The sequence below is a fragment of the Lolium perenne genome, chromosome 5 (assembly GCF_019359855.2).
Source record: "Lolium perenne isolate Kyuss_39 chromosome 5, Kyuss_2.0, whole genome shotgun sequence".
NCBI lineage: Eukaryota > Viridiplantae > Streptophyta > Magnoliopsida > Poales > Poaceae > Lolium > Lolium perenne.
Genome location: NC_067248.2, coordinates 11944964 through 12089142, shown reverse-complemented (window position 1 = coordinate 12089142; position 144179 = coordinate 11944964). Strand labels below are relative to the sequence as shown.

At 45.9% G+C, this 144179-nt stretch overlaps 3 protein-coding genes, 3 long non-coding RNA genes and 1 pseudogene across 13 annotated transcripts; 3 read left to right on the top strand and 4 right to left on the bottom strand.

Annotated features, from left to right (window-relative positions):
• Positions 1-38531: 38531 nt before the first annotated feature.
• LOC127298959 (uncharacterized) lies at positions 38532-44489 on the bottom strand. 6 transcript variants are annotated; one of them, XR_007850225.2, is made up of 6 exons: positions 43954-44489; positions 43603-43810; positions 42878-43044; positions 42651-42725; positions 42464-42561; positions 38532-38944 (listed from the first exon to the last, which is right to left on the bottom strand). It is a non-coding gene; the product is annotated as an uncharacterized lncRNA (long non-coding RNA). The 6 variants fall into 6 exon arrangements; XR_007850224.2 differs by having other exon boundaries at positions 42878-43047; positions 43603-43798; positions 43954-44488; XR_007850226.2 differs by having other exon boundaries at positions 42903-43044; positions 43603-43798; positions 43954-44488.
• A 26793-nt stretch (positions 44490-71282) lies between these two features.
• On the top strand, positions 71283-75118 carry LOC127298960 (uncharacterized; annotated as a pseudogene).
• A 1583-nt stretch (positions 75119-76701) lies between these two features.
• Positions 76702-81027, bottom strand: LOC127298962 (CBBY-like protein). Its single transcript, XM_051328826.1, has 11 exons — positions 80691-81027; positions 79654-79703; positions 79292-79355; positions 79053-79101; positions 78794-78862; positions 78516-78577; positions 77952-78032; positions 77606-77760; positions 77447-77528; positions 77221-77364; positions 76702-77129 (listed from the first exon to the last, which is right to left on the bottom strand). The coding sequence occupies exons 1-11, from the start codon at positions 81008-81010 to the stop codon at positions 77027-77029; spliced, it is 1179 nt and encodes a 392-aa protein (XP_051184786.1). The 5' UTR covers positions 81011-81027; the 3' UTR covers positions 76702-77026.
• An 8417-nt stretch (positions 81028-89444) lies between these two features.
• Positions 89445-91110, bottom strand: LOC127298964 (cytosolic sulfotransferase 5). The gene is made up of 2 exons (XM_051328831.2): positions 90438-91110; positions 89445-90206 (listed from the first exon to the last, which is right to left on the bottom strand). The coding sequence occupies exons 1-2, from the start codon at positions 91088-91090 to the stop codon at positions 89693-89695; spliced, it is 1167 nt and encodes a 388-aa protein (XP_051184791.1). The 5' UTR covers positions 91091-91110; the 3' UTR covers positions 89445-89692.
• An 11389-nt stretch (positions 91111-102499) lies between these two features.
• On the top strand, positions 102500-103291 carry LOC139831403 (uncharacterized). The gene has a single exon (XM_071820673.1). It carries the CDS (start codon positions 102500-102502, stop codon positions 103289-103291), a length of 792 nt encoding a protein of 263 aa, XP_071676774.1.
• Positions 103292-108112: 4821 nt separating this feature from the next.
• Positions 108113-111212, bottom strand: LOC127298965 (uncharacterized). The gene is made up of 2 exons (XR_007850228.2): positions 109990-111212; positions 108113-109669 (listed from the first exon to the last, which is right to left on the bottom strand). It is a non-coding gene; the product is annotated as an uncharacterized lncRNA (long non-coding RNA).
• Positions 111213-111790: 578 nt separating this feature from the next.
• LOC127298966 (uncharacterized) lies at positions 111791-114683 on the top strand. Of its 3 annotated transcripts, XR_007850230.2 has the most exons (5): positions 111791-112169; positions 112667-112727; positions 113208-113368; positions 113463-113689; positions 114330-114683. It is a non-coding gene; the product is annotated as an uncharacterized lncRNA (long non-coding RNA). The 3 variants fall into 3 exon arrangements; XR_011744559.1 differs by lacking the exon at positions 114330-114683 and having other exon boundaries at positions 113463-114302; XR_007850229.2 differs by lacking the exons at positions 112667-112727; positions 114330-114683 and having other exon boundaries at positions 113463-114302.
• Positions 114684-144179: the final 29496 nt, after the last annotated feature.

Here is a 144179-nt window from a genome sequence, read left to right as displayed (position 1 = left end):
ATTAGGGTTGATCAAATTGGTTTGATACTAAAGGTGGTCAATTAAGGATGATGACCTTGGGAATAGGAATTAGGGTTTAGACTTGGGTGATCCTATTTGATCATCTTGGTTTAATGGGTATGCATACATAGGATGCTAAATTATTAGTGATAGGGTTCCTATATTCTATGTGAATATGAACAAGCATTGAGTTGCTCATTATGAACCTATGAATGAAGATAAAATATCATGATCACATGTTTAACCTAGGGTTTAGGTTTGGAAATAAATTAAAGTTCATATAAAATACTAGAGTTAGGGTTTTAGGGTTCCACATAAAATTGTAATCTTTATTCAACATGGAATTAGGGTTTCCTATTTGTGATGCACTCTTAAAGTAGTAATTTGATCATGGAGTTGAAGTTATTAATAACTTTGAGTTAAAAATAATATTGGACTTGGCATTTTATTATTTTTGAAGAATTAATAATTAAGATAATTATTAATCAGGGTTGAAATTCCAATAATAAGGATTTAATAAGTTACAAATAAAGAAAATTAGTTTCAATGTTTTCTTTATTTACTTACTGTTTTTTATTTATTTTAGAAACTTTTCTTAATTTCTGAATTTTAATTGCATTTAGAATAAAAAGAAAAGACTTAATTAATAGGTATTAAACAATTAAACTTTTGTTTAAAATAAAAATTTCATATTATATTTTTATTGGATAGAATTTACTTTTCTAAGAATTTTGATATCTTATTTTCATTTTTCTGAGTTAAGATGAATTTTATAAATTCATATAAAGTTTCAGCAATTATTGAATTTGAATTAAAACAAAAGAAACTGCTAAACGCACCCGGGCTAAAGCTACCCAGGGTCACTGACGAGTGGGCCAGTGGCCACGTTGGCTTCCACGTGGCATTGACCGGAGTCAAAATTGCCGACGTGGCAAGACTCACGGTGACCGGCGGTCAGTGGCGATGGTCGCCGGCGTTGGGCTACTCCCGCGGAGGGATTACTCGCACCACTAGGATCAGCGTGCCGTGGTGAATGTATGGGTATCGGCGCCGCCCCGAAATGGTCACCGGAGCGTGCTCGCCGGCGAGGTGCTGCGGCGGCGGACACGGGTTAACAGCGCGGCGACACTACGGGACGCAATTGAGCGAGCCAAGTACTCCACGAGATTCAGTAGCTCACCAGGAGCACGACGCGCGTGACGGCGAGGCCAGGAGATGGCTGGTTCGCCGGAATCGTCTGCTCCCATCATCGAAGAAGACGAGCTCGACGGCGGCGCTACGGGTTGTCCCTGCTCGATTCCTTTTGCAGACAGAGCAAGTCGAGGGTGCGGATGATGACGGTGAGCTCGGAGATGCTTGGGGGTGCTCCAATCAATGGCGATGGTCGTCGGCCGGCTCAGCTAGGGTTTCGAATTGGGGAAATTTAACAGAGAGAGAGGAAGAAGACGATGGCTAGGGTTTCTCCGGGTATTTATACGGCGCCAGAATGCGCCTCGTCACGCCTTCGGACGAGGAGGAGCCGCCAGCGACGAGAAGAAGCCGAGCATGGCTTCGTGCTGTCATCCATGCGGGAGAAGAGGATGAGGATGACCCCCTCTCCGTTGTTTTAGACGAAGGGGTAGGTGGGCTGGAGTTGGGCCGGGGAGTTGGGCTACTGCTGGGCTTCGTGGTCCGTCCAGGTAAGCCAGGTGAGCCCTTTTCTCTCTTTTCTTTTTCCTGTTTTTATTTTCGGTTTTCAAATCTGCTCATTTAAATTCATCTTTGAATTCTGTTATTTTTGCAGGTTTCTCAATTATGTTAATTTCATTAAGATGTAGTGCAATGACTATTACACCACTATTCTATTTGAAACAAGTATTTTATATTGAATTATATTGCATACTTGTGGGCTTATTCAAAATAGCAAATATGCATGAATTTATATTCTCATTTTAATTTCATGTTTTTCTTGTGAATCAATCTGTTTTGAATCATTAGAGTTGATACTTTCAACTCAAAGTATTTCAGAGGTTGTTATTAGGACTTGGTTTCTATTTGAGGAGTGGATGACTTACATATGATTTTATGTGAGAACCTATTTGTTAAGATCTTGAAAGGTTTATTATAACCCCATACCAAAATTAGCATTAGTGTTATATTCTAATAACACCTTGAAATACCTAGAGTGGATATTACTCTTTTGATGGTTTGGTCTTGGTTAGAAAGATAAGTGACTGATATAAGTGGTTAATCACCACACATGGGTTTTGATTATAGAATTTAGCTCTAGGTGTTTCTTATGTTCCATAATTAAGCATAAGCTTTAACTAGTGAGCAATTTCTAGGGTTCTAATTCTATTCACCTAATGGCACATGGTTTGAAACTCTAATGTGGACTAGGTTTATAGTTGTGATCACCCAAGTGATGCACAAACTCATATTGAAGTATGGTTTAGGGTTTTACTTGTGATCATCAAGTAATTCACAATTTAGTTGGAAATATGGGTATAGGTTCTATATGTAATTTTAACACCATATTACTTTGGCTAGGGTTGCTCTTCCTCACCACTCATAGGATGGTTCAATCAAGATCATTTGGATTGATATAGGGGCTGAACTATACAAAGGTTTGTTACTATTTAGTTGTCTCTCTAATTAACATATTGGAAATGGTTTAGGGTTGCTAGTAGTCTCCCTATGATTTTATGTGAGGGTTGATATCTGCTTAACCCACTCAGGTTTAACTGGTAATTATATATCTCCAAAGCTTAGTCATGATTAGACATGATCAACTTGTTCTTAATGTCTTCTACCTCAAGTTCTTAGGTTTATGATCATTACTCAATTTTATAATGATCAAGGGTTTGACTTTCTAAGGTATCTCTCATGAACTAGGTTTCTCACTTCTAAGATCAAGTATTGTCTTGATCACTAGGTTTAGTACTTCTTTTATACTTTCATAGGTGGACATGGCTATGGTTACCTCAATAGTTTATATCCCAGGAGAATGCCTGAGATAATTACTTAGAGTTCTTTCCAAGGAATGATGATTTAATCATCTTGATAAATGGATAGTTATCTCCCTGAAATTCAAGTGTTGCCTCAACTACTTGAGTGTAACACCATAGCTTGAGCTCTCTTATATAAGAATGGATTATTCTAGGGTTTATGGTGCACTCCTAATATTTCCTTAGGTATCTAGGCTAAGACTCCACTTGGCTATCTTGGTTGGATTAGTCTCCACTTTACTTCATCAATTCATGGATAGGCTCTTATTTGACTGATTTTTGGTCATCTCACCACTCTAAGATGAAATGGTTTTATCTCCTAATACTTTAGTTCAAAGGTTGTCCTTTATTCTTAAATAGGTAAAGCTAATGTTGTTATTAATGGTTTCTCTCAATTGGGAAGGACTTTAATACTAACCTAAGGTTAGACTCCATAGAGAATGATGTGATCATCAATATCTATGTTTAACATAAATGGGTTCTCTCTCTAGGGAATGTCTTGAATAATACCCTAGGGTTCTTCTTAAAGATGATGATTTGAGCATATGGATATATATCCAAGGTTTAGCTTAAGGGTTGACATTGCTTCTCTAATAAATATAGAACTCTCTCTTCTCTAGTTTTGATGTATAATAATTTGAATAGAGAAGAGTGTAGCAAATGGAAACTAGAGAACATTTCTAGAGTTGAGATCCTTGTCATGATTCCAAGAATGAAGTAGAATGAATACCATGAGGTTCATGGTAGGAGCATGGATTGGTTTAAGACATGGAAAAGCTAAGACAAGAATAGTTTCTTCATTTTATTGCTACTTGATTGCCAATTGGATAGATGTTCATATGTTATGGCAAGGAATACCATATTGTGATCTTTGATAAAATCAAGTAATTGATCCTTGATTAATGTGTTGTTGTGTTGGTTTTAATTCCATTTGATCTAACCCATAGATCAAATCATCTCTACCCAAAACAGGTTTTAACAAAGGTCACATTGAGGTTTATAGCACTTGACTTGATGAGCTACTTCAATTCCATCAAGGTCAAGTGAAACTTCAATTACTGTGACATGTTTTACTTTAAAGCGCGAAAATTCCCCAGATTTTATATGCATGAATGCAATGCACACATCTATTTCCTCTATTTTTGTAACCCCAAATCCTGGGATATTACAATTCCTTAACCGTCAGTCTGGCCATCTGTGACGCGAGGTCCGCCACGGTCCTGCAAACCATCAGGATGAGGCCTCTGTGACGGATTTTGCACATTCGCTGACGAACTAAAATCGTTATAGAAGCTCCATATGTTACTAGTTCCTATGTGCCACCAGAAGATGAAGAAGACGATGTTTCTTCATATCTAAACCTTGAAGGTGAAGGTGAAGGTCAAGGCATGGACATTGTTGAAAACAACGATCTCGAATTGCAAACAACCACCTCCGGTGAGGTATATATATACATTGAGCCTCTGGTGATACAAATTTAGTGATTTGAATAAATACGTATTAACGCGGCTCTCTTTCTTTTTTAGCCCTCTGGATCGAGAAAATCGACTTCAACAAAGCTGCGTGGCAAAACCCAAACGATGAAACCTGGAGAAACGTTGACCATCGATGTTGTCGCTGAAAATGGCAGGCCGTTGGAGCCCAGAAAGCACTTGACAAAGTTTATCAACCAATGCGGAGTGGTTGCTAGAGACAACATCTCGATCACCCTCCAGGAATGGAATGAGCCAAAGAAGGCACGTGTTGGTTTTACTTTTGTTGACAAGAGAATGAAAAAGGATTGTTGGAGAAAACTTATGGAACATTTCGTTCTACCTCCGGAATACAACAAACACGATGAAGAGGGTAACGTGATTCCGGGTGGACGTGAGAGGAGAAGGCTAGTCAAAGAGTTCGCTCTTAAGAAGATGGGCGAAGCATTCCAGAACTACAAGAAAATTTTAGCCCGGGACTATGTCTCGAAGAAGAAGACTTCGGATTTCAAAGGACAGTATGAGAGACTGAAAGATGAGTGGCCCGTATTTGTGAAGCAGAAGGAATCAGAGCATGCCAAGGCCATATCGGAAAAAATAAGGCAAATGCTAATAAAAAAGAGTACCATCATGTTATGGGGCCAGGAGGATACCGCACTTCGGAGCCTAAGTGGGAGAAGATGGAGAACAGCCTGAGGGAGCGAGGAATCCCTCTAGGTACAGAGGGATGGGACCCAAGGGCCAAAAGCTGGTGGTACGGGCATGGGGGATCTCTAGACCCGGACACAGGGAGGTGTGTTCACCGGAAGAAAGTGTTTACTCCCACCACCACCCTTATTTCCGCAATGGCCGAAGCTGAAGCGGGGAAGATCAAGGTCAACAGAGAGAACGACCCGCTGACACTAGCCCTCGGGAATCCTGAACACCCAGGACGTGTACGAGGCAAAGGAACCATTCCGTGGAAGGAAGGGTTTCCCCAGGACAATGACCCATACAGTTACAAAAGCCGTAAGAGAAAGACGGATCGGGATGCAGATCGTCTGGGGAACTTGTAAAGGGAACTATTTGATGTGAAGCAGATGGTGCGTGAAATTCATGCATCAGGCAGATCGGCAGGGCCGCATGAAGATCATGTAGGGGATTTCGGAAGCCAGCAGCGTGGCTTCCGCGCCTGGTGCTAATGCACCGACGATCGATGTTGCACCGGAGCCTCGCTACCCCGTGGACAATGTATAGGACATTATGAAAGACTGTGAGCTGCATCATCCAGTGGGGAACATTTCCTTGAAGGTGGCGATCAGCACCGCTTTACCTTGTAAACCTGAAGCACTCCACCACAACAATCCCATTGCAGATGGCTATGCTCGTGTCACGGTGGATGACATAGTCCAAGGGTGTGAGGACCTGGAGATTGACTATGCTACACCTGAAGGGGATGTGAGACTTTGAGATGTCAAGCGCCAAATCGTTCTATGGAAAAAGAAGTACATCAAGTTTCCAGCGAGGCGCCAAGGCCACCGACCCCGAGGAATCACCCAAGTCCACCCTCCTCCGGTGGTGGTGCTCCACCTACACCTCCTTCACGTCAGCCGATGGCGCCGCCCAGTCCACCTCCGACGGGTAAGCCGACGCCGCCGCCCCCACGTCCACCTCCGGCAGGTAACCCGACGCCGCCACCTAGTCCACCTCCGGCGAAGAAGCAGAAGCAGGGGGTTAAGGAGGGCAGCAAGGTAACCCCCTCCTGGATTATTAACCCGGAGCCTTATGTACCTAAGACCACAAGGGTACCAACGCCATCACTGAAGCCTCTTCTCCCGAGACCTTGGGAAGTTAGTGTCGAGGAAAACGAAGCGGCCGCGGCTGCTCACTATGAGAAATGGAAGGCGGAAGTCAAGGAGAAAAAAGAGCCTGAGCCCAAGCCGGTATATACTGAGAAGCAAAAGAAGTGGGCTAAGGAGTTTTTGACGACACCGCCCCAATTTCGGCTGAATCAGTTAGATGACTATGGATGTGAATTTGCTAGGCAAGAATCATTGCTGAAGGAAAAAATCTTGATGAACGAAAAAGACTTGTCGGAGAAAAAACCGACAAGTAAAAAATGCGGGAAACAAGTTTCCCAGCTCGGGGCACAGAGTAAACAATCGATCCCTCGGCTCATAGTTTCCGGTACGTCCTTCAGAGCCGATATGGATAAGGACATGGAACTATTGGACCCCGCTATCATAGCAGCTGCTAGAGCACAGCAAATGACTGTAACGGCGGCCAAAGAAAGAGCGGCCGAGTTCGGTATGACTCTTCGTGCATTGTTAGGCCTTGAGGATGCGCCAATAAGTGAGGTAGCATTTACATATGTGCCGAAGGGGCCTCTCGTCGAGCCTGCGCAGGAAGCGAGTCTACCAACACGCATACGAAACCTACTACTCTGGTACAAGGATTTCATAAAAAATAAGGCCGATAAAGAATATATTTATGCGGAAGTTAGAGACGAGTATCACTTCAAACATTACTATATACAAGTTCATATGAGTGAATTGTTCCAGTTGTTCAATCTGCGCGAGCTCGACAAATCTCTCCTGAGTTGCTACGTTCTGTAAGTGATTTATTTCTATAATTAAATCTCTACCTCATCTCGTTCATTGCATGCACTATATTATCCTAACTATATTCGCTATTATGCAGAATGAAGCTTAGGGAATGCAAAAAAAAGAACATCTATGATGTTGAGTTCATTGACCCACAAATCATTAATGGACATGTGTTACAAAATCAACCCCAAGACGTGGAGAGTGACTTGTACATGTTTCTTAAGAACTAGGAACTTAAAAGTGACATTCTATTTCCTTACCATTTTGGGTGAGTGTTTATGTCTTGTACACATTCTTTTTTGTTTACTCCATGTTATGTGTAATCGATGAGTTATGCATGACTGTGCATGTAACATGTCCACAGTTCCACTGGATTCTGCTCATAATTAAATTTGACAACTCTAGAGTTGAAGTCATGGACTCTCTGAATATGGACCCAAAGCATTGGTCCGGCAAAAGATCAATGTTGCAAAAGTAATTATGTTCAATCATTTGCACACTATATTAGCCTCTTTCGTTCATTTGCTGATATCAAGTAATTAATAACTCCCTTGCTCATTTTCTTTGTCATGCAGGGTTTGGAAACGGTCCATAAAGAATGTAACTGGTGAATTCAAAGAGGTGCTAACATTTAGAAGGTTAGCTAATGTTTCAAGTCAGCCAAAGGAGACCAATCTATGTGGATACTACGTTTGTGAGTTCATCCAGACACACACCTCTGAGCGGAGGGTTGAGGATATCAACTTGCAGATATGTGACTTGCGGGAGAAGCTTAATCCAGAAGCTCGCTTCCGACCAATTCAAGAGGAATTAGCAGGATTTCTGATGAGGGACATCCTCGATCCTCATGGACAACACTATTACGAGGATGAAGAACTTCTAATGCCGTAAATTTGTATGATGGTTTGAAATTGTATATATGGTCACAAGAGATTGAATATGATGGTTGTATAAGGATGAAGAACTTCTAATTCCTCTTGAATTCTTCGTGTTTGAAATTTCAAACTTGTTTAAAATTGTATATTCATATGCATCAACGTGTAACGTGTATATACTAGCGTAGAATATGTGTACTGAAACTTCTTTGAAATTAAAATAAAACACAAAATAAAATATAAAAGAAATGGAAACACAACAAAATAAAACCAGATTTAGGGTTTAAACCCTAAACCTGCAGAGCCCTTTAGTCCCGGTTGGTCAGACCAATCGGGACTAAAGGTACTCCGTCCCGACGCGCGTCTGCAGCCCACGTGGATGGACCTTTAGTCCCGGTTCGTACGCAACCGGGACTAAAGGGGGGGGGGGCTTTAGTCACGCTTATTTAGTCCCGGTTGCACATTCGGGACTAAAGCCCCTTTGAACGGGGACTAAAGGCCCTTTTTCTACTAGTGGTGGTGTTGTATCGGTTGCTTCTGAACTGATGGCACGTGTGGCGTGTGTTGTGGTGGGTACCAGACTATTCTCTTTGTATCGTTCAATGTTGCCATGAGGGATTTATCTATAAAGCCGGGCCGTAAGGCCTTATGTTTAAAAGTGAATGGACAAAGTTTTTCAATTCTTTGAAGTTCTGACAACACTTCCTTGAAAACACATATCTTTACTATTAAATTCGAATAGGTGGCTGCCTGGTGTCACAAACGGGCCTCACAAACAGGCCGGAGCGTTTTTTCCGTTCCGGCCCAATGTCTTGCATAGTGTCCCACGTTTAATATACTAGTACAAATGCCCGTGCGTTGCTACGGGTCCTCAAATTTTATTTCTCAATGCACATATATAATTCGTAACTCACTATGAAAATTTAAAATAAATTAGAAATATCATAATGTATTACAACATGATAATACCGAATGCAATAAACCCGGCGTGCTAACAGGTCCTTATATCTAGCAAACATGAGATAATGTTTGAGATTGAAGTGAAACGGATACGTGCACAAGGCCCTAGAATGTGTGGATAAAAAATTGAACTCCTGTTTATTTATCACATAACTAAATTCATGCGGTACTATCCAACTCAAATCTTGTACATCCGTTGAGATTGGGAAGATCTAAGAAACATCCCGATTTGTCAAAGCAATAGTAAAATGATCTTCAGAATATATGTGGAATGAAAGAAAATAAAAATATGATGTTGGACAGGTGTAGAAAAATCTTGATCATAGTAGGTCCCATCGTTAGTCATTGTGTTAAGTATGTGCTGATGCACATGTTTGAGATGTCACGGTAATCCCATCTTGCCAACAAAAGGAAAACAAACATGTAACGGCTATAGGTTTCAAATTCTGGGTCAGAAATCAAACTTGCAAAATATTTTGACATTGTGTCAGAGCCAAAAGAAATTACGTGGAGCCAAAACAGGTCCCTTGAGCTGATGTGTACCTCCCTTCTGCAATGAATCTACAATGTGCACACATATATTGCTTGCAAATATTTTGGTAGTTTTTAACACTTATAAAAGTATTATTGTTCTCAAATATCTGTAGAATTTACATAATATTGGAATATTTCCAAATGTTTGCGCCATCAGACGAATCAGCACGAATCATTTTATATCTTACTTTACACTGGCAGTCTATAATACATCAACACCACAACTTCTCCTTGACTTTATCTGCGAGAACTTCTTCTCGATCATTTTATATCTGACTTTATTACAGCAACTAAGAGTTTATTTAAACTTGATCAAGGCTCCGCTTGGTTTACCGTTTTTTAGCCAAAACCGGCGTGAAAATTACACCGTGTGAGTATTTCAGGAGTGGCATGGTTCATTGTGAAAATTACAGCTCCACATGTTTCATTCGTTCCAGGCCCGTAACTTCTCACGACCCCTGGAGGCTGGTCAGCCTCGAAAAAATGATCTAATTCATTCTAACAAGAGTAGAGGGTGGGGAATAACAAGTTCAAACAATTCTAACATAACCTCAAACATTTGGAGGGTTTCTATCCTCTGACTGAAGGGCGGCCATTTAGAGCAACGGTGCTTCACAGGCTCATCGATTTCCTCACAACCATGGTGCCTAAGGGAGGCAGTTCCACTTCTAAGGAGAAGCTTCTTCATCGGCCGGCAACTGCATATGATTAAGTCAGGAAAGGTAGCTACTACAGGGCAACAACCAGGTGAAGAAGGCATCATCCTGGAACCATGTTCAAGCCTTCCATATAACTTAGGAACCATGATGATAATGCGCACATTCACATCAAAGCTCTTGTCAACACATGATGCATTCACAATATTTAAGTAGATCCATTCATTGTATTATAAGGATGTAAAATATCTTGACAAATAGAACCATAACGCAACATTCTCAAGGCCTGAACCTGTAAAAAAAAACTACTACAAAAGCAGACAGAAAACTCGTACACTCACCTAAGCTCTAATTTTGAAGCGCCAAAGTGGTGGAGGCCTGCAACCGCCATTGTGCTCCCCCCCCTCTCTGCTTAAGGGTCAACAGGATTCCACATTGCTCCACCATCAAAATCATGAGTTGCAGTAGGTGTGTACACACGAATGATAAACATATAACTCTATCTCTTAATTCAATGGGAACCCCTGTAAATTCTTTGTTGCAAAATGGTCATCCCCATATATGATCGCATTGATTTTCCAGAAATAAATGATGTAATATTGGAGCAACAAAAACATATATTCAAAGAGCTAGAAACCAATAGAGAGGTGAATCAACTCCATACCTACAAACTCGAGACTCAAGTCGAATCTACATTAGCATATGCAGTTTCAACGCCATCAATAATGTGACCACACCGAAATTGGAAGTAGCTAAAATCATTTGAAGATTCAAGTTAAAGATCATGGATCATATTTGTCATATGCATACAAATATTAGATTACCGGTCTAGTCTGGTCAAAAAAAAATTGAATGAGCAACATTTTGGTAGGAGTTTGGCCCAGCCCATGTCAGTGAAACTATTATTCCTCAAGATTTAAGGCCCTGCCATTCTCCTTGAAAATCCTAATTCGATAGCAGCAAAAAAAAACATGTTTGTACAGGAAATAATCTGCACAAAAACTATGCAGTAAAACAGAGCTATATGAAACATTCACTCAAAGGTCCTATAATACACAAAACTCATTATACTTCAGGTGAGTTGCTATTTCCATGAGATAAATTTTGTTACATGCTACATCACTACATATCTTTCTATATTGCAAAGTAAAATATCATGTGTATCCCTATGGAATCTCATATATAATCAACACATATATCAATCTCATACTATTTTTGGTACCAAAACAGTAGATGTATGATACTTAGCACATCCCAATCGACTGAATATATACTTCTTAAATCCCTGGTATCATAGATGAATTTGTATAAGTAGAAGTTACCTGAAATAGGGAATTTATAAGGATTGAGTGACTTGCTTGCTTAGTGGGCGCAGCAACGACCAGATGTCGGCATACACCTCTTCCTCCACTACAATAAGCAACTGCTATAAGTTTTTTTAAAGTTCCAAGCTCATGATAGCTTCAGAAGTACTAATATGCCTTTTTGTATCCTACTAATTAATTAGCACAATTTAAAGCATTGTTCACAAATCAAACACTCCAGACGAGCTATCCACAGCAGAGCATAAGGCCAAAGCATCAGGAAGGGTAGTAACGCAAGAAATACACTATGAGATGAAAAGGTTTTCCTTGACCCAAGTATTGCATCAAAAGTCAATTCCCCTTTCTGTGTTATCTTTTCCAACATAGTGCAAGTGACGGCGAAGTCGAAGAGAAGGTTAAATTTTACAATGTTAAAATATCACTGCCTAGCATACAGATAGTTTCTTACATTCCAACTTATACTCAAATAAGTTTTTAACAGATGTACTCAAATAATTGTTCACTTCCTAGCATTACAAACATCCATCGATCTGCAACATTTGGGATTGTTTACATGTTGTGAAACACTCAGTGGCAATACATCTCAGTGTGCTTGTTTTTTGAAATGGTTTCGGAACTTGCATGCTTGAATCAATGACAGCAACCATCACTCGAAAGCAATACATGTTCAAGGCGAGTGTTTGCGTTCATGTAAACTGCACAAACCATCACTACTTTCAATCCAGAGAAACCACATTCTAGAATTTTTGCCCCGTATGGCACACGAACATTTTAATCAAATTTCTAATAGCAGTTCTCCTGAAGGCATGAATGCAGAAAAGATGTGGGCATCAGACACCAGCAGAACGCGTACCAAGAAATGAGTAGGGAAAGGAAAATTCAATAAAAAATACATTTTTTTAGAGGTCAAGTAACTACATTGTTGAGGCGTACTTGTAAGTAGAGAATCCCAAATCATAGGCTGGGGGACCAATCAGAGTAGCTAACGTCACAGCATTGAAAAAACAGATCACCAAGCAGCTAACTCATGCAGTAATTATACACCAACAATGCTCAGCACAATGGACGCCGCCCGGTCCAATCCATAGCAAATAATGCATTGACAGCCACAATCAGACACACTACACCCGTAGACTGGAAAAGAAGCCCTAAATCTGAATAGAAGGAGCATGCATACCTGCTTGTACTGGACCTGGACGGTGTAGCACAGTAGAAGAGCAGCATGGGCGTGATGTCCCCGGCGTCGGGGCATGGAAGTTCGCTGCTCCTACTACTCTGCTTGCTGAATGTTACTACTGCTAGCTAAATGTCGCTGAATTTAACATGGAGAAGGTTATTTTTATTGTCGCAAAAAAATCTTATATAGCTCATGGTTTAAAAGAGAATCTTAGCGCACATGAAATGAGCTATTGTAAAATTTATAAATAGCAGTTGTCAGCAGTCAAGATAGTTCTAGAATTTTCTTTCAAAAAAGGAAAAAGGATAGTTATAGGGGACTGAATTTAGGCGACCTGTTGAAAAAAATATGATATAAAGGAGAAATCCTTTAGAGTATATAGCATATATGGAAATATCGACGATTGGATCTAGACCTTTTCTAGAGATGCCCTTAAGCTATAAAAGATATCTTCCCTTTCACTTTCGATTGGTCATGCTAGCTACAAGTTGGGTTGCTATAATCTTAGTTTCATCGTGCTAATTCACTGCTATTTAAAATATCTACTGTACTATGAACGTTCCTATGTCGAGAAGAGATATTGGGATAATCAATCAACCTGTGCCTACAAAATGCATCCAGGGAACCTGTAATATAACACAAAGCAAGGATCCACTGAAAATATAAATACCAATATCATTTTTTCACCGGTTCACCCTTCAGGTCATCTTTTAACCAATTGCAGCAGTTAGATTGCAATTCAGCAATAAATTAGCAAACCAATAGCAAGGAGTACTTCACAATGAGGACACAAGGATTCGTTGATTACTACAGATTCTTTAACATAAGTATCAACAGTGAGAAAAGATAGAGATAGTATGACCTGTACGTTACTGTCCCTTGCTCAATCTGAGATGATTCTTCCATCCACCTGGGCACGCTTTGTTGTGCACTTGGATCCTCCATGACGTAAATCTTTATTAGTAATCTGCAATTTCCTAATGACAACACCCGTCGTTTCACCTTTAAACTGCCATCGATTCAGGTGCTCATCCAGTGCATCAATCATCACGGAAATTAACTGGACTCAAAGAGAAGCTAGACTGCAGCGTACTCAAAATTTCAAAGCTAAAGGAGATTGAAAGTGTGCACCGAATAGGTCCATCGAGAGCCTGGATTGGATCGTGCCCGTTCTTAGATCTATCTGCGACATCACTGGATTGCATCGGTTCAGGCCAACTGGTTGAGGCGATCACAGACACACTACACCTGTAGACTGGAAAAGAAGCCCCCAATATGAAGACATACGGCATACCTGCTTGTACTGGACCTGGACGGTGTAGCACAGTAGAAGAGCAGCATGGGCGTGATGTCCCTGGCGTCAGGGCGCTAGACCACGACGATCCTAGCGCGTGCACCTCCACCTGATTGGCGTCGATGGCAACACGGTCTGGTGGTCAACCGTCATCTCCTCAGCCCGGCCGCCAAGATCTTCCGCGCTTTCGCCGACCACGGGCACCGGCCGCTGCGGAATCCTAGCGCCGACTGAAGATTGATATAATTGTATTGCTTAATAATTAACGAAGGAGGTACAAGGTTTATATAGCACAAGAGAGAGGGGGGCGCCGTACTAAACCCTAACGTGCTATACAAGTAATATATAATCTAACATCCCCCCGCAGTGTCAACGTGGGGCTCAATCACGTTGAGACTGAAACGAATATCTTGAAAGGACTGCGTCAGTAGGCCTTTGGTGAAGATGTCTGCAAACTGTGCTGTAGTCGGTACATGAAGAACTCGAACTTGCCCCAATGCCACTTTCTCCCGAACAAAATGAATGTCGATCTCAATATGCTTTGTCCTCCGATGCTGAACTGGATTGCTGGACATGTAAACCGCAGAAATATTATCACAGTATACAATGGTCGCGTGCTGAAGGGGGCGATGTAGCTCAGCCAGAAGCTGCCGAAGCCAAACTGTCTCTGCAACTGCATGAGCAACGGCTCGATACTCGGCTTCTGCAGATGAGCGAGATACCGTAACTTGTCATTTAGAAGACCATGAAAGCAAATTGTTACCCAAAAAAACACAGTATCCGGACGTGGATCGCCGAGTATCAGGACAACCAGCCTAGTCTGCATCAGAATAAGCTGTCAAGCTAGTAGGGGAAGAAGTGTTGATGTGTAGGCCATGATCTAAAGTGCCTTTGAGATATCTAAGAGTACGTTTGATATGGTTATAGTGAGGAAGACGGGGATCATGCATATAAAGACAGGCTTATTGGACAGAATAAGAAATTTCTGGTCGTGTGAGGGTAAGGTATTGGAGTGCACCCGCAATGCTACGATAGAGTGAAGGATCAGGGAAAGGGTCGCCATCAGAAGAGAGTTTAGCACTAGTGTCTACAGGTGTACGAGAGGGTTGACAGTCAAGCACGCCAGCACGTGTGAGAAGATCTAAAATGTAATGACGCTGAGAGAGAAAAAGACAATGGGAGTCACGGGTAACAGAGATACCAAGGAAATAATGAAGCACACCGAGATCAGTCATAGAGAATTCAGAATTAAGCAGAGTGATGATGTGGTCGAGAAAATTCTGAGTGGAGGCAGTAAGAATGATGTCATCAACATAAAAAAGAAGATAGGCGGTGTGAGTAGAGGTGTGATAAACAAAGAGAGAAGTATCAGTGAGAGATTGTGTGAACCCTATGGTTTGCATGTAGGTGGAAAAACGCTGAAACCAAGCCCTAGGAGCCTGTTTGAGACCGTACAGAGATTTCTGAAGAAGACATACATGATCAGGTGAAGCAGGGTTTTCAAAACCAAGAGGTTGTTGACAATAGACTATTTCGTGAAGAGAACCATGGAGAAAAGCATTTTTAACATCTAGTTGGTGAATAGGCTAGGTAGAGGATGTGGCTATGCTAAGAACAGTGCGAATGGTACTAGGTTTGAATATAGGAGAAAAGGTTTCATCATAGTCAATGCCATGCTACTGAGAGAAACCGCGACAGACCCAGCGAGCTTTGTATCGGGAGAGAGTTCCATCAGCAAGGAACTTTTGGCGAAACACCCATTTGCCAGAAACGATGTTAGCACTGACAGGGCGAGGAACAAGGCGCCAAGTGTCATTCTGAAGGAGGGCGTAAAACTCATCGCGCATGGCAGAGGCCCAGTTAGGATCAAGAAGTGCACTTTTGTAGGTTTTGGGAAGTGGAGAAATCGAAGAAGTGGTGGCATGAAGGTTGAGACGCGTTCTGGGTATATGAAAACCTGCTTTGGCCCGAGTGCGCATGGTGTGAGCATTGGTGGGAGCTTGTGTAGGAACAGCGTGGGGTGGTAAAGAGGATGTAGGGTGAGCAGCGACGTCAGGCGCAGCGGAAGAGACAGACGCCGGAGATGGTGTTGAAGCGGCTGCCGGGGCAGGCGAGTGGGGGGAAACGGCTGTCGGGGCAGGCGAGTAGGGTGGAGCGGCTGCCGGGGCTGGAGAGGGCGGTGGAGCGGCTGCCGCGGCTGCAGGTGGTTCGAGAATGACGGTATTGGGTGTTTGGGTGGATGGGGTGGGAGCAGTGTATTGGTATAGGAACTTAGTAGGCTGGGCGACATGATAGTGTGAAAGATCGGAAGAAGGAGGTGGTGATGACGTTCGAGAGGAGAAAGGAAAAAATATGCTCATAGAAGGTGACATGCCTAGAGATGTGAACGCGGCCGGAGACGAGATCCAAACATATGTAGCCTTTGTGTTCGTCAGAGTAGCCGAGAAACACACAGGAAATAGAGCGAGGAGAGAGTTTGTTGGGGGTGGTGGAAGAGGTGTTGGGAAAACAGAGACAACCGAAAACACGAAGTTCAGAATAGTTAGGATCACAAAGAAAGAGGGAGTAGAAGGGCGTATAGTTGGTGGTGAATTTGAAGGGTCGGATGTTTAGTAGATAGGTCGCTGTGCGCAAGGCTTCGGCCCAAAATTTAGGTGGCATGGAAGAGTGAATTAAAAGTGTGCGAACTATGTCATTGAGAGTGCGAAGGGAACGTTCTGCTTTGCCGTTTTGAGGGGAAGTATAGGGGCATGAAAAATGAAGAAGTATGCCATGTTGGAGAAAGAAGTGCCTATTTTGAAAGTTGTCAAATTCTTTGCCATTGTCACATTGAATGAATTTAATTGGAAGAAAGAAGTGTGTGGCGGCATATTTTTGAAAGTTTAGGAAAATGGGGTGTACATCGGATTTGTTGCGCAAAGGAAAGGTCCATACAAAATGGGTAAAATCATCAAGAACAACAAGATAGTACTTAAAACCGGAGACACTAGCATGAGGTGATGTCCATAAATCGCAATGCAACAGCTCAAAGGGAAACGTGCTAACAGTACTTGATGAACTAAACGGCAATCTAACATGTTTGCCTTGCTGACACGAGGGACAAAGAGAGGAATTGTGACTATCTCGATTACAGCTTATTGAAAACTCGCTAAGTAAAGATGACAGAGTAGCGGTGTGGGGGTGGCCGAGACGATGATGCCAGAGGTCGACGGACGCGGTCATGGAGGTGGGTGGATCGGAGGTGGCAGCACCATGGAGGGTGTAGAGGTCACCGGAGCTATTAAACCGCGCGATCTCCGCTTTGGTCCGGTAGTCCTTCACAGATAAACCAAATAGATTAAATTCCATAGAAACAAAATTGTCACGTGTGAACTGACGAATAGAAATTAGGTTTTTGATTAGTGCGGGTGCAATAAGAACATCTCGTAGAAGAAGTTGTTTGGTGGGTGTAGGTATAGAGGTTTGGCCGATGCAGTAAATAGGTATGGAAGAACCGTTTCCTAGAATGATCGATGAAAGAGGGGTGGAGGAAAAATTTGACAGCATATTACTAGAAGCAGACATGTGACTAGAGGCGCCAGAGTCGAAAATCCAGTCCATACATGAGTTCCCCTGGGCAGCAAAGTTGTTCATGGCCTGCAAAAACGCAGACTGGTCCCAGCTTGGTGAAGGTGCAGCAGTCGGTGTCGAGGGATGAGGCGGTGCAGTCGAAGGAGGCACCATGAGCACAGGGGGAGGCTGGTACATCGGTGGATGCTGGTATTGCATGTAGGACATCCCCCCGTCGTGGTAGGCCGGGGCGGCGTAGTAGACGTTCGGTGGAGCACGCGGCACGAGGAGGCCAGGAGCGCCAGTATGGGGGCGAAGTCCGGGCGCCCAGGTGCCGGTGTACGCCGGAGGGGCACCAAGTGGCGAGGGAGCCGACCACGGCATGGGCCACCAGGCGTGCTATCGGCCTTGGCGAGATAGGCGAAACCCACCGACGGGCAGCGACTGTCAACACCGTAGAGCCGGGAAGAGCCTAGAGCTGCGGCTGGCTGAGACCCCTCCGAGCGACGGCCCGCAAAGCACTTCTGGTCACACGTCCGATGCTGAGTGCAAGGGCGTGCCACCTGACCTATACCTGGTCAGGAAGGTGATGGAGATGCCTCGCTTAGTTTCCTGCATGGCATACACGTAAACATTAAATACGAGCCTCGATCGGCTCTCAGGTTATCCTGTGAATCGGCTCAAAGAGCCGATCCACCCATGATCCGTACAGGGTGCACGAATATATGGTGGTCCTGCTTGATCAAGATAAAGTTAATGAGATCTACGACGATTTAGGGTTTTCACGGCATAATCGGATCATCCTACTCCAGGTTGGGCCTCGCGGCCACGCACGGTGATCGTAAGCCGATCCTAAACAAGGCCTAAAAACCAACACGAAGTTGATCCCCGGAACATCCTGTTTAGGACTTGCGAACGCCACCCTACGTGCCGCTGGATCCTCCCCCCTTTGTAAGGCCTAACTATTGCAGATATTAAACTAATCCTTGTAGAACAAGGAGCAATCGTAACGGATCAGATCTACTAAATAATGATCAAGCGGGGTGCCGCCCCCACACCTGAGATAGGTGTGAGGGCGGCTAGATATGCAAGGGTTGCACTACGCTAGCATGTTACGCGAAGAACTATGCTAACCCTAACACATCTATGATAACTACGTTGCTCGCCATCAACAAGGCTTCAGTACGAGCAACGCATGAACAACGTGGAGCTTGTGCTGCCTAGATCGCGAGATGCGATCTAGGCAGCATGTCGCTTACCGGATAGAAACCCTCGAGACGAAGGAGTTGGCGATGCGCCGAGATTGGTTTGTTTGGTTGAACGTGTGTTGTTGCTTTTTCCATAAACCCTAGATACATATTTATAGTCCAGTGGACTTTCTAACGTGGGAATAATCCCCATCGTGCACGATACAAACTCTAATTTTTAATCTAAGATACAATCCACCATAACTAAAGAAAGTAAAGATACACGGGCAATTCAGCCCAAAATCCTCATGCAAGGCCGCTTCAGAGATCTTCCACGTGTAATCTTCCAAGCCCATCTCTCTTACAGCCCACTTCCTGATTTGGCCAAAATCTGGTGATAACACATGCCCCCTGGTTTTGGCAATGATAATTCCAAAACCACTCTATTTTTTCCTCTGAAGGGTCATGTCGTGGCAGAGCAGAGCTGTTGCAGTACCCGTTATCATTATGCCCTGTCTTCTTAGCTTCTCTGCAAAATTCGATAGCTCTGGCGTCATCTCCTTGGAAACTATAATGGCATTAAACTTCCACCAGGCTTCTCATTATTTAACTGTGCCGATTGATTAGCTCTCTTCATCCCCTTCCTCTGTTCCAGCCATCGGCACCCAAAAAACCCTCTTCTCCCTCAGCCATGTCTTCCTCTTCCTCTTCCTTCTCAAGCCTCTTCCCCCAATCCTCGCCGAAGAAGAAGAACGAGGACAGCCTTCACTCCGAGGTGAACCCCCTCTCCTCCGCCAATGAGAAGAAAGAAGGAGAAGTAGCGAAGGCCAAGGCCTCCCCCTCCGCCAAGCTCCCGCCGAAGAAGCGCTCCCGCATGTAGGTGGACAGCGAGGACGAAGATGACGACGAAGAAGGAGAAGAGGAGGAGGAAGATGAATCTTCCTCTTCCGCCGGGTACCCGCCAACCAAGCGCTTCCGCTCCTGGGCGGACAGCGAGAATGATGATGATGACGAGGAGGAAGAGGCTCCGGCCAAGGGCTGGGGCAGCAGCGACGAGGAGCTCCCTGGGAGCAGCACCGACGACACCGACGGCGGTGATGACGAGGACAGAGACGACTAGTAGAATAGGACTAGTAGTAGCAGTGCACTAGGCACCAGATCCCCCTTTTGAGAGCCATCGGCTCTTTCTTGTAAAGCCGCTCCTTTGAATTAATGAAATTGTTCTTTCAATCAATCCAATTTCATTCCTTCCGCCTGTCTCGCCAAGACCGATAGCAACGTATCGGATTTCTTTTCTTTTGGATGCCCATGAAGCCGGACTCTCATGTCGATTAGCCCGTCGGTCAAGCACTTCTCAATTTCAGGCTGCGATTTGATATCTGACCATAATCCTTCGCAATCCCTTAGCCGATGACTGCTCATCGGCTATTTTGAGAATCCAATCCCTTTGCAGCGACAGGACAGTCCAAAATCTGTAAAAACCGATGGCCTCCTTTCCTGATTCCTCTCCATAGCTTCAGCAATCTTCTTTCGCGACCGGAACTGCTTCCAGAGAGGATCACGATGCAGGATCAGTCGATGCAACTCCAATCGGTTTCTTAAGAACCAAATATCCATGTAGTCCGTTGCCCCCGAGCCTTCATCAAGGCGAGAACAGCAGTGAGCCAACCACATGTGCCACCATCGGCCTCCGAATCGTAATGCAGAATCAGCCGATTCCATCAAAATCGGCGCTCTAAAGATCTTTTAGGGCGAGCTGCCCCCCGAGCCTTAATCAAGGCAAGAATACCGGCGAGGATGCATAGGTCGCTGATCAGCTTTCTTCTACTGAACGTCGACATTGATGTAAACCCTGAGCATATAGCCAGTAGGCCTTGGTCTTGTGTAACTGTACTCGAGTCGATGGCTGTGCATCGGCTTCGCAATTTTTTTTTTATTTGGCCGATTTTTCGTAATCGGCCCCCAATGTTTCACTGCACGCATGTTTACACACATTTATCTGCACATGTTCATCTGGCTACCTGCCCCCCAAGCCGAATCTGCCAAATGACTGCAGATATCGGCTTCTATGGTTAGTCAGGGCACTGCACTTGCACGTCGGCTCCGTAAGGATTCATGCTGACTTTCATCTGCCGACGTGGCCGCTGCCCAGTGGATCGTTGCTGAACACAAGCAGAATATGTGCTGAATATGTGGTGAAGATAATTTTGGCCGATTGCTGGAATCGGCCTCCATATCCATTGGAGCGCTGACTGAAGGTTCTGTAATGCTCCTTCATAATTTATAGAGCCGATCACAAGGATCAACCTCGCCTTGTTTGCTCACTGGTGTATTCTTGCTACTCGGTCAGGCTGGATAAAACCAACCCAACCTCTGACTTTATGCGCTTGCCGTCGTCCACCTTGAGTGCATCGTATAATCGTGGAGCACTAAGCTCCGTCGGAAGGACGAGCACCACGTTTGTGCCAGCCGATGTTTCATCATCGGCTTTCTTTTGCTTGGGATGCCACTCCATTCTCCGTGGACGACCCTCTTCATCCAGGGTTCGCTGAACCTTTGCAGCCAGATCAGGCCGTGCCTTCCTTAGCGTATGCAGGTATAACCTTTCGGCTTCCTCCAGGCCGCGCAATCGCTGAACCCTGCGCTTTTGTGAACGGCTGAGTCCGTCAGGGCACCACCTTGGACGGTGATACCTGTCTTCTTCTTCTTCTTGTCCCTCGTCTTCGGAATCCTCGAGATCTATCCACCGAGGGGACTCAGCACGTTTGCTCTGTGGCGGGAGAGGCCCTAAGCGCTCGAACACAGACACGTTGGCTGCCTCCTTCTTCTTCTTGTTGCATTCTGGGCAATTGCCGATTGTGGGCAATCGGCTCATTCCTGAATCCCAGCAGTGTCTGAAGAAGGGGCAGTCCCAGTGCCTGGCGTTGTCATCTTGCTCCCTTGATCCATCCGTGGCGCGGCGCTCGTGCTCCTCCTCATCGCGATCATGCCAACGATGTCTTCTGGCTTCTCTAGCCAGACGATCTCCTTCATCATCATAGCTGGACCGTCGGCGTTGGTCATACTGACTCACATATTTGTTGAGGAGGTGATCAGAGAGGGGTCGCTGATATCTTATGTTCTTCACTTCTCCCTCTGTAACGTAGCGCTTGCCATCATGACGGAGCCGATCGCGTGGAGCGGCCTCCTCTGTGTCCTTGCTATGAGAGCAGCTGCCCTCGTCTCCATCTTTGCCAGGGTGGTTCCCAGGTCCTACCATGTTGATGCTGAACGAGGATCCTGGCTGGCAACCTTCAGGGTACGTGCACTCCACCATGTTAACGGCGGGAAAGGGCTGGGTGTCGACCTTCATGGCGTACTGGTTGAAAATTAGTCGCCCTTTTTCTATCGCCGCTTGGATGTGCTGACGCCATACCCTGCAGTCGTTGGTGGCATGAGAGAGCGAGTTGTGCCATTTGCAGTATGGCTTTCCGTTCAGCTCTTGCGCCGTGGGGAATTTGAGACCTTCAGGAATCGTCAACTGCTTCTCCTTGAGCAGGAGGTCGAAGATTTGCTCAGTCTTGGTCACGTCAAAATCAAATCCCCTAGGTGGGCCTGGTGGCTTCACCCATTTGCAGGGCACGGGGGTTCCTCCCCGAGTCCATTCAGCCACTGCTACCTCTTGGTCTCCCGCAGGAACTTCGTCTTCCTCTGCATCGACCAGGACTACTGCACGCTTGAATTTGTCTTGGTACAGGTCCGGGTGGCGCTGTTCATATGCTGACAGTTTCTGAACCATATGCGCCAGTGAGGGATAATCTGCTTGGGAGGCCATGTCCTTGAGCTGTGTTGCAAGGCCTGCTACTGCCAACTTGACTGCTTCCTTTTCAGTTATACGAACCGAATAACATCGGTTCCTAAGATTCCTGAAGCGCTGGATGTATTCTGTCACAGTTTCTCCACGCTTCTGACGTAGTTGTGCTAGATCGGCAATGCCAGACTCGGAAGCCTCTGAATGGTACTGCATATGGAACTGCTCTTCCAACTGCTTCCAAGCCTGGATGGAGTTTGGTGGCAAAGAGGTATACCATCCAAAAGCCGATCCCGTGAGGGACTGTGAGAAGAGCCTCACGCGTAGCTGATCCGACACTGAAGCCGGTCCTAGTTGTGCCAAATATCGGCCGACGTGCTCGATGGAGCTGGAGCCATCTGATCCACTGAATTTGGAGAAATCAGGGAGCCGATACTTAGGTGGCAGCGGGATCATCTCGTAGTCGTCGGGGTACGGCTTGGAATAGCCGATTGCCCTCCTTTTCGGCACCATGCCGAACTGGTCTTTCAGTATAGTACTGATCTGATCCGCTGTGCTGGCTGTAGGAGTTGAACTCTGAAGATTCGCCGGGGTGGCGTACTTAGCCAGCCATGTTTGCTTTTCCAGCTCTGAGCCAACTGCAGGAGCTGAGCTCTGGAGGTTCGTCGGGGTGGCGTACTTAGTTAGCCACGTCTGCTTCTCAAGTTCTGTTGCTGACGTTCCTCCTGTTTTCCCAGAAGTCCCTGATGTTGTGGCCTGGTTTGTGAGTGGCCAGTTGCCACAATCTGGCACATAAGTGCACGCGTACCCGTGAGGGATCTCCTTGGGCGCCTCGGTCAAGAACTGGTAGTCACTAGGGTCACCACCGATCTTGTAGACGACGAATGCCGGTGTAGCCGGCACTTCAGGTGCTGCCAACGCATATGGCAGCGGTGGACGGGACTGGAGTGGCAACTCTCCTTGATGCGTCCCGAGAGCTGGTCCTGACGGCGAGTATTGGTGCCTCATGATCTCCTGGATCACGCGAAGAGCGACACGCTCCAACACGTTGACCAGGTTCTCAGAGTGGCGGTGCAGCGAGTGAGCCACCAAGTAGTTGATCTCCTGCCGCAGGCCCCTGGTGCGTTCTTCCGATGGGGCAGAGAGGTCTATCCCATCGAGTGCACCTTCTGGTGAGAACCCCTTCCATCTGATGCCATGGGAACGGGTTCTCTGAAAAGAGCCGATGAGAGGTCGGCTTCGAGGGTGGCCTTGATCTCGTCATATCTCTTCTTGAGCTCGTCGGGCAGCTCCTCGTAAGTGACTGGCGTGCCGTCCGCCATCTCAGATGTAGATGGCGATGTGGTTGATGTAGAAGATTGTCCCACCGGGCGTGCCAGAATGTGTTGACTGCCAGAAACCCACCGACGGGCAGCGACTGTCAACACCGTAGAGCCGGGAAGAGCCTAGAGCTGCGGCTGGCTGAGACCCCTCCGAGCGACGGCCCGCAAAGCACTTCTGGTCACACGTCCGATGCTGAGTGCAAGGGCGTGCCACCTGACCTATACCTGGTCAGGAAGGTGATGGAGATGCCTCGCTTAGTTTCCTGCATGGCATACACGTAAACATTAAATACGAGCCTCGATCGGCTCTCAGGTTATCCTGTGAATCGGCTCAAAGAGCCGATCCACCCATGATCCGTACAGGGTGCACGAATATATGGTGGTCCTGCTTGATCAAGATAAAGTTAATGAGATCTACGACGATTTAGGGTTTTCACCGCATAATCGGATCATCCTACTCCAGGTTGGGCCTCGCAGCCACGCACGGTGATCGTAAGCCGATCCTAAACAAGGCCTAAAAACCAACACGAAGTTGATCCCCGGAACATCCTGTTTAGGACTTGCGAACGCCACCCTACGTGCCGCTGGATCCTCCCCCCCTTTGTAAGGCCTAACTATTGCAGATATTAAACTAATCCTTGTAGAACAAGGAGCAATCGTAACGGATCAGATCTACTAAATAATGATCAAGCGGGGTGCCGCCCCCACACCTGAGATAGGTGTGAGGGCGGCTAGATATGCAAGGGTTGCACTACGCTAGCATGTTACGCGAAGAACTATGCTAACCCTAACACATCTATGATAACTACGTTGCTCGCCATCAACAAGGCTTCAGTACGAGCAACGCATGAACAACGTGGAGCTTGTGCTGCCTAGATCGCGAGATGCGATCTAGGCAGCATGTCGCTTACCGGATAGAAACCCTCGAGACGAAGGAGTTGGCGATGCGCCGAGATTGGTTTGTTTGGTTGAACGTGTGTTGTTGTTTTTTCCATAAACCCTAGATACATATTTATAGTCCAGGGGACTTTCTAACGTGGGAATAATCCCCATCGTGCACGATACAAACTCTAATTTTTAATCTAAGATACAATCCACCATAACTAAAGATACACGGGCAATTCAGCCCAAACTCCTCATGCAAGGCCGCTTCAGAGATCTTCCACGTGTAATCTTCCAAGCCCATCTCTCTTACGGCCCACTTCCTGATTTGGCCAAAATCTGGACGTGTTGACTGCCAGAAACCCACCGACGGGCAGCGACTGTCAACACTGTAGAGCCGGGAAGAGCCTAGAGCTGCGGCTGGCTGAGACCCCTCCGAGCGACGGCCCGCAAAGCTCTTCTGGTCACACGTCCGATGCGAAGTGCAAGGGCGTGCCACCTGACCTATACCTGGTCAGGAAGGTGATGGAGATGCCTTGCTTAGTTTCCTGCATGGCATACACGTAAACATTAAATACGAGCCTCGATCGGCTCTCAGGTTATCCTGTGAATCGGCTCAAGGAGCCGATCCACCCATGATTCGTACGGGGTGCACGAATATATGGTGGTCCTGCTTGATCAAGATAAAGCTAATTAGATCTACGACGATTTAGGGTTTTCACCGCATAATCGGATCATCCTACTCCAGGTTGGGCCTCGCGGCCACGCACGGTGCTCGTAAGCCGATCCTAAACAAGGCCTAAAAACCAACACGAAGTTGATCCCCGGAACATCCTATTTAGGACTTGCGAACGACACCCTACGTGCCGCTGGATCCTCCCCCCCTTTGTAAGGCCTAACTATTGCAGATATTAAACTAATCCTTGTAGATCAAGGAGCAATCGTAACGGATCAGATCTACTAAATAATGATCAAGCGGGGTGCCGCCCCCACACCTGAGATAGGTGTGAGGGCGGCTAGATATGCAAGGGTTGCACTACGCAAGCATGTTACGCGAAGAACTATGCTAACCCTAACACATCTATGATAACTACGTTGCTCGCCATCAACAAGGCTTCAGTACGAGCAACGCATGAACAACGTGGAGCTTGTGCTGCCTAGATCGCAAGATGCGATCTAGGCAGCATGTCGCTTACCGGATAGAAACCCTCGAGACGAAGGAGTTGGCGATGCGCCGAGATTGGTTTGTTTGGGTGAACGTTGTGTTATTGTTTTTTTCATAAACCCTAGATACATATTTATAGTCCAGCGGACTTTCTAACGTGGGAATAATCCCCACCGTGCACGAGACAAACTCTAACTTTTAACCTAAGATACAATCTACTATAATTACAGATATACGGGCAATCTAGCCCAAACTCTTCGTGCAAGGCCGCTTCAGAGATCTTCCACGTGTAATCTTCCAAGCCCATCTCTTTTACGGCCCATCTCCTGATTTGACCAAAATCTGGTGATAACACATGCCCCCCTGGTTTTGGCAATGATAATTTCAAAACCACTCTGTTTTTCCTTCGAAGGGTCATGTCGTGGCAGAGCAGACCTGTTGCAGTATTCTCCATCATGATGACCTATCTTTCTAGCCTCTCTGCAAAATTCGATAGTTTTGGCATCACGTCCTCGGAAACTGCAATGGCATTAATTTTCCACCAGGCTTCTCATTATTTAACCGTGCCGATTGATTAGCTCTCTTCATCCCCTTCCTCTGTTCCAGCCATCGGCACCCAAAAACCCTCTTCTCCTGCAGCAATGTCTTCCTCCTTCTCTTCCTTCTCAGGCCTCTTCCCCCAATCCTCGCCGAAGAAGAAGAACGAGGACAACCTTCACTCCGAAGTGAACCCCCTCTCCTCCGACAATGAGAAGAAAGAAGGAGAAGTAGCGAAGGCCAAGGCCTCCCCCTCCGCCAAGCTCCCGCCGCAGAAGCGCTCCCGCATGTGGGCGGACAGCGAGGACGAAGATGACGACGAAGAAGGAGAAGAAGAGGAGGAAGACGAATCTTCCTCTTCCGCTGGGTACCCACCAACCAAGCGTTTCCGCTCCTGGGCGGACAGCGAGGATGATGATGATGACGAGGAGGAAGAGGCTCCGGCCCAGGGCTGGGGCAGCAGCGACGAGGAGCTTCCTGGGAGCAGCGTCGACGACATCGACGGCGGTGATGATGAGGACAGCGACGACTAGTAGAATAGGACTAGTAGTAGCAGTGCACTAGGCACCAGATCCCTCTTTTGAGAGCCATCGGCTCTTTCTTGTAAAGCCGCTCCCTTGAATTAATGAAATTGTTCTTTCAATCAATCCAATTTCATTCCTTTCGCCTATCTCGCTAAGGCCGATAGCAACGTATCGGATTTCTTTTCTTTTGGACGCAACATGAAGCCGGCCTCTCATGTCAATTCGCCCGTCGGTCAAGCACTTCTCAATTTCAGGCTGCGATTTGATATCTGGCCATAATTCTTCGCAATCCCTTAGCCGATGACTGCTCATCGGCTATTTTGAGAATCTAGTCCCTTTGCAGTGACAGGACAGTCCAAAATCTGTAGAAGCCGACGGCCTCCTTCTCTGATTCCTCTCCATAGCTTCAGCAATCTTCTTTCGCAACCGGAACTGCTTTCAGAGAGGATCACGATGCAGGGTCGGTCGATGCAACTCCAATCGGTTTCTTAAGTACCAAATATCTATGTAGTCTGTTGCCCCCCGAGCCTTCATCAAGGCGAGAACAGTAGTGAGCCAACTACATGTGCCACCATCGGCCTCCGAATCGTAATGCAGAATCAGCCGAATCCATCAAAATCGGCTCTCCAAAGAATTTTTAAGGCGAGCTGCCCCCCGAGCCTTAATCAAGGCAAGAATACCGGCGAGGATGCATAAGTCGCTGATCAGCTTTCTTCTACTGAACGTCGACGTTGATGTAAACCTTGAGCACATAGCCAGTAGGTCTTGGTCTTGTGTAACTGTACTGGAGTCGATGGCTGCGCATCGGCTTCGCTTCTTGCGAAATTTTTTTTTATTTGGCCGATTTTTCTTAATCGGCCCCCACTGTTTCACTGCACGCATGTTTACACATATTTATCTGCACATGTTCTTCATCTAACTGTATGCCCCCCGAGCCGAATCTGCCAAATGACTGCAGATATCGGCTTCTATGGTTAGTCAGGGCACTGCACTTGCACGTCGGCTCCGTAAGGATTCATGCTGACTTTCATCTGCCGACGTGGCCGCTGCCCAGTGGATCGTTGCTGAACACAAGCAGAATATGTGCTGAATATGTGGTGAACATAATTTTGGCCGATTGCTGGAATCGGCCTCCATATCCATTGGAGCGCTGACTGAAGGTTCTGTAATACTCCTTCATAATTTATGGGGCCGATCACAAGGATCAGCCTCGCCTTGTTTGCTCATTGGTGTGTTCTTGCTACTCGGTCAGGCTGGATAAAACCAACCCAACCTCTGACTTTATGCGCCTGCTGTCGTCCGCCTTGAGTGCATCGTAGAGTCGTGGAGTACTAAGCTCCGTCGGAAGGACGAGTACCATGTTTGTACCAGCCGATGTTTCATCATCGGCTTTCTTTTGCTTGGGACGCCATTCCATTTTCCATGGACGACCCTCTTCATCCAGGGTTCGCTGAACTTTCGCAGCCAGATCAGGCCGTGCCTTCCTCCAGGCCGCGCAATCGCTGAACCCTGCGCTTTTGTGAACGGCTGAGTCCGTCAGGGCACCACCTTGGACGGTGGTACCTGTCTTCTTCCTCTTCTTGTCCCTCGTCTTCGGAATCCTCGAGATCTGCCCACCGAGGGGACTCAGCACGTTTGCTCTGTGGCGGGAGAGGCCCTAAGCGCTCGAACACAGACACGTTGGCTGCCTCCTTCTTCTTCTTGTTGCATTCTGGGCAATTGCCGATTGTGGGCAATCGGCTCATTCCTGAATCCCAGCAGTGTCTGAAGAATGGGCAGTCCCAGTGCCTGGCGTTGTCATCTTGCTCCCTTGATCTGTCCGTGGCACGGCGCTCGTGCTCCTCCTCATTGCGATCGTGCCGACGATGTCTTCTGGCTTCTCTAGCCAGACGATCTCCTTCATCATCATAGCTGGACCGTCAGCGTTGGTCATACTGACTCACATACTTGTTGAGGAGGTGATCAGAGAGGGGTCGCTGATATCTTATGTTCTTCACCTCTCCCTCTGTGACGTAGCGCTTGCCATCGTGACGGAGCCGATCGCGTGGAGCGGCCTCCTCTGTGTCCTTGCTACGAGAGCAGCTGCCCTCGTCTCCATCTTTGCCAGAGTGGTTCCCAGGCCCTACCATGTTGATGCTGAACGAGGATCCTGGCTGGCAACCTTCAGGGTACGTGCACTCCACCATGTTAACGGCGGGAAAGGGCTGGGTGTCGACCTTCATGGCGTACTGGTTGAAAATTAGTCGCCCCTTTTCTATCGCCGCTTGGATGTGCTGACGCCATACCCTGCAGTCGTTGGTGGCATGGGAGAGCGAGTTGTGCCATTTGCAGTATGGCTTTCCGTTCAGCTCTTGCACCGTGGGGAATTTGAGACCTTCAGGAATCGTCAACTGTTTCTCCTTGAGCAGGAGGTCGAAGATTTGCTCAGTCTTGGTCACGTCAAAATCAAATCCCCTAGGTGGGCCTGGTGGCTTCACCCATTTGCAGGGCACGGGGGTTCCTCCCCGAGTCCATTCAGCCACTGCTACCTCTTGGTCTCCCGCAGGAACTTCGTCTTCCTCTGCATCGACCAGGACTACTGCACGCTTGAACTTGTCTTGGTACAGGTCCGGGTGGCGCTGTTCATATGCCGATAGTTTCTGAACCATGTGCGCCAATGAGGGATAATCGCTTGGGAGGCCATGTCCTTGAGCTGTGTTGCAAGGCCTGCTACGCCAACTCGATCGCTTCCTTTTCGATTATACGAACCGAATAACACCGGTTCCTAAGATTCTGAAGCGCTGGATGTACTGCATCACGGTTTCTCCGCGCTTCGACGTAGTTGTGCTAGATCGGCAATGCCGGACTCGGAAGCCTCTCGAATGGTACCGCATATGGAACTGCTCTTCCAATCGCTTCCAAGCTCGGATGGAGTTTGGTGGCAAAGAGGTATACCATCCAAAAGCCGATCCCGTGAGGGACTGTGAGAAGAGCCTCACGCGTAGCTGATCCGACACTGAAGCCGGTCCTAGTTGTGCCAAATATCGGCCGACGTGCTCGATGGAGCTGGAGCCATCTGATCCGCTGAATTTGGAGAAATCAGGGAGCCGATACTTAGGTGGCAGCGGGATCATCTCGTAGTCGTCGGGGTACGGCTTGGAATAGCCGATTGCCCTCCTTTTCGGCACCATGCCGAACTGGTCTTTCAGTATAGTACTGATCTGATCCGCTGTGCTGGCTGTAGGAGTTGAACTCTGAAGATTCGCCGGGGTGGCGTACTTAGCCAGCCATGTTTGCTTTTCCAGCTCTGAGCCAGCTGCAGGAGCTGAGCTCTGGAGGTTCGTCGGGGTGGCGTACTTAGTTAGCCACGTCTGCTTCTCAAGTTCTGTTGCTGACGTTCCTCCTGTTTTCCCAGAAGTCCCTGATGTTGTGGCCTGGTTTGTGAGTGGCCAGTTGCCACAATCTGGCACATACGTGCACGCGTACCCGTGAGGGATCTCCTTGGGCGCCTCGGTCAAGAACTGGTAGTCACTAGGGTCACCACCGATCTTGTAGACGATGAATGCCGGTGTAGCCGGCACTTCAGGTGCTGCCAACGCATATGGCAGCGGTGGACGGGACTGGAGTGGCAACTCTCCTTGATGCGTCCCGAGAGCTGGTCCTGACGGCGAGTATTGGTGCCTCATGATCTCCTGGATCACGCGAAGAGCGACACGCTCCAACACGTTGACCAGGTTCTCAGAGTGGCGGTGCAGCGAGTGAGCCACCAAGTAGTTGATCTCCTGCCGCAGGCCCCTGGTGCGTTCTTCCGATGGGGCAGAGAGGTCTATCCCATCGAGTGCACCTTCTGGTGAGAACCCCTTCCATCTGATGCCATGGGAACGGGTTCTCTGAAAAGAGCCGATGAGGTCGGCTTCGAGGGTGGCCTTGATCTCGTCATATCTCTTCTTGAGCTCGTCGGGCAGCTCCTCGTAAGTGACTGGCGTGCCGTCCGCCATCTCAGATGTAGATGGCGATGTGGTTGATGTAGAAGATTGTCCCACCGGGCGTGCCAGAATGTGTTGACTGCCAGAAACCCACCGACGGGCAGCGATTGTCAACACCGTAGAGCCGGGAAGAGCCTAGAGCTGCGGCTGGCTGAGACCCCTCCGAGCGACGGCCCGCAAAGCTCTTCTGGTCACACGTCCGATGCGAAGTGCAAGGGCGTGCCACCTGACCTATACCTGGTCAGGAAGGTGATGGAGATGCCTTGCTTAGTTTCCTGCATGGCATACACGTAAACATTAAATACGAGCCTCGATCGGCTCTCAGGTTATCCTGTGAATCGGCTCAAGGAGCCGATCCACCCATGATTCGTACGGGGTGCACGAATATATGGTGGTCCTGCTTGATCAAGATAAAGCTAATTAGATCTACGACGATTTAGGGTTTTCATCGCATAATCGGATCATCCTACTCCAGGTTGGGCCTCGCGGCCACGCACGGTGCTCGTAAGCCGATCCTAAACAAGGCCTAAAAACCAACACGAAGTTCATCCCCGGAACATCCTGTTTAGGACTTGCGAACGACACCCTACGTGCCGCTGGATCCTCCCCCCCTTTGTAAGGCCTAACTATTGCAGATATTAAACTAATCCTTGTAGATCAAGGAGCAATCGTAACGGATCAGATCTACTAAATAATGATCAAGCGGGGTGCCGCCCCCACACCTGAGATAGGTGTGAGGGCGGCTAGATATGCAAGGGTTGCACTACGCAAGCATGTTACGCGAAGAACTATGCTAACCCTAACACATCTATGATAACTACGTTGCTCGCCATCAACAAGGCTTCAGTACGAGCAACGCATGAACAACGTGGAGCTTGTGCTGCCTAGATCGCAAGATGCGATCTAGGCAGCATGTCGCTTACCGGATAGAAACCCTCGAGACGAAGGAGTTGGCGATGCGCCGAGATTGGTTTGTTTGGGTGAACGTTGTGTTGTTGTTTTTTTCATAAACCCTAGATACATATTTATAGTCCAGCGGACTTTCTAACGTGGGAATAATCCCCACCATGCACGAGACAAACTCTAACTTTTAACCTAAGATACAATCTACTATAATTACAGATATACGGGCAATCTAGCCCAAACTCTTCGTGCAAGGCCGCTTCAGAGATCTTCCACGTGTAATCTTCCAAGCCCATCTCTTTTACGGCCCATCTCCTGATTTGACCAAAATCTGGTGATAACAGCCTGAACCATGTCGGTCCACGGGTCATGGGGCGTGTGCCAAGAGGGAGCCGCAGGGGGGGCGGAGGCGCAGGCACAGGTGGTGCTGGTGCCGGGGCGGGGTGAGCCGATGTCGATGAAGAGGCTGGCCGCGGCGGCCAGTACATGGGGTTCTTCCCCTTGTAGTTAGGGCTGGGACGCCAACCAGGAGGGGGCTGACCGGCCGAGGCAGGAAACGGGACCGGGGGGCCAGTCGCAGCAGATGGTTGGCCCTGGTGGACCTGGTGGCCTGGTGGATCGGGCAGGAGCGGAGGCCGTGTCGAGGCGGTGAAGACGTGGGGGCGCGCCTCCCGGTGCGTCAGATCGTCGTCAGCGTTCTGCAGCAGGGACCGGATCTCGGCGAAGGTAGGGCGGGGCCGCATAAATGGAATCATGGCCACCTGCGTCTTGAACCGATCACCAAGCCCTTGTAGCAGGATGTTGATGAGCTGACAATCAGGCATGGGATCACCGAGTTCCCGGAGCTCGTCCGCCATCGTCTGGATGCGCTAGCAGTAGATGCTGAGCGATGAGGCCCCCTAAGGGGTGTTGCGGATCTCGGAGTGGAGATTGTTGATCCGAGCGTCAGCGTTGTCCTGGAAGAGCTGACGGAGAGACGCCCATAGGGCGGCGGCGGTGGCAGCCTCGTGGAAGACAAGGTTGAAAATCTCAGTGGACACACGTGTGTATATCCACTGGATGATGGCGAGGTCGTCGGTGACCCAGCGAGGGTCGTTAGGGCGGGAGACGGCGTTGGCGGCGACATGATCGCGGAGATTGCAGCGCCCAAGATGGACCTCGAAGAGGTGGCGCCAATGGTAGTAGTTGTGCTGGGCTAGATCGAGAGTGATCGGGATAAAGGGGGTGACATCAGCTATGGTGTCTGTATAGGAGAGGGGAGCAGCCATGACAGCCGGGGAAGAGAAGCTGGTGAGGGAGGTGGAGGAGCTGGTGGCGGCGGCGGCAGCCTTGGCCTTCTGTTCGAAGTAGCCAGGCGGCGGCAATGGAAGAGGCTTGGGCGGCTGTGCCATGGCCCTAGATCTAATCTGATACCATGAAGATTGATATAATTGTATTGCTTAATAATTAACAAAGGAGGTACAAAGTTTATATAGCACAAGAGAGAGAGGGGGCGCCGTACTAAACCCTAACATGCTATACAAGTAATATATAATCTAACACCGACACCTGATTGGCGTCGATAGCAAAGCGGCCAGGTGGTCAACCGGTTGTGAGGGGCGGAGGAGGCCGAGCTACCTGCGCTTTTATGGTCGGCGTCCGCGCTAGACGTGAGGGGATCCGGTGACGGCGAAGCTCGATACAGTAGCTGGCGTTGGCCTGCACAAAGGACGATCAAAACTTAGACGTAGCAGTGGTGGGCAGAATAACATGTTCCTCCTTTTTAAGTGATGATGTAGATATTAAGTTTGTACACCGATTACAATCCAAATCCAACTTCAACCCGGATCGAACAAAACCAGGTCCTGTCGTGCGCGCGATGACGTCACTGTCCGTCAACCTGCATGCAGACGCGAATACGCCGTCGCTTACTGCGATAGGATCCAGGCGGGAGGGACATGACTCATGAGGGGATTCGACCGTCGCCACCCGGTGCTGAGACCAACCAGTGGTGGACCTACCGGGGGAGCGAGCAGTGGCGGCCGCCCTGGGTATCCCGGCGCGGAGCAGGCAGCGCAGCTCAGCACCTCTGTGTATAGGGCGCCGCTATTGACAAATAGAAACTGCGCTGGTTCGTTCCTGTCGAAGGGGTAGGCGATCATGTAGAGGAGAAAGTAAACTGGGCAGTTATTGGGCTTAAGTGAAAGGCCCGTTCGTGGTTTTTTTAGCTGTCCAAACACGCATGGGGCTCCATCGTATCAGATCCACACACACACCTAGCTCCATTGTATCTCCCTCAAAAAAAAAAAAAAAAAAACTAGCTACATTATATCAGTCCACGCTGGCAAAAAAAAATTTAACTCGGTGCACGTATATAATTTTGGTGATTTTGTAGTGAAATAAAATTAGAGATCTTCGCATTTTGTTTATGCTGATTTTGTAGTGTAAAATTAAAATGACTAATCGCTGCGCAGAATAACTATATGGCTCCTTGTATTTTCATTTGGGTCTAAAAGACGAGGGTTGAATGGCCCCTAAATATCCAAACCGAGAAAACTAGATTTTTCTTTGCTGTCCCATGTGAAATACACCACTGATGGTTTATGGGTCATTTGTGGGTTGGGAATAGTTTTGTTGTTCATTTATGAAAATAATTTTCGCAAAAGTAAAAAAGTTGTCATGGGAGGCAAGGAGTGTTCAAGCAGCAAAAGTACATGTAGTAGAATAGTAGTTTCTAAGTTTTTCTAAATGTCTTTTCATGTTCTTTATAGTTGTACCTTATTCATATTAAAAATTGAATCCCTCGAGGATCGTTCATTTTGTAGTGTGTAATTGCATTTCTGCTTTTAAAAAAATCTAAAATGTTCACCCCGGCAAGCTTCAATTTTTGGGTCCACCACTGCAACCATGGGTAGCTTAGCTGACTTTTTCTCCATATCAGGGCACACCAATCAAGCTCACTCTCTTACGGTTGTTTACCGTGGGCCTGATAGTCGTAGCCGTACAAAGAAGAGAAAGAAAATGTGATAGATAAATAAGAGAGAGGGGATGACATAAATGAGAAAGAGAGGTGTGCAACTTGCAAAGCACAAAATAGATCAATGGAACATGCAAAGCATAGATCGGGGCAAGCAACCGGCTATACGGGAGACTTAAATTGTCAGATTGATTTAATTATCATTCAATGGGTAATAGCCTAATAGGAAACAAAATGCTGACTAATTCCAACATGCTAAGTTTAGCTGAATAGTTGTACGAAATGTAATGCTTTCTTTCTAGCATGCAAAACTAGCACTAGCAGGATAGGGACTGAGTATGGCAGAGGGGGTATGGCGTAGTATGAATATATGTGACAATTGACTGGAAATGTTTGACAATGCAGCCATTGGAACCTGTCCAGATAATTTGCTTCTACAAGCTATAGGGACTGTGTAGTATAGTAGTGGAAAGAATTTCATCCGTGCGGTGTTGTGGCCAGGTAAGAAGTTTTCGCACTTTTACACCTAGAATGCTTTTTTAGGGCATTTGAGGGTAAGTTTCATCTCTCAAACTATGCAGCACTTACAATTATCTTTTATATTGAACAAGGTATGCAAGAAATAGCAATTTAACTTTAATTCAGGTACAATTGGCTATTCAAAATATTATATCTATGAGTTATTAGGATTTAGTGCGGATCGATTTCCCAAGATTTGCATAGATTTCGTTATAAAACTAAAGGACAATAAAATAGAGATTAAACCGTTGCAACGCACGGGCATTCAACTAGTACAGATTGTAACGTAATACAACAATTTTCCAATCAGAAGAAGAAATGTCACATGGAAGAGGATTATTGGTACGGATCGAGTACAAGTAAGTACGAACCCAGCCAAGATCACCTATATCAATTAAATAATAACCTATTACCTATGTTCCATAATGTAGGTATCTAGCAAGAAATTAAGCATTCCCATGTAAGAAACAGGGACAAGACAATTCCAGAGATTCAGTCCAAGAACTTTTCTGGTTAAAACCTCAAGGTTTGTGGGAGAAAATTAATAATGAGATTTGCTGCTCCTAGCATATCCATGGAACACATATCTGCAAAAAAAAAAAAAAGTAGTGTGATAGATTGAACGATTAAACCTGATGAGTGCAGAGGGATCTCATACGGAAGACGTAGATCTACTGTTTGATGTGGATTGTCACTCACGCGCTATTGCGCTGTCGAAGATGCTAGTTCTGAGAGGATGTGTTGTCGAAGATACTGGTCGCCCTGCCTTCTCCTTTCACCAGAGAGACGTTGACGCCGCCGCCCTCCCCCTCCGGCTTCCGCATCGCTCGACGTCTTCGTCGTCGCTGGCATCTTCATGCTACAGAAAATAATACAGGCGGACGATGAACGGCGGCGCAGGCGGACGATGAACGGCTGTGCAGGCGGAAGAACAACGGCGTGGGCAGAGGAAGCGGCATGATAGAACCAGACCTGTTTTTCTTTGTTTCTCCGCTACGTGAGGACAGCTGTGTTAACGCCAAATCCTAGGATGAGCCTTTTCAACGTGATCGATCAAGGTAGCGATTCGCTAAGATGAGCTCGCGAATAGTGAGTAAGTCTAGACCATCAGATGGCCCGATCGGATGGCTAAGAGCATCTCCAGTCACGTCCCCCAAATCGTCCCCCAAACGGTACCGGATCGAGTGTTTGGGGGACGTGTTTTGTTCGTGCCGCGTTTGGGGGACGTCGCTCCCCAGTCGCGTTCCCCAAACACCGTCCCCAAAAAAATATTTAGTGCACGAAAATAAAGGTTTTCATTTAAATTTGATTATATATTAAAAAGTTTGAATAAAAACGGCTAGATTTCATCTAACCCTAGCCTACTGACCGCCCGGCGGTGCGTTCGACGGTCCTGCCCCGTTGTCGCCTCCCCTCCGCCGCAGCTTCTGCTGCGCGCGCCGCCTCTCCATGCGTAGGGCGGTGGCCAGACGCTGCTGCGCCAGGCCGGGTCGTCGCCGCCCTCCTCGTCGCGCCGCACGGAGGGAGAGCTCGACGGCGCGGCGAAACTGCGCCTCTTCGCGAGCACGGGCGGCCTCCTGGAGCTTCTTCTCCGTCTCGAAGGACTCGACGAACGCGCGTTGCTGATCGGCCGTCTCATCCGGATGCGGCCCGCCGTCGTCGGACCACTCGAACTCGTCGTCGTTGTCGTCCTGCTCCGTCTCCTCCTCCGCTCCGGCCTCCTCCTCCTCCTCCTCCTACTCCTTCATTTGCGCCTCCAGCCGCGCCACCAATGCGTCGGCCTCCGCCGCCAACGCATCCGCCCGCCTCCCCAAAGCCGCCTCCGTTGCCGCCGCGCCGCCTCCCGCCGCGACGCTCCTCCGCCGCCCGTCGCTGCTGGGCGCTCCATCGCCTCCCGCCGCCGGCGCTCGATCGCCTCCCGCCGCTGGCGCTCGATCGCCTCCCGACGTTCACGGTAGTGCGCCTCCCGCTCCTCGCGCTGGCGCCGGCGTTCATCAGCCCACCGCTGGCCAATCTCCTCCGTCCGGCGCTGCCGCGCCTCTTCTGCCGTGACGGCGTCGAACGCCGCAATGGTGTCCGCCAGCGCCTCCTCCTCCCACGCCGCGTTCTCGTCAGCTGCGGGGTCTCCCGCTGCTAACGGGCCCGCTGCTCGTTTGCCTCCCGCTGCTGCCGCCGCCCTTCACGCCAAATCTCCTCCCCGCGCCGCCGCAGCTCTTCCAGGGCAGCGGCGGAGATGTCGAACTGCGAATCCGGTGGTGGAGGTGGTGGTGGAGGAGACGGCGGAGGAGGGAACTGGCCATCGCCGGGGCGGTTCATCATTGCGCAGTGGTGGTGTAGGAGACGGCAGTGGGGCGACGAGGGCTTGTGGCGGAGAAAGGGGTGCCGGTGGCTGTGGTGGCTGCCATTGAGCCGGGAGGGCCTTTTATAGACGCCGGCGTCGGGAAGAAAGCGCGGGAAGAGGCGAGAAGCAGCGGGAAGAAAGCGCGGGAACGTGCGGTGGCGTGCGAACGCCGACGACGCGTGGAGGCTGCGCAGCACCGACGAGACGTCTCACATGCCCCTCCGTCGCCATTAAGGCAAAGCTGCGACGCTTCGGTCGTGTGTCACTACGCGCGAATAACTTCCGCTGCGAGGTAGGCGACGGTTAGGTCCAAACTTGAATGTGTCGCTGACGCGTTGGTCCCGCCACTCCCCGCCTCGCTTTTCGTTATGTCCGGCGTACCCGGAGCATCCCCTGTGGGGCGGGGACGGCCTCGGGGCGCCGGACACCGTATCGGGCCGCGCCGGACAAAAAACGGGTTTGGGGACGCGGCTGGGAACGTTTTTTTGTTCGGCGCGCCCAAATCCCTTTAGGGGACGGTTTGAAGGACGCGACTGGAGATGCTCTAAGATTGTCAAAACGCTATGGAGGGTCCTAGGTAGTCAAGTTATACCGTTACTTAATTCTAGGGGCAGGACCTGCCGTAGAGGGATTGTTTATCAGGAAAAACATCGTATCTCTACTATATAAAAAGGAGGAACTTCCTCCGTTTTCTGCCATCATCTTTCGTCAACCATCGCTAATCCCGCTAATCCCGAACGGGCTTTCGTCAGCCATTATGGGCCGCGTCGCTACCTACTGGCGCTCGTTCTCCCGAATCACGGAAATCACCAGAATCACTCGATCACCAGAATCAATATCGCCCCAGAATCTCATCCCAGATTCTCGTCCCACCACATGGCCGCACCAGAAATTAATCTCGTCCCAGATTCTCGTCCCAGAATCATGGCCTCTCTCGTCCAAAAAACAATCTCGTCCAAAAATCAATCTCGCCCAAATTTCGTGGATCAATTCAGTATGCAAATATTCAGTGAATCCAATAGTATCTCGGTCAGCTGAAATTAACTCACCAGCTATGGTAACTGATTTATTTCACGCTATAGTAATTAAAACATTGCCCAAAATCTTTAATAGTATCTCAATAGTATCTCGGCAGACTGAAATTAACTCCCCATCCATCACGCTATGGTATTTAAAACATTTCCCAATTTCGCCCCAAGCACCCCGTTATGGTAATGGTAATTAAACCATTGCCCTTAATACCTGAAAAGTATTGCGAGAAGAAAGCATTCATAGAAATAACCTAAAGCATTTTTCAACCTGCTCATTCTCCTCAAACAAACCAGCAAGGGACGTCGCAAGGAGGATCATCATCGAAATTCAGATTCAGATAGTTCAGGTATGTAATCACTAGCTGATGCACCATCACCCTCTTCCCTCTCGAATCAGCCATGTTTTTTCTGGAATACTTTTGAAGGATTAGAGAATGTAAAGTTACTCACGAATACAATAGATATTAACTGCCTTATCATTACGACCACTAGCAGAGATACATAGATTTTGCAATGGTAAATACATCAGTACATCAACTATGTACAACTGCAGCTATCACATATATTCGTATATAATTTATGTTAAGAAGTACCAATTGTCGTTAAGATTTCCTAGGCCATGAACTGAAAGCAAGTACCTGTTGAAGACAATTATCTTATCACCGACTTGTATGTCTATCCTTATATTTGAATTCATGCCTTGCTGGTTTTGGAAGGACAATTATATTGCATAGGATTATAACTCAGGGTACCTTGCAGTCTTGTTGTGCAAACATCTGTTAATATGTTATGTATTGCAGATTAATTAGGGCAAACTGATCTGGTTTGCTGCGCTTAACTAGGGCTTAACCAGGTGTCGAGTTTATTATTTGCAGTAAAAGCTTTTGTACTCATCAGTCGCTATGGTCTGAGAACTTAAAAATTCATCTACTTATTTTCTTCGTGTATGCCTCACCAGAAATAAGGCAATGCGCACAAAAGGCAATGAATATAAAATTCATTGTTTAAAGCAATAGTGATGTTGATGCACATCACTGCATACCAGTTAAATAAGGCAATACATTGTCTGGCTGACTATCTTTTTATTGTTTACCTATTGACATAGATGAGCTCAACAGAAGTTCCCATGGAAGCGATGAATGAAAATTATTCGAGCGCTGCCCATATTAAATACTATATCATGTATTTCCCTCCAAAGACCAAATTGGTGCGGATACTAGAAGCAAACTTGGAGCGCAAAGATTTAGAGTGCTTGTTTAAACACAACAGATGGTTGGATGCTGATGTAAGTAAACATGTCCATATTTATTTGCAAGTAAACTGTGTTTTTATTTGACTCAACTTTTGCTTCAAATACATGGGATGAATGCTTACATTTACTGCTTAAGGGCTGAAGAACATCTAGCTACTAGGCCAGGTGGACAAGTTTGGCTCGAAAACACGAATGTCTCGTAGTTAATGTGGCAAGATGCTACAGTTCCCATAAGTTCTCATAAGCAGGACACTATTATAGAAGGTGTTCTTGTATACCTAAAACATGACATGGTAACTTTAAAATGCCTTACTGAGTTCAATTTTAATTATAAATACTATGGCTGCCACTTACTTTTTTGTTGTTGTCAGCTCTTTATACCAGTTAATGCAAATAAAAATCATTGGATTCTATGTAACGTCGATGGGCCCAACCGTCGTATACAGATACTTGACTCATTTGGTTCTAGCATAGACCACTCTGGCCTACAACTTACCGTAATCACTTAATACTCTCATATTCATCATTACTCGTTTGCAAAATAACATCTATCTTTTGATTTTCTATTTAACAGCTACAAGGCCTTCAGAAACATCTTGAACTTGCTGCTCAGATGAGCAATTTCAATCTAGGTGATAAGTGGCAAGACCTGGAGGTAACTACCTGGCCATGGAGGAGTCTATTGAGAACCCAATACAGACAGATGGGTATGTTAGAAGCGCATTACCTTTGGGACTATTCAAAAATACCATATAGTTACACATGCATGTAGACCAATATTTGTTTAAACTGTTGCAGATCATCATGCGGCTTGTTTGTGCTGAAATGTATGGAAGAATGGACAGGTGATAAACTAGCTCACGCTGTAACACAGGTATTTTCTCGAGTACTGAAAAATTATACTACTATGAAGATCAATGCTGCCACTAATTAATTATACTACCTATTTTGCAGAATAGTATCAACCTATTCAGGAACCAGTTACCTTTTATTCTGCATGATACTGTTTTGAATAATTTAAAAGGTGCGCCAGAATATGAGCAGCTAGAAAAGATGGAGATACAAGCGGTGTCCTAATGTGGGACAAGAATGGTCCTCCGCCTGCTGAATTATCACAAGGATCTAAGGTAGCCAATGCCACCTCACCTCGTTTGAGGATGCTCAAGAAGCCAATTAACAAGAATGAAGCAGTTTCCAAACTTACGAAATATATATTGTCTATTAACGACGAGGAGGCCATGAAGTAAGTCCAATTTATACTGTATAATACGATGCGCCATTTAAAATTGTTATTTTTAAACTATGATTAATAACTTAGTGGTTTGTTTCATAGAGAAATATGGGTTCAGAGCTCTAAGCCGTATCCAATTTGTATAAGTCTTAAACAACTGCAAGAGTTGCTAAAGGATACTAATGGTATAGACACTGATTGTTTCAACATGGCTGTACAGGTAAACGCTATAGACGAAGCCCGATTGTTTACGGATACTAATTATCATATTATGGATCTCAGGTTTTATGTAAGTATTGATGTTTAAATTCATCTTACATGGTAACCACATGTCATGTTTTAAGTAACTCTAATAATTCTACTCTCGTGACCATAGTGACCGACTCCACAAGAAACCCAAAGCAACATCTACTGTTTGACACTAAGCGCGAGATGATGGCAAAGATGTGTGACTGCTGGCCAGGGATGGAGTTCCATGAGTTAGCCTACAACTCGGTTAGACTGTTTTTCTAAATATAAAATGGGGCGCCGTTTCATACATGGTAATAATTCATAATTCAATTTTTTATGCAGATTTTTATACCATATCGTAGATCTGGACAATGCTACATGCTATTTGTGTTTAACAAGGATGAACAAACGTTACTCTACTTGATCCCTGTCCTGCACCGGACATGTCTAAACAAAGACTTCATGACTACTATGTAAGCAAGCTAAAAGAAATATCATTCTACCTAAACATTGCTCTTCAAGATGCAATTAAAGGCTGGAACGATGACGTTTTCTATTGGTGTCGCATCACACCATGTCGATTGCCAATGAACCATGACAGGTTAGAATCCATGGCATTATACGTAGCTTTCTAGATCTTGTCTACAATTTAGCTAACAACAATGTGTACTTTCTATATAGCCGCATGTCCGGATTTTTGGTTCTAACATATATGCGTTGGTGGAATGGTAAAGAAGTTGTCCGAGCAAATGGCAAGGTGGGTATCGAATTAAAATCTATCTACAATACTGTAAGTTTGACTTTTTCTGCAGTATTGATGTGTAATCCATGTGCAGGTTGGTTACACCCTACAGAACAAAGCGGTTGTACACATGCTTTCGTACAAGGACAACGAGTGTGAAACCAACGTTCCGCAATTTGTTAGATATTTGGTCAACATAGTTGGGTCAGATTTTTTTCTTTGAAAAGTTGCTGGTTCAGCTATTGTGATGTCCTAAATCATGATGTCCGAACAAGAGTAATGCTATTATCAGTACCATAACTACGATTTTGTAGTAAATCTTTGTAAATAGTCTTGGGCACAATCCAAGCACGAGTAATGCTATTATCACTTTTTAAATATTTCCTCAGATTTCACTAACAATGCATTTCTTCAATGCAAAAAAGTGTGCATGGCCATCTTCACTTACAGTGAGAAGGAGAGGGGGTGTACCTGCTATCATTGTTGCTCACTTATCATGATTTGGGCATATGTGAAAACATGTTCCCTATGTCTCACCAACCGTTGCTCAGTTCTTCATTCATATTACCCTCCAGCAAAACAAATCACATTGCAAGCTTTAGATATATCCGAATTTTTTTGCAAGCAATTAGTTAATCCATCATAAGTAAGAAAGTACCTAAAGATAACCACTGGTATTTTGGCTTTTCATTGCATACTCATGGTAGACAGAAGACACTGATGGAACAATTACCTACACAAATCAAAGCTTCATCTGAATATACAACAAATGTAAAACAAAACATTCATAGTACGGCTATCTTGTGGTGTCAAACTGGCATCAGATGTATTTGAATGCAAAGTACGTAAGAGCAACAACAGGAACATGAATAGTGGGTCCAGTACCATTTTCTCTACAGGGGGAGCTCACATTACTTCAAGAAAAATACTTGCACCAGCTACATGAGATTGCACGCTCGGTTGTCCATGATGAGAACCCAGAAGCTCATTTTGCAGTTGGACATTCCTGATGTTGCAGAGGTCAGGGTGTGTGCCTGGGTGAGGACCCGTTCCTGCTGTGTTCCGCACAGATGACAAAGCGATACTTAGAGGAAGAGATGAAAATGTAACACACACATTGCAACTTCAAAACTAAAGGTCACTAAGACATAAAAATATTCAGAACTGATATGACTCGGTTCTGGATGACAGGTACATATATAACTGTTCATATCTTATTTTCAGCGAGATAATTTTGTGAAACTAGAATGTGAAAGGTGGCTACAGATCTTACTCATAGACATAGTGCATATGTGGCGTAAGAATATTTTTGTCCTGTCCCAACTAACCTGGAATTTAATTTCAGTTTGAGCTAATGGTCGGATGAAGTGAAGTTTCTTTAGGTTGCAGCAATTTTTTAAGTCAACAACTTACTACAAGTTTAGTCAGTAATTTCTTGAAGTCAAGGAGCAGAATAATCCATTTTATGACCTGGTTGACATCTTTGCTACATCTATATTTTCAGTTCATACAGGCTACCATCATAATTAGATGGCAACTACAGATTAATGGGATTCCCTAACATTCATTCATTGAATCTGTTTTGCACAACAAATGAAATAACACTATACCTTATAAAAAGGGTGGAGCTTAGCCAAGTTAGAATTAACCTGAAGTTATCATTCCCTGAAGCCTTAGCAGACTCCGCAGCATACATCCACTATGAAACAAACCTCCATAGATTTCTCACCGAGGTCATTTGGCCAGTCAGGATATATGCAAGTATGTCAGCATCGGCGAAAAAGTTTACAACTCCATCATCAGCACCTTCAGGGAGTTCTCCACAATAAAAAAAATCATGGTATCAGTTGTGGGATGTGCATGATACCAACTTATTGACAATTTGGAAAAGTCATATAAGCTACCCAGATTCGGATATTGGGGATTTCGCAAGGGTGGAGATGAGAGGGGAACTAACGAACCTTATAGAGATGCGGACCTGTTGGAGAGGCGTGGAAGCAGAAGGATATGAGCGATTTGCCGGGCGGGATTCTCCGATAGGCCACGACGAGCGAGGTGGGGAGGGACGTCGACCATCCATTGCTGGATGCTCGCAACACTGCCCGTCGAAGCACGCTGGCGTCCGTCTGCACTTACTCCGATTCATAGGTTTCTCGCGCAGGAGGAGGAGTCCGGTGTTGTGGATCCATCAATCGGGTTGCGGGCGTGATCTTTGCTGAACAGAACTCGCTGCAGCGGTAGGGAAGCAGGGGAAGGTCTGGTTCTTGCTGCAGCGGTAAGGAGACATGAGAGAGGTAGAACTCGCTGCAGCAGCGGGAGGCAGGGGCGGGGGATCTCCTCCCGCCGGCCATGGGGAAGCCGGTGAGGGGGTGGCCCTGGGAGCCGGCGGTCAGGACTCGGGTCGGGCAGGCAGTGGAGGCGATGGTCGACGCTACTTGAGACTTGCCAAAGGCTATCTCCACTGAGAGTGGAGTGTGAGTACCGAGCAATGTGTCCGATAATCCGATTTGCGCTGCCGTGTTTTATCTTTCTTTTCCTACCTCTCCTTTAATTTCTTCTCCACTTGCTAAGAGTTTTTCAATTCGGTCAAAAATAGTTGCATCAAAACGAATTTGGTCAAAAGTAATGCTAGAGATTTTCTTTGGTCTAGATGGCGCTAGGATTGCATATTTAAAATGATAAATGTCTTGTTATTTTCTTTTAAATTTTTAGATCTTCTACTCCCTCAATCGACTTAAGACATCTCCAACAAGGCGACGCAAATGGACGCTGAGCGACCGTTTGCGTCCGCGAAGACCAAAAATGTGTCTGGACCTGCTCCAACGACCGACGCAAAGTGACCGCATAGTCTGCATCGACAAACCTGGCCCAAATATACGGCAGGTTTGCGTCTCCACGGACGTTACGCGGGTGTGCAAAGTGACTGCGTTGGTTGCATCCGGGTCCGGTAGGCAGTAACTAGGTAAGCAAAATATGCCTTCATTACTATTGATTGACCAAAATGACCATCTTTACAGAGATGGTTAGTCGAGTTAACCTAAAACTACAAGGGCCGTAACTACTCGCCGTCGCGCGGCCTACCACGGCCGAGGTTTCTCGCAGACGCGCTGCCTAATACTGGTCGCCGGAGGGGCCGACGCCGTTGTCGAAGCGTGAGCGCTTCACGCACTCCTTGTGACGCGCACACCACCGATCGAACATCTTGTCCTGCCACCTACGTCGTTCGAGGGCCTCGGCTAGAGAGGAGTCCCACAGGACTCTCTGCGCCGCCACCGCCACCGCCGTCTGGACCGCCTCCACCTCCTCCGCCGTCGTCGCATGCACCAGCGCCATCTGGGCGTGGTAGCGGGTCATATCCCTAGCCACCGCCGCGACCGCATCCTCCCTAGCGGCGATGGCGTCCTCCAGCTCTCGGTTCTCCTGCTCGACCCACGCGGGAGAAGGGCAGAACCTGTTGGTCGCTGGCGCACTTGAAGCGGCTGGGTACGTCGTCGTCGACGATGTCATGGATGATGGCGTCCGCGGGTGGGGCCGTCGGCAACGGAGGGGCCCGCGCCTCCGCGAGCGCCGCCCTGGCCTTGGCGAGCTCGGCCCTGGCCTCGGTGATTTCCGCCCTGGCCGCCATGAGGCGTTGACGCCCTAGCGCGTGCCCTGCCGCCTCCGCAACCTCCGCCTTCGCCGCCTCCAGGTCCAGCTGCTCGGCCTGAAATACGTCGGCGGCTACCTACTCGTCCTCCTCCGGGTGGACTTGGCGGCACATCTGAACAACCTGACCCCCGTTAACGTTGTGCTCGGCCATGGATGGATGCTAGGGTTTAGCTTGAGGTGTATTCGTCGTCCCCACCGGTTTCCACCATATATAGCCACGGCGGGGCGGGAAATAGCGTTGCCGCGCATGTCGTTTCCCGTGCGCGAAACACCGGCGAAACGCGCCAATGTGTTGGGCAAGCGCGGGAACGACCGTCGGCGCACGGGAACAGGTAATCGCTTGTACAAAATCACCACCGCCGATGGTGATTGTAGCAGCTTCCGCCGCCCATTAAAGCAGCCGTCGCCGTCCATTTTGTGAGATAATTAAACATCCAAAAGGAGAGGTTGTTAAGTTGATGGTTATGACGGCCCAAAACAAATGTGTGTGACTTACCGTGGAAGAGTAACAAGATGACCTAGAACTTAAACCACGTAGATGTATAACAAAAATGTTGTCTTGTTATTACGTTCATGTATCTTGTGGCTATGTATTAAGTTTTTATGTGATACGGTCCAACCAGTCTTTGGTCCTCTTTTGTATTGTCTACTACTTTGCTACTCTATGTACCCAGCTAAAAATCTACTATCATTCTTTTGAATTTTTATACGTGAGTTATGAATTATATATATGTATCGAGAAATAAAATTTGAGTACCCGTAGCAACGCACGGGCATTTGTACTAGTCACTCTTGAATTTCAAGGATTCTTGGGTCTCCACCGGATTGTTCAGAGCGTCATGGTAGAAAACTATGTATTTGAGAAGAAAATTTGTGGTCGGACAAATGAACTCACTGCAAATTAATGTATTAAATCGGACAATATTCAAAATTTCCAAATCCCAAAATGTTATGCAAATATACGCCGTAGGAACCATACACATCTATATGTCATAGTGGAGGCTGTTCCAATACCACCCACTGTTTCTCGAAAATTCCTGACACCTCCTATGCATATGAATAATTAGAAGGGAAGAATCCGACACTAAAATAATAATACATACTATTTAAGTGAGAACTATGCATATATGAGGGAAAATCCGTATCTACTGGCATGGGAGGAGAAAGTATAGTACATATATATATTCTTTTAAGGGTTTGTGTCTTTGCTTGTAGCTAGGTCGCAAGGTAGATATAGGCAAGCTATCTCCTCACATAAAGTAACATGCATTAATTAGGTGTGGTTTTTGTTGCCTACATAAACGCAAGCCCATCGGTAATCCTGCACCTACGGAAAATGACTTACGGATGGAACTTACGGACGGACGTGCCCTGCTGTAGTTGGAGAGAACCGGTGGTTGTTCCGAAAAATGCTCACATTGATCCTTTACGAGTTTAGGTGGAAAAAAATTATCTGACGCCTTATGTATATATACAGTCAAAATTCTTCAAAAGGAGATTAATATTTGGCAACAACTAGTATTATAAAATTTTCATGTGAAATCTTGTGCATATTACAAGGCCTACATTAATCACTTATGGCATATGTTGAATACACCCGACAACAAAATGTGTCACAACCGAATTATTCAAGAGTAATGTACCGATATATAAAACTGGATATAAATAACTGAAATTATTGTGCACAACATTAAAACAAATTAAACTATGATGCCACTGCCTGCTAGGTAATTGCGAGGAAATGTGATTGTTGCTTTAACATTACCGTTACCATTGCATTTCATCTTTTTGCTTGGCGTCTCCATCCAGTGATAGATACAACCCTTTATTATTTAAGATGCAAAATTCTGCAGCGAAATAAGTTTGAACCAGAGAAGAAAATCTGAGGTCATATCGCTTGTAACAATACCTCCACTACATGGTAAAATCCAGAAACAAACAAAAATTACACAGCTCCTAAGCTAAGCCTTCAAAGAGGAAACGTCTCTCGTGCGCGGATGGTGATGGGTCCAACCATAGGTCGATCTCGTGATTTTCCTCAAAGTGGATCTTCGATCCACCACCTTCAACAAGGATACGACAACGCATCTTTGATCCAGCGGATCCATGCATGACTTGCGAACCACGATGTGTAGCACCTGCCCGTAGCAGAAATGACTTGATGCTTCCACATGAGTGGTGGCAGGCATGACTTGGCACATCTATGAGAATGAACCTGTGTGGCACCAAATGTCAAACCTGAGCTGGAGTTGTAGGGGATTTCCATATAATCTCAAAAGGCCATCGCCATCTTCAGACCCGGTCGCCGCATCGTCAACACGATCATGGAGGCCCCACCACCATCGAAATCCGATGCTGATGCCCAAAATTCCAAATTACTGCGCTGCCACAGATTGACGCCTCAGCAAGGAGACATTGGCTAGATCTGGCGCCACATGACTGGATATAAGCTACCACACTAACACGCAACAGTCGTGGAGAACTACAACCATCCTGGAGCAAGCCGTTGCAGAACCGAAAACTGGGAAGTACGCCCGAGCTAGGGTGCTCCTTTTATCCATTACACATCAGGCCATTCATTTCTTTGACTGACGTCATATCCCGTGTGGTATAATCTCCCGTAAAACAATGGGCCAATACAGAGCATGTACAAGCCAACCACTTCAATCGTATGCATCATAGCTTAAGCGAAGGCAAAAGGCAACAATGCGAGTTTGGTTGCTCGGTCCTGTACTAGACTACTAGTACTCTGACATCAGCCGGTGTGACCAGACCTGCACCGCTCCCGTCTTTTTTATCTGCAACGTGGAGGCTCACACCCAAAAATTTACACTACTAAAAATAAAGTGAACTGTATGTGGAATTTAGGTGGGATTTCATTTGGTATGTTAGACGGAGTCGCTGCTAAAACCCCAGCATTCATAAAAACTCGCATTTTGAATTTTGAATTACAAACCGGAGGCCTTTATGACCACCTCACACCATCAGACATCTACTAGATGCAGCTCCCAAGTCTTGGTGGAGATATTTAATCTGGTAGATGAATCCACATATCAGTCCCTTGGTGAACGTGTAGGTCATTTTGACACAACTTCTTGAGTTAGGGGATCTCCAACGGGGTGACGCAAACGGACGGCGTTCACGGAGACCGAAAATACGTCTGGCCTCTGCTCAAGCGGGGCGACGCAAAGTTACCAGGCCGTCCTAGTGCGACGCCACCACCCCAACCTAACCCGTTGCCGCCACGTCGCACCGCCATAGTACACGCCGTCGGCTCGGTCCTCGCTGCGCCAGACAGCAGGATCTAAGTCGGGTAGGCTCTGGCGCGCACCTATCGCCTGGTAGGAGCCAAACTTTGTCGGTTGCGCCGTCCGGCCTCGCCGCCCACGACCTATTTGGTCAATTGCGCCGGTAGGTTTCTTACTCGTGTTTTCGGCGCTATTGTGCGCGGCCATTGATCTGCAGTTCATACCCACGTAGATGGAAATGTGGCACATGCTAGACAAGTTCCGCGCGGAGGTCGTTGACTCCTCTTCCGACGAGGAGTCCGATCAGCCGACGCATACATTGGCTACTGTTGCGGCCTCCATCCTCCACGAGTACAATTCAAGCCAGACGTCGGTGCACCAGGGCTCTATCAAGAGCCGCTCAAAAAACCTGTAGCGCAACAGAGTGGAAGGGCACCTCAGGCTCCACAAGGACTACTTCCACCGCACCGATCCGGTGTACAGGATGTCAACGGACCTGTTCATGGTCATTCTACGGGGCGTCAGAAACTACGACCCCTACTTCCAATGCAGACCCGATGCAACAGGTGCGCTAGGCTTTACCTCATGCCAAAAATGCTCCGCAGCTATTCGCATGCTATCATATGGAATGACTGCTGATATATTCGAAGAGTATCTTCGAATGGGTGAGAGCACCTGCCTTGAGTCCATGTACAAGTTTTGCCGAGCTGTGATTGCCGTGTTCGGACATCATTACTGTAGGGAGCCAACTGTTGAGGATACAAGGCGGCTGTTGTCTATCAACGAGTCTGGAGGGTTCCCAGCAATGATTGGCAGGATAGATTGCATGCACTGGGAGTGGAAGAACTGTCCATTTGGATGACAGGACCAGTACAGCGGGCATGCGAAGGGACGGACTGTCATTCTTGAAGCTGTCATACCTCAAGATTTATGGATTTGGCATTCATTATTTGGCATGGCCGGTTGCAACAACGACATCAATGTGTTGCACCGATCACCGGTTTTCAACAGACTTATGCAAGGCAAAGCTCCCCGGGTGAGCTACGAGGTCAATGGAAATGCATATGACAAGCCATATTATCTTGCTGATGGCATCTAGCCTGACTGGGCCACACTGGTGAAGATTGTCCGTAATCTAAACTCGGAGAAGACGAGGAGGTTTTCCAAGATGCAAGAGGCTTGCAGGAAAGATGTGGAGCGAGGATTTGGTGTTCTCCATGCTCGGTGGGCAATTGTCCGTCACCCGGCAAGAACATGGTCGCTGAAGACCATGCATGAGGTGATGACATGCTGCGTGCTCATGCACAACATGATCGTTGAGAACGAGCGTCCTGATGGCTGCAATGAGCACCACTGGGATTTCCAAGGTGAGCTGGTTGCGCCAATCCTAGGGCATTATCTTGGGAGGACTATCTGCATATAAATGTAGAAGTCACTGACGAGGCCGTGTGCAAACTCCTGCAGACGGATCTGATTGAGCATCAGCGGGCATTGACTAGCCATGAAGACATTGCCTAGAGGATACCGTCTTATTTTCATGTACACTTTTAAAAATTTGGATGTAATAACTAAGACTTCGTTGAAAATGTTTATTTTGTTGTTCTCAAACATCCCAATTCATGTCGACGCGCAAATGCGTCGGGCCGCACCTCTAGGCGCAAACGGACGCGCGGGCAAAACGATCATTTTCGCGTCCGTAGGGTGACGCAAACGGACGCACGCGGACAATTTGAGCATCCGATTTGCGTCGCCTCATTGGAGATGCCCTTAGTCAACCATTTTATAAGCACCAACTAGCTACTGACATACCTCTTTTTTAGATTTGATTCATATGCGCACAAAGATACAAGCCTCACCAGCATGAAAAAATTTGTGCAGTCATAAAAAAGACATTCACGTTTAATCAAAGGCTGGGGTCAAATTCGAAGAAAAAACATAACCTGGAAACACAAATTGTGTTCCACATAAAGGATAGACTAAGTAAGCCATTCTTAACACAACTGGTTTTTTTTTTTTTTTTTGATTAACACAACTGGTTCTTGGGTTTAGGGTAAACCACAATTAGAGCATTTTGCTTCTGAGGCATCGCAACGCTTGGAGGTCTATCTATATATGTAGTGCTCTTGTGTCCCGGAAGCCCTGCAGACGTGCAGAATCTCATTTGTTTGGAGGTTGTCTCATATGGAGGTTTGTGTCCCGAAAATTTTGGACTTAACTGTTTACAGTAACGTTGAATTCTTCATCTTTACAGAGTGCAAAAAATGCCGCCCAGGTATTTTTGACACCACACATTTCTTAGTCAGCAGAAAAATAGCTGCACATAAAAAAATAAACTGGAAATATGTTATCATGGAGCAATTTTTTAAATGCAATATGCTACGATGTTTAAATCAAAATTTGCACTATCTCTCTGACCCACTCCACTTCTAATGGCATCCACGGAATAAATTCACAAAAAAACATCATTCAGTTCAAAGTTATTAGAAGCAGATGAACTACAGTTTCTCAATCACAGGGGAGAACATAGGAAGTGGTGCCACACGAGGGCATGGAACTAGTTCAGGCAAAGTACCTTCTTCTCCATCCAGAGACGACGGCCTGTTCACCTACAGTTTCGCCTCCATTCGCCAATCCTTCAGGCACCAATTCTTTCCCAGCCTTCCCTACGCAGGTCGCCCTTGTCCTCGAGTAGCCGGACTCTGCACTCTGGCTATCTTCAACAATCACCGCCGAAGTGGCGGAGGGTTCGCGGTCTGCCGGCAGAACAACCAACGACATCTTCTACCTCTACAGTACCGCAGCTTACTTGCGACAAAAGTTCTTTTTCGAACTAAACAAAGAAGAAGAAAATTGGATCAAGAACAATTTGGGGGAGGGGGAATAGATCAATACCTCGCCGGAGCTCTTGGCCTTGCTCCAGCCTCCAGGGTGGTAAGTGAGCGCCGCCACATACGGATTAACCGTGCCATCTCCAGGCTCGAGCGCGGGGGAGGGGGTAGAAGATGCAGTTGGTAGGTTAATTTTGGGTACAGGATCAACTCGTAACTCAACCGTAGCGTTTCAGGCAGTGTGTAATCGATTGCTGCCCATGCCAGTCGGTACAGGATGGGCCAGATCAAGATGAACCTAACCACGTCCTGTCCCGGTCTGAACCTGTGCCAGCATTTTCGGGGTAGAAATTGATGCCGCACGCCTCCCAGCCACCCATAATTAAATTCGTACTCGTTGTATACAACTATACATACGATTCGGTGCCTTCGTATTGCATTTTTTACCAGTTCTGACAATGCTTCATTTATTGCACCTGCATGCCCGCATCACCATTCACTACCACGCACGATAAACGGATCACCCAAGCTCGGGCGCTATTCGTCCGCACTCTTGCAGAACGCGCTTCATATGCATGTCGACCCGAAGAACTTTGCTGCCGTGACCTCAGCACCGCTGTCATGACCAGCTCTGGTTCCCACACCCCACGCAGCAGCGGCAGCTCAGCCACCATCGTCTGTAGGATCTAGAGACCGGTGCCCCGATTTTCATGCTTTTCCATATATGACCACCATCCAGGGCTACCGCCGCGCTCCGACCTGAGATCCCCGTCGTGAATACGTCGGGAAGACGCTGATCCGCTCTGTCCCATTAGGGGCTTAAACCTTTGGCATTCTCTGGGGACCTTCGATCATAAATAGTTTTCTCATAGTTACATTTTTCAGATGTTCATTGTTCTAACCAGTGATCATACTGACTAATTAATTTGATTATTATTTCTGTAGCTGTTTAGAGAGGGTATCTCATCACCTCACTAATTTGCCAACTCATATTATATGATCATAAGAGTCAATTGGATAATATGAGTTGGCGAACTCTTGTGTGTGTAAGCGAGGGAGTTGGCTCCTACAAACATGTCACTGACGACTATAACTACCCAGAATCGACTCAACAAAAGAAGCACTTTCCGTTAGCGGGAATCCGTTGGCACGGTAGAATGCATAGTGGGAAATAATTTTGAGGGAGAATAACAGTCAAGCAGCTGACCATAGCAGAGGCAAGGAAGAAAAGGCCATTTCACTTGGTTGTTTGTTAGCCGATGCAGAGCTTATATGTTCACTTGTTAGAAATGGTACACCGTTGTGTAGGTAGATTTGGACCTTCATCTCATCGACGGCCCTCTTTACACTTCGGACATGTTATGCTGTACATGCTCAATAGCTAGCGCAGCCGCGTGCAGCAGCCACCAAGACATGTGCGGCGAGGCGCCAAGGTTGACCAAGGCCGACCAGAGCTCCAGGTGGATGTTGAATGCCTAGCTGAACGGGTGTGCTGGCTACATGGTGGTGCAGGCAGCTAGCATGCAAGCCGGCTGGTCGGAGCACGGCTGCAGGTATATTGATCCGAGATGCCATGGTGTGGCACCGGATCCTGATATCATGAAACACCAAGTATTCGGGCCGCGCTGTCTGTTCTCTTCCTGACGTCTACTATTCTCAGTTCCAAACGTAATCGCCATGTTTCTTTTCTCGTTCTTGCATTGTTTTGTTCCAACACTCGGAGTATGAAAGTATGAAAGTAATCATCGGAACCCTAATGGCTCAATTGGAGTATGAGAGTAAACATTGGAATCCCAATGACTCAATATCAGACTATTCGTATTATACATCATTGCATTATTGAGTGTTGCTGCACGAACTAATTTGTGAAACCTGCAGGGAACAGACTCGACCGATGGGGGTGGTATATAAATAGCTAGTCGTGCAAGCTGTGGTTGTTACACTATTTACCTCTGAATGATTGTCACGTGATATTTTGCATGGAAAATATCTGAAAAATAATGACAATATGTAAATCATGTGGCTGAATCAAATGGAGAGAGAGAGAGATGTGGTTTCTTAGCGTGGTGTACTATCACCAAGGGTGAAATGGTACGTTATTATTTATTAAGACGGTGCAGTTGTCCTATTTTATTATAAAGGGTATATAACCATGCTTCAAGATTCTCTTAAAAGTTTGGCAGGTGATGCACGACTAAATTGTATATATGGCACAACACACAACAATGTATTTGTTCACCAACGACCTTGTTTGCCAAAGATGTAGACCTAAATTGTGTGCTTCCTACACATGTGAGTTAAGATATAACAATTGTTGATTATCTCTCCTGTTGTACGTCGCAATCTAAAGCCTATATTGTTAGGATTTATCTAGGTACAAACGACAAGTAAATATTGACACAAAGATATGAGTCTCATACTAACATGGGGTCCAAAAAGTCCTAGAGTGCGACGATGGCTATCGAATATAATCTTCTGATGGTTAACGATTGCATTAAGAGATGAACCCATCTGCAGTACATCAGGCTCCAGCTTGTGTCTCTAATACTAGGAATTCTACTAGTGTCGGCCCCACATCACGATGGAGACCTCCACTGGCTGTTGCTCCTCCAGTGAATTCTCCTTCCTCCGATTTAGCTCCACAAAATTATTGAGATTCGGGGACAACTCCAAAGTTGCTTAATAAGTGTTGACCGCCACCTCTGCAGATGGGATGGAGCCAGACGAGGCCCCGGGGAGGCGGGGAGAGAGGATGAGGAGGAAGGCTTGCCATGTCCGGGAAGCAGAAGGACAGGGCCTTGCATGCTGAGGTGGCGTTGTGGAGTGCTCCCCCTCCTGCTCCTTGATGCGAGGGAGATGGTGGTACCCCCATCCTAGGAGTGCCCTCCATCATCAGCTCCATTGAGACCATCAAATTTCATGAAGTAAAATGTAGTTGTTCGAACGCATGTTAATATGTGGATTTGCGACCACCACGCTGCCGCTCATAGTATTTCTAGAGGGCCAATAGCTTCTATGCGACGTTTTTCCATGGAATTGGATGAGAAGCGAAGTTGTTCGTGAAAATAGCTAACATGCGACGTTGTTTAGGTAGGAAATAGCCCAGGGCCACCCGTGCCATAAAACGGCCGTTAAGGAGACCGTTAGGTTAGTTAAGGGTTTGGTTAAGTTAGTGGTGACCCTGAGTCAAACCAACTGACCCAATCGCACCCTTCCGAACGAGCGTGCGCATGACATTTTCTAGCGGCGGCGGCGGAGCTCACCATCCTTGTCGACGGTGGCGGAGCTTGCTCCGAGGACGGCGGCGCTTTCGTTCTACGGCGTACATGGTGAGTGCCATTTGAAACCCTAATTCCTCTTCCATCATTCTCACCCATTAGATCTGAGGGCTGGGTTGGGTTGAGCTTAGATTGTGGCTGGCGGCGTTGCTGAGCGAGGGGAACGAGATGGGGGAGGCGGGAGAGGGGACAAGCAATCGGTAATTCGGGCAATTCATCCCATCTGGAAGCTTAATTTCAATTCTATTTGCTTACTGCCTCGAACCGTAGCTCACATTGCCCGCCAAAAATAGGGAAGGGGGTACATTTAAAATTTGCATAAAATTCTTTCCCTCCAAGGCAGTGTTAATTGATGGAAGCATGCGGGAGATTGAGAGAGACACGATGGTTGAATGGGATGTACCTTTAGAAGACATTGATCCACAAGAACTAGAAAGAATGGAAGAGGAGGCGGTGAGGAATGTGGTGGACAAAACTGGGGAGAGTGTGGTTTGGGGGCCAAAGCAAGAAGTATATTTGTTAGTGTTTGATGATTGGAAACAGGAGTATGTTAGGATTGAAACAGGGGAAGAAATGGTAGAAGAAATCGATCAGCGAGACGACTGGACAAGCAATAGTGTTCTATTTTTGGCAGAGCTCATTGATCTGAACCCTGCATCTAGGGTTGGATATGTGGCATCGAAGTTGGCTTGTCAGATTGTTGAGGATGATTGGGCTACACAAATGCAGATAATGCCTATAGTTACTGAATTGACAGTGTTACGAGGGGAGGCAGGTGCAGAAGTGGCAGATCATGTTGAGGAGGTCCTTATATCTATTGATTGGAATACCGTTGACATAAGTGACCGAACAGATTTGGTCATTGCTCCAATGTCTGACATTCAAATGGCAACTATGTTTGATATTCCTATAGATGAGAAAGACAAGGAAAAGGAGAAAGTTGAAGCTGCAGATGATGGTAACAGACAATCAAGAACTGCAAATGCAGATGCTGATGCAGATATAGATTCAAAGTTGATACATGATGCTGCAGTTGAAGTGGGTGATGGACATGATGATGAGCTTATTTGTGTTTATGACAAAGAAAATCCAGTTATTGAAGTAGGTAGATTGTTTCCAAGCATGGATGAGTTTAGGATGTGTTTCATGACTTATGCAGTCAAACATGAGTTTGAAACCAAGACTTTGTGGATAGATACAAAAAAAATTATATGTCAAGTGCAAAGGTTTTGATGGTGGTGCCATGCCATGCAAGTGGTATATATCAGCTAGACGTCAACCTGATGGAAGGACAATAAGGGTGAATCAAATTCCAAAAGCACATACTTGTATTACAAGTTCACAAATGGTTTCAAAAATGACATCCCAACTTTGGGTGGCAGAAAAAATCACTCCTATTTTAGCCAAGACACCAAACACCACTGCAAAGAAAATGAAAGTAGACCTGGAAAAGGATTACCCAATCCAGCTGAAATATACTACAGTTTGGAAGGCAAAGCAAAGAGTGATGAAACAATTATTTGGTAATTGGGCAAATACATTTAGAATGCTTTATAGCTTCAAAGCAGAAGTGGATAAAAGGTGTCCTGGCAGTGTTGTTGAGATAGATACTGAGGTGACACCAAATGGGAAAGTGTACTTCTCCAAATTCTTCATGGCTTTAAAGCCTTGCATTGATGGCTTCAAAGCAGGCTGTCGTCCATATTTGAGTATAGATTCATCATTTTTGACTGGCAAGTGGGATGGTCAACTTGCAACTTGCAATGCTCTAGATGGACACAATTGGATGTACCCTGTAGCTATTGGCTTGTTTCAGTCTGAGACAGAGGCTTCAAGGACATGGTTCATGATGCAGTTAAAAAGAAGCATTGGTCCAGTGTCCCCTTTGGTAGTCCACACTGACGCATGTAAAGGGCTAGAAAATGCAGTGAAGAATGTTTTCCCCATGCTGAGCAGAGGGAGTGCTTTGGTCATATGTGGATGAATGTGATCAAAAAATTCAGAGGAGATGCATTTGGCCGCATGTGGCCAGCAACAAGAGCATAAAAGCTTAGTACACAGGAGTATCATCTGAATAAGATAAAAGAAGCAAGCACTGAGTTTGGCCCTTGGATCGAGACCTACCATTCTCTTTTGTGGTACAGGTCAGGATTTAACACTGCCATCAAGTGTGATCATATCAACAACAATTTGGCAGAAAGTTTTAACAACGGGATAAAGGATTTGAAGGACTTGCCTGTCCATGACATGGTTGACCAAATTAGGATCATGATCATGAGGTTATGGGAATTGAGAGCAAGGATTGGTGATAAGCTGCAAGGGCAGGATAAACTACCTGTCAACAGGAGCAGAGGGCCTGCACACTTGTGTGTTGTGAAATCCTCATTACATGGTGGTGAAGTTAGAGACACAAAGACTACCAGAAGGCATGCTGTTGACACTGAAAATAAAGAATGCAGCTGCCTTGAGTGGCAACACACTGGAAAACCTTGTGAACATGCCATCATTTTTTGGCATCCAAACCCAAGCTAAATATGCACCCATATTTGCATGAATATTACTTAGTTCAAAAATTCAGAGCTGCATATGCACAACCAATTCCACCACTTACAGATCAGTCTCAGTGGACTGAAGTGGACATAGAATTCTCCTTGTGCACTCCTTTGACGAGAAGGAAGGCTGGCATGCCTAAACAGAGTAGATACAAGGCTTGGTTTGAAAAAGGTGGGAGAAGTAAGAAGGGGAAGAAATATGAAAAGAAAGACGCCAAACCAAAAAGGCCCCAAAAAGGTAACAAAAATAGATGCAAGCTTTGTGAGAAACTTGGACACCGAGCTGGATCACCCAAGTGTAGATACACCGAGCCAAAGGGGTAAGTATGTTCTAATTCATCAAAAATCTCTATTTTTGCACTCACTAACCATATGGCATGAATTGTTTTTCAGGAAGAAACGTGTGTTTCAGCCTCTTGTAACTGAACCACTTTGTCCAGCCACAAAAGGCAAGAATTGGGGGTTTAGAAAGAAGAGGGGTGTGCTGACTAGGTTCGGCTCTGTGCAACCTGGAGCAGTTTTGGAAGAACAGGGTCCTGTTTTAGAGGATGTCCAAATTGATGCTGGTTTGGAGGATGTCCAAATTGATGCTGTTTTGGAGGATGTGCAAACTGAAGCTGTTTTCGAGGATGTGCAAACTGAATCTGCTTTCGAGGATGTGCAAACTGAAGATCTTTTGGACCAAGTGGAAACTGATGATGTTTTGGACCAAGTGTAAACTGAAGCTGCTTTACAGCATGTTGTCCAACCTGAAATTCCGCCTCCAAGTCGTGCTGTATGTTTAGGAAGGCCTACTGAAAGTGATGCAAAGAAAAAAAGGAGCATGAATGATATTCTTGGTATAAAACCAAAAACAAGCAAAAGCAAGCCGAAGCCGAAGAAGAAGAAATCAAAAGCCAAGAATAAGTGATGTATTGTATTGTTACTTTGATTCTTGAAAACTTGTGTGATTTGTAATTTGTATTATGAATATTTCAAATTCAAATTTGAACCAAATTCAAATTTGAAATTTGGCATTCCTGAATAAGTGATGTTGCAATGCTATTTGATTGTTCTGCATCACTACTTTTTTGTAACTTGTTCATTTTCTGGAGTAAACTCATTTTCACCATTTTCAAGAACGGCCTCTAAGATGTGTTCAAAAACGGCTCCGGGGTAAACGACCCCATTCCTAAGCACTTTTTTTCAACCTTGTCTAAATCAACTTATATTTTAGGAATCGTTAGTACAACGCATAAGAAGACTATGTGAGTTGGTTTTACATTTTTCTGATTTTTTTTGAATTTTATATCCTCATTTCAAATTTGATCAAACTTAGGCCGAACTCAGGTTTGACCAAGATTTGAAAAAGTTTCAAACATGAAAATGGAAAACTAAGCCTGGATCCTTCATACTTACTCCAAAATGAAGGTATTCCCCAATTTTTGTTCAATTTCATGATTCAAAGTTCTAACCCTAAACCCTAATCCTAAACCCTAAGCCTAAACCCTAAGCCCTAAACCCTAAGCCCTAACCCTAACCCTCAACCCTAGCCCTAACCCTAAACCCTAACACTAACCCTAAACCCTAAACCCTAACCCAAGCCCTAACCCTAACCCTAACCCTAACACTAAACCCTAACCCTAACCAAGATTTGAACAAGTTTAAAACATGAAAATGGAAAAATAAACCTGGATCCTTCTTACTTACTCCAAAATGAAGTTATTCCCCAATTTTTGTTCAATTTCATGATTCAAAGTTCTAACCCTTCTCTTCAATCCTTAGACTTCATACGACACTGTTGGAGATATAACATTCCTTACATGATTTTTTTGTTTCATTCCATCTATACATTGTTTATCATTTTATATGGTTAGTATATGACATAAGAAGACTATGAGAGTTGGTTTCACATTTTTCTGATTTTTGTTGAATTTTATAGCCTCATTTCAAATTTAGTCAAACTTAAGCCAAACTCAGGTTTGACCATGATTTGAATAAGTTTGAAACATGAAAATGGAAAACTAAGCCTGGATCCTTCTTACTTACTCCAAAAATGAAGCTATTCCCCAATTTTTGTTCAATTTCATGATTCAAAGTTCAAACCCTTCTCTTCAACCCTTAGACTTCATACGACACTGTTGGAGATATGATATTCCTTACATGATTTTTTTGTTTAATGCCATATACACCTTGTTTATCATTTTACATGGTTAGTACATGACATAAGAAGACTATCAGAGTTGGTTTCACATTTTTCTGAATTTTTTTGAATTTTCCAGCCTCATTTCAATTTTCAGCTAAACCCCTCAAAACCCCGTTTGCTCACCAGCTAACCCTATTGACCAATGTCAGCCGCAGATCTAACCCTAACACGCTACGCTGTCCATCCGATCTAGTCTTCTAGAAGGAAACCTCAGGCCGATCCGTGGGAAGCTCGGCTTGCAGCGTACACCATTGATTGAGGCAGCCTCAGCCGTCCGATCATGGCTTCTAGAAGGAATCATGCCCGATCCGCGGCAGCACCCGTTCTTCCACGTGATTGGCTTCTTTTGTTTCTCTCAGCGCTTCGAGTGCAGCTCGCGAGAGACAGGGAAATGCTAGTTGGCCCGTCGCAACGTCAACACCTAGCTCACAGGCCCGTCTAGACCTGCCACGCTTGCGCTGCTCCCAACCTTTTCCATGCATGTCCCATGCAGCGTCGTACCAACACGTCGGCTAGAATTTGGTGAGAGACATTAAATCTCTTAGGGCATGTACAATGGTTATATTTTGGCGATGCCACGTACGATAATAGATCATCTCTTAGCGACAATGGTTATATTTTGGTTTGCCTTCTCTTAGCTCATCTCTTAGCAACAATCTCTCTCAACACATATTTAGGAATTTCTCATTACTAGAGATAACACTAAAAAATAATCCATTGTATATAATGTTTTGTTGTTATATCTACATTACGTGGCAGGGTGAAAATAAGACGGTCTTATCAACCATTGTTCATGCCCTTAATTGCACCATAATTTTCTCCCCTTTTATTTCATTTTTCCCTTCGCTTAGGAGCGGCAATAACTAGCGACTAATTCTAAATCTACGGACTGACATGGCGTGAAGTTACGAGGGAAGATGCACGTCCCATTAATACCATGGAAAGGAAACACTCGTCGATCCACCGTGTCGATGCAGAGGAGCGCAGCGTGTTGACGCAGAGGAGGGCAGGCCCGCCGTGCAATGCACGCATGCATGCAGGGAACGTCGCATCGGAGCTATTTTCAGTCAAAGCATTGATCGCGCGCAGCGCAGCGCAGAGCACGCGGTTGCCATCGCCTAGCACACATTACCATTTACTTCCTATGTTTTCCCACGTAGTTGCATCAACCGGCTTCATCTCACCCAATTAATTCACTACGCCTCAACTTCCTCGCCCCGGGTCAATAAATAGTGCGCCTCAACTTCCTCTTCTTCTTCATCTTCCAAAAGCCTAGCCACCATGTCATACTGTTGTCGTCAGAAACCCACCGGCGGGCAGCGACGGGCAACACCGTAGAGCCGGGAACAACCTAGAGCTGCGGCTGGCTGAGGTCCCTCCGAGCGACGGCCCGCAAAGCCTTCTGGTCACACGTCCGATGCTGATTGCAAGGGCGTGCCACCTGACCTATACCTGGTCAGGAAGGTGATGGAGATGCCTCGCTTAGTTTCCTGCATGGCATACACGTAAACATTAAATACGAGCCTCGATCGGCTCTCAGGTTATCCTGTGAATCGGCTCAAGGAGCCGATCCACCCATGATTCGTACGGGGTGCACGAATATATGGTGGTCCTGCTTGATCAAGATAAAGCTAATTAGATCTACGACGATTTAGGGTTTTCACCGCATAATCGGATCATCCTACTCCAGGTTGGGCCTCGCGGCCACGCACGGTGATCGTAAGCCGATCCTAAACAAGGCCTAAAAACCAACACGAAGTTGATCCCCGGAACATCCTGTTTAGGACTAGCGAACGACACCCTACGTGCCGCTGGATCCTCCCCCCCTTTGTAAGGCCTAACTATTGCAGATATTAAACTAATCCTTGTAGAACAAGGAGCAATCGTAACGGATCAGATCTACTAAATAATGATCAAGCGGGGTGCCGCCCCCACACCTAAGATAGGTGTGAGGGCGGCTAGACATGCAAGGGTTGCACTACGATAGCATGTTACGCGAAGAACTATGCTAACCCTAACTCAGCATAACAGGCCGATTCACGTAATTCTTCCATGTATATTCTTCAATTTTATCTTGATCGCGGCCCACCTCTGGCTCGGTCAAATTCTGGTGATAACACATGCCCCCCTGGTTTTGGAATTGGTAATTCCAAAATCACTCTGCTTTTCCTTCGTCGGGTCATGTCGTGGCAGAACCGTTGCAGTATCCGTCATCATGATGCCTTGCCTTCTCAACTTCTCCGCGTGACCTGGCAGTTTTTTTTCTTTTTGGGCACCACTTCCTCGGAAACTGCTGTGGCATTGAATTTCCACTATATCCCCTTTTATTTAACCGCTCCGCACAGTTTATTTCCGCATCTTCTTCGCATTAGCACTCCCAAAAGCCCTCCTGTGCCACCATGTCTTCTTCCTCCTCTGCCTCATCGGATCTTTCCACCCAGTCCTCTTCCTCCCGCGAGCCGACGCCGGAACCGAATCCGGCGGAGGTCCACGCAGCCAACATCCGCCGCGCCATTGAGGCCGGGGAGGAGTCTAGCCATGACTTCTCCATCTGGTCAGAGGACGACAAGTCCCTGACCGACGGGGAGAGCGACCTCCGCTTCCTCGCCAGCGGGGAAACGGAGGAGGAGAGCGACGACGACCGCTTCTCCTGCGACTTCACCTCTCCCGAGGAGGTGGAGGAGGAAGAAGAAGAGGAGGAGGAGGAGGACGACACCTCCTCCGACGAGCCGCCGGCCAAGCGGTTCTGCCCCTGGCCGGGGAACCTCAGCGACTTCGACAGCGACGATGACGATGCTGACGAAGAGGACGAGGACAATGAGGGCCCGGTCGGCGGCCATTGGAGCGACGACGAGCCCACCGGGAGCAGCGCCGACAGCGGCGACGACGGCGACGACGAGGGCAGCGACGGCCCATAGATAGGACCTCTAGTATAGGACCAGTAGTAGTAGATGGGGCAATGTATCCCCTAGTACTTCCTTTTGAGAGCAATCAGCTCTTTATGTAAGAAATCTATCAATGAAGAACTTTCCCCAATTTGATCTTGCCGATTTCCTTTGAGTTTAATTTAGCCGATTTCTTCTTATACTGATCTTGCCGATTTGTCCCCTTTGCCAATGCGTAATGAGCCGATAGCAACGCATCGGTCCTTTAAAAATCACCCTTCCATCCTTCAACTGATGATTTTGAAATCTGGTGGATAATGTAGAATCTTCAAGGAAGCCTTTGAATTCTTCCAACCAAACCTAATGGTCTTCTTTAATACTCATCATTTGTGAAGAAGGTGGCGACGAAAGACCAGCCGATGGTACCCCAATCAGCTCTTTAAACAGAGTATCCACCAGGCCTGCTGCCCCCCGAGCCTTACTCGAGGCGAGAATGTCAGAGAGGACGTACCAAAACCGATCACCTTTCCTCCTTAGAAAGCCGACAACCCCTTCTGTCAACACGGCTGAACTAGCACCAAAGATTGGAAATCATCGACAAAAAAGGTTCAGGAACCCGGATCGGCTCGAAGCAGCTGAAGAAATTTCCATTGTTTTCCTGCGAAGAAGCAGAAGGCACCACAGTTGGCCTGGATTTGGTGGAGATTCGGTAAACCTCGCATAATTCCTACTAGAGTCGATGGCTGCGCATCGGCTGCTTCTCAATTCTAAAGTCGATGCCCTTGCATCGGCTGTCCAAAATTTTTTTTTTACTGGCCGATTTTCTCTATCGGCCCCAATATTTCGCTGCACACATGTCCTCCTGCACCTGTTCCCATATTCATCGTGTTTAGGTGCCCCCCGAGCCGAATCTGTCAGGGAATGGCAGATATCGGCTCTGTAATTCGCACGTCGGCTCCTGATAGGATCAAGGACGAACACAAGCAGAACATGTGGTGAGGATAATTTTGGCCGATCGCTGGAATCGGCCTCCATATCTATTGAAGTGTTGACTGAAGGTTCTGTAATGCTCCTTCATAATTTTTTGGGGCCGATCACAAGGAACAGCCTCGCCCCGTTAGCTCATTGCTTTGCCTCACCTACATGGTCAGGCCAGTGGATAAAACCAGCTTAACCCTTCCCTTCGTCACGTCGATGCGCTCGCGATCGTCCAAATTGATACGAGAGGGGTTCTTGGCCCGCCGCTTCCCATGCGTTCATGCCGGCCGTTGAAATTTCGGCTGAATCATCGGCTTTGGACGACTTCTACCTCATCTCCATCCCACTGTATTATGCATTGGTGCATCGTGGAGGGAATGCAGCAGTTGGCGTGGATCCAATCTCTTCCTAGCAGAACAGCATAAGTGCTCGTGCTATCGACGATGAAGAACGTTGTAGGGATAGTTTTCCTTCGTACGGTCAGATCCACGTTCAGAACACCTTGTGCGTCAGACGCTTGGCCGTTGAAATCGCTCAATGTCACGTTGGTCTTGATTAGATCTGAGCTAGAGCGTCCCAGCCGACGTAGCATAGAGTACGGCATGATGTTGACTGCCGCTCCGGTGTCCACCAGCATCTTATTTACAGGCCTCCCATCGATATAACCTCGCAAATACAAGGCCTTCAGATGTCTGTAGCTTCTTTCTCGTGGCTTCTCAAAGATAACCGGCCTCGGGCCGCAGTCAAGTTGTGCAACAGGTGCCTCGTCTAATCCTGGAGCACTGAACTACGAAGGGAGGATGAACACCATGTTTGTGCCAGCCGATGTTTCATCATCGGCTTTCCTTTGTTTGGGGCGCCACTCCATTTTCCGTGGACGACCCTCTTCATCCAGGGTCCGCTGAACTTTCGCAGCCAGATCAGGTCGTGCCTTCCTTAACGTATGCAAGTATAACCTTTCGGCTTCCTCCAGGCCGCGCAATCGCTGAACCCTGCGCTTTTGTGAACGGCTGAGTCCATCAGTGCACCACCTTGGACGGTGGTACCTGTCTTCTTCCTTTTCTTGTCCCTCGTCTTCTGAATCCTCGAGATCTGCCCAGCGAGGGGACTCAGCGCGTTTGCTTTGTGGCGGGAGAGGCCCTAAGCGCTTGAACACAGACACGTTGGCTGCCTCCTTCTTCTGGTTGCATTCTGGGCAATTGCCGATTGTGGGCAATCGGCTCATTCCTGAATCCCAGCAGTGTCTGAAGAAGGGGCAGTCCCAGTGCCTGGCGTTGTCATCTTGCTCCCTTGATTTTTCCGTGGCACGGCGCTCGTGCTCCTCCTCATCGCGATCGTGCCGACGATGTCTTCTGGCTTCTCTAGCCAGACGATCTCCTTCATCATCATAGCTGGACCGTCGGCGTTGGTCATACTGACTTACATACTTGTTGAGGAGGTGATCGGAGAGGGGTCGCTGATATCTTATGTTCTTCACCTCTCCCTCTGTGACGTAGCGCTTGCCATCATGATGGAGCCGATCGCGTGGAGCGGCCTCCTCTGTGTCCTTGCTACGAGAGCAGCTGCCCTTGTCTCCATCTTCGCCAGAGTGGTTCCCAGGTCCTACCATGTTGATGCTGAACGAGGATCCTGGCTGGCAACCTTCAGGGTAAGTGCACTCTACCATGTTAACGGCGGGGAAGGGCCGGGTGTCAACCTTCATGGCGTATTGGTTGAAAATTAGACGCCCTTTCTCTATCGCCGCTTGGATGTGCTGACGCCATACCCTGCAGTCGTTGGTGGCATGGGAGAGCGAGTTATGCCATTTGCAGTATGGCTTTCCATTCAGCTCTTGCACCGTGGGGAATTTGAGACCTTCAGGAATCGTCAACTGCTTCTCCTTGAGCAGGAGGTCGAAGATTTTCTCAGTCTTGGTCACGTCAAAATCAAATCCCCTGGGTGGGCCTGGTGGCTTTACCCATTTGCAGGACACGGGGGTTCCTCCCCGAGTCCATTCAGCCACTGCTACCTCTTGGTCTCCCGCAGGAACTTCGTCTTCCTCTGCATCGACCAGGACTACTGCACGCTTGAACTTGTCTTGGTACAGGTCCGGGTGGCGCTGTTCATATGCCGATAGTTTCGAACCATGTGCGCCGATGAGGGATAATCGCTTGGGAGGCCATGTCCTTGAGCTGTGTTGCAAGGCCCGCCATACGCCAACTCGATCGCTTCCTTTTCGATTATACGAACCGAATAACATCGGTTCCTAAGATTCTGAAGCGCTGGATGTATTCTGTCACGGTTTCTCCGCGCTTCGACGTAGTTGTGCCGGATCGGCAATGCCGGACTCGGAAGCCTCTCGAATGGTACCGCATATGGAACTGCTCTTCCAATCGCTTCCAAGTCCGGATGGAGTGCGGTGGCAAAGAGGTGTACCATCCGAACGCCGATCCCGTGAGGGACTGTGAGAAGAGCCTCACGCGTAGTTGATCCGACACTGAAGCCGGTCCTAGTTGTGCCAAATATCGGCCGACGTGCTCGATGGAGCTGGAACCATCTGATCCACTGAATTTGGAGAAATCAGGGAGCCGATATTTAGGTGGCAGCGGGATCATCTCGTAGTCGTCGGGGTACGGCTTGGAATAGCCGATTGCCCTCCTTTTCGGCACCATGCCGAACTGGTCTCTCAGTATAGTACTGATCTGATCCGGCTGTCTTGGCTGCAGGAGTTGAACTACGAAGATTCGCCGGGGTGGCGTACTTAGCCAGCCATGTTTGCTTTTCCAGCTACGAGCCAAGCTGCAGGAGCTGAGCTGCGGAGGTTCGTCGGGGTGGCGTACTTAGTTAGCCACGTACGCTTCTCAAGCTCGTCGCCGACGTCCCTCTGTTTTCCCGAAGTCCCCGATGTTGTGGCCTGGTTTGTGAGTGCCCGGTTGCCACAATCGCACATACGTGCACGTGTACCCGTGAGGGATCTCCTTAGGCGCCTCGGGCAAGAACTGGTAGTCACTAGGGTCACCACCAATCTTGTAGACGACGAATGCCGGTGTAGCCGGCACTTCTGGTGCTGCCAACGCATATGGCAGCGGTGGACGGGACTGGAGTGGCAACTCTCCTTGATGCGTCCCGAGAGCTGGTCCTGACGGCGAGTACTGGTGCCTCATGATCTCCTGGATCACGCGAAGAGCGACACGCTCCAACGTGTTGACCAGGTTCTCAGAGTGACGGTGTAGTGAGTGAGCCACCAAGTAGTTGATCTCCAGCCGCAGGGACCTGGTGCGTTCCTCCGACGGGGCAGAGAGGTCTATCCCATCGAGTGCACCTTGCGGTGAGAACCCCTTCCATCTGATGCCATGTGAACGGGTTCTCCGAAAAGAGCCGATGAGGTCGGCTTCGAGGGTGACTTTGATCTCGTCATACCTCTTCTTGAGCTCGTCGGGCAGCTCCTCGTAGGTGACTGGCGTGCCGTCCGCCATCCCAGATGTAGATGGCGATGTGGTTGATGTAGAAGCTTGTCCCACCGGGCGTGCCAGAATGTGTAGTCGTCAGAAACCCACCGGCGGGCAGCGACGGGCAACACCGTAGAGCCGGGAACAATCTAGAGCTGCGGCTGGCTGAGGTCCCTCCGAGCGACGGCCCGCAAAGCCTTCTGGTCACACGTCCGATGCTGATTGCAAGGGCGTGCCACCTGACCTATACCTGGTCAGGAAGGTGATGGAGATGCCTCGCTTAGTTTCCTGCATGGCATACACGTAAACATTAAATACGAGCCTCGATCGGCTCTCAGGTTATCCTGTGAATCGGCTCAAGGAGCCGATCCACCCATGATTCGTACGGGGTGCACGAATATATGGTGGTCCTGCTTGATCAAGATAAAGCTAATTAGATCTACGACGATTTAGGGTTTTCACCGCATAATCGGATCATCCTACTCCAGGTTGGGTCTCGCGGCCACGCACGGTGATCGTAAGCCGATCCTAAACAAGGCCTAAAAACCAACACGAAGTTGATCCCCGGAACATCCTGTTTAGGACTAGCGAACGACACCCTACGTGCCGCTGGATCCTCCCCCCTTTGTAAGGCCTAACTATTGCAGATATTAAACTAATCCTTGTAGAACAAGGAGCAATCGTAACGGATCAGATCTACTAAATAATGATCAAGCGGGGTGCCGCCCCCACACCTAAGATAGGTGTGAGGGCGGCTAGACATGCAAGGGTTGCACTACGATAGCATGTTACGCGAAGAACTATGCTAACCCTAACACATCTATGATAACTACGTTGCTCGCCATCAACAAGGCTTCAGTACGAGCAACGCATGAACAACGTGGAGCTTGTGCTGCCTAGATCGCACATGTCGCTTACCGGTAGAAACCCTCGAGACGAAGGAGTTGGCGATGCGCCGAGATTGATTTGTTTGGTTGAACGTTGGTTGTTGTTTATTCCATAAACCCTAGATACATATTTATAGTCCAGCGGACTTTCTAACTTAGGCGTGCACCTAACCGTGCACGGGTAAAATTCTAACTAACCGTCACGTATCCTAATATGTTACAGATACAAAGGCAAACTAGCCCAAACTCAGCATAACAGGCCGATTCACGTAATTCTTCCATGTATATTCTTCAATTTTATCTTGATCGCGGCCCACCTCTGGCTCGGTCAAATTCTAGTGATAACACATACCACCCACCCTTCAGCAGCAGCTCCGAGGTCAGCGACGAGGACAACCACCCCGACCGACGCCATTGGTATGAGCGGTCGCCGCCGAAGAAGCGAGCCTGACGCGGGCGACGCGGTGGGCGGGGTGGATGCGGCGGGCAGGGTGGACGCACCGCCCACAGCTGTGACTCCGACTCCCCCCAAGGAGTCAACCGACGTGTTCGTCCACAACCTCGACCCGAACAACGTCTTCATCCCCCGCTCCACGAAGTGGTGGGAGCAGCAGTACCGCCTGGAGTCTCGTGAACTAGCTCGTGACACGCGGCGGGAGGAGCTGAAGGAGAGGCACGCCGAGGCGCAGCGGCGCCGGGATAGGGAGGCTCGCATCGTGGCATGGCTCCGGGAGGAGGGTTATGCCGCGTTCGACGTAGCCCAGAGGGCGGCGAGGAGGGAGGACTGGATCGCAGCAGGGTGGAAGCCACCGGCGGGGCAGTAGGCTAGCCTCCCGGCGGCGAGGATGGCCGCCAGACTAGGCTAGGGTTTGGGGTGGGGCCAGCCCCGATAGTATTTATATATTTTTAATGTTATTTATCTATATGTGTAAAAAGGCTACTATGTACGTGTTTGTGTCGTGACACGACACTAAATATCGTGTTTAATGTTTTTATCTATTATGAGTGTTTTAATGTTTTTATCTATTGACAAATTCAAATGCTCAGCACGTACTACTCCCTCCGTTCCTAAATATAGGGTGTATAGTTTTTGGCACGAAAATTAAGAAACACACATTGAGGGCAAGTTACACGAGTTTTGGGCAAGATTACCCCTAAATTATTGCTTTGAGAAAATAGAGGAGTTTGCATGAGCTAAGTCCAACTGAGTGGTTCTACGCAATACACCTTGTATTTTGGAGCTTTTTTCGGAAAAACTATACATCAAGGAACGGAGTGAGTACTACCTTCCACTAAAAACACTTATGAAAATACTCAGTAATATTACAAATTCAAATTCAAATTTGAATCACTATTACAAACACTTATAAGAAGCGACCGTATTGGGTCTGGAAACACACTATTGGGTATGGCCTTTCCTAGAACCTGTCGTCGGTTTTTTTTTCATTTAACTGAACTTTGCAAACCCTGCACGCGTGACCTGAACAACATGGTAGTGCCAAATTGTTGTTGCATTTGATTGAACACTGATTGCAAAGCATAAGATCCATCTCATTACTATTACGAAGCATGGAAATTGTTAAGTGAACACGGATTGCTTTGTCTAACGGCTAATGATCAAGAGATAAACAAAGCTAAGAGAAATTACACAAAAATAAAATAGCCCGGCCATCAAACTATCCTGCTTTTTCAAATTGACAAGTTTCACTACCTGCTTGTTGATCTTCTTCAACTCCTTCACCGCCATCTCTTCCGCAACCCCTTCCGATTTCCCCACCGTAGCAGCAGATCCCAATTGCTCCACCGCCGACGGCAAATTGAACCCCAGGATTGCGCCCTCCATCTCAATCCTCCTGATGTACTCATCAATCCACTCAAAATGCGTGCATTTCGCCAGATCCTGAAAAAAAGAAGAAAAATCCTAATTCCCAAATCGGATGAAAACGCAAAATTGAGGAAAATCAAACGAAATTGGCAGAGGGGAAACTCAGATCTCACCTTCCCAGGCTCTGCTTTGCTCTCGCATTTGACAAACTCACGCCCGGCGTTGCCATTCTTGTCGCTCATGGTGACCAGCCTCTTCAGGGGCACCGTCCGTGGGCAATCAGGGCAGCTGCCCAACGGCACTGGACCGTAGCGTGGCCATTTGAGCTAGGAGGCGGAAGAGGAGCTCGACATCGTCTATCGGTGTTGCCGTTCGTCGTCGTCGGAGAAGAAGGGGGGAGGAGAGGATGCAGAGGAGGATGCAGCGATCGGGGATTGCTCCGGCGCAGGGGCTAGGCGGCTCTGTTTTGTACTAGCTGAGAGCTGTGGGTCCCATGCAATGAGGTGGATAAGCTGTGGGTCTCGCGGTGAGGTGGACAAGAGGTAGGTCCCGCGCTCGGAGGTGTCATGTGCTGATGTGGATAAGTTGCGGGTCCCGCTCAGCCCATGTGATTTGAGTTGATAAGCTGTCTACTGATGCTTAAGAGAAGTGTCGCATGCTAGTTATTTGCATCGTCAGGAGCATCGCATGGGGGCTATTCCTTCGAACAACGTCGTTTTCTTTCCAATAGCAAGGAAAGACGTCACACAGGATCTATTTGCCCATTTCTAGACGACGGGAATAGGAGGAGGGAAGACAAAACCCTAATGAATATTGAGCAAAAGACAACAACTGATCCACACGATTCTTTCTGCATGAGCCATGTTAACAACTCAACGTTGAAAATACATACTTTTACGGCTTTAAATTGACATGCACATGCCAAGGGTAGTTTCATCGTCAGCAAATGTGGCATGTGGGGGGTCAATAAAGTGTGGAGCCAACACGCATAGAATCAAACCTAAGTGTATCCAAATTATCACAAAGTTAAGCACAAGCCTTTTGCTATTTCAAATCGTGAGGGATTATTCCTATGGTTGCTGACAGTGACACTCATCGCACACAGACTTTCAGCGCCAATCATGTGCGATCTTTACGGATTATTCCCATGCCGGTTGACGACCAACTGACGTGTTTTTATTTGGGCCATGAGCTTTTCTTTACGGTGTACAGTGATCTTCCCTTAAGTGTGTACGTAATCGGTGGAGGAAGCACCGAATGCTGATAATTCAAGTATACTTGCCTGAAGAGTGACCTTCATTTCATTCCAATCCAGCCTTGGCCCTTCTGCATTGTAATTTGTAGAGGGCGATAGATCGTTTGTTGGACTGCGTAGCATCTATACGTTTCTTCAGGAAAGAATGCACCATCTGCATGAGGGTCCCTACACGGGATCGTCACCTTCATGTAAGGCATCATCGATCTGCAGCCTTTAGACAAAGTCAAGTAAAGAATGGTATTGAGAGAAAGGAAAAAGTAAAGTAAAGAATGACTTGGCTGCCATCCCATTCCATTTTGCCATATGCATAGCCGGATGTACCTACGCGTGCTAGGCTAGGGGCTGCCATCCCATTCACTTACATTTCATTCAATTCAGTTGTATTTCTGAACAAGGACAACAACCACAACAACAAGGTGAGGATAGAGAGAGGAGAGCCATGGCGGAGCTGGCGACGGGTGCCGTGAGCACGCTGCTGGGCGTGATCGGCAACGAGGCGCTCAGGCTGGGGCGCGTCCGGGTGGACGTGCGGTGGACGTGCAGTTTATCAAGGAGGAGATGGAGAGCATAAGCAGCTTCCTGGCGAACCTGGCCAGCGCCGGCCGCGAGCACGACGAGCAGGTCCGCACCTGGATGAACCAGGCCCGGATCCTCGCCAACGACTGCAACACCTGCATCGATCTCTACCTCTACCGGGGGGACCCCAGCCTCAACCTCCCCTCGGAGGGCCTCTGCCGCTACCTCGGTTGGGCTCCCTGGCTGCTGCGCAAGCTGTACGCGCAGCACCGCGCCGCCGGCCAGCTCAGCGTGCTCAAGGAACGGGCGCGGGATATCGGCGAGCGCCGGCTGAGGTACGGCGTGGAGGTCAAAACTCCCGATCGGCCTTCTTCTTCCACACAGCCACTATTGGAAATGACCACGGCAGACAATGAAGAAGAAGAAGAAGAAGAAGAAGACGACGACCACGACGACCAACACAAGGGGGGCACTTTGTCCATGACCCATATGAGTATGGATGATGAAACCTACCTTAAGGAGAAGCTACACCAGTGGATCGGACCGGTGGTGCGGGATGCCACGCGCTCAATACCATCCGTCGTCATTCTAGTACCCGATACCAAGGATGCCAAGGATGCCGACACTCTCATGAGCCATGCCAGGGATGTGGCGAACACACATCTCAAGCAGGCCATCAAGGGATCGGCAGGCGAGCACCATCACGATAAGGTTCTTCCCAAGAACCAAATCGAGTGGAACATCGTCGTCGTCGACGTCCCCAAGGTGCACTATGATTACTATGGACCGCTAGATGAATGGGACATTCTGTACTACATCTGGCATCAGCTCAAGCAGTCCCAGCAGCAGCAGCGAGAAGGCACAGCTCCTCCTACTACCAATCGAATGTACAAACGGAATTTGTTCCGGGAAAAACTTGGGATACTTGAAGAAATATTTAATCAAAGTTGTATGGAGATTGACCCCAAGTTTGAAGAAATCACCAGAAGTATTCGCAGCCAAGTGGGATCCAAGGAGGATGTTGATTTTAATGAGAAAACAATCCCCGAGAAATCCTTAGACCAACTCCTCATGCGGCTCATCGCCCAATCAACTACTGCCACACCAAGTAAAGAAGACCAAAAGAAATTCGCAGCGTCATACCAGAAGATCATAGAGGAAACTGCCAAGAAGCTTAAAGCAAAAATACATGGCAGCTCAGATCAGCAGATACATGGCGTCTCAGATCAGCAGGTGCCCGATTATGAAGACATCCTACAGGAGGTGTTCCCGGAGCCAACCACCGCGGCCGCTACCAATGGCCATACAAATACAATTAGTACTACTAGCACACCCGTCGAGGGACAAATAATTGAAATTATAGAAGGGGTTAAAGAAATGCTACGTGACTTGAAGAAGCTAGACAACTACTCTGGCGGAGTGAGCAGTGAACCTGCAGCCCAAGGCTCGGAAGCTGATTTTGGAAAATCCGCAGAGGAGAAGAGTTTTCACGATAAAACAGAGGAGAAGATACTAGAAATCAAGTACAAGATTTTAGCTCAGCTGATGATAAGAGGAATCGTGGACAAGATTCAAGAACAATTAGGAGGTAATACTAAAAGGATCCTGATCATCCTCAAAACCGATGATAACAAGCATGTAGCAGTATGGGAAGAGACCATGAAGATTCTATGCCGGCTGGGGTGCAACACCATCGCTGGTGCTATGATTGTGGCCACAAAAACAACTCAGCATCAGAATAAGGAAGATTTTTGCTACCCTCGGTTGGAGGTTCTAGAATATCCTCTTGTTGGGCGCTACCTCGACACCATTCTCGAGAGCACAAAAGAGCCCCTGCGTGAAGAAGACAGCCAACAGATTCTTCTTCGGAGCATCTTGTACGAGTATGAGCCAGACGAGTTCTCCATGAAGCTCTTCGTTCACACATTCCACGCTAAACCAAAGCGGAGCAATGAAGAGCTGCGTAAGTTACTCAACAACTTGCGTGCCACGCAAAATTCATCGCCCGACATTGCTGCGAAGATGTTCAACTTCTCTTACAAGGATCTACCTAAAGGGTACAGGTCCTGCTTGTTGTACCTTGCTATCTTCCCTGCTGAAACAGAGGTCAGGGTGTCAACCTTGGTAGGGCGATGGGTTGCAGAAGGGCTGATAACCACGACAGATTGGAGTTGGTCCAGTTCAGTAAAAGAAGCCTTGAAATGCTTTGTGGCGCTAATTAACCAGGGCCTTCTTTCTCCTGATTCCATCGGTGCTACTGGAAATGTCAAGAGCTGCCGTGTGAAACAACCAGTTCATGGATTCATTGACAAGATTGCGAGGAAACAGCGCATTCTGGAGAAACGCCTGTCAAGTCGCTGGGCTCGTCACTTCTCTATTTTCAGCGATGTGCGTCTCCGCAGTTCCCAGAAAGTGGAGGATTTCTTGAAAAACATACCCAAGTCATCTCAGTTCTCCAAGATCAAGGTGCTAGATCTGGAACAATGTAATTGTTTCAAGGGGAACCGGCGGTACCTGAGGGACATATGCAGTAAGATACTAATGCTCAAGTATCTAAGCCTAAGGAACACAGATGCGAACCACCTACCCAAAGCAATCAACAATCTTCATGAGCTGGAGGTACTAGATATCCGGGAGACTGAGATTCCTATGCATGCAACAAGAAAGATCCTGCTTCGAAAGCTGAAGCGTGTGTTGGGTGGTTCAAGGCATACCCAATTTTCCAGCATCCATATCCCTGAGAAGATCGACAAAATGGAGGGTATGGAGGTACTATCCAACGTGCAGCCACGGAACCATCGTGATCTGGACCACATTGCAGGTCGGTTTACGCTGAAGAAGCTTGGCGTGGTTATCAGAAAGGAGAGTCACCTCGGGGCATTGCTTGTAGCAACCAAGGACCTGAAAAGGAGCCTCCGATCTCTGACAATTACTCTCAACATGCTCACTCCCCCAACTGATCAATGCTTCAAGGATAAAAGCACAACAGAGTGGGACCCAAAGGATAGTCATCTTGTGAGCCTAAGTATCATGGGAAGTACACAAAAGAAGGAGCTTCTTACATGGTTTTCCACGATAGCCATCAAAGTTGCCAAGGTAACCGTAAGTGGCAGTTTCAGGCAGGACGATATGAATACCCTTGCTGTGTTTCCCAGCCTAAGTTGTGTCAGGCTTCGGCACATTCATGACCAGACCAGCCACGAGCTAGTCTTTGTGGCGGGATTCAAGAGTCTCTCCACCTTTATCGTTGAGGACACCAACATAGCTAAAATTATATTCGAAGACCGAGATGCTAGTAAGCGTATGAAGATGGTGGGACTGAAGGAGCTTGATGAGGATGGTGTAGCCGTCCCTAAAGAGGTGGAACAAGACATCAACAAGAATGGAGACCAATCAGCAGGAGGGACGGACAGCGCCGCCATGGCAAGATGCCCGTCCTTATGGAAGGCTAAGAGCTGGCTCTGGAGGAACTGACAGCCATCCCTTCACTTCATGGTCAATTCCTCCTCCCTCCTACCCATGGTTTGGTTCCACTCGTGTGTGCTAATAATTGTGTGTTTGTGTCTGCTCTGCTACTCTACAGATTGATAGTTGTGTGTGTGTATGTGTGTCCAGTTACTATGTATAATAAGTGACACGGTCGCTTGTAGCCTTGTACGCACATTTGTTTTATCAATATGGATTGCCGTGTGCTATGTATATGCATCTTGTGCTTTGGCCACTAAGCCAATTGTGCGGAGAGAGATGGATGAAATGTACTGGTGCTTTAGGGCATGTACAGCGCAGAGCGCTTAGACAGGTGCTAGGAATTTGATCCTGGCAGTTTTGCCCAATTCCCAGTCGTTTACTTGGCATCGATGCATAAATAAGAGCTGGGCGCTTGAACAATACATGCAAGATATGCCTACCAGTCGGTGGACGCTTGTATGCATCTAGTAACTGCTCAATAAGCGTCTAGATAATCGCTCAGGCATTGTACATGGCCTTATAGCCGTTGGATCTCCTCTTCCGAGCCAACTGAGCCATCCTTGAACTGATGCTTGAGAGACATGAATGATGTCATCTCAATCTAGTGTCTCTTATGAGTGTTAACCTGGTGCCAAGATCCTATAAGCAATGTAAGGTCTAATCTGCATAATGAGTCCAGTGTCGAATAATGATATAGGACAAAATGTTTTGTGTAAATGCATAGCCCGCATAATCGGAGGAGCATAAGGATCCAGACCCTCAGCTTTAATGAAGCCATACAGCTGATGGCAACGACTCCAGCCGACATATATATTGCCACTGAATTGGACAGAGCAAACTCAATCCAGCAACAGTTCAAATATCTGTTCTATTCTATTATATACTAAAAGTAATATATTCGCAAAAAATATATATACTAAAAGTAATATACAATGTCTAACAGAGCCACCACAGTTCAAGATATGCCGTGTGTGCTGTAAAACATAATCCAAACCGTGACGTGCTAGCTAAGACTAGCCTAAGACTAGCAATCCGTGTATTCCAAATTAAAAAGTCACACTAAAATTAAGGACTCTACGTCTCGACTACACTTGGACCTATTGTTATTACGTGCACACTAGGATTGTACTTACATTTATAAATACATATCAGGTGGCAGCACAAACAGTACGAGTCTAGGGCACGATTTTGAAAATCAAGCAATGAAGTTTAAATTAGAAATTAGAAAATCAGACTAATTCTAAAATAAATATAAATGAAAAATTAACGTTTAGGTTTTTATTTGATAAAAAAATTATACCACACAAAACAGTATAAAACTAAGAACAGAACATAAATATAAATATAATTGATTTTTATTTTACCTTGTCGTACGCTCTGGCCCACATTCTGAATCAGTAGAAACATATATATTTGTGTCGACCAGCTTGAGAAATGTGGCATGCCTATCTTCAAATTACCATCTGAAAAATTCCGTCAAAAAAATGCAGCCAGACATGGTCAATGTTTATTCGTGGCATAATATATTCATAAAATAAATGTCAATTACATCTTTCACAATATATCCACATCAACTATGTGTAATTTTGAATTAATGGAATGAACAAGAGAAAATAAATATGGATACGACAAAAATAAATATTTATCATTTTTGACATCATAAAGATGATGCCCCAGCATTTGCCATGCCACTGTGCTAGTTAATTAAACATTAAATGTAAAATATAAGTAAAAAACAGCACAAATCAATTGGTGCTTCATATAACTTCATGCCGTGAGCTCAAATTCAGATACAGCCTTGTTTCCGTAGCCTAGGTTTTACATAAAGCCTTGTTTTGAACATCAAAACATCACACGGTTGGCCAGTTACAGATTCAAGGCAGGCAAATCACATTCAACGAATAGATTACATATATATTAAGACCACCTCTTACTTAGCTTTCGATATAGCCTCTTTCCGGTAGAGGAGGTTTACATAAATCATCACATTGTCGGTCGGTTACAGATTCATGGCAGGCAACTAATATTCGATGCCTAGTTTGCATATACATTAAGACCACCTCTTACTCAGTAGCTTTGATATGGTTAGGTCCGTGTCACCAAATCCATCCATGACGGCCTTCGCTGAGTGAAATTCTGCCCTAGCAGTTAGGCTGGCAGGGGCAAACAGAAATAAGGTAACAAGAGATGTAGATAACAGCTTTATTCGGTATTGGCTAAGTATAAAGAAGGTGAAATCGTTACCTGCTTCGAAGGACTATGCACGGCATGCCAATACGCTCAGCTGCGATGACACTTGGTTGGCTACCAGTGACAAGGATGCAGTTTTGCACATCGCGTCCGACATATTCAGACCCAGCTCGCAATGTGGCTATTATCTTCTCAGACCTGAGAATCGTGATTGAGAAGTGAATTCCAGATATTTATGTCCAGTGCAATAAATAATGCTTAATCAGCAGATACTAATAACCTTTTGGATGCTGTGCTGATGTCCACACTGAGTTTTAGAAGTGATGCAACCTCTTCAGCTACCCTCTGCTTCTCTGCAGAAGCTGTCACAACAGAGCATGTTGAAATAAGCTTGGATGGTACTAGCCCTATGAAATATGAACAAATTAGTAATGCTCACCAGCCTTTTGTGCTTCTTTGGTAAGTTGTTCATCCAAACTGGAAGCGACTCCTTCTCCAAGAACAAGCTGCCCATAAAAGCTTCTTTCAACCTCCTCTTTACCAACAATCTTTATTTTTGACGTTCTCCCGGGACCTAATTTTTCAGCTATTGATCTGCAGTGGGAAAGAAACCCATATACATTGTTTGCTGGACATCATTACAACATTAACTTATGTTTTGACAGAACACTGCTGCATATATCAGAGTGTGAGTCTTATTTCGAGATGAAATGGAAATGTTAACATGGAATTTTTCCACTCCAAAAAGAATATGACAAAAAAGAACAACTATAATTAAACCGAACCTTGAAATCTTCTCTCCATTTCTGCCATATGTTGCCAATATGGCTATAGGCACAGCCTCACTAAGTGCATCATCAATGAACCTTTCAATAAGTTCACACACCATATCAAACATCAGGCAACTTAGAGTCAAGGATAGAGTCATTCATAAAGCAAACGCAGGGTACAGAAAAGAGACAATTAACTGATCAAATGGATACATAAGATTGTAATAAGGACATATATTACTTATTGACATTAAAGCATGCCACAATCCTATTGTAGAAACTGCTGATTAAATACGTTATGACCATAATCCTATTGCAGATAACTTAATGCAATATGTGTACGACACAAAAACAAAATACCAATGATAAATTCAGTTTATACAACAACCCACACTTCTTGCAAATTTTGTGCGATGGAAAAAGAGCTACCTATCATACCAGCTGCTATGATCATGACTTCTTACAATTAATTAATGATGACCCTGAAAGTCCCCATCAATCATAGCTCAAACTATATTGGAATTCTTACACTGGAAAGGTTTGCAACAAATAGAGATAAACAGCAAATAGCAAACATACTTCTCAACTCCAGGCCGCAGCGGTAAGGCATCAGTAGAAGAGAGCTTTTCCAAAGCTTTCAACTAAGAAAAGAATCATGCATAAAGAAACCACTGTAAGGATATTTCAGTTCTAATATAAAGCAAGAAGGAAAGAAACATTTAATAATGTTGAAAATAAACTCATAAACTGAATCAAGAACCATATTAAATTAGAAATCAAGCATCAAATTGAGTTCATTGTAAGTGCATTTGTAGAAGTAAAGCTTCTAACAAATGGTTGGCAGAATATATATATACCTTCTCACGAAGAACACTTTTTGTAAATGACCCCTTCTCACTAGTTGGCAAAGATGTAGGCCAACCAATCTGCGTTAACGTAGAAAAGGGTGACGAAGATGAGTATGAATTTAATTCTAATGTTTCCATCCATACGAAAATGCAAATAGTAAACCTCAGACCACTACCTTACATAAATAACAGTTATGTTGTACACAAGAAATAAATAGGCAATCATATTTGACCAACAAAGGCAGTTGGGAGAAGAAATAGAGAGTACCCTGTCAAAGAATAGCACCACCATCCTTTCCTCGTCGCCGCTAGCTTTCCTAAAATAAACTATGATGGTTTAGGAAAATGAGAAGTATAAATAGTATCGGGTGAATATCTGATGCAGCCAAGTCCAAACATACGTTTAAGGAGCAGATAAGAATTACATATAAGCCACGAAATGGAACAAATACAAGGGAGTATATTCAAATCTATGATACCTGCAAGGTTAAATAATTGAATACCAACCTCACTAAATCAGCATATATTGGCTCTGTCCAATTCGCACAATCTAGGCCAAGATTTTGAAATGCTGATCAAAGAAAAAATTGGACAGTGTTAACACAAGATGGCAAATAAGGGTAATACAAACTTGCGCATGATACATTTGTATTATGTTGAACTCCTACTCCTACATGTTTAATTCTATAGAGAACACTTATTGCATAGAAAAATAATGCACACTTATGCTGCCACATTGCCTACCTATTTCATATTTTTTTTCACTTAAATCTTGGCATTGCATAAGCCAGAGAAAATGAAGTATCAAAGAAATGGAACATTGCTTCGTAAGGACATTAAGAAAAGATGTATATTTACATTGTCCGCACCTACATTGAACGCTTGGCGACTGCCGAAGCGGTAGACATCTGCAAGAACTCTGGAGGGAGAAAGAAACAGAGATAAGTCAATCAGAAAGAGCAACCCCATAGAATTGCAAAAGGATAGAAACGAAGATACCAGTACTCATCAAGTAACCCCAAAGAAGTTAGTACCACATAAAAGCCAAAGCCAGTATTGAAATACCACAGACTTTGTAGCTACCAGGTATAGGTGTCCCCTACAGGAAAAACTTCTCCTCAACAGAATCAAGCTAAAAAGCTACTGCCAGTATTTGCACAAAAAAATGAGACATGATGTGTTTCAAAATCGACATAATAGCGAAATCAAAACAACCAGATGCAGGAACCAATTTCTAGCAACAGGAAGACTACTAATTCCTGCCACTTTCCATATTTACGGAGGATTCAACTAGTTACGACAAAATAAAAAGAAATGGAATTCAGTGTGGAGGATGTCTTCCACTTGATGTGGGATCCACAGGGCTGTTTGGATAGTGCCTGCGCGAGCCTTACCAAAATAGGGGCGTGCCAATTATTTGGCGCTGGTTTTCCTTCCATAACACAAACAAGTAACTACGGCATGACTTGCTGGTCAAATTAACACCGATAACAAGCAGAGCCACTATTGGAGTACCACAACATTTACAGGAAACGCATTTCCTCAACGGAATCAATCTGTGCGGCAATCGCTGGTATTTTCACAAGGAATGAAACACGACGCATTTTTAATCGACTGATAGCGCATTCACAATAACCAGATACCGCATTGATTACTAGCATCCAGATAACTAGTAATTCCTGCATATTTCTACATTTGCATATCAATCTATGTCTCTTTCTACATTTACAGAGCAAGCTCTGCATCCTTCTATCCCATAATTATTTCCTGCCATATCACTGTAACCAGATGAGTAACAGCAATCTCTGCTCTTGGGGATCCAAGGAGTGACTGCTAGCGAAGCAGAGCAGTGTTAGAATCCAAGAGCCAAACAGCAAAAAGGGGACGGGGTTATTAGAGGCCTGACCCTTCGACTTCGAGAAGCACGGCGAGCTTAGGCTCGGCGGGGGCGTCTGAGGACGGGGAGGTGCACCGGAGCGGCGGCGTCCAGAGACGGCGGGCCGAGCTCCGGGGGCCGGCTGCGCGGACATGGAGTGAGGTGGGGATGGAGGCAGGGGCCTTAGCGCCGTCCATCGGGTTTAGCGCCGGCGCCGGGGCCGATGCCCGGAGCAGGAGGCATCGGGCGACGGCGGCGGCGGCGGCCATGGCGGCGTAGGTGAGGCGAGCTGAACTACCCGACAGGGAGATATTTTTGTTCGGCCAGCCACTAGACACAACGAATTCCATTTCTTTATTTTTCGGAATCTTGCTCATAATACACGGAGTAGTTTAAACTAAATTTTGTCCTAATAGATCATATATTCCCTCCATCCTACAAAACTTATCTTAATTTTATCCAAATTTAGATGTATCTAGACATTATTTAGCATCTAGATACGTCTAAAAATTAATAAGACTAGCCTAGGAGCCAAGCAACAAAAGACAATATATGGCATGCTATTGTAGTAGAAGTAGAGATGCATGAGACCGGGAGAATCCATAAGATGAGATATGGTATATATGGGAGGCTAAAGATTTTTTATTTTAATGAAGGCAAAAGCTTTGCCTCGTCTGTTAATTAAGAAGAGAGTGCTCAATTTTTAAAAGAATACCGAGCGGAACCTACAACATCACCAATACAACACAAACCAAGTCTAACAAAAATTTAAATAACAGGATCACATCCACACTAGCTAACACAAGGAACCACGAGACGACATGAACGTACTTCAAACACGACACTCGAACATTGTGTCGATAAAGACATACGTCAATTAACTGCGAATTCAGGGTAGACAGCAGCCAAGGTGGAGATAAAATCGCAAACATCTCTTGCGAGGACAGCGCCGGGCACTGTTGCCAACCGTCCGAACTTACAACCAAGGGGCTAAAGAAGTCACACACATACCCTGCTTTGTCGCCACCTTTATCGTTGTTGACCTAGCCCATGGGCTATTGGTAGGGTTGGGAGTGGCGGATCATGTAGGTTGCCGATAGGTGGCATGTGCAGGCTACTAGCTCGGCTTCAATAAAGGGTGCGGTCATAGGATCCCTGTCACGCCAAGACGAAGATATGAGATATGATTGATACATGTTTTCATTGTTCTAGCCAGACTATTGAGTTCCGGAAGGCTCCACTTGCGAACTTCACTAGGACTCATGCCTAGAGATTACCAGATAAGATGGGATTTGGTCGCGCGCAGCCGTATTTTTCTAGCCATTTGGTTTCAGTGGGAGCGATGCAAAGCTCTGCAGTCGGTTGCCATCGTGGGACATATCTTTAATTTCATGGTGAAGTCAGGGGCGGAGAATGACATGGAAGCCAAGATATGAAGACTAGTAATGGTGATTCGAGTCCTGGTTGTGACGAGGAATTGGTTTGGTGATTCGTGACTTGGAGCGGTGGCATCGGTAAGTGGGAACAATAACACATGAGATGTTCAGGGTCTAAACTCCAGGGTGAAAGCACAAGGTTTGGCCTTAATTGGTTGTGTCTGGCAATGATCTTGTTGAAAACATTATTTTTGCGAGTGCAGACTTTCTTCGCAGTGAAAACCTATGATCTATGATCAGGGCAACCACGGCGCTTGTGCATTGTTCCCTTCACGAAGACCTCACTTTTGTAGAATATGGATTTCTGGTGCTGTCTTGGTGGTATTTGGTCAACTTGCTACAGGGAGTCGATCACTATATGTTGGAGGTTGTCCGCGTGGACCATTTCGAATAGGCCAAAATAGGTCGCATTTGGATAGCGCCGCAGACAGAAATGATGATCTAGATAGTCTGATTCTGTTTGTTTGGGTAGTATCGCGGATAGAAATTGTGTTGTTGTCCGGTCTGCTAGGTCAGTGCCCACAACGGCGTGACCTATTCACTTTGTTTTAACCATTGTGGGAGGGTCCAGGGTGGCCAAACGGAGGACGCGCTGGCCACTGGAGGGAGCGCCCGGGAGGACACGCGCGTTGTCCGGCCCGACGCATCCATGACCCAACTTGGTGCACGGATGGGTCGGTCCGCCTGAGTCGGTCCGTTTGGGTCGCGCTGCTAGAGCGTGTGCGGCATGTTCGTGCGGACCATTTCGAATAGGCTAGAACATGTTGCACCCGAAGAGCCTCAAATACCAACTTGTGATGTCCCAGTGAGACGGAGAATCACATCGCCACTAGTTAGTGTGCATGTGCAACGCACGTCTTCACAATATAAACATGGTTTATATGAACTCTATGTTTCCAAAGTGTCTTTTCTGAATTCAGATTATATTTAACAAACTAAAATAGTTTGATTACAGGACACGGCCAACTCGCCGAGATCCTACTAAACAAATCTAGTCCATGAGCAATAACATTGTTTTATCTAGAAATCGTTTGCAAACTCCACACTTCGAAATCTAGTCCATGAGCTAAGTTCAGACTTCGCATGCATGCAATGGCCTCAGAAGTTTCACCAACAGACTTCGAAGGCATTACATGTCCATTCCAATCACGAAGCACCGCCCCATAGCTTCCACGGTTTAAATTTTCACAGAACCTTGGATCAACATTCAGCTTATTGAAGCCATGATCGGGATGTTCCACTGTGTCACTATTCCATCGCAATCATCAGAATACTGTTTCTAACATGCACATGTCTCTAACATATAAATATCGTTCAAACATAGAATTCATTTCTTGGAATATTCAGAGTGAATAACATAATGTTAAGAATGCATGTACAATCTTTTGAAAGTCCTATATGCACGGGGCCTGCTCGGGGCTGGCGGCCGTGTGCATGACCGCGCCCCAGAGCGCCGAACTCGCGCCGGAGCGCGCTGATATCCGCAGTCAGCACCTTATCTTCCGCTGTTCCGCGTCATACCTTCCGCAGCACCGCCGCCGCCTTGTCCACCGCGTGCGCTCTCTGCCGACATCAGCGATCTATTGCATGCGCCCTTTGCCGACGTCGGCGATCCATCGCCTCCCGGGACTGCAGATCGCGATTGGATTGTTGGTTCAGTCCGTTTGATGGTCTTCTTTAGCGTGCCCTTTGTGGAATTATTTGGCGATATGCATCTAATGCACATAACGTGGTAAGGTATGGTGGTCGGGGAAGCACGATGGGAGGATCGGAAATAAGGGCGTCGTGTGATGATAGGAAAGGAAGGGAAAATTAGTGTATTAACTTCTCGTTAGCGACGTAACATAAATCTGGTGGAATTGATCCCTAAAAATCAGCGCGGGGAGTGTGGGGTGTGCGCCGTGCGGGGAAGGAGGTAGGGAGAACAGACGATCGTGGACCGTGTGATCTAAGTGGATGGATGGTCCAGATTTATTTTTCCTACGGCACTTCGTGCCTTTATAAGTATAGTAGAGAAGAGATGATACAATTGGAGAAGAGAGGTTTAGACGGGGAAGAGCACGAGAGTTGGGAGGACGAAGGGGATTCCGGATTCGTTTTTCTTCTCGATAATCTTCCTCGACCACACATTGAGTCACTACATCCAGAATACATGGGCCTAACAGCCCGGCCTCGTTACACGGCCCACACACGCGTCCCACACTTACATCGACTACAGCTTCCCCTCTATTGATAAAGGATCCGGCAGTGCATCTCTCATCGCACTGACACATGCTCACCGGAACTGTTGCGGCGGCCATGGGGATCAAAGTCGTGGGATGGAGGCCCCGAGCAGGGCATTGGGATGAAGCACTCACAGCCCGATCTGGTGATGGTGGAGGAGCTCGGGTCAAGGCGGCGGCTCGCGGCAGGAAGACGCTGGCCGGAGGTGATGGTGTGGATGCTGTGGTGTGGTGCAGTTCAGGGACGTCGAGGTAAAAAAAAAAAAAGAAGGTTCACGTTCCCTCCCAGACCGGTTCTAGCTACAGCCGGCTGGGGAATAGAGTTTTCCATACACAAAAAAAGACCTAGGAGTTTATGTTGGAGTTGGCTTGCATATACCGTACGTAGCATGCTCAGCCCGGCCAGGATACATAGTGGTGAGTGCTTGTGTTTGTGTCCGACTAGTTTAGGAGCTTGAGTCTGTCCGGTTGATATATCTATATCTTGTTCGTGGCATACTAGGTTAGGGTCGCCTAGTATTTATATATACACGCAACAAGGTCACGGTGTTTTGTATCACACAATTTGAGATTCTTAGAGAGAATAGAAAGGCATCGACGTGCCTTTGGCAAAGATTTTTAGGAGCTTCGGGACACCATCGATCAATTGGCCGCCGGCCGATCCTCGGAGAGGATGCAGATCTTCGTCCACCCAGTCGACTGGGTCCATGGCAAGGGCGATAGTGTCGCTCTGGACGTGGAGAGCAGCGACACGCTGGACGACGTCATGGCCAAGATCCAGGACCGAATCGGGCTGTCGACGGACCAGCAGCGCCTCTTCCATGGCGAGATGCAGCTGGTTGAAGTGCAAGGATACGGATTCACGCTGGCGGACTACAACATCACAGACGGCTCCAGGTTGGAGCTTCTAGTGCCGGATGGGTGGTGGCCCTTGGATTGACGTAGACCGGCATGAAGATCAGCTATGAACTTCGGATGATGACACATCAACATCTGGTTCTGTTTAGTCATGACTTCTGGAAGTGTGTTGCGTGCATGTCGTGGCGAGAAGAACAATTTAGCGTGAGTCGGCTCGATTTGTGGTACTAAGAAAAAATTATCACAATTCTTTCTTCAACTATGTTGTATATGAGTGTTTCCACTTCTACCCATTGCTCAACTCATGGTGAGTTCTTCTAGTGTGAAGCTCGGCGGGGAGCTCCCACTCTTCGACATCTTCACGGCGAGCTTCCCCTCATCGGAAACATAATCACGTTGCTGGAAACATAGTTGCCCAAGAAAGATACACTGCTTTTAAAAACTTCCTGGCACCTCACATTCCTATGATAAACCAAGAGGCGAACCAAATAGTGACAACATATTTGGGTAAAAAGGAGATGTGCTAGGAGCAAAGTCATAGGTGAAGAAAACACTGACTATATAGAGCTTAAGGAAGTGTGGCATGCGACATATTTCATTTGGTAAAGAGACATAGATGTGTGGTTACTACACCTAAAACAAGCTAGGTAACAGGCGGGTAACGGGACTTGTGAGTCTTGTGCTAACTATGTATTACGTGTCAGGTGCCCTATGTTCTAAGGTGTTTGTAAAGAAAGCATGCAGTCATTTTAGCTTTTTAACATCTCCAGCACTCATGCGACAAGTCATAATGCAGTATCAAGCATATATAATACCATCTCTATAATGCACAATATCATGTGGTGGTACCGTAATCTCCTTTGGCATGACATGTATGAACATGGTTGACATGAGAAGTATGTATCTGTAGCCTTAGAGCCATATTAATTAGATCACCTAGTGTGATGATGGTAAGTGATGTATGATACGCAAATAGTGATTGTCACAATTTTTATGTGATATCATGTGTGTTTTCTATCTCTTTATGTACTTTGAACTCACTTTTATAATGTTGATGTTTTAGGTTTTAGAAGATGGTTGCACGTGCAAATGTGATTCATGAAACTAGAACTTGATTAATTCAATGCACAGGCCCACTATTTTTTGTGATTGAGAAGTTATTTTCAATAGTCCTCTGTGGTAGATTAGTTCACAACTTGTAGTAGCCTTGTGTAGGGAACCGGAAATGCAATTCTAATAGTGTTGTGGCCAACCGGTCAAACATCAACCGCTCAAACAACGTCGCGATTCGTGCATCCAGACCCACGCACTATTAAGTTACAAACTAAGTTACAGAAATTGAAACTTAATCGCGCGGTCCTCTGTAGCGCGAATCACAAGGAATAAATGGATGGCGAAAACTTGACCGGTAGGTCGGCGCTGCTAGAAAAAAAATCGCTTTAGTTTAAGCGCTCACAGATTTCTTGCAGTGGGCTTGCTTCCTTCCGCTGGTGTTGTAAAGGTGGTGCTGGTATTCCATCTTATTAGTAAGGTGGGGTGTTCAAAGGCATAGTCTTGGGAGGTAAAACGGAAATAAGGAAATTTTGGATATTTTATTATACTGTATTGCATATTCAAGCACACACCTTTTGATATTTTTGTTTTCCAACAATATGCGGCATAATTGCCACCCGAATGAAGGCTCCTCTTCTTGAGCAAAATTTGTACCTCAAGGACAAAACGTGTTGGTAGAGCGGGGGAAATTTGTTGACTCCATGACTATTTCACTGAGTTTCACAAAAAATACAGCCTCGTTAATTAGTCAGTGTTAGTCAAACCCATATCACTTTCTGCTTTTTTTTACCTCGGGTACACGATCTTTCAAACCATGCCAATTGGTGGAACACTGGACGTAGACGATATCAGCAATGTATCTTGTTTGCATTGTGTCAATTGTTATTTTTCTCTAGCTAAATGTTGGAGTGTGTAGGATTTCTAAAATTGGGGAAAGTCGACATCCCGGCCTCAGCATCCTGCTTACCATTTTTTTTTGGAATGCGGCCGAGCGGGATGAAGATGGGGTTAGTGATATGGACTTAAAATCCATGTTAGGGCACAATTTTCTGCAAAATCATTATCGTGGTCATCTCATTGGTGAACTTATAAATTCTTTTCACTAGTCATTGGTAGTGGGTTAATTCACAACTAGGGGTAGCTTTGGTTAGAACCTCTATAGCTCGTTTACTTCCACTGGGCTTGCGTCTTTTTGTACGTAGATCACAAAAAAATATTGGGTTTTCATGAGACTTGGCGAACAAACATATATTATGAAGATGTATATGTAAAATATTTCGTAAAAAACTTTGAAACTTCCAAATACAATTTTTAGGTCGAAGTAGCATATGCACCGTGAGCCAAATTGAATTTCCGCAAAGGGTCATGCATTTGTACTTCACTCTCTACCCAAGTATCATTTAATGAAATAATTTTTTTCTATGTTCATAAATTGGCTAGCATAGATGCACAAAAGCTTTCATGAAAAATTACTACACCTATCCATCTTATAAAGAGAAAATGACAACACGCATCCATCATTTTTCTTAAATTAAGTAATGTGCAATTTTGCCAAAAAAAAACACGCGTGTTGCCAAAGGAAAAAAAAATTGAGTTGTTTCATTTCTCGTCAAAGGTGAAAAATCATCCATTCTATGTATAATAGAGCGGCCTCCTAGTTATGTCATGTATACTATCCATGGTGTAGGGGCAAACGTGAGCTAATGCTTAGCCCGTGGTCAAGAGTGTGACCCCTCACCATTGCACACATTAAATTTTATTTTCGCTGTCTACACTGACATGTGGGACCCGCATCTAAGATGGCACCAAGGTCCCTATGTGCTAGTTAAGAATATTAGGGGTGTATCTGCAAAATCGGTTATGCCACATGTCAGCTTTTGTTTGACTGAGGAACAAAATTTCACATGACTAGCAAGTTGTAGGAATTGGCAGCAGGTTTTGCAAGTTGTAGGACCAAATCATCACATGATGAGCAAGTTGTAGGACCAAAGATATTATTAGCTCGAGCAATATATATATGTAAGTTTAGGAAGCGTGTGCGTGCGTGCCTGGTGGGAAGAACAGTGTAGCGGCGGTCGATCCTCTTTGTGGTACCAAGAAAATTTATCATAATACTTGCTTCTGCTCACTTGTATCTATACGTTTCCACCCATTGCTCGATTCATGGTGAGCTTTCTCCAGTACCAAGCTCAGCTTCAAGCTTTCCCTCATCGGATACAAAGTGTCAATCTCTTGGTCATAGTCGGCCGGCAGCAGCGCGGCAAGCTCGCGCTCACCCTCATTATGTGCAGGCCTCCCCTTTGAAGTAGACCCTCCTCAAACATTGACTGCATGCCACCTCACCGGTCGCTGGCAGGGCAGACTAGTGGATGCTCCAAGTATGCAGTGTCGTCACTGGTGGAATAGGCGTTGCACCTCCATGTTGTCGTCCATGAGAGAGAGAGAGAGAGAGAGAGGTCAAAAGGAGATACCTGGCGCATGCGCCGGGTGGAGGAGCAGAGCACCACGTGGTGGAGTGTGGCGGTGTGGAACAAGGACGTTCGCCAGAAGATTTGGTTTTGCGCGTGCCTGGCCGGTGGAGGACTGGAGGTAGTGTTCGTGGGGGGGTGGGGGGGGGGGGGGGGGGGGAAGAGAATGGAGTGATGAAGAACGTATGGAGGAAAAATCGGTTGGGCATAAACGTTGGTTCTCTAGAAAATGACTCACGCACGTGTGGCGAGCGGGGAGGCGCAGGACGCGATCCCTGCATGATAGCTAGCGTTTTCAAGCAGCAGGACTGAAACCAATAAGTTTACAAGCATTTAGGGCATGTCCCATATTTTTACGAGAAGTTTTATATCCCTTTTCAGCAGTTTTACTAACAAGCATCAATTTTCCACTAAGGATGAAAAAAAGTTCAACATTCATGCAGCCGAGCAAATATACTTAATGAAAATACATGGATCCTTTGCTAGGATACCTCTAAACATTGTTGACCTCACTGAAATGTTTGTGGTACAGACCTTGACGACACCTCCCAGCATGCCAAAGAGAAAGTGAGGTCCAACGCAACAGAAAGACATAAGGGCATGTATAATGGTAGAAAATGCATGCATTCTCTTACCTGCCCACATCATGTAGAGAAAATAATAAGTATAAATGTACAATACATTATCTTTTATTCTCATCCCTAGCAATAAATAAAAATAATTAAATTTAGCGGGAGATTGTGTTGCTAAGGGAAGATAAATGGTATAATGGAAAAAACAACCTTCTCTTATTTCACAAGACATCAACCCTTAGCTAAGAGAAGACAAACTTCTCTTGATTTATTTTTCTCCCTTCCAACTAAGTAAAAATTTGACATGGCAAACATAAGAGAAGGCTGATGTCACCCATAAGCTTACCGAAATAACCAAGAAAAGTTGATACATATATATAGAAAGTGGATATAACCACCCTCAGTTTGCCAAGTGGGATGGAATCAGGACGTGAAGGTGAGTCCCGACCCCCTGAGCTTTTCCTCAACGATGGCGTCGACTTTGTCTGCCATCTCCGGCGTCATGTGGTTCACCCAGTCCCCCACGACCCCTTTCCTGAAGAAAGATTCATTGGGGAACTTGAAGAACTGCCCGCTCTTCCCCGTCTTGTTTGCATCCAGGCCTCTCATGGTATCGATGCTGCACAGCTTGGTGATGTCCAACGGCAAGCCGGCGGCCTCCTCGGCCGCGGTGAACGGTACCCCGAGGAACCGCGCGAGCTCCCTGGTTGTGCTGACTTGATCGGCTAGCATCTCCTCGTACTTGAGGAAGAGAACCCTTTCAGGAGTGGCTTTGCTGGCTCTCCAGTAGCCGAGGAGGTGGTCCCAGAAGGGGCCGTAGGGGCTCTTGCCCTCGCATGTCCACTCCAAGGCGTCGGAGAACGAGTACGTACGGCCTCCCGAGGTCACTATGGCCTTGGTGAAGTGCCACAGGGAAACCATCATATCCTTGGGCTCCCTGCACGCGATCGATATCCCATTTCTAGTTAGCTAGCAATGATAACTAGAACCAGCTGATATAGTCGGTTCCTTGACACCTTAACAGTAACATCTTCTCACTACTAGCTAGTACTTCCTCTTTTCGTATTTAATTGAGCGCCCGGACATGCAAGTATGCTTTCCTAGCTAGCGTGCAGCCGCGTTGATTAAAGAAGAACAGAGGTAGTAATAGCTGATAATACATACATACCTGCAGACGTATACGATTTTGCAGTCCGGGTTGTGGGCGAGGGAGGGAGGCAGGAGGGCGTGGTGCATGTGCGTGTGCATGAGCCTCGGGGACGGCAGGACCTCCAGCTGTGCCTCTCGGCCGGCGCCGAAGAGGCCCTCCATCGATGGGACGCAGTCGTGCGGATTGAGGCGCAGGAGCGGGTGGTCGCCGGCGGAGGGCGGGTACGCGGCGCGTGCCATGGTGGCGAAGGACAGCGCCTTCACCCAGGTGGTGCCGCACTTGGGCGGGGTGGCCAGGAGCACGTCGCCTCTGCCGGGGCGCGGGACGAAGCGCCGCTGAACGGAGATCACGCCGGCGACGGTCCGGTGGAGCATCCACGCGCCCTGGTACTGACACAGCCCCCTGAATCGGTTGGTGGCGGTCGGCAGTGCGGAGATGATTCCGGCGTACTCATCGTCTTCACGTGGGGTGGACATGTCCTGCCCGTCGTCCTCCTCCTGGACGCCGGCCAAGTCCTTGAACGGCATGGGGCCGACGTGGCCGGAGCTAGACACGCCTTCTTCTAGACCAGCAACCATGGCCGTCGGTGGCAAGCTGCTGTCTGTTACCGTGCACGCGCGGTTGGTGTTTGCTTGCTCTAGCTGGCTTCTTGAAACTTGCCTCTGCATCATAATGAGTTATTTAAGGCCTAGCTATCAGATGTCAGATCCAATACGTACTGCACCGTGGTCCGTTATATGTTCCTGTTTCAATTCAGAATTTCAGATCCAGGCCAGTGTCGCTGGTCCGTTTCTTGCACATGCAGCTGTCGAACTAGTAATTTCATGCATGAAAGGATAAGATTCTGTGGATTGCACCAATTGCAAGCTGGGATCTCTCTGATTCCAAAATGTACGGCGCATTTTGATTGGTTAACACAATTTCTCGAGCAACATTTACTAACAGCATATTTAGCCGGGCCTATTCTGCCCGTTCGCTCCATGGGATGGGCACGACGTAAACGGGCCCCTTTTTTTTTAGGGAAAAACGGGCCCCTTTTTGACAGCACAACAAAAAGTAGCGCCCAATCGGCTATAAATTGGGTGAAAAGAAGAAGAAGGTGTTGAACTAAACAGGCTAACCTTTTAGCCCCATGTCCTTCTGCATGAAAGGAACAGTTTTTTTAAGGAGTTACCGATGAAAGTAAGGGCATATCCAATGCGGAGAGCTAAACTAGACATGTCGGGCGTTCGGATATGGCCGTTTAGGTGGCCGCGTGGACACGTGGACATGAGGTGGTGGCCGACAGTCCGTTTGGATCGCCCGTGCGCCCCAACGCACCGATGCATCGCAAATTTCAACAAAAAAAAGGAGGAAAAAATAAAAACTATACTATACTTCATTAATCATATGCCCAATTTTGGGCAAATTTATACAAAGGAAAGTCCTATATGGGCTTTTAAATAACTAAAGAAATGGAGGCCGTGGCCGCCAGCGCGCCCCTAGTCCCAGTAGAAGTCCTCGTCGCCGTCGTCCTCCTGGTCGTCGATGTCTATGACGATGACGCCCCCAAGCGGCGAGGCGCTGCTGCGGCTCGAGATACCGGAGCGCGCCAGGGATTTCAGCCATGGCGACAACTGGGCCCGTTCTCAGGCCGACCGCGGGTCCGGAGGGCTGACCAGACTGTGCAGGCGTGCCAGCTGCGCCGCCTCTTTCTCTCGCTGCTCCGCCGCAGCCACCTGCATGTCCACCTCGTGCTTCAAGCGGAAATGACGCTCTTACTCCTCCCGGAGCGCGGCATGGCGCATGGCCTCCTCCTGCTAGCGCGCCATGGCGATGAACGCCCAGGCGTCGGCGTCCTAGCGCGCCCGCCTGGCCTCCTTGTCCTGCGCAAAGGTGCGAAGCACCTCAGCGAAGTGCGGCCACTTGGCCAGCTCTTTGGGGAAACTACACTTACAAAGAGGCCGTGTATTTATATACACGCAACAAATAAGGTCATGGTTTTTTGTATATCGAGTTGCACCACAAATTGGGATTTTGAGAAATAAAGAGAATTGACGGCAGCTACCAACCCTCCGAGAAATTTAGAATTTTATATATTTTATTATTTAAAAAAAACAAGTTAATAATTTATTCCTGCGTAAAGATTACTATTACTTAACCATTTAGGTTTCAAGTTTTGCAAAAAAATCAATTTTTTTGTTTTTATTTAATTACTTATTCAAGATTATTATTACATCATTACATTTGTTTATTAATAGAATTATTAGAATTTAAATAATAAAGAAATGTGATATCCAACATGTTAAAAAGATTGATATGATACTAGTATCAATAACATGCGCGCGAAACACTTGGAAACGAGATGGAAAGAAATTAGGAAGTTAAGCGTGCTAGTACTGTAGTAGTGGGAAGATGGGTGGGAAATTTGACCACAACTAAGTAATTTGACTAGAGATTAAGTGTAGTTAGAGACTAAACTTGTCAAATAACTAAAATATTAGAAATTATGAAAAAATAGAAAAACGGAGGGAGTGGAAAATAATTAGAAAAAAGGCACCGGTAGTGGGTTCTGCCGCGATATCGTTTTGGGGAATTTTCATGCCGCGGCAAACCCTTTAGTACCAGTTCGTGTGCTAAAGGTCAGCCCGCCCGGGCGCTCGGCCGGCGTCACGTGTACCCCTTTAGCTCCAGTTCGTAACACAACCAGTGCTAAAGGGGTGACCTTTAGTGCCGATTGCTTTGCACCGGTCACGAACCGGTGCTATAGGCCTGCTTTCTACTAGTGGGGTGTCAATCTAACAAGTAAGAGGCCCTTGGTGTGCCTCCTCTGCAGGTGCCGCATGGGGCTCCCCACAGCACTGCTCCGGCAGCATCAATGGTGGACAGGGCCCTGGCCAATGCTCCTCCGTTGCCGTCCGTCAATGGCAGACCGGTTCTCTCCAAGCCTTCCAGCGTTCACGTCAGGCTATGCCTAGTGTTTTTCGACGTCACGGTCACCGGCTCCCTGGGCGAGCATGCCACCTACCGGCTACCACTGCGCAAGGCTGCCTCCTTTTCGGGCTCCAAGGGCCTGATGGTGGTGAACTTCGTCACTGCGTCGGTGGGGCTTCTCAACTCCATCGCCCTCATTGGTCCGCAGCGACAGCCGCTGCTCGCCATCGACATCCTCCCTCATAGCTCCGCCGAGCCTGGTGGCAGCGACATCTCCCTCGCTGCAGCCGAAGCCTTGGTTCTGGGCAGCCGCGAGTCTCTTGCGGGTTCTGCCCCTGCCCTGGCACCTCTTGTTATGTGGCCGAGGGAGATCACCACACCACCACGACGGCTTTGGCGAGCCTAGCACCCTCCTCTGCCTCCTCGACTCCCACCTCCTCGGCCAGACCCACGTCTGACCAAGTCCCCCTTCATCTGGCTGATACCTCAAAAGTGCCTCGGAGCACGGTTTTCCGGCTCGAAAATGCTTGGCTAAAACAACCCTCTTTCGCCCATCTTGTCACTACCAACTGGAATAGTGTTGGTCATAACCACTCCCACCTTTCCCCTGTGGGACGCCTCTGCCTCAAGCTTAAACGGGTCAGGTCGGAAGTTCGTGCGTGGGCTCGGGCGTGCAAACTACAAGCCGTTTACCTCCTCAACTGCCACGCTATCATCTCCTTCCTTCCAAAGCTCGAAGAGATTAGAAACCTGTCAGACTTGGAGCTTCGCCTCCGCTTTCTCGCAAAAGGTAATCTCAGCCAGAGAATCTCGGATAAAGCGACCTATTGGCAGCAACTGGCAAATATAAAAATTTGTATCCTTGGATATGAGAACACCCGCTACTTCCACCTTTGCGCGTCTGGTTGCCTACAAAAGAACCAAATCAAGAATATGGACGACCATGACGGGAACGTCGTGTTCTCCCATCAAGCCAAGGCTGAGATCCTTCATGGGTTCTTCAAGAATCTTCTGGGCACTCTAGTCCACGCTAAAGATTCCCTAGATTGGACCACTCTTGCTGCTTCCACTTCATTAACCCCCCCCCCCCCTCAGGCCAACACCCCTGTTCGGCCTTTCTCCCTAGAGGACATTTTGGACTGCTCTCTTCTCCATGAACGATAACTCCAGCCCCAGCCCGGTTGGCTTTGGACCTGCATTTTACAAGCGCAATTTGGACCTGGTCAAAAACTCCCTCTTGGAATCTCTTTCTAGCTTCCATGACCTGGTCAAATTGCAGTGGGGTTTTTTCCCCACTGTTTGATCCTCAAAAAAAAAGCTTCCATGACCTCTCTTCCGACCTCCGACCTCCGACCCATCAACAAATCCCATATTGTCTTGCTCCCTAAAAAAGAAGGCGCCAACAAGCCGGACAATTTTCGGCCCATCTCCCTCCAGAATGGTTGCCTTAAAGTCCACACCAAATGCCTTACCTTTGGGCTTCATGATCAAATACCTTATGCACCCTGACCAAACAGGCTTTATTTCCGGGCGCTGCATCGTTGAAAACTTTGTTTATACGGCTGACATTGTTCAAACTTGTCATAAACGTGATGCTCATGCGTCAGTCTTTAAGCTAGACTTCCGCAAAGCCTTTGACTCCATCAACTGGGATGCGCTTGACCGCATCCTTCTTGCAAAAGATTTTCCCCTGCTCTGACAAAAGTGGATAAAAATGCTCAACCAAACTAGCCAAACAGTTGTCCTCCTCAATGGGGGTGCCTGGGAGATGGATGCAATGCCATCATGGCCTTCGTCAGGGGGATCCTCTCCCTCCTTCCTCTTTAATATTATGGTGGATGTCTTGCAAAATATGATCCTGCAGGCCTCGCGAGAGGGCCTCCTTCTTCACCCTCTTGTGGATGACCTCCTCTGTCCTGTCCTCTAGTATGCTGATGACACTCTCATCATCATCCGCGATGTACCTGTGGCGGATCCACACTTGAGCTATGTAGTCAAATGACTACACAGTTTTTCAACAATACAAGCTAAATGTGTGCAAAAAATAATTAGAAATTTATATAAATACATGTATTTGACTACACAACATTAAGCTGACAACACCGTGTTGTTGTCCTGGCTCCGCCACTGACCTGAACACGTCGCGAACCTCAAAAAAGTCCTCGACGACTTCTCTGCGTCCACCGGGCTCACCATTAACTTCCACAAAAGTACCTTCGTTCCCATCTAGATGGACCAGGATAGTGCCCTTTACATGGCAACCACCTTCGGGTGTGCTGTCTCTTCTTTCCCTTAAACCTATCTCGGCCTCCCCCTATCCACTCACAAGCTCCGCCTTAGGGACTGATGGCGTGTAGCACACGTCCGTTGGGAACCCCAAGAGGAAGGTGTGATGCGTACAGCGGCAAGTTTTCCCTCAGTATGAAACCAAGGTTTATCGAACCAGTAGGAGCCAAGAAGCACGTTGAAGGTTGATGGCGGCGAGATGTAGTGCGGCGCAACACCAGGGATTCCGGCGCCAACGTGGAACCTGCACAACACAAACAAAGTACTTTGCCCCAACGTAATAGCGAGGTTGTCAATCTCACCGGCTTGCTGTAACAAAGGATTAGATATATAGTGTGGAAGATGATTGTTTGCAGAAAACAGTAGAACAAGTATTGCAGTAGATTGTATTTCAGTATAGAGAATTGGACCGGGGTCCACAGTTCACTAGAGGTGTCTCTCCCATAAGATAAACAGCATGTTGGGTGAACAAATTACAGTTGGGCAATTGACAAATAGAGAGGGCATGACCATGCACATACATATTATGATGAGTATAGTGAGATTTAATTGGGCATTACGACAAAGTACATAGACCGCTATCCAGCATGCATCTATGCCTAAAAAGTCCACCTTCAGGTTATCATCCGAACCCCTTCCAGTATTAAGTTGCTAACAACAGACAATTGCATTAAGTATTGCGCGTAATGTAATCAGTAACTACATCCTCGAACATAGCACCAATGTTTTATCCCTAGTGGCAACAGCACATCCATAATCTTAGAGATTTCTGTCACTTCCCCAGATTCACGGAGACATGAACCCACTATCGAGCATAAATACCCCCTCTTGGAGTTACCAGCATCTACTTGGCCAGAGCATCTACTAGTAACGGAGAGCATGCAAGATCATAAACAACACATAGATATAAATTGATAATCAACATAACATAGTATTCTCTATTCATCGGATCCCAACAAACACAACATATAGAATTACAGATAGATGATCTTGATCATGTTCGGCAGCTCACAAGACCCGACAATTAAGCACAATGAGGAGAAGACAACCATCTAGCTACTGCTATGGACCCATAGTCCAGGGGTAGACTACTCACTCATCACTCCGGAGGCGACCATGGCGGCGTAGAGTCCTCCGGGAGATGATTCCCCTCTCCGGCAGGGTGCCGGAGGCGATCTCCTGAATCCCCCGAGATGGGATTGGCGGCGACGGCGTCTCTGGAAGGTTTTCCGTATCGTGGCTCTCGGTACTGGGGGTTTCGCAACGAAGGCTTTAAGTAGGCGGAAGGGTAGGTCAGGGGGCGACGCGAGGGGCCCAGGAGGCAGGGCGGCGCGGCCAAGGGTAGGGCCGCGCCGCCTGCCCTCCTGGCCACCTCGTGGCCCCACTCCGTTGACTCTTCGGTCTTCTGGAAGCTTCGTGGCAAAATAGGACCCTGTGCGTTGATTTCGTCCAATTCCGAGAATATTTCCTTACTAGGATTTCTGAAACCAAAAACAGCAGAAAAGAATCGGCACTTCGGCATCTTGTTAATAGGTTAGTTCCAGAAAATGCACGAATATGACATAAAGTGTGCATAAAACATGTAGATATCATCAATAATGTGGCATGGAACATAAGAAATTATCGATACGTCGGAGACGTATCAGCATCCCCAAGCTTAGTTCCTGCTCGTCCCGAGCAGGTAAACGATAAACAAAGATAATTTCTGGAGTGACATGCCATCATAACCTTGATCATACTATTTGTAAACATATGTAGTGAATGCAGCGATCAAAACAATGTATATGACATGAGTAAACAAATGAATCATAAAGCAAAGACTTTTCATGAATAGTACTTCAAGACAAGCATCAATAAGTCTTGCATAAGTGTTAACTCATAAAGCAATAATTCAAAGTAAAGGTATTGAAGCAACACAAAGGAAGATGAAGTTTTAGCGGTTGCTTTCAACTTATAACATGTATATCTCATGGAAATTGTCAACATAGAGTAATATAATAAGTGCAATATGCAAGTATGTAGGAATCAATGCACAGTTCGCACAAGTGTTTGCTTCTTGAGGTGGAGAGAGATAGGTGAACTGACTCAACATAAAAGTAAAAGAAAGGTCCTTCAAAGAGGAAAGCATCGATTGCTATATTTGTGCTAGAGCTTTGATTTTGAAAACAAGAAACAATTTTGTCAACGGTAGTAATAAAGCATATGTATCATGTAAATTATATCTTACAAGTTGCAAGCCTCATGCATAGTATACTAATAGTGCCCGCACCTTGTCCTAATTAGCTTGGACTACCGGGATTATCGCAATGCACATGTTTCAACCAAGTGTCACAAAGGGGTACCTCTATGCCGCCTGTACAATGGTCTAAGGAGAAAGCTCGCATTGGATTTCTCGCTATTGATTATTCTCAACTTAGACATCCATACCGGGACAACATAGACAACATATAGTGGACTCCTCTTTTATGCATAAGCATGTAGCAACAATTATTTTTCTCATATGATATTGAGGATATATGTCCAAAACTGAATCTTCCACCATGGATCATGGCTTTAGTTAGCGGCCCAATGTTCTTCTCTAACAATATGCACGCTCTAACCATAAGGTGGTATATCGCCCTTACTTCAGACAAGACGAACATGCATAGCAACTCACATGATATTCAACAAAGAGTAGTTGATGGCGTCCCCAGGAACATGGTTATCGAACAACGAGCAACTTAATAAGAGATAAAGTGCATAAGTACATATTCAATACCACAATAGTTTTTAAGCTATTTGTCCCATGAGCTATATATTGTAAAGGTGAAGAATGGAAATTTAAAGGTAGCACTCAAGCAATTTACTTTGGAATGGCTGAGAAATACCATGTAGTAGGTAGGTATGGTGGACACAAATGGCATAGTGGTTGGCTCAAGTATTTGGATGCATGAGAGGTATTCCCTCTCGATACAAGGTTTAGGCTAGCAAGGCTATTTGAAACAAACACAAGGATGAAGCGGTGCAGCAAAACTCACATAAAAGACATATTGTAAATATTATAAGACTCTACACCGTCTTCCTTGTTGTTCAAACTCAATACTAGAAATTATCTAGACTTTAGAGAAACCAAATATGCAAACCAAATTTTAGCATGCTCTATGTATTTCTTCATTAATGGGTGCAAAGTATATGATGCAAGAGCTTAAACATGAGCACAACAATTGCCAAGTATCACATTATCCAAGACATTTTAGCAATTACTACATGTATCATTTTCCAATTCCAACCATATAACAATTTAACGAAGAAGAAACTTCGCCATGAATACTATGAGTAGAACCTAAGGACATACTTGTCCATATGCAACAGCGGAGCGTGTCTCTCTCCCACACAAGGAATGCTAGGATCCATTTTATTCAAACAAAACAAAAACAAAAACAAACTGACGCTCCAAGCAAAGCACATAAGCTGTGATGGAATAAAAATATAGTTTCAGGGGAGGAACCTGATAATATTGTCGATGAAGAAGGGGATGCCTTGGAAGGCATCCCCAAGCTTAGACGCTTGAGTCTTCTTGATATATGCAGGGGTGAACCACCGGGGCATCCCCAAGCTTAGAGCTTTCACTCTCCTTGATCATGTTGTATCATCTCCCTCTCTTGATCCTTGAAAACTTCCTCCACACCAAACTTAGAACAACTCATTAGAGGGTTAGTGCACAATCAAAATATACATGTTCAGAGGTGACATAATCATTCTTAACACTTCTGGACATTGCACAAAGCTACTGAAATGGAATCGAAATATCCATCGAACATAACAAAACAGGCAATGCGAAATAAAAGGCAGAATGTGTCAAAACAGAACAGTTCGTATTGACGAATTTTATTGAGGCACCAGACTTGCTCAAATGAAAATGCTCAAATTTAATGAAAGTTGCGTACATATCTGAGGATCACTCACGTAAATTGGCATAATTTTCTGAGTTACCTACAGAGAATTTTGCCCAGATTCGTGACAGCAAAGAAATCTGTTTCTGCGCAGTAATCCAAATCTAGTATGAACTTTACTATCAACGACTTTACTTGGCACAATAAAACACTAAACTAAGATAAGGAGAGGTTGCTACAGTAGTAAAAAACTTCCAAGATACAAAATAAAAACAAAGTACTGTAGTAAAAACATGGGTTGTCTCCCATAAGCGCTTTTCTTTAACGCCTTTCAGCTAGGCGCAGAAAGTGTGTATCAAGTATTATCGAGAGATGGAGCATCGTTATCATAAGCTCTCCCATCCGTAGTGGTACTAAGGGCTTTGTAAATTTTAGGCCTATAATAATATTTCTTTGGTTTAGGCACTTTAGAGACATACATAAACTTTTGCTCCTTACCCACATAAGCTTTCTCCTTATATTTAAGAGAAGAAAATGTTGAACCCAAGGTTCCCATAGCTTTTTCAAGTTCGCCAATCCTATTGGTTTGATCATCATGAACAACACAAGTTCCTAGGACACTAATTCTTTCATCAATTCCTCCTAAGGATTTATCAAGTTCATTAGTTTTATCAAGTAACATTTCCAATTTAGTTTCAATACTTGGAAATTTTTTCTCTATGGTTTCCAATTTTTTCATAACATCTTCAAGAGAGATTTCAATTTTAACTTCATTAACAGGTGGTATTCCAAATAGACTCTCAATAATGCAGCTAGCTTCTAATGCAGGAGTACTTAGGAAGTTACCTTTCGCGAGACTATCAAGAACATACCTATTCCAGCTAGAGACACCAACATAAAAATTTCTGAGCAGGATAGTGGTGGAGTGTTTCTTAGTGCACCTATTATGGGCATCACTAATTCTATACCAAGCATCTCTTAAACATTCTCCCCCTCGTTGCTTAAACGAACGAACTTCAACTTCAGGATTACTCATTTTAGCAGCAGTAAATAAAGCAAACTAGATAAAGTAAATGCACGTAACTAATTTTTTTGTGTTTTCGATATAGCAAACAAGATAGTAAATAAAGTAAAAATAGCAACTAATTTTTTTGTATTTTGATTTAGTGCAGCAAACAAAGTAGTAAATAAAACTAAGCAAGACAAAAACAAAGTAAAGAGATTGCGATGTGGAGATTCTCCTTGCAGCGTGTCTTGATCTCCCCGGCAACGGCGCCAAAAAAATTGCTTGATGGCGTGCGTGTAGCACACGTCCGTTGGGAACCCCAAGAGGAAGGTGTGATGCGTACAGCGGCATGTTTTCCCTCAGTATGAAACCAAGGTTTATCGAACCAGTAGGAGCCAAGAAGCACGTTGAAGGTTGATGGCGGCGAGATGTAGTGCGGCGCAACACCAGGGACTCCGGCGCCAACGTGGAACCTGCACAACACAACCAAAATACTTTGCCCCAACGTAACAGCGAGGTTGTCAATCTCACCGGCTTGCTGTAACAAAGGATTAGATGTATAGTGTGGAAGATGATTGTTTGCAGAAAACAGTAGAACAAGTATTGCAGTAGATTGTATTTCAGTATAGAGAATTGGACCGGGGTCCACAGTTCACTAGAGGTGTCTCTCCCATAAGATAAACAGCATGTTGGGTGAACAAATTACAGTTGGGCAATTGACAAATAGAGAGGGCATGACCATGCACATACATATTATGATGAGTATAGTGAGATTTAATTGGGCATTACGACAAAGTACATAGACCGCTATCCAGCATGCATCTATGCCTAAAAAGTCCACCTTCAGGTTATCATCCGAACCCCTTCCAGTATTAAGTTGCTAACAAATATACAATTGCATTAAGTATTGCGCGTAATATAATCAGTAACTACATCCTCGAACATAGCACCAATGTTTTATCCCTAGTGGCAATAACACATCCATAATCTTAGAGATTTCTGTCACTTCCCCAGATTCACGGAGACATGAACCCACTATCGAGCATAAATACCCCCTCTTGGAGTTACCAGCATCTACTTGGCCAGAGCATCTACTAGTAACGGAGAGCATGCAAGATCATAAACAACACATAGATATAAATTGATAATCAACATAACATAGTATTCTCTATTCATCGGATCCCAACAAACACAACAAATAGAATTACAGATAGATGATCTTGATCATGTTCGGCAGCTCACAAGACCCGACAATTAAGCACAATGAGGAGAAGACAACCATCTAGCTACTGCTATGGACCCATAGTCCAGGGGTAGACTACTTACTCATCACTCCGGAGGCGACCATGGCGGCGTAGAGTCCTCCGGGAGATGATTCCCCTCTCCGGCAGGGTGCCGGAGGCGATCTCCTGAATCCCCCGAGATGGGATTGGCGGCGGCGGCGTCTCTGGAAGGTTTTCCGTATCGTGGCTCTCGGTACTGGGGGTTTCGCAACGAAGGCTTTAAGTAGGCGGAAGTGTAGGTCAGGGGGCGACGCGAGGGGCCCAGGAGGCAGGGCGGCGCGGCCAAGGGTGGGGCCGCGCCGCCTGCCCTCCTGGCCACCTCGTGGCCCCACTCCGTTGACTCTTCGGTCTTCTGGAAGCTTCGTGGCAAAATAGGACCCTGGGCGTTGATTTCGTCCAATTCTGAGAATATTTCCTTACTAGGATTTCTGAAACCAAAAACAGCAGAAAACAGCAACTGGCACTTCGGCATCTTGTTAATAGGTTAGTTCCAGAAAATGCACGAATATGACATAAAGTGTGCATAAAACATGTAGATATCATCAATAATGTGGCATGTAACATAAGAAATTATCGATACGTCGGAGACGTATCAGGGACTTTACCACCATTATGACAAACAGTGACATGAGCCTTGCCGGATGGAGAGGTTGATGCCTCCCTATCAGAGGACGCTTGATCATTGTCAACTCTATCCTCACGGCCATGCTGGCTCACGCCATGGGGGCAGGCATCCCCCCTGCTGGCATCGTTGAGGCCATTGACAAACGTCGTCGGGCCTTCCTCTGGACTGGAGAAGAAACTTGTAATGGCGGCAACTGCAAAGTCGCCTGGGATGAGGTTTGTACCCTTAAAGACCGGGACGGGCTGGGTGTACTTTCCATTCGGGCTCAAATCTCTGCCCTTCTTTCCAAATTCCTAACCAAACTTCACTCCGACTCCTCTGCCCCCCGGGCCTGCTGGTTTCGCCGTAGGTACGACTGGACGGGGGCTCAGGACTTGGGAGATCCCCACCACCTCGACACCCCCGCCTGGAAAGGGATTGTTGCAGGCCTCGAAACCTTTCTGTCTATATCTAAAGTCACCATCGGCAAAGGCGACATGACGGCCTTTTGGACTGACCTCTGGCTCGGAGACCACACCCTCCAAGACCGGTTCCCGAACCTCTTCTCCCACTCCACCTGCATGAACGCTAACGTTGCCACAGCCCTGACTTCTGACTTCCGCGGCACGGTGGAGCCCCGCCTGTCGCAGGCCACCGAGACTGACCTCCGTAACCTTGCCTTTGAGCTTAGCTTTGTGATTCTGTGCGACGATGTGCCGGATTCGCATTGGGACCGCATCACTAACAAAAAGCTCTCGAACAAAAGTGTCTACTCCAATTCTTTCAGGCATATGCAGATTGACGAGGTGGCGGAGAAAGTGTGGAAAAGCGCTGCTCCCCTTAAGTGCAAGATCTTCTGCTGGCTTGCTGGGAAGAGGCGCCTCCCCACCAACGAGCACCGCTTCTGACACCATCTCGGGCCCTTCGCAATGTGTCTCTTCTGCCCTCAAGATGAAGATACCGACCACCTCCTCCTTCGCTGCCCCCGTGCCTGTGAAATTTGGACATTCTTCTACCAGGATCTTCAAGCTCATCCCCTCTCCGGCCTCTCCGAAATTTGGACTTCGCGATGCCGAAGTTATGAAGAAACTACTATCAGCACCGCCATTGCATGGAACATTTGGAAGAGACGAAATGCTAAGACCTTCAATGGCATTGACAAATACCTCGCCCTGGTTTCCCGCAGATGCATCCAAGACATTAGGCTTTGGGCTCATAGATGTACCACCCCTCTGCCTCCCTCTCTCTAAATAATTGGTGTAATAGTTTTGACCCACCTTGAGGTCCCCTCCCTACCCCCGACTCCTCTTCCTTCCTCCAAAAATTTGTAATGATCCCTTGTACACTTGTTGATTATTAATGTTCAGGCTGGCGTAAGCCCGCCGTAGCCAGTTTTAAAAAGAAAAATCTAACAAGTAACAATATTCTCTATTATCTACAATTTCTTTTTGATTCAGTGCTTGCTAGGTGCTAGAAGAAATTTCCAAACGAGTTACACGTTCATGGAAGACATCACATAAATGGGTCAGAGAAAATTCCACGGAGAGATAACTAGGACACGGCCATGCCACCATCAGTGAAACCAAGCCACCGACTCCATGGCGTGAGGATAGCCTCATGCTGCATCTCCTCCGACGCTCAACCAGTGCGGAAATAAATGTAGCAGACTGGATAATTTAGAAGAGAAATGGACAATAGGGCTCTAAGATTAGAAGATATAATTATGTAGAGACTTTCTCCAGAAACATTGCTGATGTGGCATGGGTCAACGTGCCAAGTAGAAAGGTCAAACCTGTGTAGGACCTGCCATGAATCACTTATTACTTTTAGGACTTAGATATGCACTTTCATAAAATTAGGACCCAATTGACACCCCTCGGACACTCCCCTTGTGTGTTAGAGTATATGTTGGTTAGGGATAGATTAGGTCGGGATAGATTTGTTTCTTGTCTTCTACTCCAACTCGGTCCCTTGTACTCCTATATATACTCGTCCATGAGGCTCAATAATATATCCATCATATTCTGCATATCTCTCTCCCTCTCTATCCTTCTACATGGTATCAGAGCAGCACGCTCCTTGACCTAGCCGCCGACCTAGCCGCCGCAAGGTTTCCGCGCCGCGCCGCCCCCGGGGAGATAATCTCCATGATCTACTCCGAGGGCCGCGCAATCCGTATGAGGGTTCGTTCGTCGATCCGTTGATCCGCTGCCCTCGAGTCTTTTTTTTTCCAATCCGTAGATTGGTTTTCTTTTTGCGCCGCCGGTCGCTCCACCGGCGTTTTTCTTTTTGGTTTTACCGATCATAGATCGGATTGAGTCGCCCATCGCCGCCGTCCACTTGCGCCTCTACTTCGACAACGGCATCAACCTGCACCGGCCATCAACCGCACAGCACAGCCGCACGCGCCGCACACGGGGCGCCCCTACGTGCGACGCCGCAGGCTGTCTCGCCCGCGCGGTCTCCATCACTGGTCCGTCTTCGCCATCATCGCCCGGGACTACATCGACAACGCCGCCATCGACTCCGATGTGCGCGTCGTCCATGCCATGGCACATGTAGGGCCGCCGTCGGTCTGATCAACCGACCCCGCGCACGTCTACGCCAAGCAAGTCTCTGAGCACGCGCCTACCACCGATCGAGTATCGGGTTGCCGTTGCGTGTCGCCCCTTCGGACCGCAGCGCCGCCTTTGGTCCTCGCTACCGGCTTCCGACGCGCCTTCCGAGGCGTGGACGTAGCTGGTGGTCTCCCGCCGTTGCACCGACTCGCGCCCTGTAGCTACGCCGGCCCCTCGGGCCGTGCCGTTGCTGCACGCGGTCACCTTCGCCGTCCCCCGCGCATCGATGTCCGAGGCCACCACAGCGCCGCCCATTCGGCGTGGGTCGCCTCCGTCCGCGCATGGTCTTCGTCACGCCGCTGGGTCTTCCTCGCCTACTTCCTGTACCGCCGTCGCGCCCCCACCCCAGGTCTCCGCTGGGCTCGCCAACCACTTCAGGTCGCGCTGGGCTCGCCGACCACCGCAACGCCCGTCTAGGCGTCCAGCATGACCACCCCAGGTCACCACTGGGTTAGCCGCCTTCTACGTCTCCAACCGTCTCGACTTCGTCGCCCGTGCCATCGCCTCGTCCCCGTCTACACCACCTGCTACTCTACTCTGAGAACCGCGGGCAGCGTCAGCATCTCTCCGTCGATCTGCGACCGCGACGCTTCCGGAGGCCTCCTCTGCTAGTCCCTCTGACATGGCGACAAGTTCATGATGGTCCCTGCCCCTCACATGCCCGGTACTGGCAACACCGGAAGTGCCTTCGTCCCCGACACGTTCCCGAGTTTGGCAAACTCGCGCCGGACGTCTCGTCTTCATCGGCTTCGACAACGTCTTCTTCGGCATCGCCTCTACGACTGCCTCGACCGCGTCACTGACTTATTCTATGTGTACTCGGTTCTGGCAAAACCGAAGTATGCCTTCATCCCCGACGTGCGCCTGGTTCTGGTAAAACTATGGTTGCACTTCATCCTTGACGGCTCCGACTGCATCGACTAAGGCATCGACAACCTCCACGACTGCCTCGACGCGTCTCCGTCACTCTCCTCGCGCACTACGCGCTTGCGGCTACATCGACACCGGCACCCGCCCACGACATCAACCACGGCAATCCCTCGCGCGGCTCCCTCGACCAAAGGTTGCAGCACCCACGCTCACGGCTATCTCGACATCGGCACAAAGGGCTACCACCTCGCCTGAGACTCACCAGCTTCCTCTACAGTCCAAGCTAGTGCGCCGCGACACCGTCCACGAGGCAGCTCACTGGTTCTACTTCGGTTTCTCTCCAGTCTGACCGTCCGCGATGTTCCAGTTGTTCACGACGCTACCGCTACGACTGCGGGGGGTGTTAGAGTATATGTCGGTTAGGGATAGATTAGGTAGGGATAGATTTGTTTCTTGTCTTCTACTCTAAGTCGGTCCCTTGTACTCCTATATATACTCGCCCATGAGGCTCAATAATACATCCATCATATTCCGCATATCTCTCTCCCTCTCTATCCTTCAACATTGTGCATTTTACTCATTTATAATCGGGCAATTCCCTCTACACAAAGGTTCCTCACGACCGAAGAAAGGCGATGGTACTATTTTACATGCAACCTCGATTCAGTAGATAGAAGAAGATGCCCATTCTTTTTTGGTGCCCCTCAAGAAGCTGCTTGATGCACTGACAGTTAAGAAAGATTTGACCCACATATACATCAGCAGATGTACCTTAAACCAGAAACATAGTTGCACAACAAAGATGCGTTGTTTTTAGAAACTTTCTGACACCTCACATTTCTATGATAAACCAAGAGACGAAGCAAATAGTGACAAGATATTTGAGTGAAAAAAGATACTAGGAGCAAAGTCAGAGGTGAAGAAAGCACTGACTATATAGGGCTTAAGAAAGTGTGTCGTGCATCATCTCTCTTTTAGTAAAGACCTTTTTAGTAAAGACCCATAAATGCGTGGTTACTCCACCCAAAACTAGATGGGTACTAGTTAAATGCCCTTGCGTTGATACGGCCCCGTCAAATTATTTTTCATGTCACACATGTGTATATAAGGAAATAGATACATTGTATTCTAAGACAATCTATTTTACTAATTCTGAGCAAAGTGGAATCTTAATTAAGGGTTGTTGCTTTTGTTAAATTATAGCATTTTGTCAAATTACAGTTAGTGGGATCACGTAAGGTGTCAAGTGGGATCTCATAATGTCCAGCTTCTAGTTCATTTTGTGATTTCTAGGTTTTTTTTTGCATCTCTAGCACCACCCCCTTGATGAACAAGTGTAGCTATACAAATAAGCGTGTCATGCTCATTTAGCACTAAGCACAAAGTATTTGCATCAAATAGGGACGTAAAGAAACCATGACATATGAGGCTGCATTTACCACTTACATGACATTGTGGGGTGGAGATGGTTAGCAATTGCACCGGAAATGCCAACTCTGCCTTCTTATTGGATGTTCTCTTCCTTCACATTCTTCTTGGACGTCTCCAACTTGGCATTCTTCTCCGGTGGTTGTGATCCATCTCATTTGAAAATCTTACACACGATCTTATGTAAAGAGAGTCATTAGAACCACCCTACCTCACATGCTCACTCATGGACACAATAAGCAACAATCCATATGTTGGTTTTGATTTCATTATATGAAGTATAAAAATGGAAGGGTAGATAACTACATGTAACTTTTTTCGCGAAAACGCAAAAGCCTTGCGTTTCGATGCATTGATAGAAAAGAAGGTTATAATTACAAGTTCTCGAGAGGACACACCCCGCCACACAACTCGACCCAAGAAAGAGAGCCTATCCTAGGGGAGGAGTTGACGAACACCTCGAGCCCCCGCGTCCACCCATTGTCGCGCTTCAGAACAAATGTCGTTGAACAGGGATGCCACTGACGGACGCGTGTTGTCAAAGACCGCAGCATTCCGGTGCTTTCATATCCACCACGCCGTGAGCATGATTATCGACGAGGTGCCTTTGCGCAGCTGGCGAGGGGCGGTCCGCACCACCAGCGACCACCACTCCGCGAAGTCGCCCTCAACTGTGGGAGGACCTGAGGTGGATCGAATCCATGAGAGGACCTCATACCAGATCGAGTAACTTTTGGATAAATTTCTTTTTATATCACCAAACCAATCCAGCAGAAAATAAGAAAAAACAAACATGTCCAAAAGTATTCTACGTGAAAAAGACTGGAACATTTCAGATTGCCCTTTATAAATGGAGCAGATGATCTACTAAGTCACATATACAACTTACTCCACATGATCACCAACATTGTGCCCAAGTTTGGCACATTTGAACAGAAGAAACATATCTTCACGTGATAAATTGATCTCCTTACATTAGGTGGCTCATGAAAATTCGCAAGAATTGAGTGATAAGTGATATAGAACACTTGCTTGAACAATTTTTGTGTGTCCTAATTGATGCCCGGTAGCTGCAGTACAATCATCATTGATTTAAAGATATTTTCATTTGGAAAAAATCCGAAACAATTCTAAGTGATCTTGTACCAACTTCTAAATCCGTTTTAAATCAGTGTCCAGATGTTTACTCAAAAGAATGCATGCATCTTACTATCAGTCCTCATCTTCAGCAAGACAAAAATGAATGCATGCATCTTAGTATGAGCCCTCATCTTTCAGCAAAATGGAAATGAATGCATGCATCAACATGTAAAATAGTTAGCATGCTCAAGTCCTACGTTCAGATATTAAGCAATGTTTTACAATAAATACAATTGATTTTGCATGTAGAAAGTACTGGCCAAACAACCAAAAGCAACGTTGTACCTCTAGTGCTTTGGCATGTGCTGAAAAAATCACCGAAAACGTTCAATTTAAGCACAAAATGGGTGTACAATGGTGTACTTGGGTTGTTAGTTGCGGGTTATGAACGATCCATCCACATGTGTCCCGTACAGATCCGAGTTTTGAATCGTACAAATCGTCTATATCATTTATACAAAGGCATGGAGGCAGAGCTACTCCCAACTGAAGCGATTCATTCTGGAGATGGCTACATATAGATGTATCAGCAGTGGTAGCATCTCTTTGATTATTTTTGCAAGATGCATGCTAAGAGACAAACCAGGGTAATAAAGATCAAACAAACACATTGAAAAGTTTGTATCTATCACTTCTATTGTTAGATAAACTATTTAAGTGTAAATAGCAATTTAATAGACACAAAACAATATCATGTTAATTTTTTCCCTTAAGAACACAAGTATCATGCGACTGAATAATCAGCTGCCAAAAGACAAACCATGAAATTCTAACACCAGAAAACATCGGCAGCCCTATAATCATTGTGTTTGGGGAGAACAAACGGGGACAGATGTTTAGCTGATATAAATTTAGTATTATCTAGAAATAAAGAAGACAACCAAAGTGGCAATTTGTAACACATTCATGCTTAGAGAGCATTGATGTAAATACTACAATAGGAAGAAAATCATTAGGAAATTTACTCTCTCTGTCAAAGGTCAACCATTGCAATTGTAAGAAGCACAAAATATGCAGCTATAGCTACAGGAGAGAGAGAAATAAACGTAAAGAGCGAATAAACTCTTCCGCAAAGAAGTTAAACAGTTTCCATTTGCAAGTGCAGAACTGACCTGTCTAGAAATGGAGGGACAATACAAAGAAGAATGTAGAGAATCACTGGTGCACTCGAGCTGTATAGGCAGTCCAAGATGAGAAAATCGAGCAGCCCCCGTCCAGACTTTGAAATAGCTGAAAAGCAAATGTACATAAACACCATAATGAGGTTTCTAGATAGTGAAACAAAGAGCTCAAAATTCATTAATGCCAAGTTTATGAAAAAATAATTTGTTCACAAACTCTATGCGTATACAGGTTCCTAATTAATGTTTATTGCACTATGATTTCAATTGGTGGGGCACTTGTGTTATGGCGAGCACGACAGAGGAAATTACTGAGCTAATATTAATTAGCTGCCTCAAATTCAAGCAAAGCAAACTGAAACTTTTTAGAGACAAGTACTCTTCCTAAACCATGACATTAGCAAATAGAGTATCTTTTTGGTTGCATACCGTGACGATTGAGAAAATGGCCAGCACACGGCAGCTCACCAATTAACATTCATTACTGCTTTGAGCAATCTCAAAAACAAAAAAGCAAAATGGTATTAATTGTTGTGACAGTAGACGAAGAGCTGGGGCAGTTTGAGATGTCCAGTGCAGCCATCCAATGTCTGAATCGTCGACTCCAGCCACCTTTGTACGCCAGAACCTCCAGCCTCCAGACATGTTTGGAGATCTTACAAGTAAAATGATGGTCTTCAGTCCCAATGACACTTCCGCATATCCAGCGTAGACTGCAAAGAATGAAATCAAGCAAAGAGATGTTGTCTATTCACTTCGTTGGTTCTGCAAGACCGTACTGAACTTATGAACATCATATTTTAATTTCTCATTCAACACCTATTGTTTGTTCCTAAATCAAGAATCCACTTATAAAGGATGCAACAAATTTGATTAGCCAAGCAAGCAAATGATTACCTTCAAAATTGCCAATCAGATCGAATAGTAATATGTTATACAGAACAAATAGAATCCATTATCCTTATAGCAAAATTAACTATGCAGAATGAAACTGCGCTTTTAAGCATTTTAACAAACAAATCACATGCACTTAACTGTAGGAACATACCTCGACAGTTTTAGCTGGTTCTTAGCAAAGCTGCGGCCGCGTCTGATCGATCCCGCGCGCGCAGAGAGCCTACCCATGTTGGACCGCGGGTGCTCCTCGTCAAAGATCCCCTCCGCCTCCTACATGACCGGCGATATCCGCCGACGTTGTCTTTTGTGTGAGGGGAAAGTAAGTAAGGCGGGCGGAGCGGCGGTGAGGAGGAGGCGGATCAACAGAAAGGAGACGCTGATGGTTTGGTGTAGTGGGCGAAGAACTCAACCCGCTCGACCTGACTCCGCTCGACGGCATCTCCCTCCTTGGTGTGAGATCCAAGCGGCGGGAGGCCTATACCTGGAGGTCAGAATTTGATCTCGTGAATGTACGCCGAGAGGGGATTCGGGTGGGGCCGATGGGGCAATGCATGGAGAATAAGCTCGTCGTCGCAGAGGTTCCGGCCGTCATCGCCGTGTGGGAGCCGTGGAGCTGTGGGAACCAGGGTAGGAAATTAGTGGGAAAAGCGGGCGCGGGACGCAGCGTGAAGTGGCGGTGGCTCGGGGCGGCGGTGGTTCCTTTCCAGGAGGAAATCCTACGTGATACGAGCTCAGGTCGGGAATAGGAAATGGAAGATCCCGAGCATATCTTGCTAATTAATGTGATGGCCTGAGATATGATTACCATATCGTGATTGATTATATGCCATAATTAATTTCAGCGCTGATATGAAGATAGCGTGAGCTCTATCCGACGAAGCTGAGATAGGGAGAATAGATTAGAGGGTCCGGATTGTTTTAATGACGACCACCAAAGTGCGTTGAGTGTCAAATGACCAACTCCCATTTAATAGTAAAGATATTGGGCTGCGGAACTCCTGAGTCTTATGCAGGGCCGTCCCCAGAAATTGGGGGTCTCGGTGCGACTTGTAAAATATGAGGACCTCATTTGTTTTTCTTTTGAACTCAATAACTAGTGAGACGAAATCCATATTTATTTTATTATATTACTTTGGAGTGTCCATGCTAAAAGAGTTATCTCTACTACTTATAAAGGCACGAAGTGCCGTAGGAAAATTAAATCTGAACCGTTCATCTACATGTATCCTACGGTCCAGAATCAGTTATTCTCCCCTCCCTAAATGACGCCTCCTTTGACCCGCCCACGTCGCATAGACGCGTCCGTAATTTGCTCTGCCTGAGAGAAAATAATCCATTCGTCCCACTCGAAAATACCGCTCCTGACGGTTCTTTCTTTTGCCTCTTTCACTTTTGCAATCTGCTCCTCCTCGCTAGCTGTCGCCGCCGCTCTCCCAGCCGTTAAACCGGCACCTCTCCCGCACCATTCGGCCAGCTACGACGCCTCGCCGGCGGGACGGTCGGTGGCGCTCCTTACCGGCTCGCCGTGCTTCTCATCGGCCTGATGCGCTCCCATCAGAGCATGCTCAATATGATGCCGGCATGATCCGCCGCCGCCCTGTCCTCGCGCGTAGGCGTCGGCCTGGATGCCTCCGCTGTCCCACTCGCCGATCTCGCTTCGCCCGCCTCTGCAGCCGTTGCCCCCCACAGCTAAGCCCGCCTTCAGGAGCAAGGTTAGCCTGCACTTTGGTCGCCGTTCATATTCTATTTTCTTGTGCAATCGCTATAGTCCAACATGCTCAAGATCTATGTTGACAACCTTTAAGGATAATCTACCTATCATCACTTTCGCTATTTTAAAATTAATAGTGGGTAACCCAGCCATCTAATGGTTTCATATGTGCTCACTTCACAGCTAGACGGAGATAAGATATATACCTTACCCATTACTCAAGTTAGCCAAACGTGTGTTTCCTGATTACTAGATTTCTTACTGTTATGTTGGTTCAGATACATCCCTTCTATGAAGAGCTTACTTAAGAAATTTGACGACGGTGCTAGCTATGCTCAAGGTTTTTGCCCTTTATCATGTTTATTATCCGTGTTCCACGGTTCCACCTTCGTCCTTGTTTTATCAGGCATGCATGCCAAATGGTGCTTCCTTTCTGCATCTCATAATCATGAATTACGAAGTACTAAATATCTGCGTTTGCTCTTTGGATGACGGTAGATCCATACATGGAGAAAATGGGAAATTGAAGCATTTAGGGATAATCACGAATCTTTTTCCCGTAAGTTTACTTCTCCTTATCCCATTCATATCTTAGAAGAAAGGGTAGAATATAACACTGAAACATATTCGAGTTCATTATGTGAAATAGAGCCTAGGCTTCTACGACTAAGACTGGAGAACTTGAGGAGCAGTGATTGCAGAACTTGAGGAGCAACGATTGCGAATGACGAAATCAGTCTTAGTTCCTGAGACATTCCTATTGAAATAACAAGTCCAGAGATAATATGCCTTAGCAGTTTCTCTCAATTTTGCAATTTATTTTAATGTCTTCTCTAAATATAATTCGGCCATCAATTTGATCCTCTTTTTTGCTTTCGAAACACAGATAGGGAAAACATTCTGATGGACCATTAAAATATATGGTTCTTGCTTCTTTAATTGGAGCAATTTCCTTGTCTTATTTGTGCTGCTGTTTATATTTACCTATGTTGATGTTAAACTGCATCTGATCAATCCTCTTCGAATTTACATTTAACAGGTGATTGCCTATGTATCAGTAACTAGAAGGCGGCCACCAGCACTGACCAAATCATATTCGTGATGCTGTATATATTTAACTTTGTTGATGTTAGCTCATCTTAAGTAATGTTCCCTTACAACAGGCTATCATGTATGACTCTGCTTTGGTTGTCGATAGAGGTATGGAACTCTATTTAGGTTGTCCATCAAGTTCACCATTTCACCTTTCCATGCTAACTGAAGTTGCTTCATTTTCCACATATTAATACAACAGAAGGTGACCATCCTGCGAGAAGGTAGTTTTGCACTTCGAAAGAAGTATGTTTCTTTTCAGGAACGGGAGAAATTTATTTGGATCCAAATCCAAGTGATTCTTTATGGTAGTTTACGTCATTGCTCCAATGCGAGAAAAAGTAGTCCGCTCTCGAGATACAAAGGTAACAGTGCAAAAATGTGTCCCCCCTTTACCTGAACAGATACTGCTGGAAGCATTTAACTATTGTAAGTGATTTTTTCACTATCCAATATCTTTATTTTTGTCGATTGCTAAAATTCTTCATGTCTCCATATGTATATATTACTCGGTTGGCAAATCTGATGTGTTCAAATTGCATTAATGAACAGTCTTGAATTTAATTTTTTAGACTACCATCTTATATTTTAAAATAGATGGCTTTAATAAAATAGGATGATGCCCAATCACAATGGTTAGTACTTTCGTCCGATGTTTATTTGCCGCGTGGAGGACATAGATGTGACACTTTATGCATATGCACCCATAAACATGTAAATTATTCGCATATATTCCACTTGTTTTTGGCCAGAAAAAATGTGATAGATTGGCGATAGATGTCATGTCATCAATGTAGTGTGATCAAATACTTCTTTCTGTGTTCTTACTTCATCAGGATCTGAACTATGTTTTGTATATCCGCATTTCACATAATTTTGTCTAATCGGTGTTCTACTATGCTTTTGGGTATTCCTTATTATGAAATTGGAAGATATGTTGGTTTGGATTATGCCCTATATGCAGTGAAAATCTGTTTATGATGTTCCTTGTGGTTAATGTTCCATTCAAGTGGTGTTGAATTAATTGTATTCTTCCTAATTTCCTGTCCATAATTGTTGTTGTGGTTAGATACCGAATGCCAAGGGAGGTGGTTTAGCATGAAGCACTGAGATAGAACTTTCTTCTATGAAGAAGCATCATGCCGATACACAAGTATCATTGAGAAACCTTATCTAGAATGGGGGAACAAAGAATGGGAGAAGAGAAAATATGTACTGTGTTTCTCAAAAAAAGAAAGATAATGTGTTGCCTAAAAAATTAATTATAATTGCGTGCTAAAAATGTCAGAAGATTTTGTTTGTATATAAGTATAGGATTGCATGTTCGAGCTACTACAACATACATACCATATGTTAATTTCATTGCAGAATAATTTCAGCATATATATTATGGACACAATTTGAAACGTGCGTGCACGTGCATACTTACTAGTAATAGTAAAGTAACAAACAAACCACATACCTTCCTAATTAATCTTCTATGAGACATCATCTCAAGTGCTGTTATCGCCAATCCACCAAGGTATGAGACTGAGCTGCTCTTTTTAATCTTTATCTATCAACTTCTTTTGAGCACCAGATTCAAACTTAATATCTTCATCATTTATCCTATTTCATTAATAAATTTGCTCATAATTCAAACAATTCAGCACGGCTGGACGAATTGCAGCAGCAATATTGAGGTGGACACCAGCACGTCGCCTCGTCGGGGCGGGGCACGCCGACAAGCACCAGGAACAACGATTTTCGGCTGGCGCAAGGCTAGCAAACAACTGAACAGACTGTTATAGATATATTTGGTATATGTATATTAGGTAGTCTAGGATTTGTAATCTCTACCTACCATATCTCTAGGAGAGCTATCTTAACCTCCAAGTTTGTACCACTATATATACTCGCCCGAGAGGCTCAATACAACATCCATCATATTCCGCATATCTCTCTTTCTATCCTTCAACACAGACAAATTCGATTTTATTCATCAGCTAATCGGGATGTCGCCGAGTCGGTCTGGATCGCGGATGGCGGAACTGTTATAATCAAGATGCACAATAAACGAAGAACGAAAAGGTAAAACACTGCAGGGGACACGAGATTTTAACGTGGAAAACCCTTGCAACACACAAGGGAAAAACCACGGGCGCCAGCCAGCAAAACTTCACTATTTCGGTGGTGTTTACAAACGTCGTGGGTGTGCAATGATGCGACGAAACCCTAGCGGCGGCTTACAGGGAATATATATAGACGGTGGCAACGATCCGTACCGCGGGGGGCTTCGCCCCCCGCACCCCCCAGGTGCACCTGCTCGGCCTCAGTGTGGGCTAACTTCAGACTCGCTTCGCTCGGCCCAAGCCTACCGGTGACAGGCCTCGCTCCGCTCGTCAGAAGTTAGCCTCTTCTTGGAATTTGAATCACAATATAACAAACTCCACCTTGAGACAAATTCCTTGTAGCATGAACTTCAACAATCACCTGAATCAACAAAGAAAACACTTGCTGCCGCCAATAGCCACTTGGGCTAAACAGTTATACCAACCAAGCTTGAGCAAAGCTCAAACTTGGACACAGGGACAGGCTTAGTCATCATATCAGCAGGATTATCATGAGTACTAATCTTGCATACCTTCACTTTACCTTTTGCAACCACATCTCTGATTGCGTGGTACTTAATATCAATGTGCTTTGTCCTCTCATGGAACATCTTATCTTTAGTAAGATAAATAGCACTTTGACTGTCACTGAACAACTTAATGCAAGAATTATCTCCACAAAGCTCAGCATATAAACCTTCCAGCCAAACAGCCTCTTTACCTGCCTCAGCAATAGCCATGTACTCAGCCTCAGTAGTAGATTGTGCAACAGCATCGTGCAAAGTAGCCTTCCAGCTAACAGGACATCCACCAATAGTAAACACATAACCTGTGAGGGACCTTCTCTTATCCAAATCGCCAGCATAATCTGAATCCACATATCCGGCGAGCCCCTCACCAATCCTGCCAAACCTCAAGCAAGCTTTTGATGTGCCGCGAAGGTACCTGAAAATCCACTGAACAGCTTTCCAATGTTCTTTACCAGGATTAGCCATGTATCGACTGACCAAACTCATAGCATATGACAGATCAGGACGTGAACAAACCATGGCATACATCAAGGAACCAACAGCACTAGAATAGGGAACTCGAGACATGTACTCAATATCATCTTCAGAGCTAGGACATTGCAAAGCTGACAACTTGAAATGAGAAGCAATAGGAGTAGTAACTGACTTTGCATCATGCATATTAAAACGATGAAGAACTTTCTCAATGTACTTTTCCTGACTAAGAAACAACAAACTAGACTTTCTATCCCTTTTAATCTCGTGGTGTAGTCCAGCTGCGGTAGATCGAACTTCAGTGACGACATCTCGTAAACCCTAGGTCCAAAGAACACGGGCTCTGATACCACTTGTTATAATCAAGATGCACAATAAACGAAGAACGAAAAGGTAAAACACTGCAGGGGACACGAGATTTTAACGTGGAAAACCCTTGCAACACACAAGGAAAAAACCACGGGCGCCAGCTAGCAAAACTTCACTATTTCGGTGGTGTTTACAAACGCCGTGGGTGTGCAATGATGCGATGAAACCCTAGCGGCGGCTTACAGGGAATATATATAGACGGTGGCAATGATCTGTACGACCCAAGCCTACCGGCGACGGGCCTCGCTCCGCTCGTCAGAAGTTAGCCTCTTCTTGGAATTTGGATCACAATATAACAGGAACGCCAGTGTTGACGGAAAAAAAATCATCTAGACCTGGTAGGCTGGAACGATTGGGATAGGATAGTACTGTTCGCACATGAACACGTCACCGTGTACCTCCGGCGTCGAGCGTGATACGTAGGACACGTCGCCGGAGGAGGCTCGCCGGAAGCGCGATACGCAGGACAATCCGGCGGGCTCTTTTGAGAACCCGAAACCCCACACGCCCGGGAGAGACCCCGTCTGGGCGCACGGCGGTGATGGGCTGCCCTAGGTCGGTTCGCCCACCCCTAGGACCTCGCAGACCGAAGCTCTCCAACACGAAGAACACCGACGAACGAAGAGCAGAAAAAAAGGACGGGAGAGAAAAAAAGTAGAGGTTTGTAGATTGGTTTTGCGATTGTGTGTTGTTGTTCAATTGGCCGTCACCCTTTATGTATATAAAGAGCGGCTGGACTTCCCGTGCAAGATAGACGGTTGGATTCACGTCACAAACCTTAATTAGAGTCCAACTCGAACAAGTAAACCTGAGATTTCCGTAACTGTTCGGTCAGAAATCTTCCTGCACCTTCTGCACCATTTTTGAGGCAGCAAACGATCTCGGATCAAAATCTCGTAAACAGCAAAGTTGTTCGTCTCGAAAAAACGAAGAACTTTCATGTTGACAACTTTTTCATCTGAGCTCATCTTGATCGTTCAATTGAGGTCGCAAGAAAAAAGATCGATTCCGACTTTCTGTCTCAGCCCCAGCATTGGTTCGCGCCTGGCCTTAGAGGTCTCTATGGTCGAGCGACCCAGACTCGCTAATTCAGGTTCGCGCCTGACCTTAGAGGTCTCTATGGTCTCTATCATCTCATACATATTCATCATCACATCATGGCCATATCACATCACCAAACCCTGCAAAAACAAGTTAGACGTCTCTAATTTGGTTTGCATATTTTACGTGGTTTAGGGTTTTCGAGTAAGATCTAATCTACCTACGAACATGAACCACAACGGTGATACTAGTGTTGTCAATAGAAAGGGTAAATTAAATCTTCACTATGGTGGGAGAGACAGACACCCGCAAAGCCACTTATGCAATACAAGTTGCATGTCGAACGTGGAGCAAGTCTCATGAACGCGGTCATGTAAAGTTAGCCCGAGCCGCTTCATCCCACCATGCCACAAAGATGCAAAGTACTCGAACTAAAGACAACAAAGCATCAACGCCCACAAAACAATTGTGTTCTACTCGTGCAATCATCTATGCATAGACACGGCTCTGATACAACTGATGGGATTCGTAGCATAGAAAACAAAAAATTTCCTACCGCGAGAACGCAATCCAAGCCAAGATGCAATCTAGAAGATGGGAGCAACGAGGGGATGAATGAGACTAACCCTTGAAGATTTCCAAAGCCTACAAGAGGAGGCTCTCGTTTCTGCGGTAGACGATCACTTGCCGCTTTCAAAAGCACGTAGAAGATCTTGATGGTGCCACAATCGGGCAGCACCTCCGTACTCGGTCACACGTTCGATGTTGATGACGACGTCCTTCTCCCCGTTCCAGCGGGCAGCGGAAGTAGTAGATCCTCCTTGGAATCCCGGCAGCACGACGGCGCGGTGGCGGTGATGGTGGAGAACTCCGGCAGAGCTTCGCCTAAGCGTATGCGGGAGTTGTATGTGGAGGAGAGGTAGCTAGGGTTTGGGAGAGGGGGCTTGGGCGCCGGCCCTCAAAGGGGTGTGGCCAAGGTGGTGGCAAGAGTGGCCGACCAGCCCCTCCCCTCCTCTCTTTATATAGGTGGAAGCCCCAAGGATTAGGTCAAAAGTCTCCGAATAAGACCCCAACATAAACCTTCCATATGACCAAACCTAGGGGGAGTGGGACTCCCCCTTTTCCTTGGTGGGGTGGCCGGCCACCATGGGGAGGAGTCCACTTGGGACTCCTCCTCCCTTAGGATGGCCGGCCAAGGTGGGTGGAGTCCCTCTGGGACTCCACCTTCCATGCTGATTTCTTCCGGACTCTTCTAGAACGTTCTAGAACCTTCCAGAGAAAATACCGGATCATTTTCAAACCTAGAAAATGACTTCCTATATATGAATCTTATTCTCCGGACCATTCCGGAACTCCTCGTGATGTCCTGGATCCCATCCGAGACTCCGAACAAAACTTCGAACTCCATTCCATATTCCATATCTACTTAAACGACATCAAACCTTAAGTGTGTCACCCTAAGGTTCGCGAACTATGTAGACATGGTTGAGACTTCTCTCCGACCAATAACCAATAGAGGGATCTGGAGATCCATAATGGCTCCCACATATTCAACGATGACTTTAGTGATCGATTGAACCATTTACATACGATACCGATTCCCTTTGTCACGCGATATTTTACTTCTCCGAGGTTTGATCATCGGTATCTCTATACCTCGTTCAACCTCGTCTCATGACAAGTACTCTTTACTCGTATCGTGGTATGTGGTCTCTTATGAACCATTCATATTCTTGCAAGCTATTAGATGACATTCCACCGAGAGGGCCTAGAGTATATCTATCCGTCATCGGGATGGACAAATCCCACTGTTGATCCATATGCCTCAACTCATACTTTCCGGATACTTAATCCCACCTTTATAACCACCCATTTACGCAGTGGCGTTTGATGTAATCAAAGTACATTTCCGGTATAAGTGATTTACATGATCTCATGGTCGAAAGGACTAGGTAACTATGTATCGAAAGCTTATAGCAAATAACTTAATGACGTGATCTTATGCTATGCTTAATTGGGTGTGTCCATTACACCATTCATATAATGATATAACCTTGTTATTAATAACATCCAATGTTCATGATCATGAAACCATGATCATCTATTAATCAACAAGCTAGTTATACAAGAGGCTTACTAGGGACTCCTTGTTGTTCACATAACACACATGTATCAATGTTTCGGTTAATACAATTATAGCATGTAATGTAAACATTATCATAAACACAAAGATATATTATAATAACCATTTTATTATTGCCTCTTGGGCATATCTCCAACAAATTTGGTTGTACCCCGCATTGCCATCAAGAAAACTGATAACTTTATGACCAGATGCATCATTAATAAGTGAAAGATCGAGATGTCGCCTAGAGGGGGGGGGGGGTGAATAGCCAATTACAAACTCTTGCGGATTTGTCTTGTAAGAATGCGGAATTAAACTATCGTTTAGTTTACAAGCACAAACCCTAAATATGCTAAGCTCAACTAAGTGTAACAATAACAACTAGAGCTAAGCAAGATAGGCACAAGATATATGTAGCACAAGTGATAGCAAGATATATGTACTTCAAGCACGATGGCTATCACAAGGAAAGAGAGCTCGGGTATAGAAATAACCGAGGCACGCGGAGACGAGGATGTATTCCCGTGTTCCCTTGCTTTGCAACAAGGTACGTCACGTTTGGAGGAGTGGAGGTCCCACGAAGGATTCCCCGCTGTAATGTCCCAGGTTTAGAGACGATCGAGGGGTAGATTTTAGAAAGGGATGTGCATTGCATAGTAAATTCTGGGGAAATTTCGCGCTTTTAAACAAAAACTGCATCGAAGGGGGACAAGTTTCTCTCTCGACACCTTACAGGGTTAGGGTTTCGAGAGTGCGACAAACTTGCATCTCACTTCACTAGTTTAGGGTTTTGAGAAGAGAGGGGAGAGTTTGCATGATTGAATTCTAAATGAAGTGGCATGGTTGAATTCAAACCAATGTTGAATTTGAATTTCAAATTCAAACATTAAATAATTACCTAAATAATTCAATTGAGGAAATTCATTAAGTAAACAATCAATAATAAACAAGATGAATAATTATAATAAAGTAAAGCTCATTAGATAAAACTTTGAGCTTTATTGATCATCACACAATATACATTGTCATTACAATATTCATAAGAGAAAATAAAATGAATATTACAACACATTACAAGAATTGGTGAAATTGAAAAATAAAAGAAAATAAAAAGAAAAGTACAAGGATGTATCCTAGTCTAAATACTACAAGATCATCTTCACTTGATCTTGGATTTGATGACCTCCATGTCCATTTTGATCAATTTTTGATCCCTGCACAAAATCACACACAAAGAAGAAGAACAAATTATGCCAAGTGGCAAAGCCACTTGGCAGATTAGAAAAGAAGTGAATATGGTGGATAATATCACAGCTCTGCCGAGCTGATCCTCTCCAAGCCAAGTTCAAAGGATCTGGTACACACATACACACAAGCAGCACACACAGCATGTGTGCATGCTCAACACCAAGTCACTGAGTGTGCATGTAGCACAACACACACACACATCATCAGTGAGTCACCAAGTGTGCAGACCCAAGCTGTCGACCAGGGAGAGCAAGGGAGCACCACATAAAAGCCTCCACAGTAAACCCTAGGCCATATCCATCGACAGGCTTCACTGGTAAGAACACAAGAACTCAAGAACACATGAACAGCCACTGCTGTTCAATCTGCTAACTCACCACAGCACTGAATCAAGCCCACAAGATCACCAGGAGGAGCAGGGCAAGTAAATCAACCACAAGCTCAGCACTGAAGAAATCCTCTACACCAACAAACAATCTAGGAGCTGGAGTGAGGTATAAACCAAATCAACCTGAGCAAAACCAAGTTTTGCTCATAAATAAGCATACAATGCATCACTGGAGCACAGAAGGGTAAAATACCCTGTTTGTGTCATCATCTGGCTACCAGGCCATTTGGTGCAAGCAAATATGGGTAAGACCACTAGGTAATCATCCTATGGGAACATCAGTTATGCAAATCAATGCATAACTAAAGGAATCCAGCCAAGAATGAATTCATAGCTAGCCTAACCCACACACTAAGCACCTACAGCTAGTTAGGCCATCAGACTATAGACAAATCCTTGTCTATATAATTTCTCAACATCAAAAGCCACTGGAAGTCCAGTATTGGATCAAGCCAGTGAGCAGTGGTTCAAATCCAGAAAGCAATTCTCAACTAGAGCAAGCCACAGAAGGAGGGAGCTACCCTTGACAGCATCACAGTGCTGCCAGGGCTACCTCAACCCACAGCCAGCACAAGAACCTACACATAATAATAGATTTGGTTTCAGTATAGGTCTAGGGTACACATATGAGTGTTGGCATCCATCTAGCCCTGTCACATTTAATTGGATGATCACAACTGCAAAGCAGCTCACATCACTTATCCACTTCAGTAAGATTCAGGCAAATACAGATAAGTGAACTAAGCAAATAAAAACTAAACACCAGGGCTTTGCAGTGATCCAATGGATCACTGCAAGCAACAGCAGTTGCTTAAGCCAGCAATAGTACACACCAGGCTAAGCCTGTATGAAGCACAAACAGCACTGGTGAGCACCAGTGAATCACAGAGAGAAGCACACACTTGCTCACAAGCAAGCAATGATCAAGAGATCATCAAAGCATCACTTGCTCTTGCTACAGATCACTATAGCCAAGCATAGTATCATCACAAGGCCCAGACAGTTAAGCTAACCATATAATTGAACAATTGCATCACAGATAAATGAATAGAGCATTTTAATTGTATCCAGAAGCACACCAATAAGGGTTGGTGTATTTAGTCAACAGCCATGCTCAATTGAGCATTTCCAAGATTCACAGTTCTATACACATCACACCCAGGGCACTGGCACTTGCATAAATGCAAGGATCATGCATCATGATCAAGCCAGGGGCAAGGAAATGCACACACAGGAGAGGCAGGATCTATATAACAACAGCAGGAACAATTTAATAGAGCATAAGCATGCGCATGGCAGCAGCACATCACATCAGCTAGGATCCATGGCAACAGCAGAGAGCACAGCAGCTTACACGCTTTCACAGCAAGCACAAGCATCAGAGTAGCCTAGCAGCATACGCACATACAGCAAGTTAGGCGCAGCAGTAGCACAGCTAGAATCATGGCAAGCAGCACACAGCAATAAGAGTGGCTGCAGTGGCAGCAAGGCATGGCGGCATCTCCATCAGAAGGAGGGCCATGGCCAGGGCTGCTGGAGGAAGAAGAGGAGAAGGCAAGAATGAGAGAGAGGAGAGGATTGAAGGAGGCGTACCTGGAGCAGTAGCGCAAGGCGTGCCATGGCGGCACGGGCCACACACGGCAGCGCCAAGCCGCGCCTGGCCTGGCGACGCCGAGCGTGGACGCCCCATGGCAACACCACAGTGGCACCACGGCAGCGCCATAGCACCTGGAGCGTCGGCGGCGGCAAGAACGCCGAGGCACTCCACGCCAGGAGATCAAAGGCGAAGGGGGCGAGGCAAGCAAGCGGCGCAACACGAATCGCCGCGGAGGATCTGAATCGCCGTCGAGTGGCGGTTCAGATGCGCCACATCTCGCCGGCGGCGATGGCCGGAGTCGGCCGGAATAATTCGGCGAAGGGGCGGCGACGCGCGCATCGCCAGAGCTCTAGGGTTAGGGTTCGGACACGAGCGCGAGGAGAGGGAGTGAGCGACCGACCGCTCGGGTCGGTTGGACCCGAGCTGGTCTAGCCAAACCACTGGGCTCCACTGACAGTTGGGCCCAGGGGCAAATCAGTCTTTTCTAAATTCCATTAAAAACCAGAAACTTGGAAATTCAATAGAAAATTGATAAAAGCTCTAAAAAAATAAATAAAAATATGAAGATTAATCAGCATAAAATTCTCTATCCAAATAAAATATCAAAGAGAATTTTTGAAGACAATGAAGAATAAGTCTTAATTTGATGAATTATAATAATGGTTTAAATCACACATATTATTTTCAATAATGAAAATAAGTCCATTAATGCATTTGGACTTTAAAAACACCTTGACAACATTTCAAGGTTGTATTTCACTTTTAAACAAGTATCCCCAAATTATTCTTAGTATTAACCTCTTACATGAAATAATAACGACATCGGAAGGGGGGAACAAACCCTAAAAATGGAATCATGCATAATTGCTTCTTTAACCATTGCCCTTATCGGACAATGATGCTATTTTTCAGAACAAGAGGACAAGGGTCAGTCCATACCTTCCAACTGCAGAACTTTGCAGTGTTCAGGCAAGTTCATCACTTGCTCATGTCATTTGAGTATTTTTATCAAATTACTTGCAAAGTACTATGGTTATCACTATTGCATAAAATCAAAACCACTACTTTCATAACTATGAATATGACTATGTGGTGGGCAATGGAACCATGGATTGTGTTGATATGGTGGAGGTTCCATTGCACGGGTTTATATCCATCTAGGATTAAACAACAAATGTCGCCAGTGATTCTTGTGCCGTAATATCCGTGTTAACCATAAGATCCGGAGTGGGACAGAGTAGTCAAAAGTGTTTCCACCTCTCGTTCATCAACGGATGCGCTTACCGTAGCGGTTGTATCTTGCGGAGCAACTTGTGGGTGGGGAACCCATTCTAAGTCCCCACGGTTATGCTGTGCATACCGTATCGGTTGCGGCTTGCGGAGCAACTTGTGGGTGGGGAACCCATTCTAAGTCCCCACGGTATTGCGGTCTATGATGGGTTGCAGCTACCGGCGAAGGAGTTTGGTTCGATCCCAGACTGTCGTCGTGGTCGGGGTCCACCCTGAAATTACGGGAATAATGGGACCGGCGAGGACCCAGGGTCGGGGCATGCAACAAAGGGTGGGTGTTCGAGGTAGCGGAGGAACATGATTGGCTAGACCTTATACCGGGCCTCACACCGAAGGAAGTGTGGACGGGAAAGCTGCCCGGTTGGCACCAAGGTTAAGATCTCTTATGGGTAAAGCAACACACCTCTGCAGAGTGTAAAGAACTGTGACCTGTCACTCCCTGTTCCGGGATTGAGGAACTGCGAACGCGGCCGGAAAGGAGCCCCATGAAGTTCTAGTAAACCGGTGAAGGCTGACGGACATAGCTCTTTGAAATAAAAGCAATCTCTTGAAGAAATGTTTATCAAAACTTGCATTGGTATTAGACTTTCTGGTCTAATATCGTAGCTAGTGCATTAAACACCTCTTATCTATAATGAACTTATTGAGTACGCTCGTACTCATACCACTCTTAAATCCCATGCTTAGATTGTCTGAACCGTCTGGAGGAGGACTACGACAACAATGAAGGAGCCGAGATTATCGGCTATGATGAACCTGACCTCTCAGGAGGAGTGGAAGGCGTAGACTATCTCATAGTCTACGGAACCGGGGAGGCTTCCGGTGGAGATCAAGCCTAGACAAACCTAGTAGTAGTTGTAGCCGAGCAGCACCAACTCTTAATATTTAGCTGCTCGAGGAAATAAATGTATCACTTAATGAGACTCATATATTGTAAGTTAAGTTGGGTTCGCCTCGAACCCAGGAGTTTTCCTCTTAGGACCCAAGAGGAGCTCCGAGACGACATGTGTATGTTAATTGTAATAATATGTGAATGAGTTATGGACCCTGCTATGTTCTGTTGTACTACTCTGAGGGATGTAATATTTGCGGAATGGTACTTCGCGAATGTTATATCAACGACTGGCATACTACAACATGCAGTGGTATGCAGGGTCACCACAGTTGGTATCAGAGCAAAAGCTTTGACCTTAGGTTGGAACCTAGTAAATGGGACCAAACGTTAGGAGTCAAATAGGATTAGTAAAGAATTCTCTAAAAATATGGTGTATATTCAATTGAGAATACAACAATCATATCTTTTAGTGCGATAATTCTTTATTATCTCTATTATGATGCATTACTACTAATCTTATAATCTTTCTATTTCTACAGCCAACATGGCAAGTTCACGACCGGGAAGAAACGTGAAAGTTATGGATTCCACAGAGCAGTATCAAGGAGGACTTGCTGATATCCTACGAGCCATGCTATTGGAATTTGGGTGCGATCCCCAGATTCCAGTAAAGAAGTACATGTTTTATGATGGTCCGGTGTTGGCCAAGTGCAGGGTAGGACTGCGACTTCCCGAATCTTTGGGAATGAGCGTAGTCATGCCAGCTGGAGAAGCTAGGACAACCAACACAGCCTACCATATAGCGGTTATGAGAGCCATAACCGACATACGGGAACATAAGACAAAAGAGCTTATGGATTCCGAGTTCTCCCATATTCCTCACAATCAGGAGGAAGAAGATCCCATGCTCAACCACTACAAATACGCCAAACGCAAACCCATAGCAGCGGCAAAATATATGGATAATAGCCGTAACTTCATATCATTAATCTTTCAGCTGAACCATCATCTGATAGGAGCAATTGATACGATGCTTGAGGAATTCACTGAACCCAAGGAGGAGAGTAGGGGGAAAGAACCTATGGAGAATGTGGTGCACACACCAGTTTACTCAGCTGGTGACTACATCAGTTTTGATCCACTTGCACGTGAACCTACACCTGTTACACCTGGGAACTATCTGGGTAGTTCCTATGGGGGATACGAAGGCGGAGAGGAATCCGGAAACAACCAGCGTTCTGAGACTCCTATCGAGAATTCCAGGGGTTGGCGTTGGGGAGATGATACTGGAACCCATAGTACTACTGAGTATTATGATGGAGAGATGAATGATGACGCAACAACCCAGAACCAGAGCTACCCTAGTAATGAAGGAGTGGATGGAGGATATCCGACTCAAGTTGAGTCGGGTATGAGTTTTGGTAACCCTTATGGTGGGGCTACAGGAGAGTACACCCGATGGGTGGACTATGATGCACTCAACGATCAGTTTGTGAACACTGATTTCTCCTTAGGATCATCATCGGATTCGGATTACCAGCCAACGGGGAGACCTTATGTTCTAGGGTCTATCAGGAGGACGACACGTTCGACCGGATGGAAGCCTGGGATGTACCGGGAGTGAAGATCGACTAGAGTCCACCAAGGGAGGCGAGGCTATAATACACAAGTACCACGTGTATTATAGTTTGTAATATTTGTATAAATTTGTACATATACTTTAATAAGTGAGTTGCATACTCACATCGACTTGAGTATTGTAATAAGACCACTTATGTATGTATATACAGGGTATATGTTTTGTATGGTTTGGATTTGCTTCTTGATTTCCATTGCGTTACTAGTTCTGTGCACAAAGTTGAGCTCAGAAAACTTGCGCATGGAGTAATTATGAGTGTCATCTTGTGTTGCAGAACTAGGGGGTTATGTCGGGAACGTTAGGAAACGAGACTGAAGCGCAGCGCATGGAGCGCGAAGCAAAAGAAAAGGAAGAGGCTGAGGGTGCAGCCAGAGATCAGTTTCCACCACCACCACCACCCATGACGCAGCAAAACTTTATCCAGTACATGCAGCTGGTGGAGGAGCGACAGCGTGTAACGCTGGAGCAGCAGAATAAATTCTTTCAAGAGTTGTTGCAGCAAAATAGGGTGGAGAGACCTGAGAACCAGGGAGTCACATTAGCGGACTTCCAAAACACCAAGCCGATATCTTTCGCATACGCGCCCGAGCCAATGGACGCGGAAGATTGGCTGATGGATACAGAGCGTAAGCTGAACACCGTTGGATGTAACGACCAAGAGAAGGTTCGCTATGCTACCCATCTGCTATGTGGACCTGCCGCATCATGGTGGGATAATATTGTAGCCGTTTATCCGGCGGGAAAGGTATTCACCTGGGAGGAATTCGCAAGGAAGTTCAGGGAATCCAATGTCCTTGAAAGTATTGTGGAACTGAAGCGTCGAGAGTTCGAGAGTCTCAAGCAGAAGGACAAGGCAATCCTGACCTATGTCAGGGAGTTCTCAAAGCTGTCCCGGTACGCTGTTGATGAAGTCAACACCGAGGACAAGAAGAAAAAGAGATTTCTGAGGGGGTTAAGTCCCCAGTTCAAGGTACAGCTACGGATGATGAGAGCAACGGAATTCCAAGAGTTGGTGGATGCAGCCATCACTCTTGAAGATGATTTCAAACAACTGCAAGAAGAGAAGAGGAAAAAGGCCAAGTTTGAGCCTAAGAGGTTTGTTAGTAACAAGCCTAATACCAACTTGAGTTTCAAACCAAGGTACAACAACAACAACAACAGCTACAATAACAGGAGGAACCAAGGAAACCAAGCCGCAAACCAGATTGTTTGCCGCATTTGTGGGTTTAAGGGGCATCTTTCACAAGATTGCCGGAAACCCAAGATCATATGTTTTGGGTGTCGTCAGGAGGGGCACATGCTGAAGGACTGCCCCAAGAGAAACACTGGAGGAGGTCAATCTGGAGGAGGAGGAAATCGAGGAAACACCGGAGGGAGCTGGAAGAATAAGAAGCCCTTCGGCAAGCTGAACTGTACCAGTCTGGAGGAGGTGGTCAACTCTGACCAGGCGGTGATAGGTACGCTCCAGATACTCACTCATCCTGGCAAAGTACTTTTTGATACTGGTGCAACTACATCATTCATTTCTCAACAATTCATCATCAAACATGGGATTAGTTGCACTAAGTTAGATACACCCATAACCATACTTTCTGCGGGGGGAACGATAGTAGTAACCCATGCCAAACAAAAACAAGTCATTATGATCAATAAGTGCGCGTTTGACGCGGACCTGTTCATTTTACCGATGAAGGACATTGATGTCATTCTTGGTATGAACTGGTTAGAAGCTAATGGAGCATTGATCGACTGTGTAAACAAGACGGTGTCATTGAAAAGTCCCGATGGAAGTAGAATGATCTACCAAGGCGACAAACATACACAGATTGAAGTGGAGCTACAGCTGAATAGCATGAAGGAGGTGAAATTAGAAGATATACCTGTAGTAAATGAATTCCAGGATGTGTTTCCTGCGGAATTACCTGGTATGCCACCAGATAGGGAGATAGAATTCACTATCGACCTAATTCCAGGAACAGCTCCGATTGCCAAAGCACCATATAAGATGGGGCCCAAGGAGTTGAAAGAACTTAAGGAGCAACTGGATGACTTGGAACAAAAGGGATTCATTCAGGAGAGTGTTTCACCATGGGGATCACCTGTGATCTTCGTGGATAAAAGAGATGGAGGAAGAAGGATGTGCGGAGACTACAGGAATTTGAACAACGTCACAATCAAAAACAAGTATCCACTTCCTAGAATCCAAGATCTATTTGATCAAGTGAGAGGCGCGGGAGTCTTTTCCAAGATTGATCTAAGATCGGGTTATCACCAGATAAAGATCAAGAAGGAGGACGTTCCGAAAACTGCCTTTGTCTCAAGGTATAGACACCATGAATACCTTGTAGTACCTTTTGGATTAACCAATGCCCCAGCGATATTCATGAATCTCATGAATAAGATCTTCATGCCATATCTAGACAAGTTTGTCATCGTATTCATCGATGATATCTTGATATATTCCAAGAACAAAGCTGAACATGCTGAACATTTGAGGTTAGTGTTGCAAACACTAAGGGAACACCAACTTTATGCCAAATTCAGCAAGTGTGAATTTTGGCTAGATCAAGTGGAATTTCTTGGTCATGTCATTAGTAAAGATGGAATCGCTGTCAACCCGAGTAAGGTAGCAGCAGTTCTAGAATGGGAAGCACCCAAGACTGTCAAGGAAATCCGAGGATTCCTAGGAATGGCAGGATATTATCGGAGATTCATTGAAGGATTCTCTAAGATAGCAGGACCAATGACAAAGTTGCTAAGGAAGAACACACCATTCGTGTGGTCAGAGGAGTGTGAGAAGAGTTTTCAAACTCTGAAGGAGAAACTCACCACGGCACCGGTGTTAGCAGTTCCGGAAGTTGGCAAGGATTACACCGTGTACTGTGACGCATCCAAGCATGGATTGGGTTGCGTACTCATGCAAGATCAGAAAGTTATATCGTATGGATCGAGGCAACTCAGACCTCATGAAGTGAATTATCCAACACATGACTTGGAATTAGCAGCTGTCGTATTTGCACTAAAAACTTGGAGACATTTTCTCTATGGAGCTAAGTGTGAGCTCTATACAGATCATAAAAGCCTCAAATATTTCTTCACTCAGAAGGAACTCAACATGAGACAGAAAAGATGGCTAGAATTGATCAAGGATTATGATCTGACAATCAATTACACCCCAGGGAAGGCTAATGTTGTAGCAGATGCCCTGAGTAGGAAGAGTACCGGAGGAGTGGAACAAGAAATATCACCGGAGTTGAGGAAGGAAATAAGTCAAGCCCAAATACAACTTTGGGAGAAAGAAGCCCATGAAGGATTATCGGCGTTGCAAGTAGCCGATGAGCTGAATGTCAACCTGAAGAATGAGATAATGATGGGTCAGTTGGACGATCCATTCATCATGGAGGAGATGAGAAGAATAGATGAGGGAAGACCATCAGAATTTCACCGTGGAGAATCTGGATCATTATGGTTCCAGAAAAGAATTTGCGTTCCGGATATTGCTGAAATTAAGGAAGTAATACTCCGGGAAGCTCATCAAACACCATATTCCATACATCCGGGGAGTACAAAGATGTACATGGACCTAAAGGAACTATTCTGGTGGAATAACATGAAGAGAGAGATAGCACAATATGTGGCAGAATGCCATACCTGCCAAAGAGTAAAAGCAGAACACCAGAGTCCGGCAGGGAAGTTACAACCTTTACCTATTCCAGAATGGAAATGGGAGGAGATAGGAATGGATTTCATCACCGGACTACCCATGACCAATAAAAAGAAGGACATGATATGGGTAATCGTGGACCGGTTGACGAAAAGTGCACACTTCTTAGCGGTAAACCAGCAAGATAAAGGAGAGAAACTTATCGATCTTTACATTAAAGAGATCGTGAGTAAGCATGGAGTGCCGAAGAAGATAGTATCGGATCGAGGATCCGTGTTCACATCAGCATTCTGGAAGCAACTTCACGAAGCTTTAGGATCCAAGTTGGACTATAGTACTGCTTATCATCCCCAGACAGGGGGACAAACCGAGAGAACTAACCAGATCCTAGAGGATATGCTTAGGGCTTGTGCCCTAGACTTCGGAGGATCATGGGAAGAGCACTTGCCACTAGCAGAGTTTTCATATAACAATAGTTACCAAAGCAGCATCAAGATGGCACCATTTGAAGCTCTGTATGGAAGGAAGTGTAGATCACCAATATGTTGGTATGAAGCCGGAGCAAGCAAAGAATTCAACCCTGATTATGTCAAGGAAAAACAACAAATCATTGACATTATCCGAGACAGGCTCAAGATAGCCCAGAGTCGGCAAAAGAGTTATGCCGATCAGAAGAGAAGGACATGGGAACCACAGGTTGGAGACATGGTTTATCTTAAGGTAAGCCCGATGAAAGGACTCCAGAGGTTTGGAGTAAAAGGAAAACTCAGTCCTAGATATATAGGACCCTTCAAGATACTGAGTCAGAACCGAGGTTTAGCCTTTGAATTGGATTTACCGGGAAGGTTAGCTCAAGTTCATAATGTATTCCATGTGTCACAACTGCGGAAATGTTTGAAGACCCCAGATGAACCAATATCACATGATGAGCTCGAGTTACAACCAGACTTAACATATATCGAGAAGCCAGCCAAGATTCTCGAGGAGAGCTGGAAACAACTCAGAAACAAGGCGATCAAGTATTGCAAGATACAATGGAAGCATCATCCCGAGAGGGAAGCCACCTGGGAAAAAGAGGAAGACCTAAGGAAAACATACCCGAAATGTTCAGGTATTACAACCACAACTTCGGGACGAAGTTTTCTTTAAGGGGGAAAGGCTGTAATGTCCCAGGTTTAGAGACGATCGAGGGGTAGATTTTAGAAAGGGATGTGCATTGCATAGTAAATTCTGGGGAAATTTCGCGCTTTTAAACAAAAACTGCATCGAAGGGGGACAAGTTTCTCTCTCGACACCTTACAGGGTTAGGGTTTCGAGAGTGCGACAAACTTGCATCTCACTTCACTAGTTTAGGGTTTTGAGAAGAGAGGGGAGAGTTTGCATGATTGAATTCTAAATGAAGTGGCATGGTTGAATTCAAACCAATGTTGAATTTGAATTTCAAATTCAAACATTAAATAATTACCTAAATAATTCAATTGAGGAAATTCATTAAGTAAACAATCAATAATAAACAAGATGAATAATTATAATAAAGTAAAGCTCATTAGAGAAAACTTTGAGCTTTATTGATCATCACACAATATACATTGTCATTACAATATTCATAAGAGAAAATAAAATGAATATTACAACACATTACAAGAATTGGTGAAATTGAAAAATAAAAGAAAATAAAAAGAAAAGTACAAGGATGTATCCTAGTCTAAATACTACAAGATCATCTTCACTTGATCTTGGATTTGATGACCTCCATGTCCATTTTGATCAATTGTTGATCCCTGCACAAAATCACACACAAAGAAGAAGAACAAATTATGCCAAGTGGCAAAGCCACTTGGCAGATTAGAAAAGAAGTGAATATGGTGGATAATATCACAGCTCTGCCGAGCTGATCCTCTCCAAGCCAAGTTCAAAGGATCTGGTACACCCATACACACAAGCAAAGACACACACGACATGTGTGCATGCTCAACACCAAGTCACTGAGTGTGCATGTAGCACAACACACACACACATCATCAGTGAGTCAGCAAGTGTGCAGACCCAAGCTGTCGACCAGGGAGAGCAAGGGAGCACCACATAAAAGCCTCCACAGTAAACCCTAGGCCATATCCATCGACAGGCTTCACTGGTAAGAACACAAGAACTCAAGAACACATGAACAGCCACTGCTGTTCAATCTGCTAACTCACCACAGCACTGAATCAAGCCCACAAGATCACCAGGAGGAGCAGGGCAAGTAAATCAACCACAAGCTCAGCACTGAAGAAATCCTCTACACCAACAAACAATCTAGGAGCTGGAGTGAGGTATAAACCAAATCAACCTGAGCAAAACCAAGTTTTGCTCATAAATAAGCATACAATGCATCATCGAGCACGAAGGGTAAAATACCCTGTTTGTGTCATCATCAGCTACTGTGCCATTTGGTGCAAGCAAATATGGGTAAGACCACTAGGTAATCATCCTATGGGAACATCAGTTATGCAAATCAATGCATAACTAAAGGAATCCAGCCAAGAATGAATTCATAGCTAGCCTAACCCACACACTAAGCACCTACAGCTAGTTAGGCCATCAGACTATAGACAAATCCTTGTCTATATAATTTCTCAACATCAAAAGCCACTGGAAGTCCAGTATTGGATCAAGCCAGTGAGCAGTGGTTCAAATCCAGAAAGCAATTCTCAACTAGAGCAAGCCACAGAAGGAGGGAGCTACCCTTGACAGCATCACAGTGCTGCCAGGGCTACCTCAACCCACAGCCAGCACAAGAACCTACACATCATAATCCATTTGGATTCAGTAGAGGGCTAGGGTACACAACTGAGTGTTGGCATCCATCTAGCCCTGTCACATTTAATTGGATGATCACAACTGCAAAGCAGCTCACATCACTTATCCACTTCAGTAAGATTCAGGCAAATACAGATAAGTGAACTAAGCAAATAAAAACTAAACACCAGGGCTTTGCAGTGATCCAATGGATCACTGCAAGCAACAGCAGTTGCTTAAGCCAGCAATAGTACACACCAGGCTAAGCCTGTATGAAGCACAAACAGCACTGGTGAGCACCAGTGAATCACAGAGAGAAGCACACACTTGCTCACAAGCAAGCAATGATCAAGAGATCATCAAAGCATCACTTGCTCTTGCTACAGATCACTATAGCCAAGCATAGTATCATCACAAGGCCCAGACAGTTAAGCTAACCATATAATTGAACAATTGCATCACAGATAAATGAATAGAGCATTTTAATTGTATCCAGAAGCACACCAATAAGGGTTGGTGTATTTAGTCAACAGCCATGCTCAATTTAGCATTTCCAAGATTCACAGTTCTATACACATCACACCCAGGGCACTATATAACAACAGCAGGAACAATTTAATAGAGCATAAGCATGCGCATGGCAGCAGCACATCACATCAGCTAGGATCCATGGCAACAGCAGAGAGCACAGCAGCTTACACGCTTTCACAGCAAGCACAAGCATCAGAGTAGCCTAGCAGCATACGCACATACAACAAGTTAGGCGCAGCAGTAGCACAGCTAGAATCATGGCAAGCAGCACACAGCAATAAGAGTGGCTGCAGTGGCAGCAAGGCATGGCGGCATCTCCATCAGAAGGAGGGCCATGGCCAGGGCTGCTGGAGGAAGAAGAGGAGAAGGCAAGAATGAGAGAGAGGAGAGGATTGAAGGAGGCGTACCTGGAGCAGTAGCGCAAGGCGTGCCATGGCGGCACGGCGGCACGGGCCACACACGGCAGCGCCAAGCCGCGCCTGGCCTGGCGACGCCGAGCGTGGACGCCCCATGGCAACACCACAGTGGCACCACGGCAGCGCCATAGCACCTGGAGCGTCGGCGGCGGCAAGAACGCCGAGGCACTCCACGCCAGGAGATCAAAGGCGAAGGGGGCGAGGCGAGCAAGCGGCGCAACACGAATCGCCGCGGAGGATCTGAATCGCCGTCGAGTGGCGGTTCAGATGCGCCACATCTCGCCGGCGATGATGGCCGGAGTCGGCCGGAATAATTCGGCGAAGGGGCGGCGACGCGCGCATCGCCAGAGCTCTAGGGTTAGGGTTCGGATACGAGCGCGAGGAGAGGGAGTGAGCGACCGACCGCTCGGGTCGGTTGGACCCGAGCTGGTCTAGCCAAACCACTGGGCTCCACTGACAGGTGGGCCCAGGGGCAAATCAGTCTTTTCTAAATTCCATTAAAAACCAGAAACTTGGAAATTCAATAGAAAATTGATAAAAGCTCTAAAAAAATAAATAAAAATATGAAGATTAATCAGCATAAAATTCTCTATCCAAATAAAATATCAAAGAGAATTTTTGAAGACAATGAAGAATAAGTCTTAATTTGATGAATTATAATAATGGTTTAAATCACACATATTATTTTCAATAATGAAAATAAGTCCATTAATGCATTTGGACTTTAAAAACACCTTGACAACATTTCAAGGTTGTATTTCACTTTTAAACAAGTATCCCCAAATTATTCTTAGTATTAACCTCTTACATGAAATAATAACGACATCGGAAGGGGGGAACAAACCCTAAAAATGGAATCATGCATAATTGCTTCTTTAACCATTGCCCTTATCGGACAATGATGCTATTTTTCAGAACAAGAGGACAAGGGTCAGTCCATACCTTCCAACTGCAGAACTTTGCAGTGTTCAGGCAAGTTCATCACTTGCTCATGTCATTTGAGTATTTTTATCAAATTACTTGCAAAGTACTATGGTTATCACTATTGCATAAAATCAAAACCACTACTTTCATAACTATGAATATGACTATGTGGTGGGCAATGGAACCATGGATTGTGTTGATATGGTGGAGGTTCCATTGCACGGGTTTATATCCATCTAGGATTAAACAACAAATGTCTGCCATGATTCTTGTGCCGTAATATCCGTGTTAACCATAAGATCCGGAGTGGGACAGAGTAGTCAAAAGTGTTTCCACCTCTCGTTCATCAACGGATGCGCTTACCGTAGCGGTTGTATCTTGCGGAGCAACTTGTGGGTGGGGAACCCATTCTAAGTCCCCACGGTTATGCTGTGCATACCGTAGCGGTTGCGGCTTGCGGAGCAACTTGTGGGTGGGGAACCCATTCTAAGTCCCCACGGTATTGCGGTCTATGATGGGTTGCAGCTACCGGCGAAGGAGTTTGGTTCGATCCCAGACTGTCGTCGTGGTCGGGGTCCACCCTGAAATTACGGGAATAATGGGACCGGCGAGGACCCAGGGTCGGGGCATGCAACAAAGGGTGGGTGTTCGAGGTAGCGGAGGAACATGATTGGCTAGACCTTATACCGGGCCTCACACCGAAGGAAGTGTGGACGGGAAAGCTGCCCGGTTGGCACCAAGGTTAAGATCTCTTATGGGTAAAGCAACACACCTCTGCAGAGTGTAAAGAACTGTGACCTGTCACTCCCTGTTCCGGGATTGAGGAACTGCGAACGCGGCCGGAAAGGAGCCCCATGAAGTTCTAGTAAACCGGTGAAGGCTGACGGACATAGCTCTTTGAAATAAAAGCAATCTCTTGAAGAAATGTTTATCAAAACTTGCATTGGTATTAGACTTTCTGGTCTAATATCGTAGCTAGTGCATTAAACACCTCTTATCTATAATGAACTTGTTGAGTACGCTCGTACTCATACCACTCTTAAATCCCATGCTTAGATTGTCTGAACCGTCTGGAGGAGGACTACGACAACAATGAAGGAGCCGAGATTATCGGCTATGATGAACCTGACCTCTCAGGAGGAGTGGAAGGCGTAGACTATCTCATAGTCTACGGAACCGGGGAGGCTTCCGGTGGAGATCAAGCCTAGACAAACCTAGTAGTAGTTGTAGCCGAGCAGCACCAACTCTTAATATTTAGCTGCTCGAGGAAATAAATGTATCACTTAATGAGACTCATATATTGTAAGTTAAGTTGGGTTCGCCTCGAACCCAGGAGTTTTCCTCTTAGGACCCAAGAGGAGCTCCGAGACGACATGTGTATGTTAATTGTAATAATATGTGAATGAGTTATGGACCCTGCTATGTTCTGTTGTACTACTCTGAGGGATGTAATATTTGCGGAATGGTACTTCGCGAATGTTATATCAACGACTGGCATACTACAACATGCAGTGGTATGCAGGGTCACCACACCGGCGCCACGAAGGCTCACCCTATTCTCCGAACCACACCCACGAAGGATTATGGCCCTTTCCTTATGGTTAGCTTTTCCTCTGCTCCGAAGATGGCAAGCTCCACAACCACTTCACAAGCTCCACGAAGGAGAAGCCCGGGCCCCTTCACAATCTTCCACGAAGAGATCACCGGGACACCAACCAAGCCAACTAGGAGGTCACCCTCCAAGAGTAACAAGCTCACGGTCTCTCACTCGAACAAATCGTGGTGGAGAGCTCAACACTATGCAATGATGCAAAGCAAGAACACCGGAGGTGTTCAAGTCCTTCACACTCAAATCCCACCAAAGCAACGAATGCTAGGATGAGATTGGAGAGGAAGAACAAGGGGAAAAGTCAACCAAAGACTCCAAGATCTAGATCCCAAGAGTTTCCCTCACTTAGAGAAGAAATCGATCGGTGGAAGTGTAGATCTAGATCTCCTCTCCCAAATCCTCAAATATGAGCAAGAATGATTGGAGGAATCAAGGGGGAGAGCAAGTTCTTCAAATAGTAGCAATGGAGGAGAGAGAATGGGAAGAACTACTTGCTCAAGGTGGAAGAAGGGTTATTTATAGCATGGGAGCAAATAAAACCGTTGGGGGAAAAGACAAGTGAAAAAGGCATAAAAAACGCCCTGAAAAAGAGCCCAGCCGGTTGCCAGGCCGGCCGACCGGCCTGGGCACTGAGGAGCCCGGTCGGTGGCCCGGTCCGACCGGCCCAGCAACCGGGCGGGCCAAACTGCGCTCACAGGCGGCGGATAGGCTGCGGCCGCGCGGGAGAGGCGGGCGGTGGCTGGGGCTGGCGGGCGGTGAGGCCCGGCACCGGCCAGGAGGCTAGACAGCCGGGCGCGCGCGCTGCTCGGGGAGCCGGCGGCCCGCCGCGCACGGGCGGCGCGGAGGCTTCAGGGCCGCGTGGGCTGTGGGGCTGACGGCCCGGCCGGCGAGGAGGCAGCCCGGCGAGGAATCCGGATCGACCGGGAGGGCGCCGGGTGGGCCGGTCGGCCACCGGGCCTGCGACCGGTCACGGGCCCAAAGGCCACTGGACACAGCCCGGATGGCACCAGTGCCAAGTCCGGTCGCGGACCGGGTGGGCCGGTTGCCGGTCCGGTCAGACCGGCCGGTCGGCTGGCCCCTTCTTTTTCTTTTTCCTTTTATTCTTTTCTGCTTTTCCTTTTTCTTTAATAACTATTGCTCCCGAACTCCGAATCGCATGAAACCAATTTTGTTTGGAAGATAACAACAACTGCTATCTTATAGAAAGTGAAAACCCAAGAATCTGTAGGAGGGGATTTTATCATGAATATAAAAGGTGGAACCTTATATCATGAATAACCGGTAAAATCACCCAACCTCGAAAACGCAAAAGAAGATGCATGTGAACTCCGTTTTCGATGAACTTGGGCTTGTTGTAAAGCTAGCAACAAGCTCAAGAACCTCACACCGAGAAATACCAAGAAGCAATAAGAATATGCAACGCATGCAAGGATTGAGCTCCCTAAGACGATGTGATCAAGTTAACCAACCGAAAGCCCCTCTTAATAGTGCGGCTATCTATCCTATAATCCGGTCTCCCATCAACCACCTCGAGACCGGCAAAAGGAAAACCTATCAAGGTCATACCTTTGCCTTGCGCATCCCATCACTTGATCATTGTCGCTTCGTGAATACTCACAAATGCTCCCCCATACACTATGATGGGAAAGGTTCATTGATGCACATCTTCACTATCACCAAATGGACGGCAAGCTTCAAGCATGTGATCCACACAAGATGCTCATCTTGAACTTGCCCAACTCAACCTTGTATCTTCTCATACTCACTTAAGATAGAGCATGGCTAATATTGAGTTCCACATAAGAACTCCATCTTCATTTCTTCTTCTTGATCATATCATATATATATCTTCATACCGATGATCTTGATGCCAATACACAAGGTATATCTTTATCTTCATGGCATCCATACTTGAATCCAACACATGGAGAGCAAGTAGTACCTATGGAATATTCCTTCATATAAACTCAATGAAAACATTAGTCCATAGGGGTTGTCATTAATTACCAAAACCACACATAGGGGCAATGTACCCTTACAATCTCCCCCATTTTGGTAATTGATGACAACCACAATAAGAGGGTTTATATAATGAATATTAGTGACAAGTACGCAACTTATCCGAGAATAAGTTGTATACAAGAGGTTGTATTTGATATGGTCAAGTAACACAAAGCAACTAGTCCATATCAAAACCGACTCTACTCACACAACTACAACAAATGCAATGGATGTGAGTAGAGCCAATATATATAGAGAAAACTCCCCCACAATGTATGCACGTGTGATGAACATGAATTCATTGCATACATTGTCAAGATTAACCTTTGGGATAGTTTCCACTATATATATACAACCATGCAAGACATATATAAATATGGAATGCATGAGAGGCAAAACACTTAAGCACAAACCAAGCTTAAGTATAAAACCATTCCCTTAAACCCTCTAAACTTCTCCCCCATTGGCATCGATTGTCAAAATGGGTGAAAAATTTAGAAGGCCAATATAATGTGAGTTCCTCCCCAAAGTGTGCACTTCTCATAATTTGAGTGGAATCAAGTGCACATATCCAATGATGAATACTTGAAGGAAATCAAACTATATTGAGGATCAAAGATTGCATAAAAATAACATGGTGAAGTGAGATTCAACAAATAAAGCAAGCAATCAAAGACCCAATTGGACAAACAAAGATATCATGATAAGAAAGATATAGTGCTCTAAAAATAAGAAAGCTCCCCAAGGTTCGTGCACAATTTATAATGTTTGCATTTGAATACAATATGCACAAACATGGAATCCTCACTCCCTATATATCATTTAGAACACAACTAAGATAAAGAGAGTATGCTTATCAAGAACAACTTGAGTCCAACAATTACGAGATATGAGTGCATGAAGAAAATAAATAAACCAAGCACTCATAAATTTTCTTTACCAAACCACTAAAAACAAAAGGGGTAAAAGATGGTCGGCAAAGATCAAGGATATCAAGGTGATGGATTAACACTCTTATGTATATGAGTTTCTAAAGTGGATAAAGTGATCCATAAAGAAACATGCACACACAAGAGGTTAACAAAATAGATAAAACAAGATATCCAAGATGAAGTCATAAAATATACCAAAGGATGTTTGCTTAAGAAGCATATATAGCCAATGGCTCCAATTTTCACTTATGGTATATATGAATGAACTTCAACCAAGTTAAACCTCAAAAGCATTACAACTAACAATAAGGGAAGTAGAGCTAGTTGGAGTGTTTTGAGAAAGGCAACAAGTATCACAAATACGGATTTATTTCACAAATTCATCAATATTGCACACAAGAGCTCTTTGAGGAATTGATATGCAATAAATTGCTAGAGGGCATATTTGTGATAGGTGAATCATAAAATATGATATATATATAACCTATCATATGCATCTTCTCAAATTACTCAAATGTTCAATAAGAAGTTTTACTTTAAAAGTTTTTTTTTAAGAACCGCAATATTTTTTTTTGAAATAAATAATTGCATGCCAAGATACAACCTACAAGAGGTTGGATGCTATATGAGAATGCATGAATAAGATACTTGTTACCGAGATAGCAATGGCTTGATGTAGTAGATAAGAGTTCATCGATCATCCTAGCTTGACTCCAATTCTCATATGGTGACAACACTTTCCTTACAGATGAGACAAGCCTCCATTGCATCTCCAATGTACCTAAAACATTATTCAAGTACATCTTGGTCCCCAAACTTATTGGGTCCAACATGGTTAGACTAACCACAATATATAGGACACACTCCACATAAACATGTGCATATTTAGATGAAGTTTGAATTTCATGCACATCTTAGCCATTTAGGATTTGATGGAGTATATCCTACATAATGGATCAAAAGAAAGCAAGCATGCTACAAGTATAAACAAATTACATATAAGCATGCACCAAAACCTTTAAAGATCCAAGAAAGATATACTTTGAACAAAACACCAAAAGAATTAGATAAGGCATAGAGGTGCCACAAAACAAATTTGTTGTCCAAGTTATATCTAAGAAGCAAATCTCAAAAGATTTGTTCAACAAAGTTCAACAAATGAACTAAGAAGAAACATTGAGCATAGAGGATGAAATAAAGCAAACATGCTCAAAGATTTATCTCATTCAAGCTAATAAAATATGTAAGAAGGAATGAGATAGCAAACTCCCCAAAAGAGCAAGGTTCGAACAAATAAACCAAACCCTCACTTTTCACAATGGCACAATGTACCGTAAAGAAAAGGTATGTATTCCAAAACAAACACTTGATATGAATCAAGAGGATTTATCAAAAGATTTTTCAAAGGGACAAGGAAGACATATGGGAGCTATAAAGATTTCTTGGAAATAAAATAAGGAAGTAAGAAGCAATCCAAGGTGAAGGTGATCCATAAATTCAACCACATATAAGGTTATCAATTGTCAAAGACAATGAGTATATTGGAAATAATTTCCGGTGATGAATTGACAAAGATAGTAAGGATCAACTTCACAATAAAAGGCATAGGATAAGTATATAGAATTAAGCATTATGCATGGATGAAGATTCTTGATAGCTTCAATTAGTCAAACAATCACGCACGGCAATGATTAGAATAACTTGAAGCAAATGGTGTCCCAAATAAGATATAGAGATATGTATTTGAGGAAAACCGTACCAAGAATTTCTTACTCAAACAAGAACCAAAAGATGAGCAATAAAAGCTTTTTACTACAAGTGGAGCTTGTTTGAGCAAACATGCCACCTAGGAGCAAGATAATTAAGAGCATCAACTCTAAGTGGCAAAACCTCATATGTTCACATTTTCTAGGCTTGTGATATGTACAAAACATATTACTCCCCCATAATGTGATAAAACATTTCTTCTAAACACGAGGCAACTAAAAATCGATTAGAGATGATTAATGGACATTTAGAATTTGAATTTCTCATGAGTATGACATACCACATAGTGACTAGATAATCTTGCAATATCAATACTAAGTGGTGCTACCCATATACACACATTTTATAGAAAGAGAGATGCACAAAGCATATCACTCCCCCAAAATGGGATGCTCCATTAATCACTCAAAGAAAGCCAAATAAGATATCATCAAGATGCATTAGGCTCAAAACAATACATAAGTATATGATGAATCAAACAAACATACTTGAATACACAAGATAAGCAAGTAAGACACCACACATACATACACATATTTGGTACAAAACCAAACATGCAAAGGGGCAAGTAACTTACAATAAACATGAAGAGTTGAAATATAAGTTACCGCAAAGAGGAACATTGGATATAAGATATAGATGATAATCCATACGACTTGGCTTGGTAAAAATATAATATATGAAGATCCCTTAATTCTTCATGAAGTAGCCAAGTCTCCAATGACCTCCACATGCACCTATTGATCAAGTTTGAGATTGTTGGTCCCCAACCAAGTTGGGTCCTAAGAGATTAGTCACAATAGGCTTGGCAACCCAAATGGTTCTTTTCTTGAAACCACTTTGAGTTCCAACAAACTTGGCAAACACATTGCCATCCTTATCCTTCCCTAGAGAATAATCATTATCAACAATTATAGGGTTAGATAAGGTACCACCTAAGCAAGAAGAAGCAAAGTGCCCCTTCTCACGACATAAGTAGCAAGTGTTCCCCTTTCTCTTCTTTATTGATTTCTTCTCTTGGGGAACAATATCTTGATTCTTCTTGGGAAGTGCCCTATCTTCAACTTGAGGTCGAGCATGAGCTTGACCTTGACCTTGTGGCCGTTTCCCTTGTTGTTTCTCACTCAAGTGCTTCTTCTTCTTCAACGGGCATGATCTAACATGATGCCCTTCAACCTTGCAGTTGAAGCAAACCAACTTGGCCGGATCCTTGACTTTGTCTTGGCCCTTCTTCTTGTTGCTCTTGCTCTTGGACTTGTTCTTGTTATTGGACTTGAATCCAAGTCCACTTTTGTCATTGGGGGATTGTTGCACACTTAGCATCTTGTCAAGTGCGGATTTCCCTTCATGACGCTTTTCCAAGTCTTTCTTCAAAGAAAGGACTTGAGCCTCGAGCTCTTTTATTTCCTCTACGTGGTTAGTAGAAATACAAGTACTAGAGGAAGTAGAAGCTTCATTGTTAGAGCAACAAGGCAAAGTGAGTAATCCAACACAAGGTGTATCACTAGTTTGACTAGATGGATTACAAGGACTAGCACATGGCAATATAACATTTGTAGTATAGATTGTGCTAACATCCATATGAGGCTCACAAGATGTTACCTTAGTGATACTTGCCTCATGAGCTAACTTTAGCCCATCATAGGAAATTAGAAGTTCATCATGAGAGCTTGAGAGCTTTTTATGACTTTCTTCCAATTCCCTATAATTGCTAGTTAGCAACTCAAGTTGAGCCCTTAGCTCAACATTCTCCTTTAAGGTCGATGCTTCACAAGAATTAGAGTTAGTAGCACAAGCATCAACAATAGTTTTCTCATTTTCATGCATATAGGATTCAATTTTTTGTGTAAGCATGAAATTAGCATGCTTCTCATCTTTTAGCTCATGCTTGAGGAGAGTGAATCTCATTTCCCCATTTTCAACATGGGACTCCAACTCCACTATGGTTTCCCTATATTTATTCAAGGTATCCATAGAGTGTTCGAGATAAGCACGAGCTTCTTTATTACCACGAAGAGAAGCATATACCATTGCCATATCATGCACCAAGATATTATGTTCTTCATCATTATCATCATCATCACTCTCATCATTAGAGGGTGTGTTAGGAGTCAAAGTAGGAGATACCTTTGGTCCATTTGCCATAAGGCACATGTGCATAATGGAGGATGAAGATGAAGATATTCTTGAATCCTCATTTGAAATCATGTCTTCATCCATAGAGTGTTCGGTTTCCTCTACAATGTTAGTCAACAAGCAACTAGAGGAAATAGAAACATTTTGATTATGGGAGCAAGACAAGGCAAGCATATCCTCATGAGATCTATGTAAGCAATTTACACATGATATGCAAGGACTATCAACACAAGCATGTAGATTATTTTCAATGCAAGATGTGTTTAAGTCCAAAGAGGAAACATTGCAATGAGATAGAGATGAAGAGTCATCACTATTGAGCACAATATCAACATTGCAATTTCCCTCACCACTCACCATATCATTACCTTGTGTCTTGCAACATGTTGGTGAAGTGGAAGGAGATGATGACTCATCACGGCCGGAGGTGGAAGCAACTTGGAGCTCTTCATGATGTGAAGAAGAAGAGAGCTCCTCGGAGTCACCACTGACCAAATGAGAAGTGGATCCACCAAACATTTCCTTAAGCTTGATC

Bases quoted from the DNA above. Each gene is read 5' to 3' on its own strand.
- LOC127298962 (XM_051328826.1), bottom strand. From the start codon at position 81,010: ATGGAATTCGTTGTGTCTAGTGGCTGGCCGAACAAAAATATCTCCCTG. The intron at 79,356-79,653 runs GTGCGGACAATG...TTCTTTGATCAG, and splicing joins TCGCCAAGCGTTCAATGTAG to CATTTCAAAATCTTGGCCTA. The intron at 78,863-79,052 runs GTACTCTCTATT...ACGTTAACGCAG, and splicing joins TGGTGCTATTCTTTGACAGG to ATTGGTTGGCCTACATCTTT.
- LOC127298964 (XM_051328831.2), bottom strand. From the start codon at position 91,090: ATGATGCAGAGGCAAGTTTCAAGAAGCCAGCTAGAGCAAGCAAACACC. The intron at 90,207-90,437 runs GTATGTATGTAT...GATCGCGTGCAG, and splicing joins AAAATCGTATACGTCTGCAG to GGAGCCCAAGGATATGATGG.
- LOC139831403 (XM_071820673.1), top strand. From the start codon at position 102,500: ATGGGGGCAGGCATCCCCCCTGCTGGCATCGTTGAGGCCATTGACAAA.